Genomic DNA, 144,179 nt, shown 5'->3' with positions numbered 1-144,179 from the left:
TAAATATGTAGAATTCCAAGAGTCATACATGGAGAAAAGAGCCACATGGAGATGTCCAAGAGTCATTTAGAAGCTCAAAAGTCATATGGAAGGTCAAAAGCCATTTAGAAGTTAAATTTTTTTTACAAGTCCAAAAGTCATACTAGAAGTTCAAGGGTCATGTGGGAAGTCCAAGAGTCACGGGGATATGAAAGGTCATGCCTCTAGTTATAAAAGAAGTGTCATTACTCAAAGAAGATACTTTTCACCTTGGCTTCTCCCTGTTGTGTTGTACAACAACCCCCCATTTCATAAAATTTTTCTTTGAAATCATAATAGGAAATGGGTCCCTTTAAAACATAGATATGTGAATAAATTGGTATTTACTTATTATTAGGAAAACCCTCATAGGAAGTCCAATTGAAATATGATTTCCCTTTTGAAAACAATAAGAAAAGGGCCTTAAAAAAAAATTAAAAATGATAAAGCTTTTATTATTGCGATAAAGCGATCGCAAGATCGCATATCGCAATAACAAAAGGAACATAAGTAAAGGACATTGAATAATTTTGATCCAAAAAGGGAAATCGCTATCGAATATCGGGGAAAGACAAAGCACATCACCTATAAAGCATTCCCCATTCCTCCGATGCGATAAAGGCATCGCTATCGACAATCAGCATTGGTAAGTGTTACGTTAATTGAGCCACCCTTAAATTCCCCGACGCGATGAGGCCTATCTCCATCGGTGATCGACGATTCACGTTGGCATAAATAAAGGAAACCAAGCCCTACCCCGATTGCGATACATTAAAACAGGGCGCGTATTTCTAAAGTAATAAAGATTGGCATGCATTGTATCACCTTTGGTGATTGGACGATATTTTGGATTATTATGTAAATCCTCCTTTTCATGACGCCAATCATCAAATGCGATTAACCGCCAAAATATAAGCCACGCTTGAATTGATATACGTTATGATGGATTATTTAAAAGCTCCCTTATCATCACTGACATATGAAGTGGCCAATTAATGAAGGAGTTATGCCGATATTTTCCACTTAGATTCTATCTGCGGCAATTTTTATTGTGATTTTTATTCATACTCTTTCATATTGGCTCTTGCTATCTGTTTCTTTGTATCACACTGGTCTCCCTTCCTTGTGTAGAATTCCGCGGAAGTTTTAAGTTTTAAGCAAATGGGGAAGAAATCTAAGAGGTCCGCTGCGGCAACAGCCCCTGCAGTTACTATCCAGCCCACCAGTGACCCAGGACCAAGCAAGAAGGGATTGATTTCAGACACTACATGCCTTGGCCTGGGAAATACCAGTAGGCAAAGTATTTATAATCTGATTGAGGCTGAAGAACCAGAGGAAACATAAGAAGAAGCAACTGCAGACTCAACCAACAAATCAGGAGCTTCACTAAAGGATTTGGCTGACTCGTTTCTACATAGGATAGCAGATCGGGAGAAAATTCTCCCTTACACTGATGTGGTCAGATGGGTGGTTGAACAAATTCTTGTTTCTAACAAATCTTTTTGCACGGTGGATGGAAGAGTTTTCGGATCGTTCCAGCCTGACGACTTGAGAAAAATGTACCATTTGCCTGAGCCGGAGAAGAAATACAACAAATCTTTTCTAAAGAAATTCGTAGATGAAAATGAGGCGGAATCAGCCCCAATCAAATAATGGAGACAGAATCCAGCAAAGCACAAACACGAGTCATTGGGTAAATACTCCGTGGATTCCTTAGCATCTCCTTACTGTTATGTTGGGGCGATGATGTGTAGGATATGGGGGATGCATGATTCTGCAAGATTTGATATCGAAATGGTTCCTTTAATGGAAGCGGCAACTAGTAGTTATATCATGGATTGGGCCAATATATTGTCTGATAAATTAGCCTCTGCAATTCTTGATTTTAGATTCAATTCACGTAAAACTACTCGGACTATCCCTCCCTTCTATTACAATGCTTATGTCATGGATATGCTTTGTTTTAATTTTGAATACCCGATACTCGGGTGGAGGTGGACGCCACAGGACCCCAAACCAATTCACATCTACCATCAGATGCTATGGAAGGCACATTACAAAGACCACTTATAATAAATCTGTAATGGTTTTATGTTGCCCATTTATTATGCTATCTTTGATAGGCCAGTCCCAAGAATTTCCGAGGAGGCCGAAATTGATTTAACTGCAGTGGGGAATTGGTTCGGGGAAGAAAATTTCACGTATATATGGGTGTTTGGCAGTGCCAAAAAACCCCATGTTCTCCCATTATATGTGCTCGATAAACTGTTGGCACGTGAATTAGCCTACCAAATCACAACCACTAGAACGTCCAAAACTCTTAGGACTTCCAAAAAGCAGCTATGGCCCGTATTCCCTTTAATATGTGGTGTTTACACCATACTTGATTGGAAACATGTTGAGAAGGAGGCAGGCAAAATTAATGTGCTCAACCTTGCAACCATCCCTAGTAGGCAATTCGATCCCCGGAAGGTTGCCTACAATGTGCTTGAACAGGCCAAACTCACCAAGTTTGACCATGAAAAAGATCAATTTGATGATTTGTTTTCTTCAGCAGAATCCTTGTCTCAGGTTAAAACATTGGCTAGAATGAGATATAATGATGAAGCACTGGTGGAATTCAATAGGCTCAGAGAGCAGAGGTTGCAAACTCTGCCTCTGGACTTGTTGGCCACTACACCAACAATTAAGTCAAGCGAGCCTGGGCAGAAGAGTACTGACGAGCCTCCCGCTACAAAAGAAATTCCCGAAAAAGAAACAGAGCAGGAGAAAGGAAAGGAGCAGGAAAAAAGGAAGAAGCATGATAGTGAAGTCATTGATTTGGAGACTCAAATTGATTCAAAACTCCTCCAGGAGTGGTAGCAATTTGAATCTATTATTAATAATCCCGAGACTCCACCAGGATTTGGCAGGCCTCAAGTGACAGTCAGCCGAGAAACAACCACAACTACGGTTCCGATGGAAAGAACCAATAGCCTACCCAGCAGTAGGGATGCAGAGATAATCCCTAGAGATCCATCGGATCAAATTGTTTTACAGGTAGAAGACATCCCACCACCAGACGTCTTTTACAGCCCTAAACACAGGGCCATGGTGAAAAGACAGAGGAAAAGGAAAAGACTTGATCAATCTTCCCTTTTGCCAGATCAAACAGAGATGGCTAACGTGGTGTGGAAGGAGGAACTGAACCCTTCCGATGACCTTACAAAACTCTCCCAGTATGTCGGAGCATATTCGACAGCCACAATGGATAAGGCTTCAGAAGTGAGCAGTCTCCTCAAGGAAAAGGACCAAATGATTGATTCATTGCAGTTGCAGGTGTCTGAAGCACAACGGAAAATAGATCAATTGGAACAACAGCTAGTAGCACAACGGCAGACCAACAACCAATTAACTGAGCAATTACACAAAGAGAAACAGAGGATAGATTCCAGTGCAGTGCAGAAACAGAAGGAACTGTCTGAAGCGGTGGCCAAATTAAAAGCAATGAACGAACAAATGAGTAAGACTAAGGATGAGCAAATCGCTCAACTATCGCAAGAAGTGGAAAGGTTCAGGAGCCTTCCTCAAATAGCAGAATTCAGAACAGAAGCTCTACAAATCAATAAAGCATTGATTACACAACTGCGACTGCTATGTCATAAAATTTCTTTGGCTGAACCTCTTTGTGAAATTACCACAGCTATAGTTGATAAATCGGTTGAAGCCAGACAGGAATTGGAATAGGCCGATGAAACCTTAACCAATTTCCTCGCCTGGCAAGACTCCCTTGAAGGGCAAGCTTCAGATCTGCCCAAAATTATTGAAGCACACAAAGACATCTTGTTTCTAGAGTGGCAGACTCAATTAATGAAGGCAGAAAGAGAAACCTCGAGATGTCGGTTATCTACTAGCAATTTAATTGAATTTTTCAATGAAATTCTTTATCTATCTAATATGATTTCTCAGTGTAACCTAGGAAAGTTAACATCGGCCAAAGCTTTGGAACTAACAGGCAACCAGGAGCTGGAAACGAAAGGAAGATTAATCGCTGGCATCCAAAGTCTAACTTGGGATACCTTTTGGTTTTTCCTAATCAAGCCATACAGTCAGAGGGCCGCACTCAAGTGTTTAAATGATGCTATTAGTTGCATGATCCCCGAGATACAAGATGCCACATACTCAACTCAACTGAATTCTCGCCTAAGCCGCCCCCCAGAGTTGCAACCGATGTTAGAAATCTGCCAGCTCAAGCCGAAGGGAGATCATTCGAAGCAATGAATCATGCTGCCGACTAAAGACAAGCCGATTTTGAGGAGATCTTCATAGCATAATTGTACCAATTTATTAGCAGTTTTATTTTGTAATTAGTTTAATTAGTATTTATAGGCCCTTTCAATGTAGTGGAAAGGGTCCTCAGTTTTTGTATAAACTCAAATCAGGAAGTCACACTATTGTGCTTCTGATCTGTTTTTTTTATAAAGATTGGGCCAGTATTTTGAATTTTAACAAAGAAAGCTTTGATAATCTGTGCACTATTGCCTCTTTTGGAAGTGTTTTCTAAGTTGGAAAAAGGAATGTGAATGCGGTTGATATTGGGAGTGACTCGAATAAACATATGGTACTATTATCTATGCTTTTCTATCATTTTTATATGAATTTGCATTCGTTTAAATTTTGCTATCATTGAATATATATATGTGCTTTAACAGCAAGCCTTGTACTTTTCACTATTGGATGTCCGAGGACTGTTATCCTTTCACTCATGTATATGTCTATGATATAAATGAGAACTAGTGTAATAATGTTTGCTTGATTTCTTTGTTCAACTATTTGGGCTTAGTAATTATCATATGAATAAACATCTTTGCTTACCAACAAGAGTCATCTATATGCCTGTTTGTGAATGAAGACCATCCAAAGTTACACTAAAAGCAGCAATTTCCCGGGATAGAATAGTTGTTTATATTTTACTTTTAAATTAGATCATTCATCCATCATCGTTAGATATTAGAAAATCAATCATTTATTCATCCCATTTACCAATCATTGGGAAACTGGTCCCATTATATCCAGTCGGAGCCACCATACCAAACGGAAAAGGAGCTGCCTTTAAGGTCCGGACCGGGTGGTTATCCCCGATGTTGATGCAACGATTTTCGAGGCATCAACACTCCCACAAGGCATTAAAGAGTTAGATATAATTCTTTTGGGGAGCAAGTAGTGGCTTTAATGCTCCAATATTGGAGCAAGTGGTGTTCATTTTATCAATGTATCTTGGAACTTTTGCTTAATACTTGAAGCGTATTCGGCCAACACATTTTCATGTATATCATGGATGTTTTAATACTATTCTTGGATGTTTCTGGTATATGTTTACATTCATTTGTACTAAAGGAATTGAACTATTTTAGTGAATTTGGTGCTCATCTTATTGAATATGTGTTGTATTTGCTTTATCGATCGTTGCATCTATGTGAACTATTTTTCTTGATGATTGACAATTCTTCAATATGTGTGTGTTTCTTTGCTATATTTGTACTAATACTTTTCTTTTAAGGACTCAATTTCATTTCCTTTCAGTGAAATAACCTTGATACATCCTACAATTTAACACTTCACAAGGAACACTTACTTTCTTATTCAAAAGTACATGCACACTACTATCTTATGTTAATTTCTCAAGCCAAGGCAAATATTTAAGTAATTGGCGGTTGTGCCTTTGTAAAGGAAACTTTTGCTTTAAACTTTGTAGAAGTCATTGCTGTTGAAAATGACTTGTGTTCCATTGGAGCGATTGAAGACCATGACGATTCTAAAGATTCCAAAGATGCTAGTAAGAAAACCCAAGCCTCTTCAACCAAAACAAAAGAGAAAGATTCTTTTGACATGGAAAACTTGGCCAAATCTTTGAAGTTACTTACTAATGAAGTATTTGAGTTAAAGAGGAATTAAAGCAAGGAATGTACTAGCAGCTAGTCTTCAAAGTTGTTTTTCCTTAAGAGAAATAATAACTCTCAACCGACTAAATCTGCTCAAATTTCCAATACAATGTTCAATGTTGAAAGCTTGGGCATGGTTGATTTTTGTACTTTCCATCAAGAGAAGCATTCAGAAAAAAAAAATGCCATAGTGTAATCATAATATGAACACTATGATGACTAATCTTGTAGATACATTATTAACAAAGGAGTAGTCTGAGCAGATTGAAGCAAATGAACTTGTTGCAGCTGAAGAAAGTTCAGATGTTGGACACTCAGTTAATTCATTTGGTATCATGCTCAATGTTGATAAGAAACGTGCTAAGGAACCACCGGAAAGTGAGCCTCCTCCCCAACCAACAACTAGTCGATATAATTTGAGTAAAGGACTTGTATCTGAGACATAGCTTAAAAATTAGTTGTTGAGAAGGATTCTATCACCACCCATTTCTACTCAGAGTACACATAACAAGTCTGGAAGTTGCTCTTCTTCTAAGAACACTTCCACAAGCAACAAGAATAAGTCCATCACCCTAAAAGCTTCTAATAGAGCTACACCACCAGATACTTCGACACTTCCTGTTAGCAATGAAAGGATTGATTATAACATCACTGAAGATATAAAGAGAGTGTGTGCTAATATTTCAATTTTTTGATCTCACAAAGATAACAAGCCAATGAGATTTGATTATCCTAACACTTTCATTACAACCTCTGCCAGTTGACAAAGCCTCTGCTTCTCAAGTTGTGACAGGGAAATCTCTTGGTATTCTTGAATCTATAGTTAATGCTATCAATTTAAATACTAACACTCTCTGCCCCCCTTTTCTTCTAACAATTGAAATCTTTAATTATAATGTCCACAATTGTTTATTTGATTCTGGTGCATCTGCGAATGTAATTCCTTTATCCATTACCAAGAAAATTAATACCAAATGGAATAAAACCGATGCACAAATTATACAACTAGACAAATCTCTAGTCCAGGCCATTGGTGAACTCAACAATGTTATCATTAGCCTATCACCAGATGATAGAGTACACCAATGTATTAACATTGTTATTGTGGAAATCCCTGAAGCCTATGGTTTACTTTTGAGTAGAGACTAGTCCAGTAAGCTACAAGGATAATTTTCAACAGACTGGTCACATTTATGGCTTCCTTAGAAGGGCATAAATAATCAGTTTCGAGTAGAAAGTGAGCCTTATATGAAGTATATCGTCACACCACTTGAGGGAGATAACGAGTCAATAGGCTTTGCAGACATAATTTTTGGGAATTGTTTTTTAGAGATTGACCATGGGTGTTATCAAGTGCAACCGTCACCTATCTCATCAAATACACAGTTGGAGCTTCTTCCTTGTAATCCAACTGGTGCAAATGAATCCTGTAATATAAATGTGCATAGTAGTAGTGTAGGAACTAGCTTAGTAGCTACTGATTTTTGGACTTTGTATTTCGATGGTTCTAAGACTCAGGATGGCTCTAGAGCTGGTTGCGTACATGGATTAATATTAAAAGCCTAAGGGGTTAATATTATAAACTTTAGGGATTATTAACACAAGCGATTAATAAACCAAAGGGATTAATATTGTAAGCCCAAGGGATTAATAACCCCAACTAATTATTAATATTATAAACCCAAGGGGACAACGTTAGAGCTTAGGATTAACATTATAAACCCAAGAGATTAATACAATAAATCCAAGGAATTTATAAACATAAGTGATTAATATAAACCCAAGGGAATCATTTTAAACCCAAGGAAATAATATTAAACCCTGTAATGAATATTAAACCCTAGATATATAAACCCTAAAACTAATATACCCAACAGATTAATATTGTAAACCCTAGGCTTAATATTAAACCCTATGCTTAATATTAAAAACCCAAAGACTTTCTATTTTAAACCTAATGGATTATAAACCCAACAGATTTATATTAAACCTTAGGATTAATATATAAACCCTGCCATAATATTATACCATAAGAATATGATCCCTTAGATTAGTAACCCAAGGGATTGATTTTATAAACCCAAGGCACTAATAAAAACAAGGGATTAATACAAAAACCAAAAACTGAAAGGATTAATATTGTAAATGCACGGTATATAAACCTTAAGGTAAATATTATAAACCATAAAAAAACATGATTGACCATGATTGATTTTCATATAGAGATACTATTTGTCACAATGCAATGTTGCACCATGGTTGATTTTTATATTGAAATAATCATTGTCACAATGCGACTTTGGACCATGGTTGGTTTTAATATTAACAATCATTGTCACAATGTGATGTTGGACGATGGTTGACATAACATTAAACCTTAGGTTTAATATTAAATCCTAGGAACATAAACAATAAGATTAATAACTCGAAGGGAGTAATATTACAAACCCAATGGATTATAAACTAAAGGGGTTAATATTAAACCCTAAGATTAATATTATATACCACATGCTTAATATTAAACCCTTAGAATATAAACCCTATGAATAATTTAGAAACCCTAGTATCAATATTATAAACCTAAGATATTAATAAACCTATTGGATTAATATTAAAAACCCAAGGGAATAACATTAGAGCATATGATTAATATTAACCCCTATGAATACAAAACCTAAGATTAATATTATAAACCTTAGGATTAATATTATAAACCCAAGAGATTAATACTATAAATCCAACGAATTTATAAACCTAAGGGATTAATACTATAAACTCAATGGATTATAGCCGAGGGGAATAATTTTAAACCCAAGGGAATAATATTAAACCCTAAGAATATAAACCCTAAAACTAATAAACCCAAGGGCTTAATACTGTAAACCCTAGGCTTAATATTAAACCCTATGAATGTAAACCCTAGGAATTTATAAACCTAAGGGGTTAATATTATAAACTCAATGGATTATAAATCGAGGGTAATAATTTTAAACCCACATGATTCATATTATAAATCTAAGGGAATAATATTGAACGCTAGGAATATAAACCCTAAAAATCATAAGCCCAATAGGTTAATATTGTAAGCCCTATGATAAATATTAAAACCTAGGAGTACAAACCATATGATTAATATTATAAACCCTAAGAGTTTATATTATAAACCCAATGGATTATCAACCCAAGGGATTTATAATAAACCTTAGGATTAATATATAACCCTATCATAATATTCTACCCTAGGAATATGAACTCTTAGATTAATAAACCCAAGGGATTGATATTATAAACACTGCAGGACTTAGATATCAAGATAGGTTGGATGGATCTTCCAAATATGTCATTTGGAAAGCTAGGATGTCCTTCCTTCTAGATGAATATGGCCTGAAAGCCTACATAGATAATGTGGTGGCAGTTCCCCAGGATGCTGATCAACAGAAAGAATACAGGAAGGAGATGTTGAAGGTGAATCGGTTGATCCTAGATGGAGTCCGGGACCATATAGTCTCACATATAGCGGCCAAGGGAATGACCAAGTAGATGTGGGATGCTCTCTCCCTACTATATCAGGGTACTTCCGAGTAGCGGAAGATGTTCTTCGAACAAAATCTTAGATGCATCAGGATGCAAAAGGGGGCATAGATCCATTCCTCACCATGATTCAAGAGGTCTGAGACCAACTTGTAGTTGTTGGAGCATCCCTCAACCATTAGATCTAGTGAGGTTGGCATTGAACAATGTCTCTGAGGAGTGGCATGTTTTTGTCCAAAGCATATTGGGTAGACATGTGCAAGCTACTAGAATGGGATAGGATGTGGTCCGACTTGTAGCAGGAGGAGTTGAGACGAGCTTTGCTAAAGAGCTCCATTAGTGGCAACAACAGTAGCAGCAGATCAAAGGTGGGGAAGGAGGAGGAGAATGTGGCCCTCGCATCAAAGGGTCCTAATCAAGGGCAAGGGGAGTAGAGAAAGAAGAAGGACCTATCTAAGGTCAAGTGCTTCAGGTGTGGCGTGTTTCGCCACTACAATACTTAGTGTCCTCTCAAAAAGAAGGACAACCGGGAGAAGCAGGACCAAGCAACAACACATGCTTAGATAGATAGGTTGTCCTCCAAGTTGGAGGAAGACTTTGCAATGATGGCAGCCATATGATCTGAAAATCACTCGCATGTGACCTCAGTTAAATAATTATTATATGAAGGTATTACAGACTCATGTGTTGGTTTGTGTCTATGTTATCTTAGGAAATGGATCAATCAGATTGGAAAATACACAGACACTAGAAAATGGAAGACAGTAAGGAAAACACAATAAGCAAATGCAAGTACACAACAATTAATAAGGAGTTCACCCTATTCTCCAGGGCTACATCTCCTGTCTAGCTCTCAGTGGTGGCCTTCTTTTATTATGTCTTTAAAGCAGAGAATTACAATGAGGAGCTCAATTTGAGTCTCCTGAAACAAATAATGTTTGGTAGGGTGGTTCTTGGATCCCCCAAGCCACTAGAGTGCAAAAAATCTTTACCTTGCCAAATCTTGACCTCTCCGGTCTTTAATGGGAGGAGCCCAATGTGGTACTCAATTCTTGACAGATCCTCACTGGGATTACTTGTCTGATTGATGTTGCCTTACACTGCAGGTCAGCTCGGCTCTCTTTTTATCCGCTTCTTGCTTCAATGTTCTTTTTCCTCCTCTCTCCATCTGTCTTCTCTATCCTTTTTGTCCATGGCTTAAAGCCAGTGTGTCTCATGACTGCTCGCCTCCTCTTCTTCCCCTTCGGTTCGCCTGCTGCTGTTCGCTTGGAGTTCCCTGCCTCTGCGTCTTTGCCAACGTCTCATAGGGAGTGGCCACTTGTCCTCTCACGAACTGCGCCAACTCTTCCTCAACGGTTCGGTAGTTTCAGTTACACTGTGGAATGAGTCATCCACCATCTCAGTAGTCAAATCGGACTTCAAATTCTTATGTGTCGTGGCTTAATCCCTTGTCAAATTTGGTTCCTCCATCGGGCGCGATCTCCACCGTCAGATTTGGAGCCCCCAGATCCTACAACATTCGCTCATTTCGTGCGGTTGACTTGCTCGACCGTTAGCACACGATGAACGGCGGTTTTCTCTCTCCTTTAATGGACATACATCGGGCGCTGAATGGAATCGCTCGTTTTTCTCCAAATCCGCTTATCGCCCAAGGATGCCTCCGATATACTTCCGGTTTTGGAGCGCGGGTCCCGCCTTTCGCCTTAGCACTTTCCCCATGGTTTTCTTGACTTCCATGCGACCGAGCACTTCAGGGCTTTTTCCTTCTCGAGGGGTTTTTCCCAGCGATGTGCATTAGAAATGCCCTCCGTTTCCTAATTCGGGTTCCCAAGTGCCAGTTTTGCCTCCTGTGCAGTCTCCATGGGCCTTGGTCAGCACACTTTGACCAAGGTCCTCGTCGTTCCTTGCCGGCTGCAAACTGCCACCATTCAGAGGTTTTCCTAATCGCTCTTTGTCCATAAATTCGAAGTCTGTCTCGATTTGTTACAGTCATGGCACTTTGATTATTTTTCATGGATCCAATTCAGATCATGGCCTTCCCACTAAAAAAGCTTTTGGACCACTAAAAGTTGGTTTTCAAATATCGACTAAGTGGGGGTATGATTGCCTCACTTATCCAATCTCTATCCACTTTGCACTGCTCGGTTGTACTCAACATCTCCCCTGCGCGTCGTCCTCACTTTCCTGTCTAACGCTGTGTCTTCCTGCAATTCATTAAGATATTCAGGTAGCAGGTCATCAATAGAAGGCAATTGACTCTGCTCTTCGGGATCCTCAATTAGTGAAGGTTCAAATAGCCTCAAGCAATCTGCATTCACGACTGAGTAGATGTGCATGTAAGCTGGTAGATCAAGGCGAAAAGCATTCTCACCAATCTTCTCAAGTATCCTGAAAGGTCCATACCTGATAGGCTTCAACTTTTTACCTTCACCTTGCATCTTGTCCTTGCTGATGTACAGCCAGACTTGGTCACCAACTTGGAAACTATGCTCCATCCGATGCTTTTCATGCCTTGCCTTGTATTTGGCTTGGCTCTTTTCCAGCTGTTCCTATACTGCCTGGTGGATCTCTTGGATTTGTTCAATGAACCTAGCTGCCATGTCCATATCACTGTGTCTCTCAACCGTGGTGTCTTTACCAAAGACAAAATCCAAAGGAGACCTTGGTGTGAAACCCAAACAGGTCTCAAAAGGAGATCTCTGTGTAGAAGAATTTTTTGCTCTATTGTAAGCATGCTGCACATAACACAAATGTTCATCCCAAAGCTTAGGATGCTTGTTGCAATATCCTCTGAGTAACTGGATCACTGTCTTGTTGACTACTTCAGTCTGGCCATTAGTTTGTGGATGAAAAGCTGTGCTTTTCTTCAATTTGGTGTCCATCAGTTCCCACAGACTTGACCAAAACTTCCCCACAAATAAGGTGTCTTGATCAAATACAATGGAAGTGGGTAATCCAAAATGAACCCATACATGTTCAAAGAACAATTTTGCAATTTGTTCCGCTGTAATCAATTTATTACAAGGTATCAAAATACACCTTTTGCTGAACCTATCCACAACAACATACGGATAATCATGACCTTTCCTAGATTTAGGCAGTCCTCCAACAAAATCCATGGAAACACTCTCCCAAGGGTGAGAAGGAACTGGTAATGGAGTGTACAAGCCTAGTTTCCTGTTGTTGGGCTTGATTTTAGCACACATAGTACACCCTCTTACATATCTAGAAACTGTCTCATTCATTTTTGGCCAATAACAAAATCTTTGCAGCTGTGCAACTATTTTACTTACCCCAAAGTGACCTGATATTAGAGAAGTGTGTGCTTCTCGAATTATCTTTACTCTTTCAATTTGTGGAATGCATAACTTCCGAAAATGGTATAAGAGTCAGTCATTTACATGATAATCCAATTCTTCTACTTTTTTGCCTTGACTTAAAGTTGCATATACATCTTTGAAATATATATCTTGAGCATATTGTTCAATGTAGCTCTCGTGTAACACAGAATTATGCTTAAGTATAGTAGACACATTTATAATGGGTCTAGATAACATGTCTGCAACTTTATTATGTATGCCCTTTTTATATCTGATGACTAAATGAAACTGTTGTAGAAAACCCATCCATCTATAGTGTCTTGATTGCTGCAACTTAGTTTGGGAGTGTAGATATTGAAGTGGTTGATGATCAGTATGTATTACTGTCTCTTTGCCCATTAAGTAATGTTTCCACTTTTTCACACTCTGTACTAATGTATACAATTCTTTATCATATGTGGGATAGTTAACTACTGCAGAATTAAATGTCTCAGAATGATAACATATGGGTTTACCGTGCTGTGTCAACACTGCTCCCATGGCATAGTCACTGGCATCTGTTTGGATCTCAAATGGTCTCTGAAGATCAGGCAGTGCTAGTACAGGTGTTGTACTAATCTTTTCTTTCAAGGTGTCGAAGGCTTTCTGTTGTTTTCCTCCCCACTGAAACACCTTGTTCAATCCTGTCAAAGCATGTAAGGGAGCTGCAATTGAGGAAAAGTTAGAAATGAACTTCCTCCAATATTGTGCTGCTCCTAAGAAGCTTCTAACTTCTGTAGCAGATTTGGGTTTAGGCCAGTTTATAATGACTGCCACCTTAGAGGGATCTATCTTCAATTCACCAACCCCTACTATATGACCCAAATAATTTAGAGATGTTTTGCCAAATTCACATTTTGAGAGTTTAACATGAAGTTTTTCTCTTTTCAAAACATCTAATGTCTGCTTAACATGCTTTAAGTGTTCTTCCCATGTTTTTCTAAAAATCAGAATGTCATCCAGATACACAATAACAAAATCATCAAGAAAAGGTCTAAGTACATCATTCATTAATCTCATGAAAGTAGCAGGAGCATTAGTTAAGCCAAAAGGCATAGCCAGCCACTCATACAATCCCTGCTTTGTTTTGAAAGCAGTCTTCCATGCATCTTATTCTGCAACTCTGACCTGATGGTATCCACTGTGCAAGTCCAATTTGGAAAAATAAACAACTTCCTTCAATTGATCTAAAAGATCATCTATGCGAGGAAGGAGATAACAATTTTTTATTGTTATCTTATTCAGTGCTTGGTAATCGACGCACATTCTCCATGAGCCATCTTTCTTTCTCACCAAAATGATTGGTGACCCACATGGTGATGTGCTAGGTTTGATGAACCCTTTCTCGAGCAACTCCTGCACCTGCTTCTTGATTTCAACATTCTCTAAAGAAGAAAACCTTTTATACCTGTGGCTGCAATAGTTGTTTCATCTCTTGAGTCTGACCCCAAATCTTTCTGAATAGCTGCAACAGTCTTCTTCTTCTTGCCCTCGAACTTCTTAGGTCTCAGCTCTGGATGCAGAATCCAATAGTGCTCATCATCATGCCCATCCTTTTTACAGTGAGTGCATGAAGCTTTGCTCTTCTGTGTAGTATTAGCCTTCCTTGCTTTCCATTTCTGCTTCTTTTCTCCTTATTCTTGCTTGCAGTGGGTTGGGATGATCCCCCAACTTCTGGATTTCCATTCTTTCCTCTAGCTTCTAGATGAGTAGCTTGTACAGATACCTCATCTATACTAGTGAGATTAAACATGAGGATAGTGTGCCTCATGTAGTTGTGTAGACCACCAATGTACTTTAGTAGAGTCTCAGGTGAGTCTAATGAGATTCCTAGAATCAATGCTCTCTTTCTAAATTCTTGAGTATACCCTTGCACTTCCCTTTCAACTGTCGAAGAGTTTTCCAACTCATCATGGCTTGCTGCATGTAGGCGAATGGATAGAACTATTTTTTAATTGCAGAAATAAATTCACTCCAGACAGAGATAGTCTTACCATGTCTCTTTAGGTCAGCTTGGGTCCTGCCTTCCCACCAAACCAAGGCAGTGCCTCCAACGCGTAGGCTTGCCAGCTGAATCTTGCTCTTTTTTGATTCAATACTCTGCAATAAACATCAATTTGTCTAATCCAATTGTCCAGTTTTTCTGCATTCAACTCTCCATCATATATAGGCAAATCAAATTTAACATCTAATTTGACCAAAGATGATTTCTTTTTATGTTCAAGGCTATTAGGAGGTGTGAGAAAGTGTTCTTCTTTCCCTTTTCCTTTTGAGTGGTCATGGAAGTGAGACTCATCTTCTCCTTTGTCTTGTTTAGAGCCTGATGAATCTTCATCCTTGTGTTTTCTAAAGTCCCTATACATTTCTTCTACCATGGACTTTATGGCTAGGAAACTATCTATGAATTGAGGGTCTGGCCCCATAGAACCTTCCTCTAACATTGTCTTCTGAGGATAGACTCTCCCAATTTCAAGATTAGTTTCGACCAACTCTCCTTCTCCTAATTTGAGCTTTGATCTAGTTAGCATTCAATAGCTAAACCAACACAAGCTTGTCTAACCTTAACAGCCTAGAGCTCTGATACCACTTGATCTGAAAATCACTCGCATGTGACCTCAGTTAAATAATTATTATATGAAGGTATTACAGACTCATGTAATGGTGTGCATCTATGTTATCTTAGGCAACAGATTGATAAGATTGAAAAATACACAAGCACTGGAAAATGGAAGACAGTAAGGAAATGTAAGTATACAACAATTAATAAGGAGTTCACCTTATTCTCCAGGGCTACATCTCCGGTCCAGCTTTCAATGGTGGCCTTCTTTTATTGTGTCTTTAAAACAGAGAATTACAATGAGGAGCTCAATTTGAGTCTCCTGAAATAGAGAATGTTTGGTAGGGTGGTTCTTGGATCCCCCAAGCCACTAGAGTGCATAGACTCTTTACCTTGACCTCTCTGGTCTTTAATGGGAGGAGCCCACTGTGGTACTCAATTCCTGATAGATCCTCACTGGGATTACTTGTCTGCTCGATGCTGCCTTACACTGCAGGTCAGCTCGACTCTCTGTTTTTCCGCTTCTTGCTTCACTATTCTTTTTCCTCCTCTCTTCGTCTGTCTTCTCTGTCCTCTCTCTCCATGGCTTAAAGCCAGTTTGTCTCATGACTGCTCACCTCCTCTTCTGCCCCTTCGGCTCGCCTACTGCTGTTCTCTTGGAGTTCCCCGCCTCTGTGTTTTCACTAACGTCTCATAGGGAGTGGCCACTTGTCCTCTCATGAACTGCGCCAGCTCTTCCTCAACAGTTCGGTAGTTTCGGTTACACTGTGGAATGAGTCATCCACCTTCTCAGCGGTCAAATCAGACTTCAAATTCTTATGTGTCGCGGCTTAATCCCCTGTCAAATTTGGTTCCTCCATCGGGTGCGATCTCCACCATTAGATTTGGAGCCCCCAGATCCTATGACATTCGCTCATTTTGCGCGGTTGACTTGCTCGATCGTTAGCACGTGATGAGTGGCGGTTTTCTCTCTCCTCTGCCGGACACACGTCGGGCGCTGAATGGAATCGCTCGTTTTTCTCCAAATCCACTTACCGCCCAAGGATGCCTCTGATATACTACCGGTTTTGGAGCGCGGGTCCCGCCTTTCGCCTTAGCTCTTTCCCCGTGGTTTTCCCGACTTCCATGCGACCGAGTGCTTCAGGGATTTTTCCTCCTCGAGGGTTTTTTCCCAGTGATGCGCATTAGAAATTCCCTCCGTTTCCTGATCCAGGATTCCTAAGTGCCAGTTTTGCCTCCTGCGCAGTCTCCATGGGCCTTGGTCAGTGCACTTTGACCGAGGTCCTCGTCGTTCGTTACTGGCTACAAACTGCCACCATTCAGAGGTTTTCATGATCACTCTTTGTCCATAAATTCGAAGTCTATCCCTATTTTTTACAGTCATGGCACTTTGATTATTTTTCATGGATCCAATTTGGATCACCATACCTCCAGGGGTGAGGTGGGGTGACTTGGAGTTGTAGCCCCAGAGAGCTATAAATTTGGGCAGGGTCCACTGAGGTGTCCACCTCATGGATCATTACTTAGCTACGGGGACCCATAGTATTCAGTTGCAGGATGGATTAGTGGTAGTTGATGCAATCAATAACAAAGTGACCATTGCAAACTAGTAGTTTTCATATGCTGGGGAGCGTAGTGCGGAGTTGGCAACATTGCAAAGTCAGCAGCAATGTAGAGTCTTCTGAGGACAATGCAATAGCTAGTAGCTAGTCTAGAAAATCACACGGATTGACTTCAAGATGATCCTATCCCTTGATTAATATTTAATCTTGGCCGTTGGAGTCCCAACAAAGGATTATAAGAAGAAGTTGATGGGCACTTGGAGAACACACACCAGAAGTTCTATTTCCTTGGCAGATCAATTTCCAGAGAGCAATAATAGTTGCCAGAAATCCATAGATCGAAGCAGAGTCAGTGAGGGGAAGAGAGTGTTTCAGAGGAAGCTTTTCAGATTCGGAGAGTCTGCTACAAGGGGCCGAGTTATTCCCACAGAGGCGACACAGAGGTCTGCATAGTTTCTTTAGAAGAGCAACTCGAGTAGCTGGAGGAAAAATAGTTTTTAGTTCCAGAGGCAGGGAAGAGGTTCCAGAGTGCTGGAGAAGTGATTTCCTCAATAGAGACATGCATAACGACTTCATTAGAGGCATTTCAAAGGCTAGACGTCATAGGGTCTGCACAGAGCCAGCGCAGAGGTTGACACAGAGAGTCCAAGAGGATGAGTTTCTGAAGGAAAGTGACGTTGGGGTTGCTTGTGGAAGAAGGGTAATTCCCTTAAATAATTTTGCCCATACTTTTTTGTTGTTTGGATTGCCAATTGGGCATCCATAGATTGTACACAAAATTCACTGCTGCATAATAATAAAAACCCTCACACCGATTTTCCCAAGTTGGGTTTTTCCAGGGACATTTGTCCAAAAACAACAGTGTCATTTTTATGTGTGTGTGCTAGTATTTTCTCAGTTTCCAACACTATTATTTCCATAGTTTTATTTTTGAAGATTACAATGTGGTTTATTTGATATTTGCCATAGCAGATAAATTTTTAAAATAATTAACAATTAGAAAAATAAATTCCAGTTGCTGCAATAGGATTTTAGTTTTGAAATTTTCACACTACACAATGAAAATACATACTTTCAGGGTTGGGAGACCCACCTTCAAACATACGATCATAACCGATGGGCGAGGGAACACATGGCTGGCCAAGGTGGCAGATATAATGGCGAATCGAGCTATATAGTGGCAGATATAGTGGCACATCAGGCTATCTAGTGGCTGCAAGGGGCTGCCGGTTGAAGACCATCTAGGAGAAAGTTTTCTCCAATGGATATTACCCACGGGTGGTGGGTAACATATGGCTCCAACTGGGACATGAGCTCTCAGAAGAGTGCATGAACGTACTCAAACTAGAGGTCATGAAAACATCAACAATATCTTGGGACCACAATCCTATTACCTGAACATATCAACGACCAAGCACACAAGGCAACATGTTTTTGTGGTGTTTTATGATCACCCATGCTTAGTATTAGGCCATAAAATCAACTAGAAAATAAAATATATTCTAAATGCAATTTTAATCGGAATGCATCTAATCTATCATGATAATATCAGATGATGTTAGTTCTAATGAAAAAATCAGCATGCAATGCATCTTACCCTACATGCATATGATACAATGTCAAGAATAAGTGTAATCATAAACCCAGTGCAACCAACATATCATCAAATCAATATAAATATGGCTTCCTATATGATTGCTCATACATGAAATCCCAAATTGATTTTCGACACAATCACATGGAGGATGATGTGGGTGGGAGGTGGGAAAATATGATATCCATTCGACGTAAAAGGAAGTCCTAGAATAAATAAGAAAAATCAATCTAGAAGTGCAAAGCTTTCCTTCTAACCATAGGATGGAAGAATGAATGACTAGGCTCAAGAACTCCTTATCACGATCATTTTTCATGATATTATGCTTTGTGGATGCCACAAGTCATGATGGGATGGGAAAGGAGAATGGGGAAAGGAAGGATCACAACAAATGTGAAAATTCCAAAACTGGAATCCTATTGCAATAACTGGTATTATTTCTCCTAATTATTAATTAATTTAACAATTTATCTGCTATGACAAATATCGAAATAAACACACTACAACCTTCACAAATAAAATTTTGTGAAAAATAAAACGCTGGAAGCTGAGAAATGCCAACGCACACATGAAATTAACACAATTATTTTTGGACAAAAGTCCTTGGAAAAACCTAACTTGGGAAAACCGGTGTAGCAATTGAGGGTTTTATTATTATGCAACAATGACAAATTCTGAGTACAATTGGATGCCGAAATTTGGCAATCCTACAGAGAAAAATACTGGCAAAAAACTACTAAGGAATTTTCCTCACCCTATAGGCAAATCCGAGCTCTGACTGCTATTGATCTGGGGTAGCAACGGATGTGCTCTAGCCACAAAAATTATTGATTTGGGGTAGCATCAGATGTGCACTAGACATGAAAATTGGTGGAGAGGCTAAGGCACATGAGATCTCCAATACCTAGAAAGGGTTTGGGCAAATTCTAAACAGTTTGGGAGATATTAAAACAATTAACATTTTTAATGGAGTCCCTAAGTCTAAACTTAGGGAAAATAAAATATTAATGTGAATTAATATAAAACTGTGTTAGAATGGTCCAAAATTCATGGATCAAGCCAAATCTAATCTTTGTCGTTGATTAGGGACTTAATATCGGTTGTTGATTTTTCAATGAGAAAAGTATAAGAAGAGCCTTGAGGGTCACTTGGAGAACACACAAAGATCAAGATTTCGAATTTTTGGGGCTGGATTTGCTGAGAAAGTTGAGAGAGTGATCAGAGTTGCAACTGAGGGACAGTGAATACAGAAGCAGAGAGGCAAAGATAGCACTGGGAGGATCAGTGCAGTAGCTGGAGAGAGGGGTGTAGAAGTAGCCAAGGGTTCACGCAGAGCCATCCAGGGCTCACGTAGAGGCAGCCAGGAGCTGTGCAGTGCTTCATAGGGCAGTGGGTGACACAGAGGGCCATAGGGCTGATGTAGTGCCTCCAGAGGCTGACGTAGGCCAAGACGGAGTGACGTTGGGCTAGAGAGAGGCTGATGCAGTCGATATAAGTTGACATTGGGGTTTCATGGGGCAGATTGGAGCTGTGGAGCTTTCGGAGTGTTTATCTAGGGTTTCGGTTGGAATATCTGCTTCCGAGTAGAGAGGTACTACTGCCGAGATTTTTCTTTGTTGGGTGAGCTGGATTTGGCACCCAGATTGTATTCTAAAACTGCTTAATAAATCAAACCCTCAGATATCTGCACCAGTTTTCCCACATTGGGTTTTTCCGGGGACATTAGTCCAAAAACAACAATGTCATTTCTAGTATTTAAATGGCAAATAACTTGTTAATTAATAGATCAAGTAGGTAGGAATAAATTAGTAAAGTGCATGAAGGGTTTCTAACGTGTCAGACTTAGAAATTCCAACATGGTATCAGAGGGTGGTTGCAGATGACAGGAGAACTGAGGACATCAGCCGAACAGAGCAGCAAGAACAGAAAATAGTTGTCCCAAGTGATAGAAGTTGTTCCTAGCAGAGTAGAAGCAAGGAAGGGTGACACAGTGCCTGCGTCATCAAGATTGAGCTAAGAAGAGGCAATGAAGAGGTTGAGGGAGGTAAAGTCAGCCTCACGCAGAGCCATACAGAGTCCAGGAGGGCTGACACAGTTGGCTGAGGAGGCTGATTTTCCATTGTTAGGATTGCGCAGAGCCTAGGAGCTCTAACCTTCAGTTTGCTAGGGTTTAGGAGGTTGTGGGTAAGTTGCGGAGTGGAGCTGGTGGGGTACTGTAGTAAGAACAATACCTAACAGGGCAAGACCAAGGTAGAGGGAGTTGATACCGAGGTGGATTTATAGCCAAGGAATCCAGATCAGTGTTGCAGTTGCGCAGACAATTGAAGAGGGGCAGCTCAACATTGGCAGAAGGGTTTCTAGGAGGGAAATCGAGGCTCAGAGGAGTCATACTGAGAACTTCCAGGAGGGAAGTAGAGGAGCAGTGAAATGGAACTACACAGAGTAAAAGACCAGGATAGACTGGACGGAGCCTCAAACTTCGTAGTCTAGAAGGCCATAATCTTATTTGTACTAGACAGGAATCGTGTCAAGCACTTCACCTTGAGGACGATATCTATCCCAATTGACCCGGCTGATAACGACAGGTACGAGGATGCAATGGCGAGGGCTAATAGTATCACCTTTGATGGGGTCAAGGATCATATAGTACCACATACTGCCGAGAAGAACATGACACAGGAGATGTGGGAGGCCCTGACCAAGTTGTATCAACATAATTCCGTGCAGAGGGAGATGCTACTAGAAAATTAGTTGCGATAATACCAGATGAAGAAGGGATAACAGATCAACCCATTCCTTGGTCGATTGAAGGAGATCTAGGATCAACTGACTTCCATAAGGGCAAGGGCGGATCCAAAATTGATGGTGAGAACAGCCCTGAACACAATCTCAGAACACTGGGCGGTGTTTGTCTAGAGCATACTAGGCAGGGAAACCCTTCCAAATTGTGAGGAAATGTGGGCTGCTCTTCACCAAGAAGAGATCAAAAGGCTGAGCAAGGTGGGAAGTAGCGGCAAGGGGATCAGAATCAAGAAGGAGGAGGAGGAAGATGTTGCCCTAGCATTTGAGGGAAAGAAAAAGAAATGAAAGAAGAAGGACCTCTCCAAGGTCAAATGCTTCCATTGTGGGGAGTGGGTCATCATGCGACCCAATGTCCAAGGAAGAAGAGTAAGGGAGAGGCCTCCGAGACCAAGGCAGTGCCAACAAGGGTAGAGAAGGAAGTGGAGACAGATGATGATTGTGCCATGAGTGCTCACACACCACTTGAGAAAAAGTGGGGAGACATCGAGCTATAGTTAGACGGACTACAGGCGATGAGGGGAAGGATCCTCGAGGCACCCAGCCTCTTGGATTAGACCTTTCTATGGGAGCCCCGAAGAGGAGTAGCAGTACTGGTGGATGTCAGTTAGAGACGGATGCGGATGGAGCGACAGAGGGAGCTACAGTGCAGGATTCTGAGGACAATGTGAGGCTAGCAGGCTGCAACAGTGCGAGAGGCACGGGAGTGTTGCACCAGTGTAAGATGGCACAGAGAGGTGTGCAATGGTGTGAGATGCATGCAGTTGTTGCAGCAGCGCAAAGGTCAGAGAGGGATCACTTATCAGTGATAGAGGGAGCTTCAGCATCAAGAGTGTTCCTAGCCTGACAGAGATGTCAGACTTGGGAGATCAGTTACTTACTTCTCAGTAACTAAGTTGCAGTGCAGCAGTTAGCAGTGGTAGTGCTATGGGCAACACGATGCAGGATGATGAGAGGGGTTGTAGTGCAGATGCGGTAGTGGCAGTGGCAGGGCCATGGGTAGCAACATGGATGTAGAGGGAGTTGTAGTACGAATGCAGCAATGGAAGTGGCAGGGCCATGGGCAGCAGTACAGAGGATGATGGGAAGCAGGCCTAGCATCAGCACAGGGACCGATGCCAGATGATCAGGGTGATACTCAGTGATGAATATTGCTAGAGCATAGTCCTTGCTAAGAGGGAGTGTTGATTTGGGGTAGCATCGGATGTGCTCTAGCCACGAAAATTGGTGAAGAGGCTAAGGAACATGAGATATCCAATACCCAAAAAGGGTTTGGGCAGATTCTAAACAGATTGGGAGATATTAAAATAATTAATATTTTTAATGGAGTCCCTCAATCTAAACTTAGGGAAAATAAAATATTAATGTGAATTAATATAAACTGTGTTAGAATGGTCCAAAAGTCATGGATCCAGATATATCTAATATTAGCTATTAATTAGGGACTTAATCTTGGCCGTTGATTTGTCAACGAGAAAATTATAAGAGGAGGCTTGAGGGTCACTTGGAGAACACATAAAGAGATCAAGATTTCGACTTTCTGGGGCTAGGTTTGCTGAGAAAGTTGAAAGAGTGATCAGAGTTGCAACTAAGGTGCAGTGAATAAAAATGCAGAGAGGCAAAGATAACACTAGGAGGATCAACGCAGTAGCTGGAGAGGGGCGCAAAAGCAGCCATGGTTTCATGTAGAGGCATCTGGTTCACGCAGAGGCAGCGAGGAGCTTCACAGTGCTTCGAAGGGCCAGAGGGCTGACACAGTGCCTCTAGACTCTGGAGGCTGACGCAGGCCAAGCTGGAGTGACATTGGGCTAACACTGGGCCAGAGAGAGGCTGACGCAGTCCCTAGAGGCTGACGCTCGGGTTTCGTGGGGTAGATTGGAATTGTGGAGCTGTAGGAGTGTTTATCCAGGGTTTCAGCTAGAATATCTGCTTCTGAGTAGAGAGGTACTACTACTGAGATTTTTCTTTGTTGGGTGAGCCGGATTTGGCACCCAGATTGTATTCTAAAACTGCTTAATAAATCAAACCCTCAGATAGTTGCACCGGTTTCATGCATTGGGTTTTTCTGGGGACATTATTCCAAAAACAACTGTGTCACTTGTGTGCTTGTTTCTATTTCCTTCAGTTGGTGATCTGTAATGTGTTGAGCATGCATTTGTATTTATTTCTAGTATTTACATGGTAAATAACTTGTTAATTAATAGAAAAAGTAGGTAGGAATAAATCAGTACAGTGCATGAAGGGTTTCTAACGTGTCAGACTTAGAAATTCCAAACAACTGTAGCTCCAAGTGAGCCGTCCAAACTTCCTCTGTGTTGGCCTACGTCACCCTACTACAGTCCCTTCTGTACTCAGCCTAAATCAACTTCACCGCAAGCCGTCTAGTCTGGTGCTATCTAGGAAAATGTTTCTCCTGGCCTGCGAAACCTTTGTCTAGTCTCTGGCTACTGCGTAGTCCCTGCGTCAACCTCAATGTAGCTCTTCTGCCTCTCTGCAAATTCACACATTGGATCTAGAAATATTCCTCCAGCCTCACTGCCCTTGCCCTTCACTCACTACTTTGGTCTCTAGCTCTCTCTGACAATTGAATGTTGCTACTCAAAAATCGATCTGCCAAGAAATTGAACTCATCAAATGTGTTCTCCATCACCACATCGACCTCCTATTATAATCCACTATTGGGGCACCAACGACCAAGATTAAAACATAATCAATGGCTAGGATCATTTCTGGATCAATCCGTGTGAGTTTCTAGACTATTCTCGCCTTATCTCAATTAATATTGATTAATTAACCATATTCCCTAAGTTTCGACTTAGGAAAAATTTAAAAATCGGTTAATAATCTAGCTGAGACACTTCTAGGCAAAATTTCCATAAACAATTTTTGGGTTATGTAGATCTCATGTATTCTAGCCTCCCCACAAAATTTCGTGGCTAGAACACATCCAATGCTACAAAAAGTAACAACAAACAAGTCGCTCCATGTGATGGTCACGTTGGAGAGGGATGGTTATGAAGTGATCATAATCCAAGGGTCAGAGTAGGTAAAATATATTCAATGAGGGGCTCTTCCTTGACACTATACTTAGAAGGGGAAAGGACTCATGGCCACTTAAGATCATATGACAAGGGGTGAAGGAATCACTTATGGGTGACTTCAAATGATGAACAAGAAGGGAAGGCGATGAGGAAGGTGAATTATTGTATTCAACCAGATTCCTTTCCTGAAAATCATATTCTAAAGGTTCAAGTGTTTTGAATATACTCCCAGAATCACAAGGAAGGCAGGTAGGAGCAAGGGCCCTATCGATTCCTCCATCATTAGTATCAAAGATAGGGTCTTCCCGAAAAGGAGAATCAATTACTTCCAATTGCCCTCTTTCATGCAAGGGAAAATAATGATGCTCCTTCCCAAGGGTATCAATGGATATGCCATCATAAATAATGCTCGAGAGAAAGGGAAGACCAATCTCAACATCCTCCTCCTTGTCAGTGTCATAAATAGGATTACAGTCAAATTGAGGACCAATGATTTCCCATTTCTCCTTTTCAATGTGGAAGTAATCTCCAATGTCAACTTCCAAGGGGCTAATGGGATCTCCTTCCCCAAGGTTCTCAAAAAGAGAGTCACCAGGAGTAATATTCCTGAGAAAGGTAAGGTTAGCCTCAATTTCACTATTAGAAATACTGAGAATGGGAGCGAATCAATATTTTTTTATCAATTAACACTTTTTAATTTTTTTTTAGAGCATTAGTTAATCTTCAGTAATTATTATTGTTCTTCTTCAAATAATCATAAACAATTATCCACAGTAGACGACACCATACAACAATGTAGAAAGATAAAACAATGGCCACAAATATTTTTAGGTGGAAAACCCCCTCCAGTTCAAAAACCACCAAATGCCTCTTAGTAATTGTCTTCTCCTCCTCTTTAAAAAAAGTAATTACATCAAGATTTCTGCTACCACTGAGGGATGCATCAACCCCCTAATTTACAGCCTACAACCTATAGGACGCTACTAAACACTAATACCCTGTTGCAACCGGAAGGGCACCCCAACACCCTGTAAGTCAAGCCACAACCTGATAAGTGCCCCAACACTCTGTTTACTAGCTGTTGTCAGAAAATATACTTCTTCGCCTTGTAGTTTATCAACCCCAATTGAAAGGACGCCCCAATGCCATGTGCAGGCTACGACCTGCCCTAGCACCACCTTGCCACCTTGAAGAGCCAACGGACCACGTTTCGCAATTTTCAGACTAGATCCCCTTGTGCTCTGAATGAATATAGTAAAGTTGTAAAGAAGATGTTTTATATCTGTCAAATCCTGGTAGCCATTTACCACTACAAAATGTTGCACATCTAACTCACTGTTCAATGACACATCACTATCACTGTTCAACTGCACATCATTGTCACTGCACACATATATCTCTTGCACATCTAATCACTGCTCAACATCAAGAGCTCACAACATTGGCTACCATTGCATGTCACCATTCCACACCGCTCATAATGCTGCAACTATCTGGCACTACTATCAAATGATGACACAAACCAAGGTGCCCCAGGTCATCCCTATGACCTACGACCAATTCTCTCAAGCTTTGCCCTCAGAGAGCTACCAACATATGTGTAAACATTGTTGCTCAGCTGATCAAATCTTGCTATCCATCTTTACATCAATATGTTGTATAACTGAATGATAATGCCTTCAAGACCTGCTGCCCTTCAAGGTTACAATTGTGTCATTGTATACAAATCCCTAGGTCATTATTGTCATATATCTATGTACCTCAATATATAGGTCAAGTCAAAGTCAAGGCGTCAACTCACTATCAATGTCATATCTAATAGTAATGTATCACTATCATATAGTGTCATAGTCAAGTAAAGTCAAAGTCAAGACATTTGTCAACAGTCATGTTACAAGTCAAGTTTGTCATATGCTTGGTTGTTGCATTCAAGTCATTGTATACTCTAGTTGTTACATCAATGCTTACTAACATAAGGCCATGTTCATGTACCAATGTCCACTCAAGTCTAACTAACTGTAACACATACATAAGTCACTGTTATCTTAAGTTATATTGTTCAAAACTTGTCAAGTCGAGTTAGGTCAATGGATCATGTCAATACGCTGTCACACATAAATATTGTCATGATAATGTCATACATAAGAGCTACCGTCACATGTGCATATCTACACTCAAGGAGCTACTTTACTTCACTGTTGCACTGTCTTACAAAGTCACAATTTCAAGTCAATTTTCATTACAACTAACAATTGTCAACTCACTGTCAAGCATTTATCAGTCTATGAGTCAAATTTAACATACCATGTTAAGGTATCAGGTCAAATGTTAAGCATTTGTATGTTAGGTCCATTAGTTATGTCTAGGTATTAACTCAATTCACCCTGCTTATTTTTGTCAACAAGCATAGCTATTAAAAAAGTCATATAGTATATGAATGTTGTTGCTTCAACATTATCACAGTGAACGTTATGTCACTGCCACAATCAGTTTCATTCATCACTATCATGTCAAGTCAAATTAAGATGTTACATCAATATCAATGTGTTCATCACATATAGTCACTACATGTTAATGTCCTATCATATACACCTGATGTCTTTCACTGATGGTTATGCTTCTTCACTATTGTCAAACTATTGCATAAGCATATCCTAGATCATTAAGTCCAGCTCTGCTTTGTTATGCGATTGTAGGTGTCACTGTAAGGCATCAAGTTTATAAGTCAAGGTAAGCATTGCAATCACATCACAAGTGACTAACATAAAGGAGAATATAGTCACATAATTTGTTAACTATGCTGATCAGAACCCTTGCATCTTAGAGTTTGGCCTAGCCGCAGGAATCGGACAGTGCCTGAAATAATTAAATCGCTTTGGTTGAAGCCCTTGAAGGCAGCGTTATATAATGCAAAAAGGACAAGCCTTAACATAACTAGCCTTCGCTAGTTCAAAATAGAACCATTGTCACAATAAGCCTGCAACCTAGCCCTAGTTGAGGGTTGAGGGTTTCACACAAACAGACCTTTGGTTTTCTTCCCACAAGGTGCATTTCCAACCTATCATCTAGACCAAGCCACATTTTTTTTTAAGGCAATAAAAACAAAGACTGTCCAGCAAATCAACCGAATCTTACACTTTGCTAGTTCTTGAAAGTGTTCCCTAACCACAGGGTTGAAACTCTGCAGCAAAGATTTAATGGGAGGATGGAGGGTTGTAATGCCTTATCCAATACCAATTATAAACAAAAGTGAACTTACCTCGAAGGTCGAATAGATGAGATAAAGATGGAGTGAAGTTCCTGCCCTAGCCACAGAGAAATCGAACCTTAAACTGCCACATAAATCTTTTATTTTGGCTGAAATTTTCAGAGAAAGAAATGTTATATCGTTGAAAAATTAATGTGTTTTAGGAGGCTTTAATGTTGATTTTTATATGATTTTGGAGGGATAAGTAAGGGATTCTTATTAGGTGAACGTCGAAGATGTTTAGAAGTTTAAAAATATTTTCTTTAGTTTTATTAATGTTATTTAACTTAATACAAAACTTTCAGTTATTTCTAAGGAAATCCCTCTTGCCCTTTTTAATGAAGAAATATAGATTTTTAGAGATGGATGACCCCTCTCATAATTGTGAGGCCTATCCATAATATGATTAACCCTTACTAACCATTAAAATTTGCCTAGAAATATTTTCAATTCTACTAAAAATTTGAAATCAATGATTGGCTTAGTGCATATGGTTCTACCTAGGTTGCGAAGTAAATGATTGGTTTATTGCCTTTGGTTCTTGAAGTTATTCAACTTATACACAACAAGATTGCGGTAAGAATCACTTTCATATATTGGCAACCATAGGAGAATAAATGATATGGTGTCATGTCACTACCCCTTGGGGTTTTAACCCAAAAACTAGGTTCTCCCACTTCAAACTCAATTTTCTCTCAAACCAGGACTTATGTGGCATACCACATATCAATAGAAACATCTCTTTGAAAAGAATCTAATGACCTATATCTCCAACCCAAAATAAATAGTTTGGCCCTTCAAAAAGCCTTGACAAAGTCGGGGCACATCCTCAGTCTAGGGAACCCAAACCCTTGAACTTGGGTTTTTAACCATCCAACATTGGAGCTGCCAACTTTATGTAATCTAACAATTACTAGGAAGCGTTCATTAACCATTTGACATCAATTACTGGTGTTTTTAGTCAAATTCAAACCTAGTCAACTCCATGGGTTGACATCAATGACAAGGCCATCCAACACTTTACTTTCCATAGAATCATCCTCCCAACACATGTGTTCTCAAAATCATCTTTTTCATCATGTGGACCTAGGGAGGACTCATCCTCCTACTCACCACTTAGATTCTGAAGGTCCTCTCCAACCTCTTCATCTTGACTAATGATACCTTCCCTTTGGAGGGCTACCTCAAGGCTTTCACAAGTAGCTTCATTAGATTGGAATTTTGGCCCCTTATACTTTAGAAATTGTGTTGATCAACTCCGTAAAAGATGAAATGCTTTTAGGTTCACATGAATCAAGTCAACCTCAGTGCTTATATTCAATAGAGGCAATAAATAACTCAATGAAGTTGTCTAGATGAACCACATTTACCTCGGAAGCATGCTTGATGAGTTTTGTTGTGTGGTCAATTGTTGTAAATGGATCACCCTCAAATTGTGGTATATTTCGCATGAACCTCAAATCCAGGCCATTCGGGTATTCTGGGACCCTTGTGATATCCAAAACAACACTATTACTTCAATATTCCTTAATCAACCCAATAGAGATTTCCAATTTATATTTCCAGTAGCAATCACATTAACCATTAATCACATTGACAGTAAAAGTAGATAGAACATGAAACAAAATGCAAAATACAAGCCAAGACAAGAGGACACGAGATTTGGTAGATGCTAGGGAAAAAGCCCAATTTGGGGAAGACCCTTTGATCAATTCCTCTTATTATTATATCAAAATTTCAACACACAGAGAGAGAATACAAAAGTCAAATTGACTTGCCCAATTCAAACTCAAAACAACCTTGTCACTTTCTACAGTCAACTACAGTCAAACTTCAACCCTAACCAAAAGGTCAGCGTTGGTCAAATCAACAACAAATCGTCCTCAAAACAACTCGGTCTTCCCTAGTCAAACTTGACGTGATCAAGAGGTCAAAGTCATCCTAAAAAATGACAAAATCAACGTCAAACTCGGTCAAACTGTTGTCTTGAAATCTGTGGTCAACCTGCAATTTGGTTTGTGGTCAAAGTGCTCTGAAAACCTCGGTTTCTATACCAAAAGCTACGGCCTGCTAAGACAGAAATATCCCCATAATATTGAATTCAAATGATGCCCACAAGGTGTTTGTCAATGATGGTCAAACTGCAGTGAACTCTGTAATTTCGGTCGTGTAATTCAGCTTCTAAAATTCGTCCTTCTTGATCCACACGTGTGAGAGAGAAGAATGGCCAATGTAGTATGAACCAATGAGAGAAGGAAAGAGAATGTGTGAGTGATGATGATGCCAAATGAGGTGTGAGGTCACTTGTATTTATAAAATTCACTGTGGGTGAAGAGACACGTCCATTGGGTTTCTTGAGCCTACATGATGATGTGGCCAACCTAAACAATTTGCACGCGTGGGCATAAATTCAAAGTCTCACTTCCGCTTGTCCAAATGAGATGATCCTTATATCAATTTTGTCCTCTTGAAAAGAGGAATTTAATGCAATCAACATCTCCATCAAATGAACTGCCCTAAGGTGGAATTTGGCCCTAGTTGCCAATTTTAATGGAACCATTCGTAAATATTTTTGATAGCAATTGATCTATAATGATATCATGGGAGTTTCTGGGGTGAACTAAAATTTCCTTAGAAAATGCTTGCTTCACCCTACAAGCATTGATATTGAGGTTCAATGAACTAGGGCTACATTCTTCCAAAAGAATCACCAAAATGATATGTGAATAATGTTGTATGAGGAACATTACATATGTCTCGTATCTGTAGCAATGATTCCAAAAATGTTACTGCTCAAACTAGCAGGGGTCCTAAGAGGGGATCTTTTAGAGAAACTACTAGGCCAAGTGATAATAATGGAGTGATAGCCCACTATCACCTCAGCTAAAGCTCTCTGCTCTTTACGAACTTTCACAGATGGGAGGAGTCCAAGTATGAGAGGAATCACTAGGAACTATAGATCAATGATGGGATTAAAGGTGATTCCTAAAGCCTATTCACAAGAGAGGCTCAAATAATGGGCTTTCTTGCTATGAAAGCAAGATAGATGGCTCTCTTAGAAGGACCATGAGGATGCTTAGACCTAGGTTTGGAGAATATCCCTTAACAGGAGGTATCCTAGACCTAAGATTCTTAAAGGAGAAATGGCTTCTATATAATCCTTGTGGAATGAAAGTCACAAAATTGTGGGACCACAATGAACCCAAGTGGACCTAAATTAAGTCAAGGTGTGGGGTTGATCATCAATAGATGGGCTTGACCAGGTTTGGGAATAGAATAGGATCAAAGGAATAATTATCTCTTGGAGTTTAAATATAATGATCCAGATGAAGAAACTAACCCAAGATAACCTAGGGAGAAGAACAGTTTTGAAGCTAGGGGTTGCAATATCTCGGGATTCCATTGAGCTCAAAATTGGAGGATCCCTTGAGAATACCCCAGCGTAGTTCTAGACCAAATTTCAAGGGTTTTTGATGGATATAAATGATTTTGTGTGATGCCCTAGGAGGCCTTCTAGGGTTAGGCCTAGAATTGTGAGAAGGGAAGAAAAGAAGGGTTATTTTGATCACCAAAGGAAATCGAGGACCAATGGCTTATCTGTTTGGGCTAATGGATTCAAGTTACAATTAGATTGAGAATTTTCATATGTTAAGGAGCCCTAATTGACCTTTGCTAGCTAGTTAACCTATTAGGGCACCTCTAGGAACATTCACCCTCCCTCTCAATCACAAAACATGAAATATATCAATTTTCAAGGCTTTAAGAACAATTTCACATTACTTATGGCCCATACAAGAACATGATACAAAAATATCATGCATTAGACAAGTAAGAAAACAAAATAGCATTAAATCTTACTTACAAGAGAGAGAGAGAGAGAGAGAGAGAGAGAGAGAGAGAGAGTATATCCATTCATCAATTTCGCATAAATAGAAGCTTCAAAAACATTAGCAAAAATCCAAACATCATAGTGCATCAAGAAACTTCAAATTTCGTCCAAGAGAACAAGTGCAAAAATCTCAAGAGATACCAATCCAATCCAAGTGATGATGAGAGAAACAAATCATACTCTTATTTATTTATACAATCCAATAGGGGATTCGAATGGCCTAATTTGCCTAATTTAGCCCCAAATAATAAATAATGTACAATAATGATATGCCTTGGTGACAAGCCCACTAAGATATCTTCAAAATAGAAAGATAAGCCTCTCAAGAGGACAAAATAGTAAACATGATGAGTTCTTGGGAAATTGAGAAGGCCTAGTGGAGTCCAAAGTGTGTCGAGTTGAGAGTATAGGCTCCAAACACAGTGATCAAGGGGTTGGACCCTTGATATCCAAGCAAGTCACATGTGGTGTCCGTAAGTGGGTGTGGGGGCACAATGACATCCTCATGGGTCCCCAAGTGAATTGACAATGCTTGTAAACCATTTGTAAGGGCTAAAATGATGACATAAACCCTCCCTTTGTCTCCCATGGTGTGTAATGTCCCTTCCTAATTGTTTTCCCAAGGTGAGAAGAAACCATTTTTGGCAATTTTGTTATTTTTGGCTTAATTCAATTTTGATGGAAGAACTTAGGAGAAAGGGGGTCGATGTGCCTTTTAGTGGATTGTGGGGGCCACTCACCCACTCAAAATACGCACCCCTTGGAGGCATCTCGATTTTCCTAAGTGGGGGATCAAAATATTTGATGGGACCCACATGGGGCCCAAGGGAGAGAGAATAAATAGAAGGAAGAGAGCATAATTTGGGGTCTTTTGATGATTTGAAAATTTCATTGTTGCTTTGGCTGTTTAGCTAAGCTACAAGTGTTGTTTAGCATAGGAGCTTCCCAAGGAGTGAAGCTCATCCCTCTCTTCGATGGACTTCAAGTGTCATCCTAGGAGGGATTTCTTTCCCATTGGAGACAAAGAGAAGATCACCTAGCAGTGGAGTATGCTGCCTTGGCCAGCAAGGACACAATTTGGGAGCAACTGGGGATGCAGTGGGAGAGACTGTGTGTTTGGTGGAGCAGGGGAGTCAGGGAATTCAATTGGGAACGTTACTGGAGGTATTCACATCAATTTTCCATGTAGGAGAGGAGAGATTACAACAGGAAGGCCAGTCAAATACCTAGGTCGAGCTGCTGGTCAAAGGGCCTGTGTCATCCTCACTCAGGACTGCGCAGTCACCAGTGGGGGTCACTGGAAGGAGGCTTAATAGGAGGATTGGGGAGCTGGGTTGTGGGAAAATTGTCAAGAGTCCGATTTGGGGAGGTTTCCTGACTTTTTGGCAGCAAGTTATAAAATTTCCAGTTACAGGCAGCGAGTTACAGTATTGGAGGGCCAATCCCCAAGGGGTCGAATTTGGAGGGTCAAAATCAGAGCAAGCCCTTTCTGAGTTTTTGTGGGTTTTTGACAAGGATCACAACCCTAAATTCACATAATTTTCTTGGCCATTTTGGGGGGACAAATCACAGGGCCAAGTCATCTAGCAATGTAGAAAAACTAGGCCAATCCCCAAGGGGTCGACTTTGGCAGGTCAAAACCAAGGGGTTTTTTTGGAGTTTTCTTGGTTTTTTAAGAGGAACACATCCCCAAAGTTGCAGAAATTTTTGGGTTGTTTTGAGGGGGTAAATCAGATCTTGAAGTCAATCAGTAGTGCAGTTTTGAGGGGACAACACATTTTTCAGGGAGCAGCAAATTCACAGCAGTTGGGCACTTTGTATAGATCACTTGAGGCTTGTAGCTTACCTTGTGCAAGCCAAGGTGCACCTCATACAACTTTTATTGTACTCCAGTTTATTTATTAATGAAAAATGAGCCGATTTGGGTGTCGATGAGAAATTTTTGTTTATATGTTCCTTACTGAAATCAAATTTTGTTGTGAATGTTATTACTTGCCTTTGTTATCACTGCAAATATTCTAGTAGGAATATTACAGTGGTATCAAAGCAAGGTCGATGTGCGAGTTGAGAACCACATGTTGGGAGATGAGGTGATCTTTTGCATGGGTGGAATATCGCTCATTACTGAGCCTACACTTAGGGATCTAATCATGGGGGATACATGTGCCACATTTTCCACAAGGCATGTTAGGATCCTGCATGTGCAGAGGACACCATGTATGATTGAGGCAACTTTCTAGTGGTTGTTCGAGCTCCAAATTCTAGACATTATATTGGCACATTATTGAGAGGGTGGATGGTAGACTTAGTGGTGATGGTTGGCAGGAGAAGGATGGATCCACATACACTAAGTCGATTGTGAGTATCAGAAACCCATCTATTTGCTGCATTCAAGGAATAGCTATTTGGCACATGTGGTTTTCAACGGTCATCGGTACTATGCAGTGGCAGGCACAATGAAGTTTAGCATGCATCAGATTAGTTCATGATATATGGAGCATATATAATGATCGCATGCGGGGACTAGAAATGAGGCACAAATGGATTCCAATAGCTATTAGAGCTATGTCACAGCAGGTCTAGCTATGGGATTCGGGGATTCAGTTGGTTGATAGATCACTTTGTCCCATGACGAGTAGAGTCATGGCAGAGAGAGATCTAGTTCAGTCCTAGGATGCCATATGGGAGAGTGAACAAATATTGAAGCACCCAGTTTTGTAGTTGCTTGGGGACAAGAAACATCCGAGAGGGGAGGACTGTAATGTCCCTTTCTAATTGTTTTCCCAAGGTGAGGAGAAACCATTTTTGGCAATTTTTTTACTTTTGGCTTAATGCAATTTTGATGGAAGAACTTAGGAGAAAGGGGGTCGATGTGCCTTTTAGTGGATTGTGGGGGGCACTTACCCACCCAAAATACGCAACCCTTGGAAGCAACGTGATTTTCCTAACTGGGGGATCGAAATATTTGATGGGACACATGTGGGGCCAAGGGGAGCAAGAATAAATTGAAGGAAGTGAGCAGAATTTGGGGTCTTTTGATGATTTGAGAATTTCATTGTTGCTTTGGTTGTTTAGTTAAGCTACAAGTGTTGTTCAGCACAAAATCTTCCCAAGGAGTGAAGCTCATCCCTCTCTTCAGTGGACTTTGAGTGCCACCATAGGAGGGATTTCTTTCCCATTGGAGACAGAGAGAAGATCACCCAACAATGGAGTACACTACCTTGGCCAGCAAGGATGCAGTTTGGGAGCAGCTGGGGACGCAGTGGGAGAGACTGTGTGTTTGGTGGAGCAGGGGAGTCAAGGAATTCAGTTGGGAAGGTTGCTGGAGGTATTCACATCGATTTTCCACGTAGGAGAGGAGAGATTACAACATCAAGGCTAGTCAAATACCCATGTTGAGCTGCTGGTCAAAGGGCCTGTGTCATCCTCACCCAAGACTACACAATCACTAGTGGGGGTCCCTTGGAAGGAGGCTTAATAGGAGGATTGGGGAGCTGGGTTGTGGGGAAATTGTTGAGAGTTTGATTTGGGGAGGTTTCTTGACTTTGTGGTAGAAAGTTACAATAGTTCCAGTTACAAGCAGTGAGTTACAGTATTGGAGGAGGGCCAATCCCCAAGGGGTCGAATTTGGAGGGTCAAAACCAGAGCAAACCCTTTCTGGGTTTTTGACAAGGATCACAGCCCTAAATTTATAGAAGTTTCTGGGCAGTTTTGAGTGGCCAAATCAAGGGTCCAAGTCAACTAGTAGTGTAGAAAAACTAGGTCAATCCCTAAGGGGTCGAATTTGGCAGGTCAAAACCAATGAAAACCCTTTCAGGGTCTTTTTGGGTTTTTTGAGAGGAGCACATCCCCAAAGTTGTAGATTTTTTTGGGTTGTTTTGAGGGGATAAATTAGACCTTGAAGTCATCCAACAATATAGTTTTGAGGGGACAACACAGTTTTCTGGGAGCATCAAATTCACAGCAGTTGGGCACTTTGTATTGATCACTTAAGACTTGTAGCTTGCCTTGTGCAAGCCCAGGTGCACCGCATCCAAATTTTATTGTACTCAAGTTTATTTATTAATGAAAAATGAACTGATTTGGGTGTTGATGAGAAATTTGTGTTTATATGTTCCTTACTGAAATAACATTTTGTTGTGAATTTATTCCTTGCCTTTGTTATCACTGCAAATCTTCCATTAGGAATATTACATGGTGAGAGACATCCTCATTTGGGCCCTGGAACGTCTACCAAGTGTATCGTACAACTGTGAATCCCACTAGGTGTGGTGATCTAGGTGCATCATCCTCATCCAAAATGTGGAACACGAGCAATCAATGAATAGTGATAGGGATCCTTGAAGTGCTCTCTATTATGGTGGATGCCCATGGCTCTTAATGCTCACCCTACAAGTGCCAATGTGACCCTATGGAGGGCTTGGACCCCGTATAGGGAGACCAACTCCAAATGGAGACCCACCTACAATCTTGTATTGATCTAATGTGTCCCCTTGCCTTCCCTGTACAACAAATCATTAGAGTAATTGAGTAAAAGAGCTTACAAACCATGGAAAATAAGTGGGTACTTCATTGTGGCATGCCCGTCCATAGTGCGCTTTGGCATGTAAAGTTGTCTCCAAGCTCAATAAAAGGGTTAACCATGGACTCTATTAGGTGGTTCCTGTTGATTTAGGGTAGCATCGGTTGTGCTCTACCCATGAAAATTGGTGGAGAGGCTAAATCACATGAGATATCCATAACGCACAAATCGTTTTGGAAAAATCCATCCAAATGAAGAGCTATTAAAATAATTAATATTTTTAATAAGTTCCTAAGTCTAAACTTAGGAAGATAAAAATATTAATGGGTATTAATAAAGATAAGGATGACAAGCTTCCAAAAGATAAGGATCAAGTCTATTTTTATCTTAGCCATTGATTAGGGACTTAATCTCAGTAATCAACAAGAAAAGTATAAGAGGGGACTTGAGGGTCAGTTGAGATATACTGAGGGAGGCAAGTCAGTGCGATTCTAGAGCGAGGCTTGCTGAGAAATTCGAACTAGAAGACTAGATTGTAGCAAGAGGTAGCGAGTACGGAACAAAGAGGTAGGGACAATACCAGAAGATCAGTGCAGAGATCAGAGAGGTAGACGCAGAGGAAGTAGGACTACGCAGTCACTGGAGGACCTGTGTGGGTGACGCAAAGAGGCCCAGTGCTGATGTAGAGAGGTAGGAATTGGCGCAGAGGGTCTGGGAGCTGCGCAGAGGCCATCGAGTCTAATGCTAATTCAGGGGGAGGTGCTGGAGAATTTATCTTTGTTGGGTGAGCCAATTTGGCACCCAATTGTACTCAAGAAAAGCTGATTAATAAAATCCTCCTCTGCTGCACTGGTTTTCTTGGATTGGGTTTTTCAAGGGAAATTTGTCCTCAATTAACTGTGTTGATGTGCTTGATTTTTGTGCATGTATTTGTTTCTGTTATATGGTGTGATATTCGTAGTAGGGTTTATTTTAATATTTACTGAAGAGATTTCATAAATAACTTATTGAAGAATAAGTAGGAAAAATAAATTAGTTGCTGCAGTAATAGAATTTTTCACATGGTATCAGAGGAATGAATCAGAGACATGAAGGGAAAATCAATTAAGGGTTGAGATCATGATGGAGAGGCATCAACATCAGGAGACTCATGTAGATTTTCAAAAAGTTGCAGAAGGGATGGAAATCTCGATTTCTCTATGTTGGCTTCCAGATTGGAAGAAGTTGCTTGTGTAACAAGCTCGACATCATCTGAGGTATGGTATATAGACAGTGGAGCCTCTTGGCATATGACAGGAATCCAAGAATGTTTCTCTGAGTATTAGGAGGAAAGGAAGAATTTTTAGATCACCATGGGGAATAAGGCAAAGTGTACTCCAGTAGGAAAGGGGACCATAGTATTTCAAACAGAAATGGGAGAGCAGTTCTGGGCCACCAATGTGCTGTATGTGCCAGGATTGAGGATGAACTTACTTTCCTTATCACAAATTCAAAGCAAGGGCTATGATGTTTTCTTCATCAAGGAGAAAGTGTACATCAACACCCAAGCTGGAAAAAGAAAGTGCAAATCAGAATCAGGAGTAACAGGTTGTACAGGTTATAGCTAGAATCTCCAATGGCATTGATAGGAAGTCATGGGGACAAGGATCTAAATAAACTATGACATAGAAGAATGTGACATTTGCACCATGGGGCTCTTAGAATTCACAAGAAAACCGTAACTGGAGTTCCAAATCTTAGTACAAAAAGAGATGATGTATGCATAGGATGTGCTCTAGAAAAGTATGCCAAAGCAACATTTCCTAGAAGTAAAAACAGGGCCAAGAGTGTACTAGGATTCATACACTAAGATATCTGCGGACCAATGTCCACTAAAGCTCTTAGTGGTGCTGAATAATTCGTCACCTTCATCAATGACCACTCCAAGAAAACTTGGATTTATTTTCTGAAAACCAAGGACAAGGTTTTTTGTTGATTCAAAGAGTTCAAGGCTCTAGTGGAGAATCTGACTGGAAAGAAAATAAAAGTTTTGCGAACAGATAATGGTGGAGAATATGTCGACAAGAACTTCACAGACTTTTGTGCTAGGGAGGGCATCAGAAGAGAGTGGACAACTCCTATAATCTGGAGTAGAATGGAGTAGTAGAAAGGAAGATCAGACTATCGTGGAAGCAACCAGGGCCATGATGTATGATCAGGATATGCCAAAATCCCTGTCGGCAGAAGAATGCAACACGACAGTCTATGTTCAGAATAGAACTCCTCATCGGGCATTGGGCAAGATTACTCCAGAGAAAGTCTTCATAGGGAAGACACCTGAACTCAGTCATTTCAGGATATTTGGGAGCTTAGCATATTACCGCATACCTGAGGAAAAGAGGAAGAAGCTGGATCAAACTGCAGAGAAAGGATATCTAGTAGGATATAGAGAGAACGATAAGGCATACCGAATCTATCTTCTAGGGAGCAGGAAGGTAGTAGTTCGACGAGATGTGAAGTTCATGGAAGATAGGGCCTTTATAAAATCTCGAGAAATTCCTTCTGAAGAGAAGTCAAAAGATGAGCCATTGGTCAAACCACTTCAACTAGCAAAAACAAAGAATTCTCCTTTAAAACATGAAGAATCACAGGAAGAGGAGGAGCTGACAGATGCACCTGCTACCAGGGAATAACGAGTTGGGAACTTCGATAGATTCTGCGAGATGCAAAATATTTCATAGGAACACCAAGGAACAATAAGAGAGAGAGAAGACAGCCAGATAGATATCAGGCCTTAGTAACTCAGTATGGAAAGCCTTCCAGTTTTCAGGAAGTTGCTCAACATCAAGTTTGGATGGATGTGATGGTGGAGGAGTACAACTCTATAATGGTGAATGATGTCTGGGATGTAGTACCTAGGCCTCAGGACAAATTAGTGGTAGGTTAAAGATGGATCAACAAGATTAAATACACTGCAGACGACAGTGTGGAAAAGTATGAAGCTAGGTTTGTGGCTAAGGGGTATGCTCAAAAGGAAGGAATAGCCTATGAAGAGATCTTCACCCTAGTAGCCAGGTATACATCTACTAGAACTGTGATATCTCTTACAGCACAAATGGGATGGGAGATTCATCATATGGATGTCAAAACAGCATGCTTGAATAGGGTGATAGAAGAAGAAGTATACATTGAACAACCAGAAGGCTTTGAGACACATGAGAAGAAGTCTCATATATGCAGATTGAAGAAAGCCTTGTATGGGCTCAAACAGGCACCGATAGCATGTTATGGTCGAATTGATGGCTACTTGTAGGAGATGGGGTTGGTCAAGAGTTATGTATATCCCAATCTCTACTATCTAGTTATAGATAATGAGCCTCTAGTACTAGTATTATATGTGGATGATCTCTTCCTGACAGGATCATCCAGGCTCATCGAGGACTGTAAGAAGAATTTAGCCACAGAATTTGACATGAATGATTTGGGATAGATGCATTATTTCCTAGGGTTAGAAGTTTGGTAGCACAAGGATAAAATCTTCCTAGGACAAGGGAGATATACTATAGAGATACTGAAGAGATTTAGGATGTAGGATTTTCATAGTTTTTAAAACTGGCCTAGCTGACTGGTCAGCAGGGCCACTGGTTGGAACTGGCTGAAAAACCCGGTTAAGGAGGTGTTGTGGCGAGAATCTGGCCCTAACTAGTCCTAACCAACCAATTTAGGACGGAACTGGCTCGTTTGCTACAAACTGGCCGGTTCTGTCCTAAACCGACCAGTTACCTGCCATGCCCACTAAGGACCCACAGTGCAACTTTTCCAAGGTAGTTTAGGGGTTTTGGAGGGAAATTAAGGGTGATTTCCCTCCAAAAACACCCTCTCCAAGCCTTTAAGAGGCAATTGGTCTGTTTTTGAGCACATACACACAAAGAAGAGAAACTATTTGGAACAAAAATGGTTAAATGATCTTGTTTTTGTGCAATGCAACCTTCGACTAAGGAGGAACCAAATGATGAACAAAGCACCTGATCTAGATCCCATTATGTTGGACGATATTGATCCAACATCAGAATGGGTGGAGGAGACTGAAGATCCTATGTTTGAGGTTGATTTTGATATCGACATGGCTTTAGCGGGGGATGAAGTAGATTTCGTTGCGGCATCAGAACCATGATCAGTAGCGGAATCAAGAAAAGGCAAAGAAACAACGGAAGGCACTAATTGTGCAGGTCGACAAACTCGTGCTTCCATTAGGTCCACTTCTATTGTTATTGGTGGCATTGCTACTAAGGTTGCAGATCAGGCTGAGGCATCCTCAGACTCTGAACCAGATGATGTCTAGACTCTATGTAGCTCCTGATGATGATCCTGTGGCTAGTAGTGGTGATGAACTTGATGATTGATCATGTGTACACTGTAGACTTGTAGTAGGCCAATGGCCTCATAGCTTGCAACATTGTTTTTAGACTTTATAGGCCATTTAGAGCCACATTGCTTATGCATTTTGCTATTTTGTCGATGATATGTATTGCACTCGGTGCCATTTTGATATATTCACCTTTACATGGTATATAAATGAGCAAACTTTGCATATTTTGTCTCTATTGTCTTGGAATCATGGTTTTAAATCTTAAAAATAGTTTTGCTTCATTAAAAATTAATTATTTAATGTATTTTTCTAAAACCAATTCGTTTAGACGAAACCAGTCCTGGTTAGACCAGTTCCGGTCAGTAAACCAGTTCATTAGGTGGACCGGTCTGGTCACCGGTTCCATTTTTAAAAACATTGAGGACTGTAGGCCAATGGCTACTCCAATGATCACTAACTGGAAGAAAATTAATGCATTAGAAGACAAGGATGTTGATCCCACCTTATACAGGCAGCTCATAGGATCCCTAATGTATCTGGTCAATACCAGGCCAGACATTTGTTATGCTGTCAACACACTCAGTCAATTCATGGTGGAACCAAAGAGTGTGCATTGGGCAGCAGCCAAACATGTTCTCAGATATTTACAAGGAACAATCGATTATGGACTCTTGTACACCAGGAGTAAGGATATCATTGAGTGGATTTACTGATGCGGATTGGGCAGGAAGTTCAGTAGACCAGAAAAGTACCTCTGGGTACTGTTTTAACATTGGATTGGGAATGACCTCCTGGTGTGGTAGGAAACAGAAATACATAGCTCTGAGCTTAGCTGAAGTAGAATATATGGCAGCCAACACAACTTCATGTGAAGCCATATGGCCTAGGAAACTACTTGTGAACCTATTCAGAAGAAATATGGAAGCGACCAGGATCATGTATGATAATAAGAGTTGCATCAAGCTATCTAACAATCCAATATTTCATGATTGGTCAAAGCACATTGATATTCGGTGTCACTTTGTCAGAGACTATGTCCAACGAGGAGTTGTATAGTTGAGATACACACCTATAGGAGAATAGGTGGCAGACATCCTTACCAAGGTCCTTGGAAGAACAAAGTTTTCCTATTTCAGGGAGAAGATGGGGATGATAAAGAATCCATTTCAGTAGTAGAAATGGGTATGATGTTGCAGTGTTGGGAATAAAGGACCAGCAGTAGCACGGATGCAGAGGGAGTTGCAGTGCGAATGCAGTGTTGGGAAGAAGGACCAGCAACAACACGGATGCAGAGGGAGCTGAGGTACAGATGTAGTAGTGGTAGTGGCAGAGCCATGGGTAGCAGTACAGGATGCAGTAGTGCAGAGGATGTTTGGCGGGGAGGCCTAGCATCAACATAGGTACCAGTGTCGTATAATCAGAGTGATGCTCAGTGTGGAGTATTACTATAGTAGAGTCCTCACTAAGAGGGACTGCTGATTTGGGGTAGCATCGGATGTGCTTTAGTGATGAAAATTGGTGAAGAGGCTAAATCACATGAGATCTCCAAAACCCAAAAATCATTTTGGAAAAATCTATTCGGATGAAGAGTTATTAAAACAATTAATATCTTTAATACGTTCCTAAGTCTAAACTTAGGAAAATAAAAATATTAATGGGTATTAATAAAGATAAGGATGAAAAGCTTCCAAAATATAAGGATCAAGTCTATTTTAATCTTAGCAATCTTAGCCATTGATTAGGGAGTTAATCTCAGCCGTTGCTTCATCAACCGGAAAAGTATAAGAGGTGACTTGAGGGTCAGTTGGAGATACACTGAGGGAGACCAGTCAGTGCGACTTCTGGAGCTGAGCTTGCTGAGAAATTCGAACTAGAAGACTGGATTGCAGTAAGACGTAGCGAGTACAGAATAGAGAGGTAGTGACAATACTAGAAGATCAACGCAGAGATTAGAGAGGCAAACGCAGAGGCAGCAGAACTGCATAGTCACTAGAGGGCCTACGTGGGTGACACAGAGAGGCCCAGTGCTGACGCAGAGAGGCAGGAGCTAACGTAGAGGGTATGGGAGCTACGCAGAGGCCAACGAGTCTGACGCCAAGTCTAGGGGAGGTGTTGGAGAATTTATCTCTATTGGATGAGCCAATTTGGCACCCAGTTGTACTCAAGAAAAGTTGATTAATAAAATCCTCCTCTGCTGCACCAGTTTTCCAGCATTGGGTTTTTTCGGGGACATTTGTCCCAAAATAACTGTGTTGATGTGTTTGATTTTTGTGCATGTATTTTTTATGTTCTTTGGTGTGATATCTACAGTAGATTTTATTTTAATATTTATTGAAGCGATTTCGTAAATAACTAATTGAAGAATAAGTAGGAAAAATAAATCAATTACCGTAGTAATAGAATTTTTCACAGTTTCAACCTCTAAAGGAGATGACATGCCCATGGTACATCCATTAAGTGGTAGGTGGCATGTGATATGATGATGGAGTGGGGCAAGAAGGGGTATCTCTAGGCCACATGCCATGGTACAAAGGTAGCTAAAATAAGGGAAGCTCACACTTGAGTATATGAATATAGGAGGGAGCAAGCATGGTACATGAGTTACCGCAACCATTGTTTTTCAACCCTTATTCATATCCCTTTTGCCTCTAATTGGTTTTTCTTCATAACTGCTTGGGGTTCTAGGGGATGAGAGCATGAGGTGTTGGATATAGCAGACATACCCCCTTAAGGTGGTGCAGTTCATTTCTCACCAGGGGTTGGGACAATCATGGGTTCCTCAATTATAGAGGAGGCTCATCCAGGGCCCATAGGAACTAGGGTGATGGCCATAGATAAGGGGTAGAGCTAATGCTTGTCTTTTGCCCACGTGCTAAATTTGTATGCCCAGCCATATTTTGCATTTTGTGGTACATTTCTTGTTGAGAGTGGCCAAATTATGCTTTTTCTTTTCCTTTTAGCTGCATTAACCTTTGTGGCATTGTTCCAGGCCCGACGCAAGGTGTGGACAAGGGGAGGGGAAAGCCAACCCCTTGTGGACCTAGTGGACAATTGTGGAACCAGATGGGAAATGTGATGAATGCGGTTAAAATGAGTGGAGGGGAGTGATGTATATGGTGACGGGAAGCGGGCCCACGTAGCCAAAATCGGTATTTCCCTTTTAGTGCTAGCCCTAAAGCTAGTAGCCAGTAAAGGAGATCCCACGGGACTAGGATACAACACTAACCACCAAATCGGGAAAAGGAGACAAGAGTACAAACCTAGCCTAGTGTTTTTGTCAAACCCCCAACCAATCCATGCCCAAAAGTATCCATAATAAGTAAACAAAATTACGTAACTACACAATGAAAGCCATACGTTTGGGGTTAGGAGGCCCACCTTCAAAGATACGATCATAAAAGATGGGTGGGGGACCACTTGGTTGGCTTAGGTGGCAGAGATAGTGGCACATCAAGCTATCTAGTGGCTACAAGGGGTTGTTGGCTACCGGTTGAGGACCATCTAAGGGAAAACATTTATCTATGGATACTACCCACTGGTGGTGGGTAACAGGTTTAAAATTGTACAAGTGCCCCCAAGTTCAAGAAGGAGGTTAATCAAGGACCCTATTAGGTGGTTTCAACCTTTAAGGGAGTGACAGATCCATGGCATCCTTCAAGTGGCAAGTGTCATGTGATATAATGGTGAAACGAAGTGGGGTATCAGGGGAAGGCTCCAAGCCACATGCCATAGTACAAGGGTAGCTGCTATGAGGGAAGCCCACACTTGGGTGTATATATGTAAGAGGGAGAAATCATGGTAAATGAGTTACCCAGACCTTTGTTTTTCCACCCTTCTTTGGATGACTTTTCTTTTATAACTGCTAAGGGCTCCAGGGGATGAGAGCATGATGTGAATGATATAACATTGAATACCCCCTTAAGGTTGGGTAGTTCATCACCCACTAGTGGTTAGGACAATCATGGGTTCCTTAATGATTCAAGGGGCCAATATAGGGGCCATAGGAACTAGGGTGATGACCATAATGATAGGGGTAGAGGTCATGTTTAGATTTTACCCACATGCCAAAATTGTATGTCCCGACCATATTTTGCATTTTATGGTACATTTTCTATTGAGAGTGGCCAAATTATGCTTTAATTTTTCTTTTAGCTGCATCAACATCTAGGGCATCGTTCCAATCCTGACCCAAATTTTGGACAAGGGGGGGGGGAGGCTAAATCCTTATGGACCCAGATGGGAATTTTGTGAAAAGGGGTTATAATGAGCGGAGGGGAGTGATGTATGTCATGTCGAGAAGCAGGACCACACAACCAAAATCGAGATTTCCCATGTAGTGCCACTCCTAAAGCTAGTAGCCAATAAATGAGATCCCATGGGTTAGGATACAAGGTTAACAACAAAATTGGACAAGGGGACAAGAGTACAAACCAAGCCCATTATTTTTTCCAAACCCCCCCATTAATGATTGCCCAGAAGTGTCCATGATAAGTAAGCAAAAATGCCCAACTACATAATGAAATCCATTCCTTTGGGGTTGGAAGGCCCACCTTCAAACATATAATCATAACAGATGGGCAAGGGAGCATAAAGTCTGGCTCAGATGGTGGAAATGATGGCACATTGAGCTATCCATTGGCTGCAAGGCACTGTTGAATGTTGACTAAGGACCATCTAGGAGAAATAATTCTCCTATGGGTTCACCCACATGTGGTGGGTAACAAGGACCATACTTCCTGGCTCAAAATCTCTAGGTTTAGTCCCTCGATCAAATGCCTAAATCCTTTCTTGATTCTTGTTCATTAGTCCAAAACGAGGCATCTAGATTCTTCCAGTTCAATGAGTTGATTTATTCTAGATTGCACAACATATTTTTCTTTGGTGTCTGCCTTCGAATGCAAGATGGGCAACTGCAATTTATGGGGAGATTTGCTTCTAACCCATATACTAGCTTGAAGGGGCTCTGCCTTGCATATTCCTTAACCATCGTGTGATCAGACCAAAGATGATAACCTGATCTTGCTGTCCCAACTCTTCTTATTATCCACAACCTCTCATTGAAGCTAGCTACCGCAAAAAATCACTTTTGCAACAATGCAACACTCTAGTTTGATATCCTTAACCTAGACAACTAGGTCTAAAAGGATCTTCAATAAAGTTCTCAAACGAGGCCCCAACGAAGCGAGATTTCATAAATTTAGTTTCCTTAACTTCACAACAACAATGTTACCTTGAAGCCAACAATTACTTTAATACCAATTGTTAAACTTGGGAAGCAATTTGCAACAAATGGAGAAGACTCTATAGCACAATAATATTCAACATATAGAACAACCATAGCAAATAAGCCCTAGCGACAACACAATAGTTTTTCTCACTAGATACAATGACATATGATTGTCTACCTTCTTGTTTTCTTTGACTTTATAAAGAATGCACAAACATTAAAAAAACACTATCCCATTTTAGTAAAATACGAATCATATCATGAATTTTTTTTTTTGTAATTTTTAAAAATTTGGATATATCATTTGATTCAAGTTTTTCTACTTTTATTTACAGGTCATTTTTCAAGGGCCCTATTAAAAATCAAGGCATCATTTCAAGACAATGACAATAAATTGCATGATTGGATCAATGGTTCATCCAACAACCGCAATGACTATTGCACATGGCGGGGTGTTACATGTAATAATGAATCTATTGTACAATTGTAAGTTTGGATTTTCTTTTTCCTATATGATAGCTTGTAAACTTAATATATGTTAAATATGCTATATTGGAAATTAACAAAGTTGTCATTGGGAGCTTAAGTCTTTTTCTTCTACCCAAAGTTGTTTTAGTTATGATTTTGTGGTTGATATTTTTGTATTTTGTTCCTATTCTTTTTGTGTAGGAACCTTCCTCATTTGAATTTGGGTGGAGAAATTTCACCAATTATTGGCCATCTAAAGAGACTAGAAATACTGTAAGTAACTCCATATGTTCAATATACTAATTTTAAGTTTTGGTATTATGTGCATTTAAGATGATTATTATGGTTTACCATGCAGTGTTACTTAGCAACACTTTATAACCCATGTTGACCTTGGTTTATTAACTATATTATGTATGCAGTGACTTGGAAGGAAATTTTCTCTCTGGACAAATTCCTAATGAGATTGGTGATTTATTTGTTTTAAACTACTTGTGAGTTTTTCTTTCTCATCTTGCATCTGTGATCCTAAAATTCCGACTCAGTTTCTATTATTAATAATCTTATGAAGTACATGATTACATGTAAGGATTTGTAAAAATATTTAACAGATTATGTTTGTTTACTTAAATTAAAATTACTTTCAATACAACTTGTCTATTTACAAGAAATTCTATGAATGGATATTATTGAAGCCATTTTAACATATACTTTTAAATCAGAAATGGTAATTGATTCAGTTCACCTATCAATTCAAGTTTTCAACCATAACCAAAAAACCTGGATTGGTGAAATATCAACGAACTAGTCTTTTAAAAAATACGTGAAATAATTAATTTTTAATAAAAAAGAATTATTCTTAAAATTTCAAACCATAATTCATCAAAATAATTTTTAAAATTTCAAACCATAATTCCTCAACAAGATTAGAACTTAGATGTTTGAGTGTTTGAAGTGCCAAGTTAACGAATTCTCAAATCTAACTCAAGATAATCAATTATTAGAGCTTAACAACAACAAACTACTATGAAAAAGACACTTGTGATGAGATTAAGACAACAATTGTAAATCAATATAGACCCAAGAAACAACAAGCCTATGATAACCAGAGATGCTCAATGAGATGCCCAACAGTTTGCCTAATGTAAATTATGAGTTTAGCCCACTTGGAAATGCAGTATTAAAAAAAAATTCAGATCTGATTCACTTATTACAATAGTAAGAAAATTTGTAAACAATGATACGTCAATGTTACAACAAGTACCAAAACATGCCTAAAACTTAAAATTAACTTGCCAAACTAAAAATTTTGATTTTTTAAGATCTTTAAGGTATGATATTAAGAAAATATCAGATCTGATTTAGTAATTATGCAGAGAATTTTCAGCAAGTTAAAATTTAGATCCAAGCTAGATCCTCAATGCCCAAGTGGCCAAATTTCTAGAAAAATCAAATTATGCAAATTTAGAGTATTTTGATCTATTGAATGTGTTTCTTAGGGCTTTAAGTCACTGTTAAAAATCAGAATTTATAGCTGTAATAAAACAATGATAAATTAGGGTTTAGAGAGTAAACCCTAGGCCAAAGGCCTTGAAAATCACTTTGCCCAAACTTGCCACAATTTTGCAATGAAGTTGCCACTTGCAAATCAAACTTTTTGAGCCCAAAATTATGCAAAACCCACCAAGTATTCAGTCACAAAAAATTTCAAAAATGGCTAACGACCAAATTAGGGCTAGAAGAGGGTTAAAGGCTCAGGAGAGGACTCAAGAAAGACAATGGCTAAGGAAGAGAGGCCAAAGAACGCTGAAAAGGGGTCAAAAAGGACCAAGAAAGGGAAAATGAAGGGTAAAGGAGAAAGAGAAAGACCAAAGGGCTTGATGTTGGTGAACTAGGGAAAATTAGGGTATAAAAAGGCCATGGCTAGCCTTTAAGGTAGTTGCCTAGAGCTTAGTAGGGCAGCCGAGTGGCCTACGGCCCATGGCTAGGCATTTCAAGGCCTAAAACCACAAATGCTAGGGCTAAAAGGGTAGTCCGAGGCCCCTAGAGGGTATGACCAATGCTAAAAATCCCTAAAAGGATGATGCATAGGGAAAAAGGGCTGACACAGGGGGGATAGAGGCGAACATTGGCCTTGGAGAGGCTGGATCTAGGTTTGGGATGGGTAAAACACGAAATCACAACTTCAGAAAAATTTAATTCCTTCAGATCTACAATTCTGCTCAATTTCTTCAATAACTGGCCCTGCAAAAAATTTTAGATACTAGATCCTACCTTCAAGAGCCTAGATCTAACTCTATTCTAGCTTTCTCCACTAGATCTCACCTGCACAAATAGATTTACAAATACTCAAAACCCCAATATATACAAAAAATCTAAAAACCCCAATTAGCAAAAATAATATACAAAAGTTATTTTACAAATATACAATGCTTGAAAATTTTGGAGAAATAATTTTTTTATGGAATTTTTCTTTGATAAATAGCTAATAATACTTTGAAAAATTAATGCACACTATAGGCTTAGCAAGTTAAATCAGCCACATAAATATTTGGATTCAAAACAAGATCGGTTCATGCCGAGAGTTTGTGAACTTGGAGACCAAGGACTGGGAACTTGCAAACACTATATGTATTTCTCAAGAAAAATTGTTAGACATATGGTGAATCAAATCATCTAAAATAAACCCGAAATCTATAAATAGAATGACTTTATCCCCGTCTAATGAAAAACAAATTTTAACATTAATCAACACAATATAGGAGAGATCATACCCAACGCATACCACAAATCTACGAACATTGAATACCTTGAATTGCACCCCAAAGTCTTTATTATGATTCAAATACACATTCCCAGTGGGACAATATTGTTACATCAATGTTTTTGCAACAGTTTCTTAGCTAGACATCAGATGAATTTGACACACAAATGACTCTCTATATAGAGATAAATCCTCCAAGTGGAAAAATACAACTAGTTGGTTTGATCCTTGTCAAAATAACCTTGGTCATCGAAAAACACTTGATCATCTTTTAATCTTAGTCATTGAATTTTTATTTTTAAGGAATTTTCGAAATTTTATTTTGATCCATTTTTTATTAGTTCAAAATTAATTATTTTGAGTTAATTTCCTAAAAAATTGACTTTGACTTAACCACCAAGGACCAAGGGCTCAATTTTTCTTGAAATTTCCAATATTCCCTTGGTGGGGGCCTCCGAAAATTAATTTCTTTGATACACACGAATTTTTCCACTTGGAGAATGTAAATTCTCTAAGAATTTTAATTTTAAGTCTAATTGATTAATTTTTTGTCTTATGATTAATTTTGTTTTTTCCAAAAAAATTAATTAATTGACACATGAGGGGATTTAATATTTTTTCCACCTCTAATATTTTAGCTATGGTGTCTAAGTATGAGGAACCATGAATTAAAATATTTTTTACGTAAGATTTTTACAAATTCAACCCTCAAAGGGGGAATACCCATTCGATTTACACCCTCAAATTACATACCCAATTCTGCGACACAATATGATCTAGTAAACCAAGTGATTTTTAATCAAATAATTTAGCCAACTAGGTTAAATTATTTCCAAATCACTTTTACATAAGGCTCGACTAAAACACTAGGACTCACCTAAGATTTTGACAAAAATTCAACCCTAACTTTGGGGTGAGGTTGGAGGGAAAAACTTTGTCGAACTATCTGCGTTTAGAAACACAAATGAGTCAGTGAGACGAAAAACGCCCTAAGATGAAACTTTCCACTAAAATAATAGGATTACCTAAGTTGTTAGATACATTCATGGTCTTACTAGCATCATTTACATTACAAAATTGTAGAATGGGTTAACAATGACACAAATAAACTATTGAAAGATGATTTGATCAATTGAATAATTTTTGGCTGTCATGTCCCTTCTCAAATGTATTAGTCACGGTCCACAGGGTGCAGCTACACAACTTTGGCATCATTTTTGGCTTAGGAGGAGGACTCCACACGTAGAACTTAGGAACTATAGGCAATTCAACATTATTTCTGGCAGCTAGTGGAATGTGGGGGCCACCCACATGAATAATTCGAACTTGGCCGAGGAATGCGTTGGAGGGAATCAAATTAGTGGAAGGAGGGGCCCACAAGGGGCTAAGGGGACCCAAAGTAATAAAAGAGGAAGGAGCTCTCATTTTGGAGCATTCTGATCATTTGACAAACAAACTTGCCTTTGTACGCTCTATTGCTTAACGAGTCTACCAGCTATTTAGCCACAAGTCTTCCGTAGAGTACATTCAACCTCTACTTCGGGGGACTATCCGTGCCGGCCCTAGGGAGGTTGTTTCATAGAGATTGCAAGAGTTCCAACATCGACATACATTCCATCTAGCCATGCAGAGGGGAGACTGTGTACTTTCTGGGTAGCCAGAAACACGAAGAAGAGGTTTGAGACAACCGGGAAGTCCCTAGCTTGTTGGGAGTTCTGGGAGCAGGAAAGGTAGTGGGTTGAGGACATTTTCTTTGATTTTTGCAGCCAACCAGTCAGTGATTACAACAGTACGCATTTATGGGTAGAGGGACTGCACAGAGGCCTCTAGTAGCAAATTCATGGGGCTTAGGAGAGAAGCCATCTAGGCCAAGGATCATCCGAGGAGCAAGGAATCAATTATCACAAGTGAACTCAACATTTGAGGGGTGTTTCCAGGTGGATTTGTAGGTTGTTTCCTGCGAATCGAATTTGGCAGTAACAGCTAGAGAGGGGCTCCAAGGAGGCCGAAAATCCAAAATCAAAACCAAAAAAGTTCCCTTCTGGGTTATTCTGGGTTTTGTCCAAGGAGTCTAAGATTGAAAGGATATAATTTTCTAGGTGGTTTCTAGGCACATTCCAGCAGGTTGAAGTCAGCATAACCATAGTTTTACTGGGACAACACAGTACAGAGAGGTGTAGCAACTGAGCAACCATTGCCTCAGCTATTCTATCACCTGGGATTGGTCCAACTTGTCCTTGAGACAAGCCTAGGTGCACCACTTCATTTATATTGTACCTATGCTCTCAGATTTTATAATATATGGCTCAGAAGTTCCAGATTTACAGTGTCTTATGGGTGTTTAATGCATGTTTTTAATTTTATGTTGTTGCACTATTTATTTGTTTAGAATATCACTTATATTCCTGTTTAGGAACATTACATTGGCATATCTGTTTCCTTGAACTTTGACAAAAAGTGTGCAGTAGAGCCTATATCTTGTGTTCACATGATTTTATTATTTTTGATATTTATTTGATGATGATAACATAAACATAATTAAGTAAAGAAAACCATAACATCACAGGTAAATGTCATTGTTGGAAATACTGAGAGGGGGGTGAATTATTATTTCTTATCAATTAACACATTATTAATCCTTCTTAGAGCATTAGTTAATCTTCAGCAATATCATTATTATTCAGCATTAGAGAGAAAAACCAATAAACAACATCATACAACAATGCAAAAAGATGGAGACAGTAGACACAAAGATCTTTTAGGTGGAAAACCCCCTCCAGGTCAAAAACCATCGAACGATTCTTAATAATTGTCTTCTCCCTTTTTAAAGGAAAATAATTACATCAAATTTTCAACTACAACTGAAGGAGGATCCAACCCCCTGATTTACAGTTAACAACCTGTAGGATACTTCTACACCCTAATAACCTAGTACAATCAGAAGGACGTCGTTTTGAAAAATGTGTAACTAGGTCCGGTTTTATAAATATGAAATGTACTTTTGATTCTTGAATATTCTAAAATGAGACAAAAATAATTATTGCTATTTTGAAGCATGGGTTTCATTCTCAAGGTCTTTTATTTTAGAGGTCAAACACCCATTGAGTGCTTCTAGGGTTTGTCCTAGGTAAATAAGTCAAAAGAGTCATTGTCATAAGTTGAAGACCCCATCGGGCACATTGTAACTTGTAAAGATAATTAATTTTGTATTTAAAAGTGTCAAAAGACCCTCTAAGACCAATTCAGCCTGACAGCTAAGAAGTCGACCTATTTTGAGGAGCATCGTTCATGTTAGAAGCCTATATAAATGAAGGAACTCAACCTCCTTTGGACACACATTCATTTTCTCATCATCTAAACAGAGGAGAAGAAGAATAAGGCTAGCAAAGGATAAGAAGGATGAAAGAAGAAGTGTTATGGGATATTTATATCTCTCTCTATCTCACACGTGCGGAGAAGGAAGGCTAGAGTTTTACTCCTTAAAGGTCAAAATTCTCAAGTTGCTGGAAAAGGAGCCTAATAGGTCACCTACTAGCCCTAGACAAGGAAGCAAGCCAAGTGAAGTTGCTAGGAGGCCTTGGAAGGCTGAAGTTTTCTCTCACGTGTGGATGCAGTAGCAGTTCCAGGGGCTGAAATTTTGGGACCTGCAATAGAAGCTGAAATTCTGAAGTTGGGGGTCGACGTTGTGCTGTTGGAAGAGATTTGACTCGGTTTGACTTGGAAAAAGGAAGCACATCATCAAGAAGGTTGGAATTGGTCTTGGAAGGGTATTGGTCTTGGTCTAGAGGTCTTAGAATTCTTTAATTGAAGAATCTTCTCAGGCCACAACCTGAAGGTGTCTCTAATCACCTTGAAGAGCTGGTGGATCGCGTTTCACAACTTTCAGACTGGATCCCCCTGTGCTCTAAATCAATATAAGAATGCTTTATAGAATATAATGTTGTATTTCTCATCTAACACCCGATCACTACACATCACTGATCACTGCTCATCACTTATCACTACATATCACTGACAACTGCACATCACTGTCACTGCTTATCACTGCATATCATTGACAATTGCACCTCATGGTCACTATAATACATTACTCATGAATGAATAGTCATCAAGAGCTCATAATTAGATTGCTACATCATTGAACCACTGCCTGTACGGGGCACGAAAGAGTAACAATAATAGCTCAAACCAAGGTGCCTCAGGTCATCCCTATTACCTGCTCTCAAATCTCTCAAAATTGGTCCAAAGAGGGCTACTCGCATATGTCTTATCACTTCTGTTGCTGATCGCAAGTCATACAGTACTATCCATTTTTCTTGTCAAAAAGATGTACAAAAGGTCATTATGTGTGTCTCAAATCACTAGGTATGTCATGTCACTAAAAGGTATATAAGTCTATGCAAATTCATGTCAAGTCAGAGTCAAAGTGTCAACTCACTATCATGCATCTATAAGTCAAATCTATGTTTCATGTCTTTATTTCAAGTCAACATGTCACATTTGGGAGTCAAGTCATGTCTGTGAAAATTCTATCACTGTAACAACTGATTTACTTTTCCTGCTTATTCCACAATAAGTTATTTATTAATCACTTCAATAAACATTAAAATAAATATAGTTGCAGATATCACACCGTAATACAAAAACAAACATATGCACAAGAATCAACACATTGACATAGTTATTGTGGACTAATGTTCCCGGAAAAACCCAATGTGGGAAAATAGGTGCAGCAAGGGAGGATTTTATTATTCAGCAATTCTTTAGTACAACAGGGTGCCAAAGTGGCTTACCCAGAGAGAAAAATTTCTCCAGTGCTTCTCCCAATCCCAGCGTCAGCCCAACTGACCTCTGTGTGGCTCTCAGACCCTCTGTGTCAGCTTCTACTTGACTGTGTCAGCCCTGGGCCTCTCTGCATCACTCATGCAGGCCTAGTTAGTGAATGCACAGTCTCCTGTTGCCTCTGCATCTGCCTGAGGTGCCCTACGTCTACCTCTCCTGCCTCAGCGCTGATCTCTAGTGGTTGATCCCATCTCTCTGTTCTGTATTTGCTGCCTCTTGACTGCTCACCAGACCGTTGGTTCAATTTCTCAACTAACCTCGCTCCAGAAATTGAACTAACTGGTCTCCCTTAGTGTCTTCTCCAAGCGACGCTCAAGCTCCTCTTACACTTTTCTTGTTTCAAATTAATGGCTGAGATTAAGTCCCTAATCAATGGCTAAGATTAGATTTGGCTTGATCCATGACTTTTGGACCTTTCTAACACAGTTTTATATTAATTCATATTAATATTTTATTTTCCCTAAGTTTAGACTTAGGGACTTCATTAAAAATATTAATTATTTTAATATCTCCCAAACTGTTTAGAATCTGCCCAAACCCTTTCCTGGTATTGGAGATCTCATGTGCCTTAGCCTCTCCACCAAGTTTCATGGCTAGAGCTCGTCCGATGCTACCTCAAATCAACACTACCTCTTAGCGAGGACTGTGCTCTAGTAATACTTCTCACTGATTATCACCCTGATCATCTGGCATCGGTCCCTGTGCTGATGCTAAACCTCCCTGCCCAACATCCTTTGCACTATTGTATCCTCTACTGCTTCCCATGGCTTTTCCATTTCTGTATCTGTACGACAACACCCTCTGCATCTGTGCTACTGATGGTCCTTTCTCCCAACACTGCATCCGCATTGCAACTCCCTCTTTATCCATGTTGCTATCACTCCCATCTCTACTTCTGAAATGGGTTCTTTACCATCCCCATATTTCTCCTGAAGTGGTCAAACTTTGTCTTTCCAAGGGCCTTGGTGAGGATATCTGCCACCTTGTAGCTCAAATGTACAGCTCCTCGTTGGACATAGTCTCTGACAAAGTGACACCAGATATCAATATGCTTCGACCTATAATGAAACACTATATTCTTAGAGAGCTTGATGCAACTTTGATTATCGCACATGATCCTGGTCGCCTCCATATTCCTTTTGAATAGGTTCACGAGAAGTTTTCTAAGCCATATGGCCTCACATGAAGCTGTGCTTGTTGCCATATATTCTGCCTCAGATGAGCTTAGAGCCACAGACTTTTGTTTCCTACTGCACCAGGAGGTCATTCCTGACCCAATGTTGAAAGTGTACCCAGAGGTTCTTTTCCGATCCATTGATCTTCTTGCCCAATCTACATCAGAAATCCACTCAACCTGATATCCTTACCCTTGGTGTACAAGAGCCCATAATCGACTGTTCCCTATAAATACCTGAGAACGTCTTTGGTTGCTGCCCAGTGTGCCCTCTTTGGTTCCACCATGAACTGACTAGGGTGTTGACAGTGTAGCAAATGTCTGGCTTGGTATTGACCAAATACATCAGGGACCCTATGAGCTGCTTGTATAGGGTGGGATCAACATCCTTGCCTTCTAATGCATTAATCTTCTTCCATTTGGTGATCATTGGCATAGCCATAGGTCTACAGTCCCCCATCCCAAATATTTTTAGGATTTCTGTAGCATACCTCCCTTACCCAAGGAAGATTTCTCCTTTCTGTTTCCAAACTTCCAACCCTAGGAAGTAGTGCATTTATCCCAAATCCTTCATATCGAATTCAGTGGCTCGATTCTTCTTGCAGTCCCCAATGAGTTCGGATGATCCTGTCAGAAAGAGATCATCCACATATAATACTAAGATTAGCGGCTCGTTCTCTACAACTAAATAGTAGAGATTGAGATCTGCTTCACTCTTGACAAATCCCATCTTCTACAAGTAGCCATCTATTCGACCATACCATGCTCTCAGTGCCTGCTTCAGCCCATACAAGGCTTTCTTCAATCTGCATACATGAGACTTCTTCTCATGAGTTTCACAGCCCTCTGGTTGTTCAATATATACCTCTTCTTCTATTACCTTGTTTAGAAATGTCGTTTTAACATCCATCTGATGGATCTCCCATCCCATCTGGGCAATAAGAGATATCACGGTCCTAATAGATGTATACCTGGCTACCGGCGAGAAGGTCTCCTCATAGTCAATCCCTTCCTTTTGAGCATACTCCTTAGCCACAAACCTCGCCTTGTATTTCTCAACACTTCCATTTGCAGCGTATTTGATCTTGTAGATCCATCTTGAGCCTACCACTGATCTGTCTTGAGGCCTTGACACGACCTCCGAAACATCGTTCACCATTATGGAGTTATACTCCTCTACCGTCGCATCTAACCAAACCTGATTTGAGCTGCCTCCTTGAAATTGGCAGGCTTTCCATCTTGAGCTACTAACGCTTGATAACTATCTGGTTGTTTTCGCTCCCTCTTATTGTTTCTTGGCGCACTGATGAAGTCCTCTGCGTCTCGTAGAATCTGACGAAGTTCCCTGCTGGTTCTTCCTCTGCCAGCAAGTGCTTCTATCTGCTCCTCCTCCTCATCCTGAGAATCTTCCTGACCTGAGGAAGAATTCTTCCCTTCTGTTAGTTGAAGAGGCATAACCAACGGATCCTCTTTCGACCGCTCCTCGGAATGCATCTCGTGAGATCTTCTAAATGCCTTGTCCTCCATGAACTTTACATCTCGTCGTACTACTACCTTTCTTCTCCCTCGAAGATAGTTTCTATATGCCTTAGCATTCTCGTTATATCCCACTAGATATCCCTTTTTCGCGGTCTGATCTAGCTTTTTCCTCTTTTCTTCGGGTATGCGGCAATATGCTAGACTCCCAAATATCCTGAAATGATTGACTTCAGGGGTCTTCCCTATGAATAATTTCTCTGGAGTAATCTTGCCTAATGCCCGATTAGGAGTCCTGATCTGAACATAGACTGTTGTGTTGCATGCTTCTGCCCACAAGAATTTTGGCATATCCTGATCATACATCATGGCCCTAGCTACTTCTACAATAGTCTTCTTCTTTCTTTCTGCTAACCCGTTCTGCTTAGGATTGTAGGGAGTTGTCCACTCTCTTCTGATGACCTCATTAGCGCAAAAATCAGTGAAGTCCTTATTGAAATATTCTCCACCATTATCTGAGAGCAAAAATTTTATTTTCTTCCCAGTCAGATTCTCCACCAAAGCCTTGAACTACTTGAATCGACAGAAAACCTCATTCTTGGTTTTCGGAAAATAAATCCAAGTTTTCCTTGAGTGGTCATCAATGAAGGTAAGTAAATACTCGGCACCACTGAGAGCTTTGACGAACATAGGTCTGCAGATATTTGAGTGTATCAATCCTAGTACACTCTTGGCCTTCTGTTTGCTCCTAGGAAATGTTGCCTTGGCATACTTTCCTAGAGCACATCCCCTGCATACATCATCTCGTTTCATACTCAAATCTGGAACTCCTATTACAGTGCTTCTGAGAATTCTCAGAGCTCCATGGTGCAAGTGACCCATTATTTTGTGCCATAGTTCATTTAAGTCCTTGTCTCCATGACTTCCTATTAGTGCCCTTGGTGATTCTAGTTGTAATCTATACAACCTATTACTTTTGATCCTGATCTGCAATTTCTTTTTCTAGCTCGGGTGTTTGACGTATACCTTTTCCTTGATAAAGTAGACATCATAGCCCTTGCCTTATAGTTGCGACATAGAAAGTAAGTTCATCACCAATCTTGGTACATGCAACACATTTGTAGCACGAAACCGTTCTCCTAATTCTGTCTAAAAAGCTATGGTACCCTTCCCTACTGGAGTACGGTTTTATTTGTTCCCATGGTGATATGAAAGTTCATATTCTCTTCCCGATATTCTAAAAAACACTCCTTGATTCTCATCATATGCCACAAGGCACCACTGTCTATATAACATACTTTTGATGATGCAGCACTAGTCATACACGCCACTTCTTCTTCCAGCCTGGAAGCTAACATAGAGAAATCAAAATCTCTCTCTTGTGCAATCTTTTGAAAATCTGTGTGAGTCCCCTGATGTGGATGCCTCTATATCGTGGTCTTGACCCATAACTGATTTTCCTTTCCTGTCTCTGATTACTTGCTCTGATACCATGTGAAAATTCTATCACTGCAACAACTGATTTACTTTTCCTACTTATTCCACAATAAGTTATTTATGAAATCACTTCAATAAACATTAAAATAAATACTGCTGCAGATATCAGACGGTAATACAGAAACAAAAATATGCACAAGAATCAACACATTGACACAGTTATTGGACTAATGTCCCCGAAAAAACCCAATGTGGGAAAATTGGTGCAACAAGGGAGGATTTTATTATTCAACAATTCTTCAATACAACAGGGTGCCAAATTGGCTTACCCAGAGAGAAAAATTCTCCAGTGCTTCTCCCAATCCCAGTGTCAGCTCGGATGACCTATGTGTGGCTCTCAGACCCTCTACATTAGCTTCTGCTTCACTGTGTTAGCCCTGGGCCTCTCTACGTCACTCACGTAGGCCCAGTTAATGATTGCACAGTCTCCTGCTGCCTCTGTGTCTGCCTGAAGTGCCCTGCGTCTGCCTCTCCTGCCTCAGCGCTGATCTCTAGTGGCTGATCCCGTCTCTTTGTTCCATACGTGCTACTTCCTGACTACTCACCAGACCACTGGTTCAATTTCTCAGCTAACCCCGCTCTAGAAATTGAGCTGACTGGTCTCCCTCGGTGTCTTCTCCAAGTGACCCTCAAGCCTCCTCTTATACTTTTCTCGTTGACAAATCAACAGTTGAGATTAAGTCCCTAATCAATGGCTAAGATTAGATCTAGCTTGATCCATGACTTTTGGACCATTCTACCATAGTTTTATATTAATTCACATTAATATTTTATTTTCCCTAAGTTTAGACTTAGGGACTTCATTAAAAATATTATTTATTTTAATATCTCCCAATCTATTTAGAATATGCCCAAACCCTTTCTAGGTATTGGTTATTTCATGTGCCTTAGCCTTTCCACCAAGTTTCATGGCTAGAGCACATCCGATGCTACCTCAAATCAACAATGTCTAGGTGTCAAGTTTATACTATTGATTTGTGGTAGCATTGGATGTGCTTTAGCCATGAAAATTGGTGGAGAGGCTAAGGCACATAAGATCTCCAAGACCCAGAAATAGATAGGGGAAATTCCACCAAGTTGGAGAGATATTAAAATAAAAATTGGTGGAGAGGCTAAGGCACATAAGATCTCCAAGACCCAAAAATCGTTAGGGGAAATTCCACCAAGTTGGAGAGATATTAAAATAATTAATATTTTTAATGGGGTTTCTAAGTATAAACTTAGGAAAATTAAAATATTAATGTGTATTAATATAAAACTAGGTGAGAATATTCTAAATGACATGGATCAATCCAAATCTTATCTTAGTCATTGATTAGGGACTTAATCTCAGCCGTTAAAGACTCAACAGGAAAAGTATAAGAGGAGGCTTGAGGGTCAGTTGGAGATACACCAAAATTGGTCAGTCGATTCGATTTTCTGGAGCAGGGTTTGCTAAGAGAATCGAACCAGTGATTTGTTGCAGCAAAGGGTAGTTCGGCATGAGGCCGAAAATACATAGCAAATAGGAAAAGATAGTACCCGAGAGAGAGCAAAGCCTGGAGAGGTTGACACAGAGGTAGCTGGGAGCTAAGCAAAGGCTAAAGAGGCCAACGTGGGTGACGTAGAGGGTCTGAGAGCTAACACAGAGAGCCAAGGGGCTGACACAGAGGCTTCAGTAGCTATGCAAAGCCTAGCAGAGCTGACACAGGGCCAAGAGGTAGCGCAGGGAGATTTTCGTGGGGCAGACTAAGTGCTGGTGAGCTGGGAAGGGTGACGCAGTCCCACAAAGTGATGCAGAGCAATAGAGAAGCTTGGAGCATCTTTCGCTGTCCAGCTAAGGAGCTTCCATTGTTGCTATGGGATCATTCATTCGGTGATTGATCAACTGGAACATCTGTCTCTAAGGAGAGGTACTACTACCAAGGGCATCCTCTGTTGGGTGAGCCATTTCAGGGACCTTAGTTGTATTCAAAAATTGCATAATAATGAAACCCTCATATCTGCTACACTGGTTTTCCTGCATTGAGTTTTTTCGAGGACGATTGTCCAAAAATAATGATGTCCCTTGTGCATTTGTCTCATTTATTTCAGTTGTTGATCTATATATTTGTTAAGGCTGCATTTGTGTTTATTTTCAGTATTTATATTTATAAATAACTTTTTAATGAAAAGAACAAGTAGGAGAAAATAAACCAGATAATGCAGTAAGGATTTCTAACGTGTCAGACCTAGAAATTTCAACATGGTATCAGAGCATTGTAGATCACAGGAGAACTGAAGGAACCAGTAGTAATCTGGAGAATTTGCAATAGTAACAGTTGTCCCGAGAGACAACGTTGTTCCAGAGTGGAAGTAGTAGAGAAGAAGTGACGCAAAGGGTCTGCGTCATCATTTCAAGCCAGGAGGAGGATCAACGCGGAGGCAGAGAGGTAGATTAGACCTACATAGTGCCCAATCATCTTTCTCAACCAGGAAGGATCAACGTTATGGCTAGGAGGAGCATATTCTGTCGTTGCTAGGATTGCGCAGAGCCTGAAAGGCTCAACTTCTTTAGTTCTCGGGGCTTGGGGGAGCTATGGGCAAATTGTGATTGAGAAGATGGTGAGGTGTTGTTTTTGTCAGTGCAGAACAATACCTAAGGGGACAGAACCAAGGTAGAGAGAGTTGCTACCTTGATGGATTTTTAGCCAAGAAATCCAAATCTGAGTTGCAATTGCAAGGAGGACTGGAGAGGAGTGGTTTGACATTTGGTAGGAGGATTTCCAGTAAGGAAATCAGGACTTAGAGGGAGATTTCTAGGAGGGGATTTGAAACTCAGAGGGAGTCTAGAAGAGGAGCTGAAATGGCAGTGAATAGATTGAGGGATCAAGACAGGTTGGACGGGGCTTCCAACTTTGTCATCTGGAAGGCCAGGATCCTGGCAGTCCTGGATCGACATCGCATCAAGGACTTTGCCTTGAGAACCGTGGCTATCCCAGTCGACCCAGCTGAGAATGAGAAGTATGAGGATGCAATGGCGAGGGCAAAGTGCATGATCCTAGACGAGGTCAAAGATCATGTCATACCACATATTGCTGAAAAGAACACAACAAAGGAGATGTGGGACACTTTGATGACCTTGTATCAGGGAACTTTTGTGCAGCGGAAGATGCTATTGGAGAATCAACTGCAGTCATATCAGATGCAGAAGGGAGAACAGATAGATCCATTCATTGTCAAGTTGCAGGAATTCACGACCAACTTACTTCCGTGGGGTCTACACCGGATCCAAAATTTATGGTTAGACTACCCTGAATGCAGTCCCTGAGGAGTGGGAGACATTTGTCCAAAGTATTCTAGGCAGGGCTACTCTTTCAGGATGGAAGGAGATGTGGGCAGCTCTCCACCAAGAAGAGATCAAGAGGATGACCAAGGCGGGGAGTAGTGGCAAGGGAGGTCGAATCAAGAAAGAGGAAGAGGAGGATGCGGCTCTAACATCTGCGAGACGACAAGGGAAGAGTAAGAAGAAGGACATGTGCAAGGTGAAGTGCTTCCACTGTGGGGAGCTACGACATTATGCATCCCAGTGTCCTAGGAAGAAAAACAAGGGAGAGGCTTCTGATTCTAAGGTAGCTCCACCTAAGGCAGAGAAAGAGGTCGAGACTAATGACGACTGTGCGATGAGTTCTCATGCACCTCTAGAGAAGAGGTGGGGAGACATCGAGTTGTAGTCAGGAGGACTACATACTATGGGCAAGATCCTTGAGGTGCCCAAACTCTTAGATCACATCTGGATACGGGAGCCCTTAAAGACAGTAGCATGATGACAGGTGTTGGGTGGAGCAAGGTGTGATCGAGTGGCAAGGTAGTGCTAGAGAGTAGAAGTTTGTAGTAGCGTAGTGGAGTTTGTAGCAACACGAGAGGCACAGAAGAGGTTACAACAGTGCAGTGGCAGCAGAGGGAGCACAGGATAGTATCAGAGGTGGCTTCAGCATCACGAGGCTTCCAGACTGACCAAGATGTCAGTGTCTAGGTGAAGTCAATTACATTACTTCTCGATCACTGATTTGCAGTGCAGTAGTTAGCAATGGCAGTGCTATGGGCAACAAGTTGAGAGGGAGCTCCAGTACAGATGTAGTAGTGGCAGTGGCAGTGTCATGGGAAGCAATATAGAAAGCAACAGTGCAGATGATGTGAGGTAGCAGTCCAAGCATCAGCACAGGTATTGGTGTGAAGGATCAATGTGATGTTTCTATGGTGAAGCATTGCTAGAGCACATTCCTTGCTAAGAGGGAGTGTTGATTTGTGGTAGCACTGGATGTGCTCTAGCCATGAAAATTGGTGGAGATGCTAAGGCACATAAGATCTCCAAGACCCATAAGACATTTGGAGAAATTCCACCGGTTGGAGAGATATTAATATAATTATTATTTTTAATGGGGTTCCTAAGTCTAAACTTAGGAAAATTAAAATATTAATGGGTATTAATATAAAACTAGGTGAGAATGTTCTAAATGACATGGATCAAGCCAACTCTAATCTTATCCATTGATTAGGGACTTAATCTCGGTCGTTGAAGACTCAACATGAAAAGTATAAGAGGAAGCTTGAGGGTCAGTTGGAGATACACCAAAATTGATCAGTTAGTTCGATTTTTTGGAGTGGGGTTTGCTGAGAGAATTGAACCAGTGATCTGTTGCAGTGAGGGGCAGCTCGGAATGAGGCCAAGAATACATAGTAGAGAGACAGAATAGTACTAGAGAGACAATGTAGAGCCTAGAGAGGCTGACATAGAGGAAGTTGGGAGCTACGCAGAGGCTGAAGAGGCCAGCGTGGGTGATGCAGAGGGTCTAAGAGCTTATGCAGAGAGCCAAGGGGCTGATGCAGAGGCTAGAAGAGCTAATGCAAGGCAAAGAGGCAGGGCCGAGAGATTTTTGTGTGGCAAACTGAGTGCTGGTAAACTGGGAAGGGTGACGCAGAGCAGTAGAGAAGCTTGGAGTAGCTTTCGTTGTCTAGCTAAGGAGCTGCCATTGTTGTTGTGGGATCGTTCATCCGGTGATTGATTAGCCGAAATATCTGTCTCCAAGGAGAGGTACTACTGCCGAGGGCATTCTCTGTTGGGTGAGCCATTTCTGGCACCCTAGTTGTATTCAGAAACTGCATAATAATAAAACCCTCATATCTACTGCACCGGTTTTCCCGCATTAGGTTTTTCCGGAGATGATTGTCTAAAAATAACAGTGTCCCTTGTGTGTTTGTCTCAATTATTTTAGTTTCTGATTTGTATATGTTTTAAGGCTGCATTTGTGTTTATTTTCAGTATTTATATTTATAAATAACTTGTTACTGAAAAGAACAAGTAGGAGAAAATAAACCAGATAATGCAGTAGGGATTTCTAACATGTCAGACTTAGAAATTTCAACATATACATACATAAGAACTACTATCACATCAGATGTGACTAACACCAAGATATATAGTCACATCACTCGTTAACACTATATCTCAAGTTACTGTTGTAATAACCTTGGTTATCTTACAACATATGTAGAGATTTAGTAATGACCTTGGTCATCTTGCAAGCATGTGGATATTGTCTTAGTGAGGGTGAAGTCATGTATATAATGTAAATATCACCTTACATCGTATGGTTAATGTCAATATTTAGCTCAATAATTTTTATTACGTTTGATATATGTACTTAAGTGCTGCAAGTCAATTATTTTATCAATTATTAGGATTTGTTATAAAAGAGTATACATTACTTGAAATACTAGGGTATACTAAATCCCTATATTCGTAAGCATTGGAATTCTTATAGCTTGGGATATCATGTTGTTAACGGTACAAGGGCAAAAAGTGATGTGTTCTAAGTGTTTCATTTATAATTGTTGTGGTTATAAAGGCTTAATGGGTAGACCTAAGAAATGGGGTGCCTGTAATATTCCTAAGGGAAAATTAACATTGATAATCAAAACAATAATAACACATGCAACGCAAAATTTACACATGCAATTAAACACCAACAAATTCTCCAAACATTGTGCCAAGCTGAGCCATTTTATTATAAATCAAGAAGAGTACAATATGTTGAATTTCCATGATCTTGGGTCTAGGATAAAATCTTAGAATCTCTAATGCTACCATACCAAGAATCTTGACAAAGCTACTTTGCACAACGAAATATAAATAACAGTAAATCACACATGCACAAGTATAGACAACTTTTTACAAAATATTGTACAAATATGTACAACAACCCAATGTTTGTTATATTAAACCTACTAAATAATTCAACAGTCTAGGGATTCCCATACAAGGGATAATGACCCTCAATTATCCACAAGTACAAGAATACAAGATACAATGACAATCTCGCTGCTTTAGTGCACAATCACAACCTCTATGTTGTATCTCATCCCGTCGGTCCTTTGCTTTTGTTCTACTCTCTAGCTACTCCTTAGTCCATCAAGAGACAACACATAGAGTCTCGAGGAGGGTTGACACCCATCACTGTCGCAAGTCACTTCTTCTTCAATGAATACGGGGTGATCCAATCTGCTCTTCTAGGCTGGTCAATACCTGAGCTATTCAATATGCCTTCTAGTAGTCCACTAGTCCATCAATGTACTACACATTAGGCTCAACAACTTCACCCAACCTTTAGCTGTCAAACTCCCTTTAGGAAAGCTTTTCAAGGGCTACTTTGGGTTACCAACATGCTACCCTCCACCAGTCCAATGGCAACCAATCCACTCATTGTAGGATCTGCTCCTAGATAGGCTTCTGACCACCAATTCAAGCCTTCAAATTGGCTCCCATAGACTGCAAATTTGTCCACACTTGGACACCACCCAACCAACAATAATTCAACATAGAAAACAACAACATACCTGTACATGTGAGTTGGTGCAACTGTTGTAGGATAACATTCTGGTTAGGGCATCAACGCAGACCTTGTTAACCCTCTCCAACCACTGCAACAATCCTCTTTATCATTGTGGTTTCCCTCCTTTCCTTAGCTCCCTACCCACGCTGCATGTTCCACTTCTTTTGCAATGAGAAATAGGCCTTACGACCCTCCCAACAAGCCTAGAACAGGCCTGCGGTGCCTCTATGACAACTATAGGGCTTGTGACCTAGTCAAACAGTGAGAAACCAACCTTAACCTTGCACCAAATGAGCCCAAATCTACTCGGATTGCTTCTGATACTCCTCGGCCCTATCAAAACCATACAAAATGACCCAAATCTGTCCCTTATGTGTTGAAATTTCTAAGTCTATCCGTTAGAAATTTAATCTATATCCTTCTGGTTTATTTCTTCTACTTGTTAATTTTGAACAAGTTATTTAAAACATATAAATAACGAAATAAACACAATACAGTCTCAACATCTACAGATCATCAACTGGAATAAAACAAACACACAAGTGACACCATTATTTTTGGACAAACTTCCCCAGAAAAACCCAATGCAGGAAAACTGGTGCAACTATTCTGAGGGTTGATTATTATGCAGTATTTCCTTGAGTACAATTGGGTGTCAAACTGGCTCACCCGATAGAGAAAAACAATTCGCAATAATACCTCTCTAATCGGAAATAGGTATTCAAAAAACCTGTGCCACGAAACCCTCTCCAGCAACGCTGAAGCACTGCGTCAACCTCCTGAGTTAGCCCTTTGAGGCACTGTGCAGCTTTTGGGACCCTCTGCATCACTCCTACTATCCTTTGCGTGGATGACACAGGCCCTCTAGCCTCTGCGTTTTCTTTGTTGGGCTCTGTGTGGCCTACTATTGCTACTGCTTCTCACTTTCTGCAATTTTGTTGGTCTCTCGACACTATCTCTACCTCTCTACCTAGTGATCACTACCCGTCGCTACTGATCACTGATTCGAATTTTCTTAGCAACCCCGCTCTAGCAAATTGAATGACTAATCACTCTGGTGTGTTCTCTAACTGACCCTCAAGCCTCCTCTTATACTTTTCCTATTGAGTTTTCAATGGCCAAGATTAAATCTCTAATCAACGGCTAAGATTAGATTTGGCTTGATCCTTATCCTTTGGAACCTTCTAACCCAATTTTATATTAATACCCATTAATATTTTATTTTTCCTAAGTTTAGACTTAGGAACTCCAAAATATTAATTATTTTAATATCTCCCAAACCGGTTAGAATCTACCCAAACCATTTTTGGGTCTTGGAGATCTCATGTGTTTTAGCCTCTCCACCAATTTTTATGGCTAGACCGCATCCGATGCTATCCCAAATCAACACTCCCTCTTAGTGAGGACTGTGCTCGGTAATACTCCTCACTGAGCATTACTCTGATTATCCGACACCAGTACCTATGCTGATGCTAGGCCTCCCTGCCCAACATCCTCTGCACTGCTACATATTGTACTACTGCCCATGGCTCTTCCACTACCACTGTTGCATCCGTACGAGAACTCCCTTTGCATCCGTGCTTCTGCTAGTCCTTTCTCCCAACACTGCATCTGCACTGCAACCCCCTCTCATCATGCTGCATCGTGCTACTGCTAATTGCTACTGCACTGCAACTCAGTTACTGAGAAATAAGTAATTGATCCACCCAACTTCTGACATCCCTTTCAGGCTAGAAACACTCCCGATGTTGAAGCTCTCTATGTTGCTAACAAGTGCTCCCTACACTGACCTTTGCATTGCTGCAACAACTCTCTGCATCTCACACCATTGCAAACCTCTTTATGCCATACTACACTATTACAACACTCTCCGTACCTCTCGCACTATTGTAGCCTGCTAGCCTCGTACTGCCCGCGGACTCCTACACTGTAGCACCCTCTGCCGCTTCATATGCATCCGTCTATACCCACATCTGCCAGTCCTGCTACTCTCTCTTCAAGGCTCCTGTAGCAAGGTATAATCCATGACATTGGGTACCTCAAGGATCTTGCCCCTCATCGCCTGTAATCCTCCTGACTACAGCTCAATGTCTCCCCAACTCTTCTCTAGAGGTACATGAACACTCATCACACAATTGTCGTCATCCTCGACCTCCTTCTTCGCCTTTGCTGGTGCTGCCTTAGAGTCAGATGCCTCTCCCTTGTTCTTCTTCCTCGGACACTGGTTCACATAATGACCTAGTTCCCCACAGTTGAAGCATTTGACCTTGGAGAGGTCCTTTTTATTCCTCTTCTCCTACTTTCCCGCAGATGCCAGAGTTGCATCCTCTTCCTCTTCCTTTTTGATCTAGACTCATTTGCTACTACTTCCCGTCTTGCTCAATCGTCTGATCTCTTCTTGGGGAAGATCCGCCCACAATTCTTCCCAATCTAGAAGATTCGCCCTACCCAATATGCTCTGGACAAATGTCTCCCACTCCTTTGGAGACTGCGTTTAGTGCGGTGCTCACCATCAACTCCTAATTCGGCGTGGCCCCTATGGAAGTCAGTTGGTCCCGGATCTTCTTCAACCGAACGAGGAAGTGATCTATCTGCTCCCCCTTCTACATCTGGTATGGCCGCAACTGATTCTCAAGTAACATATTCCTTTTCATGGAAGTATGCTAGTACAACGTCTTCAAGGCATATCACATTTCCTTTGTCGTCTCCTTCTTGGAAATATGTTGGACCACATGATCCTTGATCCCATCAAGGATGATAATTTCGCCTTGGCCATTGCCTCCTCGTACTTTTAATTCTTAGCTGGGTCAATTGGGATCGCCACTGTTCTCAAGGTGAAGGCCTTGATGCGATGTCTATCTAGAATGGACAGGACCCTGGCCTTCGAGACCACAAAGTTGGATGCCACGTCCAGCTTGTCTTGATCCTGTTGAACTAGGTTGTCATTGATGTCAATATGGCAATATTCTGGATACTAGAGGATGACATGAAGCCAAGGGGATGCAGAGAATATTCATGAAGAGACAGGAGCAAAGGCCATCAGGATAGCCGAGCCATATATATATATATATATATATATATATATATATATATATATATATATATATATATATCTTATATATATGCGGAAACAGACATATATGCAAGGAGGTGGTCTTTGAAAGACACTGCCAAGCCAAGAGGAGTAGATGGAGACGAGAGGAGCAGACCTAGCCACCAAGCCATCAGAGAGCCATGTCAAAGCAAGAAGAACGCTGCCTGTAAAACAGGCATATCGGAGCAAATGGAGCAAATGGACCGAGAGGAGCAATGGAGTAGACAGAGTTAGCGGAGCTATAGGAGCAAACAGAATGGATCGAGAGGAGCAGATGGAGCAAGAGGAGCCAAGAGGAGCCATATATATATTACAAACAAATAGGGCTATCGGAGTCATGTGATTGAAGCCTTGGGAGTCATTTCCTTTTTATACAGACTCCTTAAATCATTTTACAAGTGCTATATCGAATATCTCTGTTTACACAGAGAATTCAAAATATTTCCCCTTAGGTGGGACAGTGGCGGAGTTGAAAGAATATTAATTTTGGTCCAGACCCATATCGGGTCCGGAAACCAAATATCGCATCGGAGGAGAGGCCTCGGAACCGCCGAAGTGTATGCTCCGAAATCCCGGAGCCGAAGTATTATGAAGTGCAGCGGATAAGGATTTCGGGTCTGAAATCAATATCACATCGGAGGAGTGGAGCCTTTCGCAATCACCTAAGTGTAAGCTCCGACTGTTCGGAGCCGAAATATTATAAAACAGAGCCTAAAGGAGCATCGGGTCCATAGACCCATTACATTGCAAATCTGCCGATAGGGAACTGCTGATAGGCCGGACCCGAAATCTCTTTAGAAGGGAGCTTAAAGGAGTATCGGGTCCGCAGACCCATTACATTGCAAATCTGCCGATAGGGAACTGCCGATAGGCCGGACCCGAAATCTCTTTAGAAGGGAGCTTAAAGGAGTGTCGGGTCCGCAGACCCTTTGTATTACAAAGTCGCCGAGGTGAACTCGCCGAATTGACGGAGCCGAAATTAGAATAGGTTGGATCATAAAAGGGTGTCGGGTCCGTCGCATCGGAAGAGGTTGTTCTATTGTTTACAGCGAACGTCGATGTTCATCAGACCCGAAACAATATTAAAGGGAGTCTAAAGCCATATCAGGTCCGCACCTCATCGGAGGTCAGGCCTTAAGAGTTTTTGTTATGGTTGCGAAATCCGGACCCGCCGAATTTATGAAAGTAGCCATATAATCCTTGAGATCTGCGTACATTGAGTTAAGCGGTTTTTATGCTAGTTCTGTGTATTGATATTATATGGTTATATATGGCCATGAGGGGTTTTATGGTAATTCCATATAGTCTATAAGTGTGGCGGGTTGATTAAAGCGCTCAGTGATGGTTGATTAAAGGCTCGGTTGGTGGCTTCCAATGGTTGATTATAAAGCACCGATAAAAGGTGGCTATGATTCTAAGTAAGTCCAAGGTTTATAGAAGGCACATAGCCTAAGGAAAGCTTTCAATAGACATAAAATCGGTGATAAAAGGGTGGCTCCGATTCTTAAGTATGGAGGCAAAAAATAATGTGAGCAACAGTCCTGATAGTGCGGGAGACCAAATCATGGCGACTATGATTGTGATAAGGACGTGGCTGTCCGTTAAAAAATGCCATCCCTGTGTATGCCCACAAACATTGGAAAAGCAGCGCTGTTACAAGTTTTTGAACTTGTGTTCTCTACGGATGACTCGATCCTTGCTCATTGATTCAACGTGTCTTGTGAAAACGAATGGACAGAGGAAGCTACAGCGACAAACAAGCCAACACGTGAGGAAGCTGAAGCAGGCGAGAAGGAAGCCCAAGAGCCAGCAAGAAAGAGGAAACGAATGGACAAAGACAGGTATGCACAAAACAGTAAATAGAGGACTACATGGTGTGATGGTTGTTGAAAACAAACCAGAATATGAGGTAGCAGAAGCAGTAGAGGTGGTGGAGCATTGTTTGAATTTGCTAGTGAACACTGTTGCGGCTATTGAACACTGTTGGAGTTGTTGTGGGGGTGAAGAACCAGAGTGTGAGGTAGTAAAAGCAGCGGAGGCTGTAGAGGCTACAGAAGCAGCGGAGGTTATAGAGGCAGCAGCAGCAGAAAAGGCTATTGGAGACTATGCGTGGGCAGTGTGCAGAGCTGTGAAGACTCATCCATAAGAAGACATGGTTGTCATTGATACTGTAGTTTGGAGACTACAGTGAAGCTGTAAATAGACAGAACTCAGCAAAGAAGAGTTCTGAGAGCAGAAGGATTGGAGTCCTTAGGGTTGGAGCCTTAAAAGTGAGAAGGATGGGAGTCCTTGAGGCTGGTGCCTCAGAAGTGAGATTGGATTGGAGTCCTTGGGGTTAGTGCCTCAAAAGCAGGAAGGATTGAAGTCCTTGGGAGTTGGTGCTCTTAAGTCCAAGATTGGTGTCTTGGGAAAATAGAGCTGGTGCTCTGGAGGTTGGAGCCTCACCAAGGTCCAAGTTGGAGCTTGGCAACTGATTGTGACCATCTATATATTGTATTTATTTTACTGCACAGTTATATTAATAAAAGCATTTATTCTTGTTGTTCATATTGTGTTCTAAATATATATGTTTTAACTGGTAAAACAATAGTGGGAAAAAGAAATATTGATTCACCCCCCCTCTCAGTATTTCCAATAGATCCCTCAGCCCATTCATGGCCATCTCTCTACTCTTCTATCGACTCCTCCAAGTCTCTCTACTTCCCTCTGAAAGTTTTCTCTTTGACTCCTGTTGAATCTCTCTACTTCCCACCTAGAAGTTCTCTGTTGGACTCCCTTTGAGTCATGATTTCCCTTCTAGAAATCCTCCTTCCAATCGTCAAGTTGCACCTCTCTGATCTCATGTGCACCTGCAACACTAATCTGGATTCCTTGGCTAGAAATCTTCCTCGGTAGCAACTCCCTCTACCCTGGTTTTGCCCAGCTAGGTACTGTTCTTCCCTTAGTACCCCACCATCTTGGCTCCCACAAACTGCCCACAACTTCCTATGCCCCAGCAATTGAAGGACTGAGCCTCTAGGCTCTGCGCAATCCCGGCTTTGGAAAAACATCTCCCTCAGCCAACGACGTCAACCCTCTTGGTCTCTGCATGGCTTTGCGTGAGCCTATTTCTACCCTCCTCAGCCTCTGCGCTAGCCACTCTTTGGCCCAGACTAATGATGCAGTCCCTTTGCTTCAACCCTTCTACTATCGCTTTCTGCAAGGATCAACTTCCGTCACTCGAGATAGTTGATTCTGCTGCAAATGCTCTTCTTAGCTGATACCTTCAGCTCTCCTGTGATTTGCAACCACGCTCTAATACCATGTTGTAATTTCTAAGTCTATCCGTTAGAAATTTAATTTGTATTATTCTGGTTTATTTCTTCTACTTGTTAATTTCGAACAAGTTATTTAAAACATAAATAACGAAATAAACACAATATAGTCTTAAAAGCTATAGATCAACAGCCAAAAGAAAACAAACACACAAGTGACACCATTATTTTGGACAAACGTCCCCAGAAAAACCCAATGCACGAAAACCGGTGTAGCTATTATGAGAGTTTATTATTATGTAGTATTTCCTTGAGTACAATTGGTTGTCAAACTGGCTCACCCAACAGAGAAAAACAACTGGCAGTAATACCTCTCTATTTTGAAACATATATTCAAAAAACCTGTCCCACGAAACCCTCTCCAGCAACTCTGAAGCACTGCGTCAGCCTCCTGCTGATCTAAGTCAACCTCAAAACCCTCTGCGTTAGCCCTTTGAGGCACTGTGCAGCCTCCCGGACCCTCCGCGTCACTCCTGCTGCCCTCTGCATGGATGACACACGACCTTTGGCCTCTGCGCTGTCTCTGCTGGGTTCTACATGGCCCGCTCTGGTTGCTTCTTCTCGCTTTCTGCAATTGTGCTAGTTTCTCGACACTATCTCTACCTCTCTACCCAGTACTCACTACCCCTCGTTGCTAATCACTGATTCGATTTTGCTTAGCAACCCCACTCTAGCAAATCGAATGACTAATTACTCTAGTGTGTTCTCCCACTAACCATCAAACATCCTCTTATACTTTTCCTATTGGGCCTTCAATCGATGAGATTAAATCTCTAATCAATGGCTAAGATTAGATTTGTCTTGATCCTTATCCTTTGGAACCTTCTAACCCAGTTTTATATTAATACCCATTAATATTTTATTTTTCATAAGTTTAGACTTAGGAACTCCAAAATATTAATTATTTTAATATCTCCCAAATTGGTTAGAATCTGCCCAAACCATTTCTGGGTCTTGAATATCTCATGTGATTTATCCTCTACACCAATTTTCATGGCTAAAGCACATCTGATGCTACCCCAAATCAACATTATGCACCTTGACCTTCTCTTCTTTGAGTTGCGGATTCCACAACTAATGTTTTCTCAATGAAATGTTGCACATGGATGCTCTAAATGAGCCTCACTCACCTCATATTTATATCACATAATGAGGGCTTCACGAATTCTTTGCCAACCATCAATAATTCCTTAATCCAAGCTGACTTCAACAAAACACGATAGTTACAAAGAAAAAATATTATCCCATGTTCTAGAGCTTCAATTTGAGTGATTCTTGATGTGTTGGTTTTGTCTCGACCTCCTCTATCACCTCAAATTTTCTCATGCTCAAATGCCTCATGGTTTTGGCCCAACTCCTTTGGGTACAAAACCCCAACCTTGGGTTCCAAGCCCACAAGTAGACTCTTGTGGTGCTCCAACCTCCAAAGACTGAACCCTAGGGCTTACAGTACCTCCCAAGTTACTAAAAATCAACACAATATAAGAATGGAGTAGATGCACCTGGGCTTGCAAAAGAAATCTAGACAAGTCCCAGGTGTGAAAAGGTGATGCCTGGATTCTAGCAATGACTTCTCCATCTTCTGCGCTAGCCCTAAATTTCTGCTACTAAATGAAAAAAGAAAATAATACATGCAGTATTGGTTATTATTATGCCACATTTATACACTTATCATGCTTTACATTTTAACCATGTGCAAGGATGAATAGGTAAACAAGTTAACAACGTACTGTTAACCATTTCTGGGTTTTTACAGAATGAACTAATGAAGTTATAATTTTTTAGTTAACGTAATTTTCCATTTTTTCCCTCCATATAAACAGCCCTTGGCAATTTTTCTTTTCTAAATCGTGAAAATCTATCCCTTCTAATACATATATTGTGTTCCCACGTTTAAGTCCAGACCACAGGAAAATACCCAGCTATTAAACCGTTATAAGTCTACATCAAGTCAAGCATGGAACATCATCGACATACAGAACTTTTCTGAGTTCCATGTATCGATTTGAAGATAACTCCTTGTTTTACTAATGTTACACATATTTAGGTGAAGATGGATCCAAGTGATGTGAAATTGAGTATTTAAACTGACAACGTAAGTCCCTGGTTCTCTGTCACTTAACTGATTATTTAAGTTCACATTTCTTAGTTGAATTTTGGTGGAATTTTGAAGCAAAGATTTAAGTTGGTTTCGTACAGATGTTCGGGACAATGGTACTGTCAAAGTCACGTTATTAAAAACTGGTACTAACATTGAAAATGGCAGCAGAGGCAACATGATGGAGACTATAAATTTCGAATCTCATTGAGAGTATGTCAATCATTGTCAACAAATCCCCAAAATATCTTATTTCAACTGGATTTTCACTTAACTAAAGGAGTTGTGTTTCTCATTTAATGTCTTCCTCAAATCATTGTAAATGCAGGTATTGGGATCTGAATTGGAGCAAACCAGGAGGTTCACTACTATCTGATTCATGAGTTTACATTATTGAACCAAAATTGTGGTTGAATGGACTCCCTGATCATGGAAACGGCAACTGAACTTCAAAAATATGTGATTGCAGGATTGAAGGTTGAGAGGTTGAGAATTTAGTGTGGTCATGAAAACAAAGGACCAAGTTGAAGTATCATTATTTCGAAACTGGGACAGCATTCCAAGGCACCACACAAAATCCCTTGAATATAGACATAAGGTAAGTAAAATTATCTAACATTTAGCCTGGTGAGTTAGCTTTAATATAGACATAAGGTAAGTAAAATTATCTAACATTTCGCCCGGTGAGTTAGCTTTATTTTGGGGGTTGATTTTTTGAATTTACTGTCCTTGGTGGGTTAGGTCTATTTGGGGATTAAATTTTTGAATTGATTGCCTCAAGTTTCTAAAAATATATCTACAGAACATTCGTTTGAATTTATTTATTTTAAAACCCCTAGTGGTCTGAATAAGGTTGGTAGAGGAAATGAACAGGCACATTGGAAATGGTGATTAAAGCCCCAGCTGTTGATAAACAGTATCTGGGGGCCTCACTTAGGCACGTTCCAGTCACTCTGCTTCATGATAGAGTGTCAAAACTCCCTGCTATGACTCAGTTTGAGATTGTAACCATCAATTCAATCAAGGCAGTGTGTGTTACAACTGCTGCCAAGTCCAACTTGACCCTGGAAATGCATACTACGGCTGTTATCATGCTTAAGTCAGCTTGGATATGCTTACTAAAACAGCTGTGATGCACCAATCGGCACCAATCAGCATTATACATGCATGCCAAAATAAAAGCCTCTACTTCTCTTGCCATTTTATAAGCGCAAGGTTGGAAAGAAATATCCCGCCAGCATTATACATGCATGCCAAAATAAAACCCTTTACTTCTCTTGCCATTTTATAAGCGCAAGGTTGGAAAGAAATATCCCGCCGTCTTGTTTTCATGAGAAGTCTCGCATACTTTTTTGAGAAGATTTTTCAGTGAAAATCACATAGAGATATTTTTGTCGATGCGTTTCGAACCAACCAGTGTGGTTCATCGTCAGGACAAGTTGAATGAGCAGATTTTGCTATGCATATTAAATAGATAGGGCAGAATATCCAATGACCAAATTTCTAGACCAGGTAACGGGAAATGGCTAGTTTGACTATGATGAAGGGTATAAACTTAATTTATTTAAATATGTTAATTCAGTTATTAATTTACTTATTAAAATAAACATAAATGGACTATTTTATAATTATAAATATATGTTAGAATAAGTGAGTTAATATATTATAATAAGTAAATCATAAAATAAAATAATTTCCAATTGTTAAATATCAAAGTTATTATATATAAATATTAAAAATAGAGTATTCTATAAATAGTTAATTATATCTTAAATAAAATATAAGTTAATTATATTTTAAATAAAATATAAGTTAAAGGGACATATATTTATAAATATATATTAATTTAAATTAAGTAAAGAAATTAATTAATTAATTTAAAATTGTTAGATATCAAAGATATTATATAAATATTAATTAGTTATACAAGTTAAAAATAGAGTAATCTATAAATAGTTAATTATATATTAAAAGATAAGTTAAAGGGACATATATTTATAAATATATATTAAAATAAATAAATTAGTTTCATATTCATAGTCAAAGAGTTTTCCGATATATAAATATTAGAGAATTCAAGTGTTAGAAAAATATTACAATATTAATCAATAGTTTATTAAGGGTAAAAATTAGTATATTAGTTTTAAATTAATTTTAAATTAATTAAAAAAATAAAAAAATAAAAATAAAAATTAATTAATTTTAATTTAATATTCAAAGAGTTTAGGCCCCTATACTACTAGTGTAAAACCAGCAAGTTTTGGCAAGGTGCCCATCTGATCTTGATAAGCAACTTAGGCTTCTTAAGGATTTCTGCTCTACCATGGGTATGACTGTTAACACTGACAAAACAAAAGTTATGATTATCAAATCCAAGAAGGACACTTACGCTAATTTTATGTATGACAATAATAACTTGGAGGAAGTGCATTCTTACAAGTACCTAGGAATTGATATTCATCACAAGCTCAACTGGAACCATAACATTGAGAAATGGATTAATGGGGGGTGGAAAGCTTATTTTGGTCTTGAAAATAATTGTAAAATAGCAAACCTCGTAATGTGGGATAAAAAGAAGTTCCTCTTTGAAACTTTAGTCACTCCTGTTATCTTATATGGCTGTGAGGTTTGGGGTTGCAACATCTCCAGAGAATCATGGAGAAAGATTGGGCAAATCCAGAAGTGTTTTATAACTTATAACATGAAAATTAAAAGTAATACACCCTATCCTATTCTCCTTATAGAAGCAGGTCTTTCTCCTATTGAAAGCCTAGCTATGCTTAGGTTTCTGCTGTACAAGCACAAAATCAATAACATAGACGATTATAGACTTCCTAAGCTAGCTTTAAATTCTAGCCAAAACCACCTAAGGCTCAATCGAGGGTGGCATAAAGACACAAGGGCCTTGTTAAACTATTGGGAGATCAACGAAAATGATGCATTGCAAAACATAAATAACATTAAAGATATTGTTACTTCTAAGTTCAAAGAAAAAATGTGGTGTGAGAAAGATTTAGCAGCTAAAAGAAAATTAACTTATTATAAGAAGGTCATCAACCCAACCCTAGAAGATCAAAAATATCTATCTATTTTAACTAGCTCAAAGAAGAAAATTAATATAGCAAAGATTAGAATGAATTCTCATGAGCTCCATAGTGAAATAGGTCATTGGGCAGTTCCTAAAACACCATGGATGGAAAGGATTTGCCATATATGTGAGAATAGGAACATCGAGGATGAAAACCACTTCCTCTTAGAGTGCCTCGCGTACAACCACATTAGATCTCAGTTTCACAATCTTTGTAACAACACTGACCTTCCTAGCCTTTTACAATGTCAAAATTATAGTGAGCTCGGGAGGCTTCTCTCCAAGATTTTTGAGCATAGGAATAAAATCTTAAATCAAAATAAATAATTCGTTTCTTGAGGTCCGATAGACCATTGTTTGGTCTCAACGGACGTTAACCACCATCATCATCATCATCATTAAATATATAAATATTAGAGAATTCAAGTATTAGAAAAAAATTACAATATTTTAAAAAGTAATTAATAGCTTATTTAAGGGAGGGGAAGAAAGGAAGAAAATGACTAGGAGGAGAGGGCTGGACCCAGCAACTCCTGATCTTCTAGCCATCCTCTCTATTGAGATTGTTCAACCGAACAATCTCAATAGAGAGGATGGCTAGAAGATCAATAGTTGCTGGGTCCTAGCCCTCTCCTCCTAGTCATTTTCTTCCTTTCTTCCCCTCCCTTAAATAAACTATTAATTACTTTTTAAAATATTGTAATTTTTTTCTAATACTTGAATTCTCTCATATTTATATATTTAAACTCTTTGACTATTAAATTAAAATTAAATAATTTTATTTTTATTTTTATTTTTTAATTAATTAATTTAAAACTAATATACTAATTTTTACCCTTAATAAACTATTAATTAATATTGCAATATTTTTCTAGCACTTGAATTTTCTAATATTTATATATCGGAAAACTCTTTGACTATGAATATGAAACTAATTAATTTATTTTAATATATATTTAATATATCTCCCTTTAACTTATATTTTAATATATAATTAACTATTTATAGATTACTCTATTTTTAACTTGTATAACTAACTAATATTTATATAATATCTTTGATATCTAACAATTTTAAATTTATTTACTTATTTTTTTACTTAATTTAAATTAATATATATTTATAAATATATGTCCCTTAAACTTATATTTTATTTAAAATATAATTAACTTATATTTTATTTAAGATATAATTAATTATTTATAGAATGCTCTATTTTCAATATTTCTATATAATAACTTTGATATCTAACAATTGGAAATTATTTTATTTTATGATTTACTTATTATAATATATTAACTCACTTATTCTAATATATATTTATAATTATAAAATAGTCCATTTACATTTATTTTAATAAGAAAATTAATAACCGAATTAACTTATTTAAATAAATAAAGTTTATACCCTTCATCATAGTCAAACTAGCCGTTTCTCGGTCAAATCTAGTTGTTGTCATTTTAGTCGTTACCTGGTCTAGAAATTTGGTCATTGGATATTTTGCCCTATCTATTTAATATGCATAACAAGATCTACTCATTCAACTTGTCCTGACGATGAACCACACTGGTTGGTTCGAAATGCGTCGACAAAAATATCTCTATGTGATTTTCGTCGAAGAATCTTCTCAAAATTGATATGGATCATAGAAGCCTAAATTCAATGATATACATACCTCTCAACACCTTGCAAAATTTGCTCCATTGTTGAGGTGATATCTAACTGTGCTCAGTCTTCATTGGTTGATTAAGAGTACATTGGTTTGGCTTATGTATGTTTGTACTTTTCTTTAGAGGACTTCAACTCACCATTGACTTTACCTCCAGGGGAATGGAACTTATGATTTCCCTTGTTACAGTGTATGCAAGGATGAATGTCCCAACAATTGGACACAATGTCGTCCTTTTCCACTGTGAGAACAACCAAGGAAAGACTAAGAAAGGCTCTGCATACCTTATTGTTTGTCTTTCTCTCTTTTGTGTTTTCTTATTTGGTTTCCAGAGTGGCCAGACATTTTGAGGTGCATGGCACTTGCCTAATTCGTCCATCTTGGAGCTTGTACAAGGCTTTTGCAATGATGATGCACTAGCTAGACCTTTTCCACTGGTTGATTGCACTCCTTGGAGCTGCTTCTTTGAACTTTTCTTCAGTTCCTTGCTGGGATAATGAACCCTTTCTTCAGAGTGTTGCCCACTCTTTGAAGGTTCCTTACATTCTTCTTTAGTCCTCTGATTAATGGTCTTACATCCTCCTTACATCCTCCTTTGTGCAAGCTTTACGGAAATGGAAGTTTAAATTCCTCTTTAGAAGTCTCACCTTCATAAACTCCACGGCTAGATTATTGAGGCCTTAATTCAATTTCATTAGGGTCTTTTCTGCCTTGTCTATCCTTGCCTAACCCTTGGCCATTGTATCTTATATTTTGTATTATCTTGGAGCCAAAGCTTTTCATATGTAATTCAAAATTTTAAAGCTTCCAAATGAATAGGAAGTATGTGCATGGGAATTGACACTAGAAGTGGAAATGCTTACCTCGTTCTTTGATCATTGTCCCAACATCCCTTCTTTCTCATTTCTTTCATTGGGCAGTATTGTTTTAACTTTTCTTCCTGCAACTTTTCCAATTTGGCTTGGAGTTTACCCAACAACTCCTCCTTGGGAGTCAAGTTTGTCTGTGATTTCTCCATGGATTGTATGCACCTTGCTTCAACTCAGTTCATGCTTTCACAAGTGAGATGGGCAACTTGAACACACTGGGTCTATATCATTGCAAATTATTTCTCTCATGGTGGAAAGAAACTTTCTTATTGGATCCTGGGCTGCAAGCTTTTATTCTCTCTCTTCAATTTCATAATTTCTTGGAGTTGCTGTTTTTTCTCCAAGTAATTCTTGGATCGTGGACTTCTTTGACTTTAAGCTGGTTCTTTCTTTTTCCTTTCCCGTGATCTTTCTACAATGAACTGTGGAGCTGTAACTTTGTTGCCAGAGGATCAAAGAATAGAGAAGAAAGCACAACGCTTTTATTTGAAAACAGACTTCTCTTATAACAAAAGAAAGAACTGCTTTGGTAACAAAATGATCACTCTGGGCAACCTAAACGAACTGTCTTTTCAATTCGAGCAAGATTATCAGAATATCACCAAGTATCATAGACTTTAAAATAAAATACATCATCTATTTAACAGAGATACTGAACACTTAAGTTAAACAAACATAAACCTTAAAAATGCTGAAATCACTAGAACCTAAATCATACAATGAGAATTTTCCACCATTCCAAAGAGTGGCATTCAAGGTCTGCAGCAGTAATTAGTGCCAGAGCAAAAATTTATCATATATAGGGTCATTTATATACAGGGAATATCTACTGCACTCCATGCTTTCGAGGACCAACCATTCCTGCTAGCTGCAGTATTAGTATGAGTCTTGAGAACGGTCTGTCATGCATAAGAATTGTTGCCCTCTGACAGCAGAATCAATGTAAACAGGGTTTTTATGGTATCCAAAATAATGCAGGAGCCTCCTTGGTTCATGGGCAATCCTGCACAGCCAAAAACAATTTTTGCTTCCAGTTCAAATTTTGATAAATTCTCCACTAATCTTAGCTGAGCTCAGAATTTTTATGTTGTGATCGGGATTTAGTTATAGAGGTCATACCCTGTATTGAATTCCGGTTTTTTTCAACACTCCCAGGGGTTGCATCACATTTTGAATGGGTTACAATTTATGAGAAATATACTATTATAGTATCCAGGTAAGAATATGCATATGCATACTCCATTTTAAATTGGAGCCCTTTTTTCTAAAATCAAGCAAGTTTGGAAACGGGCGCTAATTTTTAGAAGGTTTCCTAAAAGTTGCTTCACAAAGTGAAGAAGTTATTAAGCAGATTAGATCATAATATCTATTCTTTATGGATTGGCAGTAGTCAATGTACCTCCAGATGTGCACAACTTGACAGCAAAAATTATGCTGTTCAAAGATTCAAAAGTGGAGAACAATATCAAGGGAAAGGAAAAGAAATCCAAATATCATGAAATTAAAGAAGCAGGATATGAAGGCAAAGATAGGGAAGCAGTTGCAATCATCCAAAGCTAGAAAAGCACTTGTAATCAGCATGCCAGTTGTAGGCAATATTATTCCACGTGTGCAAAGTGCCAGAAAAACATCTATTCAAAAAAAACTATGTTAAAGGTGATCATACAATCGTTAAGGAAGAAAGTAAGGAAATGACTACGTACATGCAACTGCCAAGAAAGATCCATTTATAGTAGAATGATATTTAATTAGGTTCATGACAGTGGAAATTACTAGGTCTTAAGCTTACCAATTATGTATATAGTGCAACCTTTGGAAGGCATAGACGAGCACAAGCATTTCACAAATTGTCAATATAAGTCTTTAATAGTAACAGATCCATAGCAATAACTGGATATGCTGAATAACATAAATGGTGATCAAATATATTGATGATGGAAAAATGAATACATGTATTCAACCCTTGACATCATGATTCCATTGAGTATAGCATAATTAGGTACATGAAGATGCCCTTAAGCCTTATACCAAAAACTTATAGGAAGAATGTTTCCAAACAAAAGCTTTCTTGGAAACAATTTCTAGCACCTGCCCTCAAGTATTCATCAATTGTAAGAGGCTCTCTCTCTATAAAGCAACATTACCAGACCTGCAGGGCTTGACCTGGACTTGCTAGCTCAACCTAGCTTGCCCACCAAAACAGACCAAGGCAATGCAGCGCGACTCAAACTTGGCGCCAGTGAGTTTGACTCACATTGACTTGCAACTACTCACAGATCAAACTCTAACCCACAAATATTTGGAAAGCTTTTAGTGGGTCAACAAGTTAGACTCATGAACCCATCAAAAATCTTGTTGTCCCTAATTATATAAACCACAATTCATCCTTTGTATCGGCTGAGTTTTTGTGGAGTCCAAGTCAAACTCTTAGTTTTTGCCTCACTAAATTTTTTCATCTAACCAAGTTTTGTAACACTGCTTTAGAGGTTCAAAAACTTGTTGTCCCTCATTATATAACCCACATAGCTGAGTTTTCCTGGAGGCTAGAGTCCAAGTCAAACTCTTAGTTTTTACCTCACTGTGTTTTTCACCAAGACAAGTTTTGTAACACTATTTTCACCAAGGCTCCTTAAATTCTCTTATTTCATTCTGAATCTAGTTTTGGTCTGTTTTTTCTGCCCTGGAAGAACCAACATGCAGTGTTAATTGGTTCCAAGTGTTTTCTTATTTCTATTACTAATAGTGGGTGCATTCGTCCAAAGAAATATATCGATAACACCTTCATAATTTTGAACTTTGATTCCTATGAGGCTGAAAAACACACTTAGTTATTGAAATTTTATAACTGCTTTGGATTTCACGTAACACTTTAGTTATTGAAATTGGATACCTGCTTTGGATTTCAGGTAACAATGTATTACTTGATAGTTATGATCACTGCATCTCTCCATTAGCAGGGTGATTTTCTTGCTAAAAAATGGTGATATTGCACACACAGGGACTGTGAAACAGGGATGGATCCCAAGCTTGAAGGAAGAAAGAAATATTGTTCACCTGGCCTAATCACATGCCATCTCGGTGAATGTAGGTTGCAAGAGCCCAAATCAACCTGATGATCATATTTATAACAACAAAAATATAGGAGTTTACAATGTTGAAGTAGTAAGAGATTGGAAAGTAAGCAACCCTACATAACCTGTAGACAATACATAATAAATGTGTGGTTTGAGAGAAAAGCTGCTATGACAGATTGCTTGGAACAAGTCACATTTGTTTTAGGGTGGAAAGTGTGGAGGGGACAATCTCCAGGTGAATGTAAGACCCAGGGTTTAGAATCTAGATGGCTCTGTGCTAGTTTATTTCTAATTGAAAAGCAAATGGGCATTCCCTAAAATTGAGAGCTTGTGTAGTGGGTTTGACAATAAGCTATTCAATTTTAGGTTGGTATCGGGATCCATTGCCAGTTATATAATAGGCTAAGATGGTTTCTTGATGTTTTATTGTTTTCCTTGTAATTCCGATCCATTATAGTAACTTAAATTCATCTAGTCAATTAGTGCTCTGTATCACAATCAAGGGTTTAAAGACTTTGATTTGAGAAGAGGTTGAGGCTAAATAGAATTTTATTGTCAAAGTACTTCACCATGACGCCCAACTTACAAACTGGAGCTGTAGTTGCAGTTATGATGAATTTGGTCAAATTATTTTTTCAATGGATACTTCATAACTATTTATTCGGCAGTAATGCCATCTGCATCACGACCTTGTTTAAAATTTTAATCTAGTTGAACACAAATATTAAAAGATCAAATAAAAGAAGACTAGCAACCCATCTTTACTCAATGCAGGTGTTAAAACAAAAGAACAAACTGTTCAATACTTTAGCTCCAATAATCCCTGGTCTGGTTATAAAACAACAACAAACTAACAGGAAAAAAATTGCAGGCAAGAAATGTGCAAAACCCCAAAGAACAACAATTTTTTTTACAAAAATGTGAAGAAACTCCCAAATTCTCAGGTATTATCATTTTTCTCTGATAATGGCGTCATTGACGATGATGAAACCAAGATCAAAATTTGATAAACTTGATCGTTATAACTTATGACAACTGCATATTAGGTAGCACTGATACTCCATAAAACTCTGAAGATGGTATTGAAGAAAAAAATTTATTTCATCAAGCATCGGTGACAGCCATTTTTAGTTTTTCCCTGGCCAAACAATTTTTTGAGAGATTATTTTGAGCTCTTCCACACATGAGGAAAATCCCCTTGTCAGTTCCTAAGTTCCATTAAGTTAATGTTCTTCTATAGTATGAACTTCTTGATAAAGACGTTTACAAGAATATTGATGGCTATAATTCCAACATTGTAAAGAACCATATTTGGAACCAAACGAAAGGTAGAACAAAAATTATTCAATCCTTAACACCAAACCTTGAAACGTTAACAAAACAACTTTCATCACAGTTACTATTATCATCAAGCGCTGCCTAGATTAGAGCATTGAACATTTAGTAACAAAACCAAATACCATCGATCATCTGGTAGGTACAATAGAAAACCATGAAGTAGAATGAAATGGATCAGATGACAACAACAATCTAGTAGTTGCTAGGTTATAAACTAAATAGCATGGAGTAGACTATGAAATGAAATAGGTCATTGTGACTCAAAAAGTTACGACATGAAAAGAATAATATTCACAAAATAGGGTATGTTAATATTCACAAAATAGGGTATGTGTCTAATTTACAAAATAGGAACTGAAACATTGTAGTGAACTTAAGTCTATTCAGATGTTGAACCACTATGGCAGTTACTTTTGACACATCCCAACAATCTTCACCTTGACAACAATTTTCCCAACTATGACATGTAGTTGTTGTTGGGTTGATAGTGACTGTAAGAATTTTGAAACTTCATTCATGGTCGGACAGTTAGAAGGCTGCCCCCTTGAGAAAAACAATGCAAGCTCCAGTACCTTTCTAACCACCGCAATATCCGTGCAGGTTGCTACTATTGCTGAGTCCACAATGTCCATGATCCTCTCGTCTACTTCAGATTGTATCTGCATTCAAATGCCCATGTCAGTTAAACATACATTAGTTTTTCCTTTTCTTGGTCAATGCAATACCGCTAGACAAACAAACTCTACAATTCACAATTAAAGCAGGTCCATATAATAGAAATCATATTGTCTTACCAGTTGAAGCAAATTAGAGTCATCATCCATAGCTTTCCTCCGTGTTATGAGCTCCAAAAGAACAATGCCATCACTGTACACATCAGATTTTTCAGTAAGCTTCAATGTCCTTGCATATTCTGGGTCAATGTAACCAATGGTACCCATTACATCGGTAAAGGTGTGGGTTTCAACAGAGGGGATACACTTGGCAATGCCAAAATCTTCCAAATGTGCTTCAAAATTCTCATCTAAGAGGGATGTTGGAATTCTTTACATCTCTATGAATAATACGTGGGTTGCAATCATGATGCAGATATGCTAGACCTTGTTTAGCTCCAAGAGCAATCCTTAAACGAGTATTCCAATCTATCCTATTTGAAGATCCGACATAGAAAAAACATTGTTTAGATTCTCCAATTAGACCATTCCAAACATTAACTATATAGGAAAGGTTGGTTAGAATCTCTTGCTATCTTACATAACCTTTTACATATAAATTTCTCGACAAATTTTTCCATACAATTTGCTTACCATGTAAGATGTCCTTCAAACTTCCATTAGCCATTTAGTCATAGAACAACAAGTTTCCATGTGGAGAAAGAGAGTATCCCAACGAACTAACAAGATTCCTATGATTGATGCTTCCAGCAGTATTTAACTCAGTTCAAATGCATGCAAGTTTTCTGGATACTGTGTATGCATTCTCTTAATGGTAATTGCCTCACGGTTCCTCAAAACACACTTATAAACTAGGCTTGTAGCACCAAATCCAATTATATATCTTTCATTCAAATTTTCTGTGGTTCTCATGATATCTTCATATGTGTATCCTGTCAAGTCCTTCTAGAATATTATTAACCTTGGACAATCTGCATAAGAGAAAAAAAAATCATTAGCCAGAAGCATAGATATTGATGTTGAAAGAACACTTTTATTCTCTGATATTATTTAAAGAAATAGGAAATGAAGCACATTACCTTCCATTTTTCTTTTTAATACTTTACTAAATGGCTTACACTGATTTTCACAATCGAGTGCAATCATGATCACAAAAAATAGTCGATTTTCATAACAGAAGACTATCATGATGGCACAAAATACTATCACTGACCCCAGTGAGATGCAAACAATCACTGGTGTTGGGAGAGAAGCTGTCAATGTACACAATCAAAACATTACAATTATAAATAAAGATAACTTGAAAGGATTGTCTCAAAACAAAACATTGTAAAATTTAATTCTCTTTTCAGTTTTCACCTTTTGATTGTTTGGAGTATATTTGACAATGTGATCCAGTCCAATTGCCACAGAGATCTAGATTTCCTAAAAAGCCGAGGGAATAATCATTCTCATTAGACAAATGAAAAATACCACTAATGTTAGGAAATAGTGATGAATTTTATTTAGCAAGAAATGGTTCCATTATATCTACACCTTGCTGAGGTAAACCTTGTAATGTTATTTATTGTAGGAATATCTACAGACAAATGATTATTGGAGAGATTTCTGTAAAACAAATGGGCCATCTTTAGTTCAGAGTCTTGAATTTCAAAAACTTGAAAGACTAACATATTTGTAAGTGTTCATATGCCATACTCGATGGAATTACCTATTGCACAAGGAATTATTGAATAGAATTACGAAAATTCATAGTGACTAGTACATTACGTTGCAACTTTATAGGGATCTTTCCTCAAACAATATCTATGGAATGATTCACGTAACACTCGAACTTATGAGTCTAGACACATTGTAAGTTATTCTACTATACTAGTTAAACTTTCAAGGATGCTCTTAAATTATATGTAGAAACAAAATTTCTCTAAAGGAATCACATGTATTTTGATTGATATGTGATTTAGGGACCTTTCTAGCAATAACATTTCTGGACCTATCAACTATCTTGGGAGTTGATAGAGCTTCAGAACATCTTCTTAAATTGTAAGTTTTAATTATTGAAAAAAATTCTATATTTGTAAGCCATGAGTAATGCTTTATGGATGAGAGTTATATTTATTTTGTGCTCTCTATTGGATTATGATTCCAAGGAACTTAAGTGGAAATAATTTGAGTGGTTTTATCCCAATTAAATTCAGAAACCTAATAAATATCGTGGATATGTAAGTCCTATACACTAGTTTGTAGCCTAAAATTAATGATATGCGTGTGTTCTCTCTACATGTCTATTTAGTATGCTCTAGTCATTTGAAGAAAATAGTAACATTGTGTTCTTTTGTTTTCAATGCAGAGACCTTTCTTTCAACCAATTATCAGGTCCTATTCCTCGAGAATTTGGAGATCTACCTAATTTAGTCTCACTATATGTTCCTCGGAGTGATTTCTAAATAAAAATAGAATGTCAAGTTCTTGAAGATTTTGCAGCTGATTTATTTTCCATCAAGTGTTCACACATACATGTACTTAAATATTAAATACACGGAACCTTTAACTAGATTTGCAGCAAAATATTTAATAGAACTACACACACAAAAATGAAACAATATGTACCTTGGAAACCCTGAAGGGAGAAACTAGCAAGAGTGTTTTTCTTATTCAGTTTGAGAGAGAAATTTGAAAATGAAATTTCAGAACAATAGGACCTAAATTTGTTTTGTCCGAGAATGAAAACAATCATAGATTGAAAAATTTGTCTAAAAATTTATATGTAAAAGTGTTATGAAACCAGCTCAAGAAAAGATAGAAAAGATAGATCAACGCCTTAGAATTCAGCCTCTTCGAGGGGGAAACCTCCTTTACATTACATAAATGAACAATTCTTGGATGATACAAATGAAAATACCTCCTTTCTGTATATAGGAGTCTAAGGGGTCATAACATAATCAAATCCGACATAACAATCATAATGTAAGGGCACAATAATAACAATAGTGGGCTTCTATGGGGCACAAGAGTAACAATATGGGCACTACATGGGTACATCAATATAATAAGTGGGTTGTACTAATAACAATAAGGGGTTACACTAGTAGTATAGGGGCCTAACATGCCCCTCTCCTTCAAAAAGCGTTGTCCTCAACGCTTGAGTAGTTCTTGATGCTTCTGTATAAAATTCTTGTCCTCCCATGTGGAATCTTCAGCAGGTAGGTTCTTCCACTTGATGAGATACTATGAAATTGATCGATTTCGTAGCTGTCGAGTTCTTGTTTCTGTGACTACTCCAGGTTCCAATATGATTTTTCCTTCCTCTTCAATTTCTGGCAATATTGTTTGAATTGGGATCTTTTGCAACTTTTGAATAAGTGGCCATACTTCTTTGTCCTTCTTCCATTCATCCCTTGCTTCATTTATCCAATCTGGTTGGATAACAGAAATAGCACAAAACAATGATTCCACATCCTCATCCTTGAAGAGTCTTCCCATTCGGTAAGGTCGCCATTTTTTAAGTGCATGTAGTATTGCCAACATTTCCTTCTCATGGATAGCTTGCTTTAGATGTAGCAGTAAAAATACCCAATCGCCTACATCAAAACATTTTTCACTATGATGTTGATCTACCTGTTGTTTCATTTGATTTTGCACCGAAGTGGCGTTATCCTTTAAAAGTTGGAGAACTTGTTGTTGATGCTTGATGTGATCTTTCACTGCTTGAACCTTTTTCTTCTTGATATGTCCTTCTATCTTTAGATTTTGAGGCATGGTAATTTCTTCCAATCCTTTACAAGATATGGTCGGATTCATTTCTTGACGCTTGATGTGATCTTTCACTTCTTGAACATTTTTCTTCTTGATATGTCCTTATATCTTGATAGTTGAGGAGTGGTAATTCTGACCAGTGAATTCCAAGATATGGTTGGATTCATTTCTTCTTTCTTGATGTGATCTTTCACTTCTTGCACCTTTTTCTTCTTGATATGTCCTTCTATCTTGAGAGTTCGAGGAGTAGTCATTCTTGCCAATAGTTTACAAGATATGTTCTGATTCATTTCTTCTTTCTCTGGGGTCGGGTCCTGGCATATATCCTCTTCTTTTGATGTTTCTTGATCCTTTTCTTCCTCCTCTTCATACTCCATGTTAATTTCTTCTCAGCACACTTGTGACCTTTAGTGCATTTGCTATCACAATTGTAGCAAAGCCCTTTTTCTCTTTTTTCTTCCAATTGTTGTGGTGTAACCCTTGTAGGTTGTGGAAGGCTAGGAGAAACAACACGTCCATCTTTATAGTTGTGAGGGGTAGACTTCCTTGTTGCCATAATTTTACTTTCAAATATGTCGCAAAGCCTTTTTACTCTTTCCAATTGTTGTGGTGTTGCTCTAAAGAAGGTGTTGCTCTTTGTATCCTCATAATGTGCTATCATTTCCTCCGTGAGAATTGACCACGTAACAAGTTTTTTACGAGAACAAAGCCCTTTATACCATAAAAATTGATCCGGTTCTAAATATGAAGATGCAATACATACCTTTTGTAACAGTGGTACACCATGTAGATCAAAATATTGCTCCATCTGAAGTATCCAATTTACCGGATCCTTGCCATCAAAATTCCTCATCTTGCTTTTTCTTTATTTTAGGACCTCGATCTTAAAACAACTGTAACTATGTACTTTTAGATATTTAAGTTTTGAAATTGCTACCTGTAGTAGCCCTCTATGTCCTCTTTCCAATGCCACCAGTCTGATCCAAATTGGATTTTCCAAGAAAGAGTTATGCACAATCTCCCAAGATGACATGATTATAGACCTTTCCAAAAGAGAGAACTTGTATGAAGTGCCACGTGTCAATTTTTTGACCTTTGGCTCTGAAAATATATACAAGAAACTACAGTCCGTCCTCTTTCTGTACCTTCTTACGAAATTTCAATCCAATGCTCAGCGAGAAAGTTATGACGATTTTACCCAGGTCACCTGTTTAGAATGTAATTCAGGAGTCTGCAAAAAGACCAACTTCCTCAGATCATATCTCCACAAATATAGCGTGAACGGCTCTGAAATTCGGACCCGAGGTTCAACGCGATTTATTCTCAAATGTTTTTTTTTCAACTTCTGAAATGTCGCAGAAAAAGAAGTTATAGCGAAAATGCCACGATGACCTGTTTAGAGCAGCGAAACCCCAGAATCCAAAGCTCTGATACCAAATGTTATGAAACCAGCTCAAGAAAAGGTAGAAAGATAGATCAACGCCTTAGAATTCAGCCTTTTCGAGGGTGCAACCTCCTTTACATTACATAAATGAACAATTCTTGGATGATACAAATGAAACTACCTCCTTTCTGTATATAGGAGTCTAAGGGGTCATAACATAATCAAAGCCGACATAACAATAATAATGTAAGGGCACAATAATAACAATAGTGGGCTTCTATGGGGCACAAGAGTAACAATATGGGCACTACATGGGTACATCAATATAATAAGTGGGTTGTACTAATAACAATAAGGGGTTACACTAGTAGTATAGGGGCTTAACAAAAAGGTTATGTAAGATAGCAAGAGATTCTAACCAGCCTTTCATATATAGTTAATGTTTGGAATGGTCTAATTGGAGAATCTAAACAATGCTTTTTCTATGTTGGATCTTCAAATAGGATAGACTGGAATACTAGTTTAAGGATTGATCTTGGAGCTGCACAAGGTCTAGCATATCTGCATCATGATTGTAACCCACGCTTTATTCATAGAGATGTAAAGACTTCCAACATCCCTCTTAGATGAGAATTTTGAAGCACATTTGGAAGATTTTGGCATTGCCAAGTGTATACCCTATGTTGAAACCCACACCTTTACTGATGTAATGGTTACCATTGGTTAAATTGACCCAGAATATGCAAAGACATTGAAGCTTACTGAGAAATCTGATGTGTACAGTTATGGCATTGTTCTTTTGGAGCTCATAACACGGAGGAACGCTGTGGATAATGACTCTAATTTGCTTCAATTGGTAAGACAATACGATTTTTATTATATGGACCTGCTTTAATTGTGAATTGTAGAGTTTGTTTGTCTAGCGGTATTGCATGGACCAAGAAAAGGAAAAACTAATGTATGTTTAACTGACATGGGCATTTGAATGCAGATACAATCTGAAGTAGACGAGAGGATCATGGACATTGTGGACTCAGAAATAGTAGCAACCTACACAGATATTGCGGTGGTTCGAAAGGTCCTGGAGCTTGCATTATTTTGCTCAAGGGGGCAGCCTTCTAACCGTCCGGACATGAATGAAGTTTCAAAATTCTTACAGTCACTATCAACCCAACAACAACTACATGAGATATCATAGTTGGGAAAATTGTTGTCAAGGTGGAGATTGTTGGGATGTGCCAAAAGTAACTGCCATAGTGGTTCAACATCTGAATAGACTTAAGTTCACTACAATGTTTCAGTTCCTATTTTGTAAATTAGACACATACCCTATTTTGTGAATATTAACATACCCTATTTTGTGAATATTATTCTTTGCATGTTGTAACTTTTTGAGTCACAATGGCCTATTTCATTTCATATTCTACTCCATGCTATTTAGTTTATAACCCAGCAACTACTAGATTGTTGTTGTTATCTGATCAATTTCATTCTACTTCATGGTTTTCTATTGTACCTACTAGATGATAAATGGTATTTGGTTTTGTTACTAAATGGTCAATGCTCTAATCTAGGCAGTGCTTGATGATAATAGTAACTGTGATAAAAGTTGTTCTGTTAACGTTTCAAGGTTTGGTGTTAAGGATTGAATAATTTTTGTTCTACCTTTTGTTTGGTTCCAAATATGGTTTCAGCTTCTCAACTTTAGGAGCTTGCTCTTTAAGAAGTACCACTACAACTTAAAAAGATGCAATATTAACTTGAGGGAAATCAATATTCCAGAAAGGGAAGGTTCATAGCCAATGTTGTTGTGGATGTCTCTATTGGGAAGGTCTTTACAATGTTGGAATTATAGCCATCAATATTCTTGTAAACGTCTTTATCAAGCAGTTCAGACTATAGAAGAACATTAACTTAATGGAACTTAGGAACTGACAAGGGACTTTTCCTCATGTGTGGAAGAGCTCAAAATAATCTCTCAGAAATTGTTTGGCCAGAAAAAAACTAAAAATGGTTGTCACCGGTGCTTGATGAAATAAATTGTTTTCTTCAATACCATCTTCAAAGCTTTATGGAGTATCAGTGCTACCTGATCTGCAGTTGTCATAAGTTATAATGATCAGGTTTCTCAAATTTTGATCTTGGTTTGATCATGGTCAATGATGCCAATATCAGAGAAAAATGATAATACCTGAGAATTTGGGAGTTTCTTCACATTTTTGTAAAAATCTTTGTTGTTCTTTGGGGTTTTCCACATTTTTTAGTTTGCAGTTGTTTTATAACCAGACTAGGGATTATTGGAGCTAAAGTACTGGACAGTTTGTTCTTTTGTTTTGACACCTGCATTGAGTAAAAAATGGGTTGCTAGTCTTCTTTTAATTGAACTTTTAATATTTGTGTTCAACTAGATTAAAATTTTAAACAAGGTCGTGATGCAGATGGAATTACTGTCGAATAAATAGTTATGAAGTATCCATTGAAAAAAGAATTTGACCAGATTCATCATAACTACAGCTACAGCTCCAGTTTGTAAGTTGGGCATCATGGTGAAGTACTCTGACGATAAAATTTTGTTTAGCCTTAGCCTCTTCTCAAATCAAAGTCTTTAAACCCTTGATTGTGATACAAAGCACTAATTGACCAGATGAAATTTAAGTTACTATAATGGATCAGAATTACAAGCAAAACAATAAAACATCAAGAAACCATCTTAACCTGTTATATAACTGGCAATGGATCCCGATACCAACCTAAAATTGAATAGCTTATTGTCAAACCCACTACACAAGCTCTCAATTTTAGGGAATGCCCATTTGCTTTTCAATTAGAAATAAACTAGCACAGAGTCATCTAAACCCTGGGTCTTACATTCACCTGGAGATTGTACCCTCCACATGTTCCACCCTAAAACAAATGTGACTTGTTCCGATCAATCTGTCATAGCATCTTTTCTCTCAAACCACACATTTATTATGTATTGTCTACAGGTTACATAGGGTTGCTTACTTTCCAATCTCTTACTGCTTCAACATTGTAAACTCCTATATTTTTGTTGTTATAAATATGATCATCAGGTTGATCTGGGCTCTTGCAGCCTACATTCACCAAGATGGCATGTGATTAGGCCAAGTGAACAATATTTCTTAGTTCCTTCAAGCTTGGGATCCATCCCTGTTTCACAGTCCCTGTGTGTGCAATATCACCATTTTTTAGCAAGAAAATCACCTTGCTAATGGAGAGATGCAGTAATCATAACTATCAAGTAATTAATTGTTACCTGAAATCCAAAGCAGGTATCCAATTTCAATAACTAAAGTGTTACCTGAAATCCAAAGCAGGTATCAAATTTCAATAACTAAGTGTGTTTTGCAGCCTCACAGGAATCAAAGTTCAAAATTATGAAGGTGTTATCGATATATTTCTTTGGAGGAATGCACCCACTATTAGTAATAGAAATAAGAAAACACTTGGAACCAATTAACACTGCATGTTGGTTCTTCCAGGGCAGAAAAAACAGACCAAAACTAGATTCAGAATGAAATAAGAGAATTTAAGGAGCCTTGGTGAAAACAGTGTTACAAAACTTGTCTTGGTGAAAAACACAGTGAGGAAAAAAAATAAGAGTTTGACTTGGACTCTAGCCTCTAGGAAAACTCAGCTATGTGGGTTATATAATGAGGGACAACGAGTTTTTGAACCTCTAAAGCAGTGTTACAAAACTTGGTTAGATGAAAAAATTTAGTGAGGCAAAAACTACGAGTTTGACTTGGACTCCACAAAAAATCAGTCGATACAAAGGATGAATTGTGGTTTATATAATTAGGGACAACAAGATTTTTGATGGGTTCATGAGTCTAACTCGTTGACCCACTAAAATCATTCCAAATATTTGTGGTAGAGTTTGATCTATGAGTAGTTGCAAGTCAATGTGAGTTAAACTCACTGGCACCAAGTTTGAGTTGTGCTTCATTGCCTTGGCCTGTTTTGGTGGGCGAGCCAGGTTGGGCCAGCAAGTTCAGGTCAAGCCCTGCAGGTCTGGTAATGTTGCTTTATAGAGAGAGAGCCTCTTACAATTGATGAATACTTGAGGGCAGGTGCTGGAAATTGTTTCCAAGAAAGCTTTTGTCTGCAAACATTCTTCCTATAAGTTTTTGGTATAAGGCTTAAGGGCATCTTTGTGTACCTAATTATGCTATACTCAATGGAATCATGATGTCAAGGGTTGAATACACGTATTCATTTTTCCATCATCAATATATTTGATCACCATTTATGTCATTCAGCATATCCAGTTATTGCCATGGATCTGTTAACTATTAAAGACTTCTATTGACAATTTGTGAAATGCTTCTGCTGGTCTATGCCTTCCAAAGACTGCACTATATACATAATTGGTAAGCTTAAGACCTAGTAATTTCCACTGTCACGAACCTAATTAAATATCATTCTACTGTAAATGGATCTTTCTTAGCAGTTGCATGTACGTAGTCATTTCTGCCATTTTCTTTCCTTACTTTCTTCCTTCAAGGATTGTATGCTCATCTTTAACATAGTTTTTTTTAATAGATGTTTTTCTTGCACCCTGCACACGTGGAATAATATTGCCTACAACTGACATGCTGATTGCAAGTGCTTTTCTAGCTTTGGATGATTGCAACTGCTTCCCTATCTTTGCCTTCATATCCTGCTTCTTTAATTTCATGATATTTGGATTTCTTTTCCTTTCCCTTGATATTGTTCTCCACTTTTGAATCTTTGAACAGCATAATTTTTGCTGTCAAGTTGTGCACATCTGGAGGTACATTGACTACTGCCAATCCATAAAGAATAGATATTATGATCTAATCTGCTTAATAACTTCTTCACTTTGTGAAACAACTTTTAGGAAACCTTCTAAAAATCAGTGCCTGTTTCCAAACTTGCTTGATTTTAGAAAAAAGAAGGGCTCCGATTTAAAATGGAGTATGCATATGCATATTCTTGCCTGGGCACTATAATAGTATATTTTTCATAAATTCTAACCCGTTCAAAACGTGATGCAACCCCTAGGAGTGTTGAGAAAAACCAGAATTCAATACAGGGTGTGACCTCTATAACTAAATCCCGATCACAACATAAAAATTTTGAGCTCAGCTAAGATTAGTGGAGAATTTATCAAAATTTGAACAGGAAACAAAAATTGTTTTTGGTTGTGCAGGATTGCCCATTAACCAAGGAGGGTCCTGTATTATTTTGGATACCATAAAAACCCTGTTTACATTGATTCTGCTGTTAGAGGGCAACGATTTTTATGCATGACAAACTGTTCTCAAGACTCATACTAATACTGCAGCTAGCAGGAATGGTTGGTCCTCGAAAGCATGGAGTGCAGTAGATATTCCTTGTATATAAATGACCCTATATATGACAAATTTTTGCTCTGGCACTAACTACTGTTGCAGACCTTGAATGCCACCCTTTGGAATGGTGGAAAATTCTCATGGTATGATTTAGGTTCTAGTGATTTCAGCGTTTTAAAGGTTTATGTTTGTTTAGCTTAAGTGTTCAATATCTCTGTTAAATAGATGTTGTATTTTATTTTAAAGTCTATGATACTTGCCGATATTCTGATAATCTTGCTCGAGTTGGAAAGACAATTCGTTTAGGTTGCCAAGAGTGATCATTTTGTTACCAAAGCAGTTGTTTCTTTTGTTATAAGGGAAGTCTGTATTCAAATAAAAGCGTTGTGCTTTTGTCTCTATTCTTTGATCCTCTGGCAACAAAGTTACAGCTCCACAGTTGATTGTAGAAAGATCACGGGAAAAGAAAAAGACACAACCAGCTTAAAGCAAAGAAGTCCAAGATCCAAGAATTACTTGGAGAAAAAACAGCAACTCCAAGAAATTATGAAATTGAAGAGAGACAATAAAAGCTTGCAGTCCAGGATCCAATAAGAAAGTTTCTTTCCACCATGAAATAAAAACTTGCAATGATATAGACCCAATGACCCAATAAGAAAGTTTCTTTCCACCATGAAAGAAAAAAATGCAATGATATAGACCCGGTGTGTTCAAGTTGCCCATCGCACTTGTGAAAGCATGAACTGAGTTGAAGCAAGGTGCATACAACCCATGGAGAAATCGCAGACAAACTTGACTTCAAAGGAGGAGTTGTTGGGTAAGCTCCAAGCCAAATTGGAAAAGTTGCAGGAAGAAAACAATAATGACCAATGAAAGAAATGAGCAAGAAGGGATGTTGGGACAATGATCAAAGGAACGAGGTAAGCATTTCCACTTCCAGTGTCAATTCCCATGCACATACTTCCTATTCATTTGGAAGCTTTGAAATTTTGAATTGCATATGAAAAGCTTTGGCTCCAAGATAATACAAAATATGGGATACAATGGCCAAGGGCTAGGCAAGGATAGACAAGGCAGAAAAGACCCTAATGAAATTGAATTAAGGCCTCAATAATCTGGCCGTGGAGTTTATGAAGGTGAGACTTCTAAAGAGGAATTTAAACTTCCATTTCCCTAAAGCATGCACAAAGGAGGATGTAAGGAGGATGTAAGACCATTAATCAGAGGACTAAAGAAGAGTGTAAGGAACCTTCGAAGAGTGGGCAGCACTCTGAAGAAAGGGTTCACTATCCCAGCAAGGAACTGAAGAAAAGTACAAAGAAGCAGCTCCAAGGAGTGCAATCAACCAGTGGAGAAGGTCCAGCTAGTGCATCATCATTGCAAAAGCCTTGTACAAGCTCCAAGATGGACGAATTAGGCAAGCGCCATGCACCTCAAAATGTATGGGAATCAAGAGGAATGGTTCCATTTAGAATGTTGCTCTTCACATTGCTACAAAAGACAAGTGAATAAATAAACTCAATATTATTAGATAGTTTCAGACAATGTTCCATAATTTCTTCAATGTTCTTAAAGGTTATAACACTTACAAGTGATTAAGAGCAATGCATGAACTAATGTTTTCTGGAATCAAACCTTCAAGTTGATTTCTGGATAGATCCCTACCCCAAAAAAATGGTTACTCAATATTGTTAAATACTTATAGCAAGAAACCATAATATATCAATGAATAATGTTAGTGTATAATTAGGTTTTGAGATTTTTGATCATTTTTGTGTCCTCTTTTTCACAAACGTATAGACACAAACTTACAAATGAATCAAGTTTTCCAACTTCCCCATGTCAGGTGGAATTGTCCTGTAAGTTGATTACCATGTAGATGCCTGCATAACCATAAGAGCATGGCTATTTCTTATCATGCAAATACAAATTATGTTACATATTAGAACACACAACAAAACATGTAATTTAAATCCTTACAGGGACTCGAGACTTTTCATGTTTCCCATTTCTGATGGAATAGATCCTGTGAGATTATTACCAGACAAATCCCTGAGAAATACAAAGGAAAGAACAAGAAAATCAGTGTCCTGGGAATTTGACTATGAAAGAAGTTTATCTTCCAAATGTAACAACTATAATGGACCCATAGTGTAAATTTCAATGAAATTATGTAAGCAACTCACAAATGTAGAGTTTCATCCAAGTTGCCTAGGATAGGAGGAATTTTTCCAGTAAGATAATTATCACACAAATTCCTGTAATACATAATAAATATAAATGTATAATAGCACTAAACATAAACCATCATTAGATAATCAATTTTTGGTAACGCAAACCATTCATCAATGAAAGAATATAGAATCTACATAAAACTTACAATGCCAATACCCAAAAGCATTCTACATTTTTATTGAGCTAGGCTTGGATACATTTTTAGCGTAGAGAGGTTATTTATGAATGGATTAGAAGAAATCCTTGGACAAGCTAAGATCCTACAAAAAATATACTCACAGAACAAGAAGAAGTCGCATGAGACCAATAGCTTCAGGAATCCTTCCCGTCAGCTTGTTTCCATGTAGTGCCCTATGAAAACCACCTCAAAATTAGGCTATGGGGACTAACACAAACAAAAAATAATACCATGGATCAAATAGTACAAACCTACAACTAATTACAATTCCTGGGTAACCTACATGATCTCATATCCTTATTTAACAAAAAAATATCGATACTTATTCATTTTGATTATAACATTATTCCACAAGAAACAAGATGGATCATCATCAATAACAACATGGGATACTAGAATTTAGTTACTCCTACAAATATATACACTTACAAAGTTTGCAACTGTGGAAATTGATTGTTAAAAGGAATCTCTCCTGGAAGTTGATTGTGTGACAAGTCCCTAATAAGAACACCAGCCGTAATCCAACAAGAAATGATTGAGTTACAAGTATGCACCATAAGAGTCTTCCATCAAAACATACATATCGACCCATTTGTTCATTCATAGACTTCTTAGGGAACCAAAAAACGTACAAAACTAAGAAACTTCTACAATCACCAATATTATCAGGGATCATCCCTGTCAAGTTGTTCCTCCCCACATCACTGCATAATAGAAATCAAAGTCTTTAAAGATCAGACACATTTGAGCTACAACCAAGAATCATTTATGCAAACTCTCTTAATGCACTAAAACTATTGCATCAAGATAGCATTTTAAAAAGAAATGTTCTAAAAAAAATCATATCTACTCTAGAAGAAAAATGCATTGTGACTTACAACAACTACAATCTTGTCAATTGACACATGTCAGGAGAGAGAGTTCCAACTAGTAGGTTTTGTTGCAACACACTAAAAATCATAAGAAAATGCTTAGTGAGAAAGAAGCTCCAAATTTAGTTTGCATAGGAAAGAATAATATTGATTAACTTGAAATCGTCCTCGAAAACTATTGAATCAATAATAAGGAAAGGATGAGATGATTTGATTAAAAGATAACAATAGTGATGCACTCATAAAGGATTCAGATTCTTACATAACTTCCAAAACTTCATTCCAGTAGATGTTCCTAAGGATCTTCCCACTTAACTGATTTTGTGCCAAGTTCCTTAACACAATACAAAAGCATTGTTAAATGAGAATGTCTCCATACTTTATACATCCTATACAGTTTTGAAGTAAAAAGTAGCAAGGAGAGTAGAATTGAAACTAGCACTCCCCCCAACTCACCAACTCCTTGAGTTTGGAAGCTTGGTTAGCATCTTGTATCTCATGAAAAAATATTTTTTCTTTTACATAATATTTACCATTTTTCTTGAGAGCAAATAATAAATTTATCTTAAACTAGAGACTTTGAGTGTTGGGATAAGATGAAATTTGTTAACCAACTTCTAGTGGATGTTTCAATTTTTGGTTCACATATACATGGTGCACACAAAAAATAAAAACACAAAATACATGGAGAGAATAATAAATGTAATTCATCAAATAGTATGTCATGACAATACATCAAGTGAGCCCAAAATGGGATAGCTAGTGTGTTACATCATATTTTGTATGGGGTGTCTAATGACCAATTTCATGACACTTAACAAGACGACACTTACGATGAACCACACTAGTTGGTTCGAAACGCGTCAACAAATGATATTCCATGTGATTTTCGCCGAAAAATCTCTCATAAAGATGACACTTACGAAATCTCTATGCACCAATTGTAGATCATGGGCATTATCATGTTTCACATATTGTTCATTTCCATTCACATCCCCTTATCCACTTACATTTTTCCACTTAGCACATTCCCTTAGGTGGGACACTCCACTGGGTGGTCCACGTGAATTTTTAATTGGTATTGTTCACACCTTGTTGAAGGCTAAGTGACTTGAGTTAATTTTCCCTACCTTTGGAATTTTTTGCACACTTCCTTAGAGTGCACTATCTATTATGGGGAATATTTTATGGTTATCTAACTTGGTCAATGTCAACTTAATGCACATTCTCATATGGATTACCATTTTAAGATGGTTGCTGAGCCTTGGAGACCACTTTTTGGACCAATATGTTATTTTTGGAGTTTTGGAGGACACAATACTAAGTGAGTGTATTATATTATTTGATTGGATGGTTTCAATCATTTAGAAGCTTCCTCCTAGGGTGCCCCTCTAGTGGAAACTATTTTATCATTTTTGTTGGATAAAGGACTCTTGGGGTGCACTTGATCTCTCTTGGAGCTCTCATGTGGAAAGATATAGTACTGTTTGAAGACTAATTCATGTCTATGTCACATTATTTATCGTTTGACATATAAAAATTGGTCACTATGATGTAATTATTTTATTGTAAGGTGGCAAATCCTAGAACTCTGTAAACTAGAGGCTCTCCTTGTAATGGTTGTTGAAAGAGTGATCACATTTTGGAGCAACAAAATTTTTCTTATGTGCATATCCTTAAATCTATTGCTTTTCATGTTGTGTAAGGCTTGTATATGAGTGAATTATTGGATATTGAAGATTGATTTGCAAGTATGGAGCTAAGCAAAGGCCATCCAATTAAGAATACTACTTCAAGTGGTGAAGATCATTTAGGTGTGAAATTTTTTATCTAGTTTCTTGTCACTTGTTTATTTTCTATTATGTTCTTATTCCTTTTAAACCAATAATAATTAGAACAAGGAGAATCTAAGCATGAATAACGAGGGTGAGCTTTGAAATTAACATCTTAGGAGTTATTTACTGACATTTCTATACTTTATTTTTCAACCAAGTAGGGTTAGTGTAGCATGCACTTCGGTAGCTTTGAAATGAACAAGGTTCATTTACTAAGAAATATATAACATAAGAAGGATAGACAACTGAAATTCATAAAGGACAAAATACATAACCATAATGAATAAGTTATGATCAATGATATACAAAAAACTTCGTGATGGTATATATACACATTGATGGCTCATAAGGAGAAAGGTTATGTTAGGTTGTGACCCCTAGTAAATATCATTAGTAGTAGTATATTTGCTATTTTATTTATATATTTTTTATGTTCTATTGTGTTTTCCATCCCTTCAAATATGCTTTGTCCTCAAAGGATTTTATGGAAAAGCTCGATGTCTTTGTTTAGGCTCATAATACCTTCTCATTATTATCTATTCTTGAAGTTGTGATGTTTGATGATATGAGATGATATGAGTTACAAGCATTGAGCATAATTATCTTATTGTAAAAGGGTCAAACCACCCTAATTCAACTTTTTGCAAAATTGTGGTAACTACTTCTCTGATTTGGGAAAGGATAAGATTCCATGCTTGAACTTCTCTTCAATATAGTAGGATCTTCCCTTCGCTTCTCATATTGATTTCGTCTACTAAGTAATACAATGATTTTTATAATTAGGATGACAATAAGGCATCTTTATATTTGGTTTCTTGTTTTTGGAACCTTCATCTTTGGAAGTTTCTCTAGCATTTATTCTTGTGACTTATTTTCACCTTTTAACTTAATATGTGTGATCAAGTTTTAACTATGATTCTTTAGGCAAGAAATTTCTTCATTTTTATTAGTGATAACCTTTACACCTTTGAGACATCATTAAAGTATTTTGATGAGGAGTTTTTAAATCTAATCTTATTGTAATCTTTTTTATTGTTATATTCTTTTTCTTGTAGCGAAATATTCAAAAAAAGTCCAATCATATGAAAATATCCAACACTTCCATCTAGGATGAAGTAAAAATTATGTCAACTTCATTTTTTATATAGATTTAACATTGAATTGGGCTATGAATTTGTAGTCAGCTAAGTCACCTGACACAAGGATTTGAGATTCGACAGATACAGGGATTCGTGTGTCGAATACGGACACGTTGACCCCCCGGAACAGGACACGTTGGGATAATATATATATATATATATATATATATATATATATATATATATATATATATATATATATATATATATATATATATATATATATATATATATATATATATATATTAAAAATTAGATATTTCTTACACAAATTCTCATTCATGATACAAATTCATTGATTCAAACATAGATCTTCATCTAGATCTAAGTTTTACAAAGTAACATTATGCATACAAGATTACAAATACAATTGTGACATAAATGATAAATGATAAATTATAAATTTATAATACATATTCAATTCATCAATGATCCAATAGCAGAAAGAAAAGATAGTAAGATAAAGGTATTATAGTTTTCTCATTAAGTCATCAAAATCAAAATGTGTTACTGTTTACATAGGTAGTGCAATGCCAATGGCAAATAGAAATAGAAAATTCAAAACAACTACAAGTCTATAAGCCTCAAGGTGGTAGGTAGCTCATGGCTCATGAGTCATCAATCCTCATAGCCATCATCAAAATCAGCATCAATGTCCTCATCATCATGGTCACCAATGCTCTCCTCTGCTGCATCCTCCTCCTCTGTATCCAAAGTCATCTCTGAATCTGCTGGTGTGGAGGATGACCCCTCTATAGTATCACCATCATCAAATTTGACAGGCTCTAACACTTACCTGTTTCGTGAATCTCCTTGAAAATTCTCCCACGCCCTTTGCTCCTTGCTCCCAAACACCCACAGTAAACCCACAACAAACTAAACAAGTGAATGTGCAAATAGAATGGGGAAATACGTCTTTATAACGCTGCGTAGGTTCTTGATTTCCAGATTCGAAGTGTCTGAAAGTCAGGACATGTTCCAGATTCGAAGTGTCCTAGTCAGGACAGGTTCTGGATTCGAAGTGTCTCGATCGGACACGATGTGTCCCAATTTTCGGACGCGAATCCATCTGAATCGTGTCTGATGCACCAGATTCAGGACAAGTAGGGCCTGGGGAACGAATCCGGTTTCATAGGTAGTCAACAATTATTAATATATAGTAACTCCTTAATTTCATATTGTTCATCTCTAAAATTTCTTTTCCTTTTGATCATTGATCTGGATTGGATCATTATATTTTTTGTCATCCATCTCGAGTAGTTTCAGTGGTGGGACCTAGTTTTGAGAATTGAGATTAGAAACCGTCTAGAGCCAATTTGAGGCTTTAAATGACCTTTTTGGGATAAACTTTGTTACTTAAGCATCACACCCCTTGGTGTTATTCCACACTCGAAGACCTTTGCAATAGTGCAAGAACTACCTCAATCAAAGTTCAAATGCAAAAATTATGCCTCTTAGAAGTTGACCTATCATGATTGACCACCATACTTTGAGAGAATGACATGTCATCCCCCATTTCTCATGAAAAAGGGGCTAGCCACATGGGCCTTATGAATAATGCTCTAGAAGGGTTGAGTTGTAACTCATATTAAGGGTTGAATGTGTCAAATTTAAAGCTTAGTTGGCTATCGAGATGTGCTATAATTGGGCCACTAGGAGGAAAATGGGTTTAATTCTATTCTAGTACATTTTGTTCCATAGTAGAGTAGAGAAACTGAGAGAGGACAGAGAGAGATAGAGAGAGCATAACAGAGATGGTTTTTGTTTTGTAGTAACCCAATGGCCACATGTCTCACTCCTTTGTATTTTCATCAATTCCATTTAGAAAAAAATAGAGTAAAGGAACCTCACTTTCTAGCTAGGTTTCCTCCCAAAAGGGTTTCCGAAGTCATATATGGTGGAGTGGTCATTGTGACTGGTGTGTGTTCATTTTTAATCCATTTTTCTTAAGATCCATTATGACGAACTATCAAGTGAAATATCCACTATTAGTTTACAGATCATATTAGTATCAGAGTAGGTAACTTTGGATATTTTATGGGAAGTTGCAAGTGATCCAGATTGGTTTAAGCAGACAAACATAACAAATCAATTTTTAATAACCCTCAAGATCTAACAGAGGAGAGATTCACAAGGTTGGAGACCAAATCACAGATATCAGACGAAATATGAACCTCCTTAAAGTGGCTCAAGCAAACAAGCTTGGAATCAAAGAAGACAAAAGTTCCAACTCGGAAGTTAGATTAGAGCGAAAATCAAGGGATCCGGAAGAAACAGATGACTCTAAAAAAGAATTCGAAAAAGAACATCCCAATTTGAGTGCTATGAACCATTCACAATCCTTGCTCAAGACGGAAATGAAGGTCGACATCAAGCCATATCAATGTTAGGTTGATGCTTTGGAATTAAATCATTGGTTGTAGCAATTAGAGGTTTATTTTAATGTTCACAACATACAAGAGGAACAAAAAATATTGTTTTCCCTTTTGAAACTTGACGGCCATGCCCTAGCCTGGTGGCAGAGACATGCAAAAACCTTGAGGCTAGAGAGGGATCCTTTAGTGACTACGTAGGAGGATTTTAAAAATCTCATAAAATACCAATTCTACCCTATTGGGTATATAGAGGACTAGTGGATCTGGTGGCATTACCTCAACCATAGACACGGGTCGAGTGTACAAGAGTACACCACAGAATTCAAGAAGATAGCAATAATGTTGGATTTCTCTCTGAAGAACCCCGACATACTCAAGTATATAGGGATTCAACATAGCCATTTGCAAAAGCAAATGATGTTGTACAAACCCAGAACAATGGATGAGCCTCGTGCACAGGCATGATCCCTAGAAAATATTGGCCATAAGAAAAGGCAGTCAAGTGGTTCAAAGCAAAAGGAACACCAAGAAGCTTCCAAAGAAGGGAAGAAGAAATGAAATGGAGGGGAGAACAAGAAGACAACAACCATAGGACATCAATGCAAAGATCCTAGGAACCACTGCAACCACTATAACATTGTTGATCACAAAGAGGTGAAATGTTGAAAACTACATCCAGATTTCAACCCTAAGAACTGAAAGAATGATGTGAGGAATAAAATGGCCACAAATTCAAGAAATCGGGTGGAAAGCAACTTAGAGATGGATGAAATGATTGTCTACGCATCAATGTAGAAGGGGATGAATTTGAGTAGTGATCCAGATTAGATAATTATATTGATTTTCATCCATCTCGATGCATTCGGAGTGGAAAAAGAGGAATCAACTCATGGGACCATTTTTACATGTGGAACCTAGTTTTACAAAATGGGGTCTGAAACCTTCTGGGAAAGTTTTGAGGCATCAAATAATGTGTTTTGGGGGTAAAACTTTGCCGCTTTAGTGCAACACCTTCATGCTATTCTATACACAAAGATCTTTCCAACGACGCAAAAAGCACGTCAATCAGAGTCAGTATGCAAAAGTTATGCCACTCAGAAGTCGACCTTCCTGTTTTAACACCTATAGTTCAGGAGGATGTCCCATCAGCCCCCATTATTCATGGAAAAGGGGCTAGCCACGTGTTTTTTATGTAAAAGACTCTAGAAGAGTCTATATTGTAACTCTAATTAAGAGTTGATGTAGTCAAAATTAACCACTAGTAGGTTATCGAATTGTGTTATAACCAAGCTTCTAGGAGGAAGAGGCTTTCCATTCTTTCAAGAGCATTTTGTTCCACAGTTGAGCAAAGATAGCCAGGAGAGTGGAAAAAGAGGAATCAACTCATGGGACCATTTTTACATGTGGAACCTAGTTTTGCAAAATGGGGTCTGAAACCTTTTGGGAAAGTTTTGAGGCATCAAACAACGTGTTTTGGGGGTAAAACTTTGCCGCTTTAGCGCAACACCTTCATGCTATTCTATACACAAAGATCTTTCCAACGACGCAAAAAGCACGTCAATCAGAGTCTATATGCAAAAGTTATGCCACTCAGAAGCCGGCCTTCCTGTTTTAACACCTATAGTTCAGGAGGATGTCCCATCAGCCCCCATTATTGATGGAAAAGGGGCTAGCCACATGTTTTTGACGTAAAAGACTCTAGAAGAGTCTATATTGTAACTCTAATTAAGAGTTGATGTAGTCAAAATTAACCACTAGTAGGTTATCGAATTGTGTTATAACGAAGCTGCTAGGAGGAAGAGGCTTTCCATTCTTTCAAGAGCATTTTGTTCCACAGTTGAGCAAAGATAGCCAGGAGAGATAGGAGGTAGAGCACACAGAGAGGATTTGTGCACTGTAGTAGCCCACGGGCCATAGGCATTACTCCTTTGTACCTGCAGCCTTATTTTCCAGACAGAGAAAGAGAGTGAAGCAGCCTCACCTTCCAGTTAGGTTTTCTCCCGAAAGGATTTCCCAGAGAGAATATCTTGTGTTTTATGTGTGTGTCAGCTTATTTTTTCATTCTCTACTTTTTTGCATAATTTCTATTTGCATGCATGCACTAATTACAGTTAAATATTCAAATCTAGAATTTTAATAAAACTGTAATAGTGTAAAAATTCAATGTTTTAATAAATTGTTATCAAATTTGTTGTGACGAACTGTCCAATGGAATATCTATGGCAGTTTATGGATCAAGTAGCTTTCAATAACAAGAATAGAAGGAGATGACCAAATTCTTCCATATAAAGAAACAATTCAAGAAGACAAAAATTGATCCTTTGTTCGGTTAAGGATGATAGGTGAATCTCATAGTGGTAGATCTAGTTAACAAACTTGGACTGGAGGTTCATGATTGTCCTAGCCCATATCCATTGGGATGGGTCAACAAGGAGGAAAATATAATGGTAACTAGATAATGCAAAATCAAATTTTCTATCAATGCTAATTGTTGGCAATGTTGGCATTGATGTCAAATGGTCATGAGTCATGATGATCTAGGCTTTCTATGGAAATGACTTTTAGACCTTGCATTATTTCTCCTTTTGGCGTGTGTGGAGAATGCAGTGGGGTTGCTTCTATTAGAAGGCATTTCTTGCTCCACCATTCTTGTTTCTTCTTGAATGCATCTTGACATCAATTCTTCAAACCCTGGAATTCGATCATTGTTGAGGACGGTGGTTTTAAATACATATCACTGAGGTGGGAGTCCTCCAAGGGTGGTGTCAGGAATGACTTCTCCAATCAAGAGTAGATCATTCTTGATCTCAGTAATCCTCAAGAAATAAGATTGAATATCCTCATCCTTTGCCCTTCTTAATATCCTTCAACTTATTCTTAAGAAATAGAATTTGATTAGCATTACTAACGTTGAACATGCTGACCAAACAATTTTAGATCTGCCTGGAGGTCTTCAACTCGGAGATGTAGGCCACCAAATGCTTGTCAATGGAATCCTTGATAATTTTCTTTGCTTTGACTTCAACCCTATTGCACTTGGTCTTCGCAGCAGTCGTTGAATTTAAAGTAGGTTCGGGGATTTTACCCAGCACATAGTCCATCACTTCTTTTTCTTCCAACGTCAAATCAAAAGACATCTTCCATCCATGATAGTTAGATTTATCATGGAGCTTGTCTTTAGCCAGGAAGTAGGATGAGGAACCCATTGAACCTTTTGTCCTTGTCCAATTGTCTTTGGTGATTGCACTTTCACTCTTTCTTGAGATTTCTCTTCACCTCAACCCTGATTCCATGTTAATTTTAGGCAACAATGGTATGTTCTATGCTTTAGAGCAATTTTACTTCAACTTCTTTATTAGCCTGATATCAATATTCAGATTAGCAATCACATAAACATGATAGTAAAATGCAGATAGAACATAAACATAAACAATAGAAGATAAGCCAAGACAAGAGGACACAAAATGTGGCACCAGCCAGGGAAAAACCCCAATGCAGGGAAACCCTTGATCAAATCTTCTTTTAGTCTTCAATAGTTCAGTAGAGAGAGAGAGTACAATTTACAAATATGATAATTTATAACAGAAGTAAAAGAGCCCTAACCAAAAAAATCAATGTTGGTCAAAAGGCAGATTTGACCCTCAACAAATTGGTTAACTTCAGTCAACTTCGGCCTCCAAACAACAAGATGAATCATCCTTCAAAACAGCCCAAAAACAACCCAGTCAAAGTTTGGTCAAACAGCCCAACTGCGGTCAGCCTTAGCTGTAATCAACGTTGGTCAACAGTCAACTTTTAGCCTCGATTTCTATGCCCAAAAATGTGGCCTGCCCAAACAGAGATAGCCCTCACAAAAAAGCAGTCAAAGGAGGTCAACACATGTTGGCCAACACTTAGTCAAACTGTCCAAAAATTCGGTCTCTTGAAATTTCGACCTCTTGAAATTTCGCTCTCTTGAAATTTGAGCCTCCTGAAATTTCGGCCTCCTAAAATTTTGCTCTCCTGAAATTTCGGCCTCCTGAAATTTTGCTCTCCTGAAATTTCAAACGTGTGGAGAGAGAGGCCCAAAAATCGGTACCCAATCAATGAGAGAGAGAGAGAAGTGTGAAAATGAGTGTGTCCAAATGAGGCTAAGTCACCTTCTATTTTTATGCAACGTTTAGGATGAATAAGCGTCACTGTTGGGCTTCTGAGCCTACATAAGTTTGTTTGTCGACCTTGACAATTTGACCATAATCAAAATAAATTCATAACTTCATTTGCACATCTTAGAATTGGATGATCTTTAGGTCAATCCTACACCTCTCGGAGAGAGGAATCCAAGAAAAGTATCAGTTGTCATAAATAAGATGACCCATGTGGAGTTTGGACCTAGTTGCCAATTTTAACAATGCTTTTTGCGAAGAAGACAAGGATCAAAAGGACGAAGATCAAAGAAAGATACTTGCTTGCTCTAGCAATCAAGGATACCAAACCCTAGAAGATTCTCTGAGGCATATCTCTCTGTGGAAGAATGTGAAATTCCCATGGAAGAATACAAAGGTCTAAGGCATAAGTTTTGAGGTTACATTTGAATTTTTGAGGCTGATGTAGAGGTCAAATCTCAACCCTCTTGAGACATTGTCTTTGTGGCATATCTCTGTGGTACATTGCGAGGTCTGAGGTAGATTTGTTAGACGTGTTTCGACCCTCTTAAAATCCTTATCTCTATGATACATCTTTGTGGCATAATTTGAAATTTGAGGCAGACTTAGAGGACATTTCTAGACCTTGTTGTAGATCTTCTGTAGATAGAATTGTGGAGGGTTGACTTGGTCCTTGATGGTTGGTCATTGTTACCCACCACTTTGTGGGTGACACCTATACGAGAAAATTTTCTCCTAAATGGTCCTTAGTTGGTAGCCAACAACACCTTGCAACCACCAAATAGCTCGATGTGCCATTTCTCCACCACCTTAGCCAGCCATGTGGTCCCTCGCCCATTTGTTATGATTGTATGTTTGAAGGTGGGCTTGCCAAACTCGAAGGTATGACTTTTCATTGTGTAGTCGAGTATGTTTGTTTACTTTTTATGGATACTTTTGGGCATGGATTAGTGGGGGGAATCAATGGAAAGAGTGGGTTAGGCCTGTACTCCTATCTCCTCTGCCCAATTTGATGGTAAACCTTGCATCCTAGTCCAATGGGATCTCCTTTACTAGCTACTAATTTTAGGTATGACACTACATGGGGAACCCGATTTTGGTTGCAAGGTCCTGCTTCTCGATACCATATACATTACACCCTTCCACTCATTATAACCCCATTCATCATTTTTCCCATCTAGGTCCACAAGGCATTAGCCTCCCCCTCCCTTGTCTATTGAATTTCCACGATCTTCGGTCTAGGATATAATCTTAGAATCTCTGATGCTACCAAACAAAGAATCTCAACAAAACTACTTTGCATAGCGGAAAATATAAAGCAATAAATCACAAATGCACAAGTATAGACAACTTTGTACAAAATATTGTACAAATATTGTTAATTTTAGGTATGTTCTATGCTAGAGCAATTTATTTCAATTTCTTTTCCAGATAAGCAATCACATCAGCATAAAGTAAACTGCAGATAGAACATAAACATAAATCGCAAAAGACAAGCCAAGACAAGAGGACACAATATGTGGCGCTAGCCAGGGACAAACCCCACAATGTGGGGAAACCCTTGATCAATTCTTCTTTTATGTTCTTCAAAGTTCAGCAGAGAAAGTGAGAGAGATAGTACATTTACAACAGAAGTCAACACTTTGACTTTTGATATCTACAGAGATCAGTTGAAGACATATTGCTTCAACTGATTCTCTAAGGTGACTTCTTCACCTATCATAGTGTTGCATCTCGTCCATTTGCTGCACCTTACCGTGTAGCACCATCATGTTGCATCATGCATCATCATGTTGCTCATGATCACTATGCTGCCCATACTTCACGTTGTCCATGATCTCATACATCATGTTGCCCATGCATCATGTTGCTCATGATCTCATCTATCATGCCACCCATGATCTCTTACATCATGCTGCCCATGATCTCATCTATCATGATGCCCATTCATCATGTTGCCCATGATCTCAGTGTTGTACCAAAATATCACTGAGCTGTTCTCATTGATCCAAGAGAGGTTCCAGCACTGTTGGTGCAACCCTCTTGCCTCTTGAATAGCTTGTCCTTGAGGCTGCACCACTGTCAAGTTCATGCTGTCTAAAGTTCTTCTATGACAACACTTAGTCACCATGAATAGCGTATATAACAGTCTCCATGACCTGCGTATATCTGTCTCCATGAACAGTGTATAACAGTCTCCATGACCTGCGTATCTATGTCTCCATGAGCAACGTATAACTGTGGATAGATGTGAGATTATATCTTCCTCTTGACAGCAGTTAGGGCTCTTTTTAGAGCTTCATTATATAGCGTATTAAGGCAGCAAATTAAGCCTCTCCTTGCAGCGATGTATAATCTTATTTAGGACAGCGTATGACTGTGAATAAGGTCAGCGTATAGTTCACATTACCTCAACCTATGTAATGCCTCCTATAGTTGTAGATGGACCCCTTTATGACTGCGGCTTAGAACAGCGAGTTAGGGATCTCATTTAGACGACTGGGACTTTTAAGTCTCCTCTTGACCTACGAATAAGGCCCTCCTTCGTGCTATAGATTAGGCTCCTCTCATCAGCAGTTAGGGCCTCCTTTAGTCCATGGATTAGGGCTTCTTTAGACTGCGTATTGCAGCTCCCCAAGACAATAGATAGATCTTCAATTTGCGGCTTGTGCTCTCCATTTGCCTGCGGCTAAGGCATCATCCTCTCTATGGTTAGATTTACCGCGGCTAGGGCATCATCCTCTCTGCAGTTAGATTTACTGCGGCTAGGGCATCGTACTGCAGCTAGGGCATCCTACTAGGCCAGCGTACTCTTTAGTATCTCTCATTCTCCAAAAACCCAAGACGTGGAGAAGAGATCACATAAAGAGTGTGTGCAAATGACTTCAAATCCTCTTCTATTTATACTAAAACCAAGATGATGAATAGACATGACTATTGGGATTTTGAGCCTACTCAATTTGTTGGCCAACTTGACAGTTTATTTTATAACATAAATAAATTCATAACTTCATAAATACTTATCGGAATCGGATGACCTTTAGATCAATCCTACACCTCTCGATGAGAGGGATCCAATAAAAATATAAGCTTAGTTTCCAATTTTAACACTCCCTCTCAATTAGGGAGAACTCCATTTGCTGATCCATATGTCCAACTGTACTATCTCCGCCATCAGTGCCCTCCACTTCTCTGCTAAGCTCCACTGAGCTTTGTTGGCTCTGCTTAGCTCTGCTAGCTCTACTTGCTCAGCTCTACTCTACTCAGCTCTGTTGGCTCTACTCTGCTCTGCTCAACTTAGCTCTGCTAAACCATGAAGAAGAAGAATTGATCAAGAATGTCTCATACCATTCTCCACTAACCCAAAGTCAGTCTCAGAGTGCGTACGACTGGTCCCAGACCAATCTCAACTGACCCAAAGTCAGCGTCATAGGGGGTACCACTCCTGCTACTGGTCCCAGACCAGTATCATCAGTCTCAGAGAGTGTACCACTGGTCCAGACCAGTCTCAACCGACGCGAAGTCAGCGTCATAGTATGTACCACTCTCACTGGTCCCAGACTAGTCCTCCATTGACCCGAAGTCAATCTCAGAGTATGTACCACTGGTCCCAGACCAGTCTCAACCGACCCGAAGTCAGCGTCATAGTGGGTACACCTCCTACAACTCATCCCAGACTAGTATCATTGATCCCAGATCAATGAAGGTCATCTTAGCATAGGGAGTATGGTAGATACAACAATGTGTCCATCGGTACTACTATGGTCCCTATCCTCATTTCCCTGCTCATTGATCAGATTAGAGGTACTTCCCATGAGTCCCAGACTGCATGGGTAAGATGCTCGATAGGAGAACTAATCAATCCTATCCTCACAGGAGAACTAATCATCCTGCTACACAATCGTCATGGATAACACATCATCCAGACCTCACAGGAGAACTAATCATTCTGCTACACAAGACAATGAATCATCTTGCTCCACAAGAGAGCGAATCATCTTGTCCACAGGAGAGCGAATCATCTTGTCCCACAAGAGAGCGAATCATATTGTTCACAAGAGAGCGAATCATCCTGTCCACAGGAGAGCGAATCATCCTATCCCACAAGAGAGCAAATCATCTTGTCCATAGTGCACACCACCAGGGGAGGGTGAGTCACCCTGTGGTCGTATGTTGTTCCAGTAAGAACCACAAGCCCCCAGAGCTCCCAAAGCTCAATGTATGAAACATGCAGGACCCTTTTACAAGGGTCTCTCGACGACTCCAAGTCATTCGGGAAAATCACAAATTTGATTTTTCCCCAGGGGCTTAGACAAAGTGTAGCGACCTGTACATCATCTCATAGCGATGGAGCTTCCTTGCTCATAGACTTACCATATCCCAAATAAGGTAGTATCTGATGTCTATCTGCTAGAGCAATCATCGAATATAGGATTCCTCAATAATCGAATCCCACCTCTGGTTGTCAGAGAGAAACACAGTGGTATTCATCATGTGTACAGATAGCTCACTGAAGAACTTCCTCAACCAGGCAGCTTCATATGAGATCATACTCGTAGACACCAACTGGCTTCTGCTTCCTGCTCATCCATGATATCGAAGGAGAATCAAAAGAGAAACATCACTAAGAAGTGCTCTTCTCCACACTGCCTGCCTAGTCAGCATTCGAATAATCATGCAATTTCATATTTCGGGCAATGTATCTCAATCCATGAGAGATTGTGCCCTGAAGATATCTTAGAAGATTCTAGGCACTAATCCAGTGAAGCTCAACCAAATATGAGCTTGCCATGCTAACTGCAAAAAATATGTCCAGACGGAGGTTCACCAAGAACATCAATGCGAATGAGTTTATGAAACTCAGAGGCATTTCCCAAATCTGGTCCGACATCACTACCATATAACTTCTGAAAGTTAAGATCCTCGAGGTCGTCACAGACTTGCAGTTTATCTTTCCACATTCGGAATCCAGCTCCCTCTGTCTTCTGCAAATGAGAGGGTCTGCACCTATCAGACATAGGTGTCGGTATGAGAGGTCTATCATCCACAACCTTCGGGAAATGGTTTGGATCGGTTTCACTCCTAGTGAATCTCATCTTCATCCGACAACTATCAATCCTCTCATACTATGCCCGTGGTGTTTCATTTCAAGCCATAGAGGGCTTTCTTCCACCTGCATATGTGAGATTCCTGATCATCAATCTCAAACCCCTCGGGTTGTTCCAAACCTGTGGACCTACTACATGAGGGGAATGATCCCCTTGTAAGATTTTCCTTCAGTACATCTCAGACATGTACCTTCATGCTATTTTTGAATTCAAGCATCCTGGTCACCATCTGACTCACAGACCTCCAGTGTTGAGTCACTAGAAATGGTCCCCAGTGAACTTGATACAACCCTGAACTCTAAAACATCTTTGAAAAATCTATTTTCAAACACGTACCTTTCCATTGATGAGTTCCACCCGGAAACCTTTGACTTCCATTTCCAAGATGGAGACCAAGTTCTTCTTGCGATCAGGTACATAAAAGTGATCCTAGGGTTCCTTGCTTTCTTTGAAGAGTCGACCATTTCCTTGATGACCTGCATTACTTATCATTCCTCTGATCATTGAAGATGTCCCTGGAATGATTATTATCTTCATCAAGAGATGTGTCCCTATCCTTCGGACACTCCTTCGCATGATGGCCAAACTTATTGCAACCAAGGCATCTGCCTTTCCTTCCACCCTTAGATCCAAACTTCCCAATGAAGTGATCTTAAGTAGGCCATCAGAAACTTCCGCTGCGCCATTCTGATAATATTCTCTGCTTCAGTGATTGCTCTTTCACTCTTGCTCGGGCATTGTCTTCACCTCAGCTCTGATACCATGTTAATTTTAAGTATGTTCTATGCTAGAGCAATTTATTTCAATCTCTTTTTCATATTAGCAATCACATCAGCATAAAGTAAACTGCAGATAGAACATAAACATAAATCACAGAAGACAAGCCAAGACAAGAGGACACAAGATGTGGTGCTAGCCAGGGACAAACCCCACAATGTGGGGAAACCGTTAATCAATTATTCTTTTATGTTCTTCAAAGTTCAGTAGAGAAAGTGAGAGAGATAGTACATTTACAATATAAGTCAACACTTTGACTTTTGATATCTACAGCGATCAGTTGAAGACATATTGCTTTAATTGATTCTCTAAGGTGACTTCTTCACCTATCATGGTGCTACATCTCGTCCATTTGTTGCACCTTACCATGCAGCACCATCATGTTGCATCATGCATCATCATGCCGCTCATGATCACTATGCTATCCCTGATCTCATACATCATGTTGCTCATGATCTCATCTATCATGCTGCCCATGATCTCTTACATCATGTTGCCCATGATCTCATCTATCATGTTGCCCATTCATCATGCTACCCATGATCTCAGTGTTGTACCAAAATATCACTGAGTTGTTCTCATTGATCCAAGAAAGGTTCCAGCACTGTAGGTGCAACCCTCTTGCCTCTTGCTTGAGGTTGCACCACTGTCAAGTTCATGTTGTATAAAGTTATTATATTGCAACACTTAGTCACCATGAATAGTGTATATAACAGTCTCCATGACCTGCGTATATCTATCTCTAGGAACAACGTATAACAGTCTCCATGACTTGCGTATCTATGTCTCCATAAGCAGCGTATAACTGTGGATAGATGTGAGATTATATCTTCCTCTTGACAGTAGTTAGGGCTCTTTTTTTAGAGCTTCATTATATAGCATATTAAGGTAGCAAATTAAGCCTCTCCTTGAAACGATGTATAATCTTATTTAGGACAGCGTATGACTGTTAATAAGGTCAGCGTATAGTTCACATTACCTCAACCTGTGTAATGCCTCCTATAGTTGTAGATGGACCCCTTTATGACTGCGGCTTAGAACAGTGAGTTAGGGATCTCATTTAGATGGCTCGGACTTTTAAGTCTCCTCTTGACCTGCGTATAAGGCCCTCCTTCGTACTGTAGATTAGGCTCCTCACATTAGTAGTTAGGGCCTCCTTTAGTCCACAGATTAAGGATTCTTTAGACTGCGTATTGCAGCTCCCCAAGATAGCAAACAAATATCCTTCAATTTGTGGCTTGTGCTCTCCATTTGGCTGCAGCTAGGGCATCATCCTCTCTGCAGTTAGATTTACTGCGGCTAGGGCATTGTACTGCAGCTAGGGCATCCTACTAGGCTAGCGTACTCTTTAGTATCTCTCCTTCTCCAAAAACCCAAGACGTGGAGAAGAGATCACATAAAAAGTGTGTGCAAATGACTTCAAATCCTCTTTTATTTATACTAAAACCAAGAGGATGAATAGACATGACTATTGGGCTTCTGAGCCTACTCAAGTTGTTGGTCGGCTTGACAATTTATTTTATAACATAAATAAATTCATAACTTCATAAATACTTATCAGAATCGGATGATCTTTAGATCAATCCTACACCTCTCGATGAGAGGGATCCAATAAAAATATAAGCTGCCATAAATAAGCTGACCCACATGGATTTTAACCCTAGTTTCCAATTTTAACAAATATGTACACATCAATCTTCATTATATTAAACCAATTTAAATAATACAATAGTCTAGGGAATACAAGATACAATGACAATCTTGTTGCAACCTCTATGTTGTATCTTGTCCTATCGGTCCTTCACTTCTATTTTGCTCTCTAGTTGCTCCTTAGTCCATCAAAGGACAACACATAGAGTCTCCATGAGGGTTGCCACCTATCACTACTACAATTTGCTTCTGCTACAATGAACACAAGCTGATCCAATATACTCTCTAGGCTAGCCAATACCTAAGCTCGAATATGCCAATCTAGTAGCCTCTTTCCTCCATCAAAGGGCTACACATTAGTCTCCAATCTTCACCCAACCTTCAGCTGTCACACTTCCTTTAGGATTGCTTGTCAAGGGCTACTTTGGGTATCAAACACGTTTCCCTCCACCAGTCCAATGGCAGCCAATACTTCACTGCAAGATATGCTCCTAGTTGAGGTCTCCAACTTCCTAAGTCAACCTCAACACATGGCTCCCACAATCTGCAAACAATTCTTATAAAAAACTGGTAAATCCTTTGACCCAACACAAGACAAACTTAACTCCAAGTCTGTTGTACCACTGTTGTCCTTGACTATTCTTGGTTAGGTCACCTAGCACGCTGCAACAACCCTATTAAATACCCACACAGTCCCTTAAAAATTTGTGGCCTACCTCCAAATGTATCCTCTGCCTCCATGCTGAAGTTTTGGGCACATATTAGCCCTCAAACAACCCTACACATGCCTTTTATGAGGTGTTAAGGTCTGTGGCATACCAAACCAGCCTTCATGTACCTACAACCTACTCAAAACATATATACTTATCCACTAAACAAGCCCCAACAGACCTGCGGTGTTACCTCTCCTAGCTCACCCTTCCTACAGGTGTAAACAACACTCAAAACAGACATGGGAAGCGTCCAAAACAACCTCTATCCTTCGTTGAAGTGCCCTCTTTCCTGCAGCCCAAACGAAGGTGTAAATTCTTCCTTAGCCGAGTTTCTAATCTCCCTCTTCTGCCTTATGTTGCATGAATGGATGAGCCTAAATGAAGCTCACTCACCTTGTATTTATACAACATAAAAGGGCTCCCTCGAAAACATCATCATAGGGCTTGACAAGTTGTCATCGGGCTTAACTTTCCCACACATGCCCACACATAACTTTAAAAAATTCATAACTCCAATTCTACAACTTAGAATCGGATGATTTTCGATGCATCAGATTTGTCTCGATGAGTACTATCATCCTCATCCATCACATGTCGAATTATGCCCATGGTTTTGGCCCAAACAACGATGGGTGAAAAACCCCCACCTTGGGTTCCAAGCTCACCACTAACTCTTGTGGTGCTCCACCCTCCAAATCCAAAACCACAGGGCTTGGAGTACCTCCCAAGCTACTCAAAAATCAACACTCCCTCTTAGCGAGGAAGGTACTTGCAAGACTAGGAAGTAACTCATCATCATCATCACTATTCGCAACACTCGCCCAACTCGTGGCGCTCACAACTGCAGGAATCCCTGTAGCATGAACTACACCTCTCTCGGAAGTGTCATTGTCATTGGAAGCATCTTGCTTCTTCTTCTTTTCCTGTATCGCTTTCCAATCCCTCCATGATTCCTTCTTAATAGATGTGGAAGCACCCTTGCTCCCCACTGACAACGAGCTCTTCTTGGGTTGCAAAGTCTCCCTCTAAATCTGCGAACTCCCACTAGAACTCCACTCCTTCTAAACCTCTAGAACCTGGACCTTCTTCTCTAGAACCTGTACCTGCCCCTTTGAAGCCGGCACCTACAACTGCTTCTCTGGAACTTACACCTGCTCTTTCTGCTTCTTCTTCCCATGATCCATAGGCTTGCCTGTCACCCTATATAGACCATGCTCTCTAACTCCAAGCATTATACCCATGGAGCTAGAGCCTCTGGGCTTGAGTCTTGCCTTCCCATCCTCGAATAAGACCTCAAACCCCTTCTTCTCGATCATAAAAACAGATATCACGCTATATATGAGTCCTGGTACAAACAATACATCTTGGACCTACATCCCTCGTCCTGTCTCCATCCTAAATGGCACAACTTTCAATCCTCGGATGTCCTTCTAACTCTTGTCACCCAACACCATATCAACTTCGAGTCCCATTCAGCTAGAGTCTCAAAAACCATCTATGACCCTGTCATATGTTTCGACGCACACCTGTCCATGTACCATCCATCCTCATCGATAGTACCTTGGGAGAAATGAGAGATGATGGCAAAATCCTCCTCCTCCAATATTCTAGTGAGAGCATCCATCTCAGCAAAAGTGGTAACACTGGCGACCTACTTCCCTTTCTTCTTCTTCATCGGACATCTCGATGAAAAATGACCCATCTCGCCAAAGTTGAAACACTTGACTTTACTCAACTCCTTCTGCTTACCCTTCATTTGTGCTACAAGAGCCACGTCATCATCGAAAGTCTTATTCTTTGGATGAAGATCCTTGTATCGCAACTCTTCCTAAATGAATTCGTCCCAAAGCCTATTCCAATTTGGCAACTTCTCTCTGGCAACTATCCCCTTGATCAAGGCTTCCACTCCTCGGTGAACCCTTTCAAAGCAATCCTCACCATATCAGAATCTGAAATAATCACACTGACGACAGCAATCTCATCTTTGACCTGAGACAATCTCATCAGATAGAAAGTCACTCCTTCACCCTGTATCATCTTGGTGGACTTCAACTTATCCATGAATACCAGTACCCAATTCTCGTTCTTATTCAGGAACAAATATTGAAGAGCCATCCACTTCTCATGTACAATGTTCTTCCTGAACAAATGAGGTATTAGGGGATCCTTCACACCATAAAGGATGATCAATCTCGCCGTCGTATCCAAATCCTCGTACACTTCCAGCTCGTTTGGGGCAGTTGGCTTCTTGATGGCTTTCTCGGCGAACTACCAGATCCTGTTGACCTGCAAGACCAACTTGATCCTTTCCCTCCATGGAATATAGTTGGACAACCCCTCCAACCTATCCTCATACCGTAGACCAGCCCGCAATTTCAACATTGTAGTGATCCCTTCACCTATGTGACCAACTCCCTCTTAAGTTGTACTTCAATGTGCACTCTGATGATTCACTATCTTCCAAAGTAGATCAGACATGCTTTGATACCATGTTTAATTTCCATGATCTTGGGTCTAGGATAGAATCTCTGAATCTTTGATGCTACCAAACCAAGAATCTCAACATAACTACTTTCCCCAGCGGAAAATATAAAGCAGTAAATCACACATGCACAAGTATAAACAACTTTTTACAAAATATTGTACAAATATGTACAACCCAATCTTCATTATATTAAACCAATCTGAATAATACAACAATCTAAGGAATACAAGATACAATGACAATCTCGTTGCGGCCTCTATGTTGTATCTTGTCTTGCCATTCATTTTGTTCTCTAGCTGCCCCTTAGTCCATCAAAGGACAACACATAGAGTCTCCAGAACTGTTGCCACCTATCACTACTGCAATTCGCTTCTGCTACTATGAACACGGGTTGATCCAATCTGCTCTCTAGGCTGGCCAATACTTGAGCTCTAATCTTCCAATCTAGTAGCCCCTTTCGTCCATCAAAGGGCTACACATTAGGCTCCAAATATCACCCAACCTTTAGCTATCACACTTCCTTTAGGACTGCTTTTCAAGGGCTACTTTGGGTAGCCAACATGCTACCCTCCACCAGTCCAATGACACCCAATACTTCATTGCAAGATCTGCTCCAAGTTGAGGTCTCCAACTATGCAAATCAACCTCAACACATGACTCCCACAGGTTGCAAAATATTTTGGTCCAAAACTGGTCAATCCTTTGACCCAACACAAGACAAACTTAACTCCAATTTTGTTGTACCATTTTTTTCCTTGACTGTTCCTAGTTAGGGCACCTGGCATGCTTCAACAACCCTATTAAATACCCACACAGTCCCTTAAATAGTTTTGGCCTCCCTCTGAATGTATCCTCTGGCTCCACGCCAAAGTTTTGGGCACTTATTGGCCCGCAAACATTCCTACGCATGCCTTTTCGGAGGTGTTATGGCCTGCGACCTACCACACCAGCCTTCTTGTACCCACGACCTACTCAAAACAGAGATACTTATCCACTAAACAAGCCCCAACAGACCTGCGGTCTTACCTCTCCTAGCTCGGCCTTCCTGCAGGTGTAAACAACCCTCCAAACAGTCACGAGAAGCCTCCAAAACAACCTCTCTCCTTCACTGAAGTGCCCTATTTCCTTCGACCAAAATAGAGGTGTAAATTCTTCATAAGCCAAGTTTCTAAGCTCCCTCTTCTCTCTTGTGTTGCATGAATGGATGAGCCTAAATGAAGCTCACTCACCTTGTATTAATACCACATACAAGGGCTCCCTCAAAACATTATCATAGGGCTTGACAAGCTATCATAAGGCTTATTAGCATCAAGCCAACCTTGACCTTATGCCACCATGCCCACACATAACTTTCAAAAATTCATAGCTCCATTTCTACAACTTGGAATCAAATGATTTTCGATGCCTAGGATTCGTCTTGATGAGTACTGTCATCCTCATCCATCACATGTTGAAATATATCCATCGTTTTGGCCCAAACAATGATGGGTGCAAAACCCCAACCTTGGGTTCCAAGCACACAAGTGACTCTTGTGGTGCTCTACCCTCCAAACCTTGAACCCTAGGGATTGGTGTACCTCCCAAGCTACTCCAAAATCAACACTCCCTCTTAGCGAGGGAGGTACTCCCAAGACTAGGAAGTAACTCATCATCATCATCTCTACTCGCAACACTCACCCAACTCTTGGCACTCATCGCTGCAGCAATCCCTGTAGCATGGACTACGCCTCTTTCGGAAGTGTCCTTGTCATTGAAAGCATCCTGCTTCTTCTTCTTCTCCTGTATTGCTTTCCAATCCCTCTATGATTCCTTCTTAGAGATGTGGAAACACCCTTGCTCCCCACTGACCATGCGCTCTTCTTGGGTTGCAAAGTCTCCCTCTGAATCTGCAAACTCCCACTAGAACTCGACTCCCTCTAAGCTCTAGAACCTGGACCTTCTCTAGAACCTGTACCTGCCCCTTTGAAGCTTGCATTTGCCCCTCTGAGGCCTGCACCTACAACTGCTTCTCTGGAACCTGCACCTCCTCCTTCTTCTTCCCGTGATCCATAGGCTTGCCCATCACCTTGTATAAACCATGCTCTCTAACTCCAAGCACTATACCTGCAGCGCTAGAGCCTCTGGGCCTTAGTATTGACTTCCCATCCTAGAACAAGACCTCAAACCCCTTCTTCTCAATCATTGAAATGGATATCAAGCGATATCTGAGTCCTGGTACAAACAGTACATCCTAGACCTACATCACTCGTCCTGTCTCCATCCTGAATGGCACAACTCTCGATCCTTGAATCTCCTTCTAACTCTTATCGCCCAACACCATGTGCAACTTCGAGTTCCATTCAGCGAGTCTCAAAAACCTCCTGTGATCCTGTCATATGTTTCGACACACCACTGCCCATTTACCATGCATGCTCATCAATAGTACCCTGTGAGAAATGAGAGATCATGGCAAAGTCCTCCTCCTCCAATCTTCTAGTGAGAGCATCTTTCTCAGCAGGAGTGGAAACACTGACGACCTGCTTCCCTTTCTTCTTCTCGTCATTTCCCATCTTCTTCTTCATCCGACATCTCGAAGAAAAATGACCCATCTCACCACAGTTGAAACACTTGACTTTACTCGAGTCCTTCGTCTTACCCTTCATTCGTGCTGCAAGTACCACATCATGATTGAAAGTCTTCTTCTTTGGATGAAGAAGACTCGTCTCGCAACTCTTCCTGAATGAAGTCGTCCCACAACCTATTCCAATCTAGCAACTTCTCTCTAACAACGATCCCCGTGATGAAGGGCTTCCATTCCTTTGTGAATCCTTTCAAAGCAATCCTCACCATATCAGAATCTGAAAAATTCACACCGATGACAGCAAGATCATCTTTGACATGAGCCAATCTCGTCAGATATGAAGTCACTCCTTCACCATGTATCATCTTGGTGGACTTCAAGTTATTCTCCAATACCAGTACCTGTTTCTCGTTCTTATTTTGGAACAAAATTTGAAGAGCTATCCACATCTCATGTGCAGTGTTCTTCCCGAACGAATGAGGTATAGGGGATCCTTCACACCATCAAGGATGATCAATCTCGTCATCGTATCCAAATCCTTGTACACTTCTAGGTCCTTTGGGTCAATTGGCTTCTTGATGGCTTTCTCAGCGAACTCCAAGATCATGTTGACTTGCAAGACCAACTTGATCCTTTTCCTCCATGGAATATAGTTGGACAACCCCTCCAACCTATCCTCATAACGTAGACCAAACCACAACTTCAACATTGTAGTGAGCCCTTCACCTACAATGTGACCAACTCCCTCTTAAGTTGTACTTCCTTGTGCACTTTGATGATTCACTATCTTCTAAAGTAGCTCAAGCATGCTTTGATACCATGTTTAATTTCCACGATCTCGGGTATAAGATAGAATCTTAGAATATCTGACGCTACCAAACCAAGAATCTCAACAAAACTACTTTGCATAGTGGAAAATATAGAGCACAAGTATAGACAACCTTTTACAAAATATGTACAATCCAATCTTCATTATATTAAACCAATTTGAATAATACAACGGTCTAGGGAATACAAGATACAATGACAATCTCGTTGCAGCCTCTATTTTGTATCTTGTCCTGTCAGTCCTTCGCTTTCTTTCTGCTCTCTAGCTGCCCCTTGGTCCATCAAAGGACAACTGTTAAATTATGGTATGTTCTATGCTTAATGCAATTTACTTATTTTCTTTTTATTAGCCACAGATTAGAAATCACATATACATTAAGTAAAGTGCAGATAGAACATTAAATGATCAACCGAAAACAAGCCAAGACAAGAGACACAAGATGTGGCAGCTAGCCAAGGACATCCCAATTTGGGCAAACCCTTTGATCATATCTTCTTTTATCTTCAATAGTTCAACAAGGAGAAATAGTACAAAATCTGAATTCTATAATTTTATAACAGCAATAGCAAACCCTAGATCAACAAAGTCAAACTTGGTCAAACTAGCTGAAATTGACCTCTAAAATACTTGGTCAATTTCTGGTCAACTTTTTCTCAAACAGCCTGAAGAAACAACCCTAGAACAGCCCCAAAAGTTCAGTCAAAGTGCATATTTCTGAAGTCAACTGTAGCCCTAAACTAGGGCAGTCAATACCGGTCAAACTAGAGGTCAGATCACCTCAATTTTTGTGCCAAAAATTGTGGCCTGCCTAGGAGAGGCAACCACACCCAATCTGCACTCCTTGGAGGGTCAACGCTGGTCAAAGATGCTTGCTGTCATGTTTCTCTGTCCTCTTTGCCCTAGGACGTCTTCCTTTTCAGCCACACGTGTGAGAAAGAGAGAGAGACTCTTTCTGCACATGAGAGAGAGAGAGATGTGTGTGAGAGTGAAGTGTCCAAATGAGGAGAATGCTCCTTGTATTTATATGCAAAATGTTGAGGTTGAATAGACATGACTGTTGGGGTTTTAAGCCTACATAAGTTGTTGGCCGACTTGACAATTTGTCCATAATCAAAATAAATTCATATCTTAATAAATACTTATCGGAATCGGATGATCTTTAGATCAATCCTACACCTCTCGACGAGAGGAATCTAAGAAAAATATCAGCAACCATAAATAAGGTGACCCACATGGAGTTTGGCCCTAGTTGCCAATTTTAACACTCCCTCTCTACTAGGGAGAACTTCATCTGCAATTTGTCGGACGGTCACTGTGTCCATCCGTCAAATGCACTGTCCTGTACGGCTTAACCCTGTTCTGCTCTGCTCTGCTTTGCTTTGCTTGAACTATGAAGAAGAAGAAATGATCGAAGATGTATCATACAATCCTCCACTAACCCGAAGTCAGTCTCCGAGTGTGTACCACTCTCACTGATCCCTGATCAGTATCACTGATCCCAGATCAATGGATGTCATCCTAGCATAGGGAGTACAGTAGATAAAACGATGTGTCCATCGATAGAACTACTATGGTCCCTATCCTCATGTTATAGACATTTTTGTGCCTTACAGCTATAAGCATGAAATGTCCATAATTCAAGGGATCCAAAGTCCCTAAAGATGTTGTTACAGCTCCTAAAGGAACAAGGTCAATCAATGACAGCTTCTCCCAGAAGTTCTCCACCAAAAACCACTCAGAAACAGTCAATTCAGGATCAATTCAGAGGCTCCACTAGCTGCCTGCTTTGAAATGCAGAGACTACACTGGCTAGGTGTAATGCAACACAGGTGGAAGCACTACCAGGGTGCGCTGAGCGGGAAATGACAAATGGCAAGCTCATTCAACGAGGTGGAAAGACCCTGGAAGCTTCCAGAATCTTCTCCAATGACACTTGCCTCAATGAATTCGACTAGTGATGAGTAATAGGTTCTCAACCTCCAAGTGGAAGCAAGAACTGACAGAGAGAAGCCACAAGTCAAAACATAAGCTGACTCATCCTCTCTGCTTACATCTATATATGGATCTCTCATCCAGAGGTTCAGGAGGCTGGAATTTTGTACTTTGCAGAGAATTGCTGTTGGTTTGAGATTAAGATTAGTACATTGGGTGATTTATGCTTTGTTGGAGGAGAGGAAGGGATTCCTTTGCTGGGAGGTAGATGCTGGATCGGAACTCACTTGGTTGTATCTCCTCTTGGACTTTATTATCATATCAATAAACTATTTGAGTTTCTCCTACATGCTGTGTACCAATGATGTTTTGTTATGCTTACATGTTTAGCTTAATCTGATCTTGAGCTTTTTATGAATGTATATCTGTATCTTTGTGTAGTTTCTCTCTCTTGGGATCTTGCAGGAATTCGGTGAAGCTGGGCCAGTGAAGGAGCAGGAAGCTGAGAGCTACTGAAGAGAGGAGTGATTTGGATCGACAAACTAGCGAAAGACACAGGTTAGTTAGATCCTTCTTCCTCATTTACATTTCATAAAGAAGAATACTCAATTAGTTTACTTCGTTCGTTGCTAAGGCACTATCACACCTTAGAGTGGGATAGGGGCATTCCGAATTGGATACTTTTCCCAACAACAAATTGGCGACTCCACTGGGGAGAGTATCTTGTTAGTTTATTTGTGTTTCTATTGTTGTTCTTCTCATAAACTCAGGAGTGCCGAATCGAAATGCATTTGCCATTTTCAAATGCAAAGTAGAGATCTGCCACTCTAGTCCACTCACTGGGCCTGTTTTTATGATCTGAACAAACTGATCCACAAGTGCTCTAACAACCCTTTGTGATAGATCTTAGTCCTCCTTTAAATCATCCTCCTAATTGTACCTAATTGATAGCTTTGATCCAGCCAAAAACTGTAGATTTAACTGCAAACCGTGACCCAGAACCCAGAAACAACTCTCGTTTCTGCTTCAGTGTAGACTCTGTGAAGAGGTTCTGCATTTCAACGCAGGTCCCGTGAAGGATACCTGCGCTGAAGTTCAGTTTCTCTGTGCTGAGGGTGCGCTGATCAGCCTTTGCCTTGTGCAGCTATGGTTCCCTGCTTCCTTTTACTCAGTTTTATCTCTGTCTTTTACAGCCTGTTATCAGTCAGTGTACCTATCTGAAACCCCTTTTCTTTGCCTCAATTCCACCTCAGTTGTATAAAGAAATTGTATTTGTTCTTTGTGTATTTGTTACATCATTTGCAGTTTCCCATTACAAAAGTAAACTAGTCATACTGTCGCCCTTAGATCTAGACCTGTCGTAAGTGTTGTTTTGATCTTAGGAGTGAGTTTGTTTGCTGTTAACAGTTGATTGAGCTTTTACTTTTGTCGTTTGGTTTGAATTTATGCATTTCTAGTGTCGAAACAAGTAAATCATAAAGTGTCGTAATCGTCTTTTTGATTTTGAAAAAGGAACTTGTTTATGTTTTCACTTGAAATCGAATTCAAATTTGTACAACAGCTTTCTTTTTAGGCATCAATATTAAGAAAGCGAAAACAAATACATGCATATGTGCATGTGAATTTTGATAGTTTGCATGCTTTGATTTAGGGAAAAGTGCAATTACAGTGTTCTCTATGCTCTTTGAGAAAAGTTTGTGTCTTTCTTTTCCCCTTGTAGCTAGGATTTTCATTGTTGAAAAGATATAAAAGCTTGCTTATCATCTTTAGACTGCATTTAGGAATTGTATCATACATCTCGTGGTGATCCAAAAAGGCAAACTTCTAAGAAAGATCAACCTAAAATAAATTGAATGAACTTAACAACGCTTTGTAACTTAACGCACAACATAGAGGTCTAGGCTAGAGACGTGTTCCGGCGTCGTAAAACCTGGTGACTGTCGATCTCGCTGATGGTTGGGTGATTCGTCCTGAGAGACGATAGCGCCAGTACGGATTGTGCTCCCACGTACCGTCGAGTATATATTGGGAGACCCCTATAGGAACAAAGCCTTTATCCTTAGGAAGCCGTGTCGGCCGCCCTACTGATCGCAATGCACTGAACACAGCATTCGGGAAGATTGACCGCCCGTACCTTAAAAAGTATTCTGCGGTTTTGCAAAAAGTTTGGCACACCCTCTACCTAGAACTCCAGAGCAGTTCCTTTTGGCCTTTTTCAGACTCTATAATGGAAAAAGTCTATCCGAGCATTTGTCACTTCGGGCTCGTTAAAACATCGAAGGAGACTAGAGTCATCTTTAGCTTTTTCTCGACTCTTTAAAACTGAAAAAGCAAGTTGTGTCTAAAGCGTCGTTAAAATTTATTTTAAACGGAACAATCACCCCTTTTTTCCTACGTTGATCTTTAGGTTGAGAAAATGGAACCCACCAACCAAGGAATTCCCCTTGGTGGAAATCCTAGTCCCTTATCCTCTTGGGGAGATGTTGGTGCGCCCCATATGGCCACATTGTCACTTCCAGGACTGACAATTGGCTTGCCGGTCTGGCTCTTCTCAACCAATGTCGTTCAGAACACCACTATTCCTGAACAGTCGAATCAACAGTTAGACCAGTCCAGAGTTGCCCACCAGCCTTCTACTTCCTCTAATTCTTCCTCTCCTCCTTCCTCTTCGCTTGACGGAACTGGTAAAACAAAAAACCAATTTCCTAAGGAGAAGAAGGAAAAGAAGAAGAAAGAGAAGAAAAAGAAGGAGCCAAAAGCGACTGGGGGCAAACAAGTGTCGTCTGACAGAAATCCACACACAGCACTGACTAGGCCTAAATCGCCATGTGTCATATGCAAGGGAGACCAATTCCACAGAGATTGTCCCTGCATCCCTCGGTTACTAAGGGATTGGTCTCCCCGTTTGCACAATACGGTGGCATCAACCTCTGATAGCCATGTTGAATGCATACCGTCAACTAGCGAAAGTGAAGTCCTTGGACAAAAAGGGAGAACTAGATCTCCCTGTAGATTGTGCGAAGGAAACCACGCCATCCACCGTTGTCCCTTCTTAGACGAAGCGAAAAGAGTTTTGGATGATCGTCCGGTTTCACCGTTACGACTTCCTCCTGGATATAAAAACTCTTGCCGAGTCCTTCGTTAGTTGAAAATCCAGCTGGCCTGCTCAAGTGGTCAGCTGAAGCACCGGTCATTGAAGATGAACCAGCTGAATCCATACCCAACGAAAGTCAAAAGGTCGAGGCAGCAGTTGACCCAGTCTTGCCTTCAGAGGATTTATCTTCGAATGATACAGTCACTGAAGAGGATAAAGATGACACCATCCAAATTCTCTTCATCAACACAGATTCCGACGAGCACGGGGGCAATCCCCCCATTCCTTTATCACAGGAAGGAAGTTCGTCAGAGCGATACCCGGCCGTTTACTCGGTCCCACCACCAAGCAACCTAGTTGTCTCCTTCGACTGGAACCAACTAGGTAGACCCCGTTTGCCAGCAAGCATACCATTCAGAATTATCGTCCAAATATATAGAATGGTCATGGCTGGCACCATCATTGATGAGGGGGCATCTGTGAGTATCCTTTCCTCTATTGCTTGGAAAGCGCTTGGTTCGCCAGCGCTTTTGCTTGAAATGAGAAATCTGACAGGCTTTGATAAAGGAACCAGTCGACCTTCAGGGATCCTCCCCAATGTGGCTATCACATTGAAAGGGAAGACCGTTCAAATGAATGTGATGGTCGTTCAAGGACCCTTGGATTATAACCTACTCCTTGGACGAGACTATATATATTGCATGGGGGCCATCGTCTCCTCACTCTTTAGAGTAATGTGTTTTCCACACGAAGGAAGAGTGGTCAAGCTCGTGGACCAGCTTTCATTTCCCGGATCATGCATCGCAAATAGTCATATACCATCCCTAAATGGTCTCTTCACGCAAGAAATGTCTCAACCCACGGTCCGTCCTCCCGATGAGCGCGAGTAATTTGGAAGGATATGACTAGAACCCAGGGGGCATGCGTCCTGGTCTGCTTCGGCAGGAAAACTTTGGGTATAGGGTAGGTTTCCGCAGGAGAATATGACTAGTCTGTACCCCGTCTGTCTTGGAAGTGGGGTTATTCTAGAATAAGATTCTCTTGTCAAAGTTATGTGAGTTGACAGAACTGAGTCAATCACCTTTGTCTATCTCGGTAGACATTGCCGAAGAAGTGTTTTGTTTGAAAGATTAATAGAACAATCTTTGGGTGACCTGTAAGAGGTAGGCCTCTCTCGCTGAAACAAATTTTTTATCGGACTAAAGTAGGGGTAACCTTGAAACTCTGTTTTATACCTGGGGGCATGCAAACCTTTTTGAATGCAAGCAAGGGGCGGCTATTTATTTTTTAAATTTTTAGGTCCTCCCTTTAAACCTGTAGGTCTAACCCTTTAAACTCGTAGGATTAGTCGTTTCCGAACTTGCATAAAGAAAGGATTCCAGGAGCAAAGCTTTGTAAGGCGCAAGCTCCATAAAAATGGGATCTTACATGAGATATTCTTATCATATGACTGGACTAATCGAGCAGTTTTAGCACATAGTTCATGCTCGTTAAAAAATAAACATAAGATCGAGCAGTTTTAGCACATAGTTCATGCTCGTTAAAAAATAAACATAAGATTGAGCAGTTTTAGCACATAGTTCATGCTCGTTAAAAAATAAACATAAGACCGAGCAGTGTTTTTCCGCGTTTAAGCTCGTTAAAAAATGAACTACCCTCCGGTAAATAACCAACGTGAATGTAACATTATCAGCCATTAAAGCCTTGGTCGTGTTTGCACCGTCACCTCCACTTTTCCATTGGCCAATCATTCACCTCCATTTGATTGTTTACCCATTTTGAGGAACAGCTGCAAAGAGTGATTTCACTAGCCATCCTTGTGACACTGCCGTGATTGGAAAATTCCAACCCTTACCTGGAATCAGCTGCTAACCCGTTTTATCACTCGTTCCTCAAAAGACGAGTCTTCTTTAAGCTCTTTTCATCTGACTCGTAAAATATGAAAAGATTACCGAGTTTTGGCCTTCCAGCTCGTTAAAGCGACCGGAAGTGCTATCCCTCCTCTAGATTTTAATCTTTTTGGACCTGAGGGATTATTGCACAAAAAGATCAAGCGCTTGTTTTGTTCGGCTCGTAAAAACTATCAAAAATTCATCCCTTCTGTATTGTTTTATACTTTTTCGGACTTAATGGATTAGATGACGAAAAAGGACTTTCGGAGTTGACTTTACGTACCTTTTTAGACTCTCTAAAAATGAAAAGGACCGAGTTATCTTTGTCGTTAGACTCGTTAAAAACATTAAATAGCGACAAACTTGTCTTTAGACGAGAACGAGTTTAACTATCGCTAGGCTCGTTAAAACATAGCGATGGGTTTGCCCGAAGGGCAAATTATAGAACAAGCATATGTTATCCTCCTCAAGCTTGACAAAAATAAAGAGGTACTGGTCAGCAATGACTGGGGAAAAATTGGGAAGAAACTCAAAGAACTTTATTGGTAGCAAGTCGCTCTTGAACATGACACTTCCACTTCGTCCCTGAGTCGGGTTGGGTTGTTTCATTCACCGGTCACATCGCCATGGTCTCACCATACCATCCACCTTTGGGGTAAATGCTACCAATCCATCACACAAGTGTCGCCGATATGTTCAAGAGAAGTCATCCATTGAAGTCAACCGTGTCCCATCCCCTACCATACATTATCCTTCATTCTTTCATGACCGCCACCCTGAACCATATATCATCAGATCGTTTTCACCTCCATCAAAATCATTTGCTCCGTTCCGTGTCACTGATGTGGGATACATTAAGGCCCTCCTTTGACGGATCGCTTCTTGTCGACATCAGCTCATTATCCAAGAAGTTGATCTAGGGACACCCCCTTCAGTACTTTGAAGCTTGCATGCCTCAATGGCAAGTTTCTCACTTCCAGCGACAGGTATACATCAATGACCTTCGACCGAAAGATTTTGCGTGGTGTTCGACGCCAAGTCCTTTATTCACACCACGTGAATTGTACTGTAGTACCTTGAGGGTCATTATCATTATTGGTGATTCCTCTCACGCTTGTTAACGGTTTACCTCATTGATCGGTAATCAAGCGATGTCTTTCCATGTTCGACTTCAGAACATCTCTCACATGGATCGACTTGTACTTAGAGTGAAGATCGAACGAGTTTGAAGACCCCGGATCTAGTTTCATCCATCCGGGCTGTGATATATATTCAGGAAAAATAAAGACATTGACATGTACAGCATTGCAGCACAGACAATCATCCTACCAAAGGATGATGATTTCAACAGGATCATCAGTCTATCATCAAAAAATTGTCTGTCCTATGTACACAAAAATGAATTTATAAAGCTAAGCATGGGAATGCCCGCCTCAGCTAGATCATGAAAACAGTATGAAAAATAATGTATTGTATTGTATCTTATTACAGGTCTCCTCCCAGCATTGAATGAAGTTCGGATCCTCCTAATAAAGCATTTCACCCGATAAACGGCCTCATACTTTAGGGGGCAACTGTTATAGACATTTTTGTGCCTTACAGCTATAAGCATGAAATGTCCATAATTCAAGGGATCCAAAGTCCCTAAAGATGTTGTTACAGCTCCTAAAGGAACAAGGTCAACCAATGACAGCTTCTCCCAGAAGTTCTCCACCAAAAACCACTCAGAAACAGTCAATTCAGGATCAATTCAGAGGCTCCACTAGTTGCCTGCGTTGAAATGCAGAGACTACAATGGCTAGGTGCACTGCAACGCAGGTGGAAGCACTACCAGGGTGCGTTGAGCGGGAAATGACAAATGGCAAGCTCATTCAACGAGGTGGAAAGACCCTGGAAGCTTCCAGAATCTTCTCCAATGACGCTTGCCTCAATGAATTCGACTAGTGATGAGTAAGAGGTTCTCAACCTCCAAGTGGAAGCAAGAACTGACAAAGAGAAGCCACAAGTCAAAACATAAGCTGACTCATCCTCTCTGCTTACAACTATATATGGATCTCTCACCCAGAGGTTCAGGAGGCTGGAATTTTGTACTTTGCAGAGAATTGCTGTTGGTTTGAGATTGAGATTAGTACATTGGGTGATTTATGCTTTGTTGGAGGAGAGGAAGGGATTCCTTTGCTGGGAGGTAGATGCTGGATCGGAACTCACTTGGTTGTATCTCCTCTTGGACTTTATTATCATATCAATAAACTATTTGAGTTTCTCCTACATGCTGTGTACCAATGATGTTTTGTTATGCTTACATGTTTAGCTTAATCTGATCTTGAGCTTTTTATGAATGTATATCTGTATCTTTGTGTAGTTTCTCTCTCTTGTGATCTTGCAGGAATTCGGTGAAGCTGGGCCGGTGAAGGAGCAGGAAGCTGAGAGCTACTGAAGAGAGGAGTGATTTGGATCGACAAACTAGCGAAAGACACAGGTTAGTTAGATCCTTCTTCCTCATTTACATTTCATAAAGAAGAATACTCAATTAGTTTACTTCGTTTGTTGCTAAGGCACTATGACACCTTAGAGTGGGATAGGGGCATTTCGAATTGGATACTTTTCCCAACAACACCTCATTTACCTTCTCATTGATTAGATGAGAGGTACTTCCCATGAGTCCCAGACTGCATGGGTAGGATGCCTCGACAGGAGAAATAATCATCCTGTCCACAGGAGAATGAATCATCCCGTCCAGTGGATGCCATGGAGAATTAATCATCCAGGCCTATAGGAGAACTAATCATCCTGTTCCACAGTTGCCACAGAGAAAAAATCATCCTGGCCCACAAGAGAACTAATCATCCTGTGCCATAGTCATCGCGGGGGGTCACAGGGGAAGGTTGAACCTTTACCCTGTACATAGTGTACCACCAGGGGATGGTGAGTCGCCCTGTGGTCACATGTTGCTCCAAGAAGTACCTCGCACCCCCTTGGAGCTCCCAGAGCTCAATACATCATACTCGACCCTCATCAGAGCGTCTCTGAACGACACCAAGTTATTCTCAGAAAGTCAGGAATTTGACCTTTCCTAGGGGCTTTGCCAGAATGTCGGCGACCTATTCATCTGTATTGATATGTTGGAGCCTTATTGCTCCTTACTGCCCCATATCTCGAATATAGTGGTACCTGATATCGATATGCTTGGAGGGATCATGAAATACGATATTTTCTGATAAACGGATCTTACTCTGGTTGTCACATAGAATCACGGTGGTATCCAATGTAAATCCAAACATCTCACTAAAGAGCTTTCACAACCAGACTGCCTCATAGGAGGCCATGCTAGCAGCAATGTATTCTTCCTCGGCGGTGCTCAAAGCCACTAACTTCTGCTACCTACTCATCCAGGATATCGAGGCAGAACCCAAAGAGAAACAACACCCGGAAGTGGTCTTTCGGTCCACCACATTGTCTGCCGAATCAACATCAGTATACCCAAGTAGTCTCACATCTTCGGCAGTGTATCTCAACCCATGAGTGATTGTGCCACGAAGATATGTCAGCAGGTTCTTAGCACCAATCCAATGTAAGTGGTGAGGCTCAACCATATGTTGACTCAATGTGTTGACTGCAAAGCATATATCTGGACGCGAATTCACCAAGAACATTAATGCTCCGATGAGTTGTCGATACTCAATAGCATTTCGTAAAATGGGTCCGCAGCACTACCGCTTAGTTACGGGCTTGCAATCTACCATGCCGAATCTTTCCAATATCTTCACCACATATTTTCCTTGAGATAGGAAAATCTCCCCTGGTTTCTGCCAGACTTCGAGTCCTAAGAAATAGTGCATGAGTCCTAGGTCTTTCATCTCAAACTCAGAAGCCAACTCCCTCTTACATTTTTGAATGAGAGGGTCTACACCTGTTAGAAAGAGGTCGTCAACATAAAGCACCAGTATGAGACGATTGTCATCTATAACCTTAAAGTAAAGGTTGGGGTCGGCTTCACTTCTAGTGAATCCCAACTTCATTGAGTAGCTATCGATTCTCTCATACCATACTCGGGGTGCTTGCTTTAGCCCATAGAGGGCCTTCTTCAACATGCACACATGATATTCTCAATCACAAATCTCAAATCCTTCGGGTTGCTCCACATAGACCTCTTCTTTGATCGAACCATGTAAGAATGCAGTCTTGACATCCATCTGATGTAGGTTCTATCCTTGTGAAGCAGCATGGGCTATGATGGAGCGGATGGTGGTATATCGGGCAACAGGTGCAAATATTTCGTCATATTCTATACCCTCCTTCTGGGAGAGGCCACGAGCGACAAAACGTGCCTTATACTTTTCCGCACTTCCATCAACTGCATGCTTTATCTTGTAAAGCCATTTTGAAGTGACAACGGCTTTGTCCTAGGGTCTGGGGACCACATCCCAGACATCGTTTTTCATAATGGACTCATATTCTTCGGTCATAGCATCCTTCCATACTTGATGCTTGACGGCATCTGTGAATGATGAAGGCTCATTTTGGATGATCGTGCTCATGATGGTCAGGTATCCCTGATACCTGTTCGGCTTCTTACTTTCACGGAAGGTTCCTCGGGGTGCAATGTGTCCTTCAGCATCATCAGGTGTCCCCCTAAGCCATGAAGGCCTCTTCCTGGAGGAGGAAGGTTCTTGCGGAGGAGGATCAATAGTATCCATAGGTTCTTCCACATCAAGCATCGTCTCATATTCTTTTTCCTTCGGTTCCTTGGTGTCAGCTTCTTTAGATCCTCTTAGAGTAGGAAGATTGTCTACTTTGCTAAGAGCCATATCTTTGTTAAAAGTGACATCATGGCTAATCTCGACTTCTCTTTGACCAGCCACATAGATTCTATAGCCCTTAGTATTTTCGCTATAGCCCACAAAGATTCCTTTCTTTCCAAATGCACCCAATTTATTCCTTGTCTCCTTTGGCACATGAAAATATACAGGGCTTCCAAAAATTCTAAAATGAGATACATCATGTTTCTTACCAGTGAACATCTCTTCGGGAGTCTTGGAACCCAATGCTTGATGAGGGCATCAGTTTTCTACATATACGGCGACGTTTGCAGCTTCGGCCAGTAAAAACTTCGGAAGTCTTTGATCATGCAGCATAGCACGGACAACTTCCACAATTGTACGGTTCTTCCTTTCTGCCACATCATTCTGCTCAGGAGTATATGGTGTAGTAGTCTCCCTCTTAATGCCAGCCTCATTGCAAAAGTCATGAAACTCATTAGATTCATATTCAGTCCTGTTATCAGTCCTTAAGGTCTTAATATTCTTTCCGGTTTGATTCTCGATCAAGGCTTTGAAGTGTCGAAACCAGGAGAACACTTCATCCTTCCTTTTCAAGAAGTATATCCAAGTCTTGCGAGAATAATCATCTGTAAAAGTGAGGTAATATAAATTTCCTCCCAAGGAGTTCACAGGCATCATACCGGATATGTCTGAGTGAACCAACTGCAATATATCAGAGGTCTTGCTTTGGCTTGAGGGGAATGGTCCCCTTTTGAGCTTTCCTTCGGCACATCCTAGACATATACCTTCTTGCTCTAATCTGAACTCGGGCATCCCAGTGACCATTTTTCTTACATTGAGTAGAGCTTTATAATGAAGGTAAGCAAACCTCCGATGCCATAGTTCAGACTGAAGAGATGTGTCACAAGACATGACACCTAGTGGACTTCCTCCGACCCGATATAATGAATCAACTCGAAACCCAAGAGTGAAGGCATCTTTAATATTATTTTTCCATACACGTACCTTGCCATCACTGAAGGCCACCTTGTAGCCTTTGTCTTCCATAGCCGAAATGGACACCAGGTTCTTTTTGAGATCAGGTACATATAATACATCTTGTAGGTGGATTGTATTACCCTGATTCAATTTAAGAGTAACATTTCCTACGCCTTTCACAGGATATTTTGAATTATCTCCAAGAACAATTTCCAGGTTGGTTTCTTTCTCTATCAGATTATAGAGAGCTTCTTTGTAACTAGTGAAGTGCCTTGAGGCACCACTATCAATGAGCCAATTTCCCAGCGAGTCCGGGGGAGCAGAAGTAGATAGAGCTGCTGGTAGATAATATTCATCTTGCTTATTGTTAACAGTGTTAGATTCATACCTGGAATTTCTTGCCTTCTTGAATGGTTGTCCTCTTCCTTGATTTCCAACACTTCTTTTACCTCTGCTATTTGACCTGCCATTCATTTGACTGCCGTGAGAGAGATTTTGATCATCATCCCGGTGTGTCCCTTTTATCAGGGCACTCCCTTGCATAGTGACATGTTTTATTGCAATTGTAACATCGTCCTTTTCTTCCACCCTTTGGTCCGGCCTTTCCTTTGAATTTAGCCCTGGAATTGTTTCTTCTTTTAGCATGAGAAGAAAAAGCAGCGGGATGACCTTTAAGTGTGGGCATTTCTTGTTCTTCCATCCTTGCTTCTTCTTGAATGCATCTTGCCATTAATTCCTCAAATCCAGGAATTACATTATTGTTGAGGAGAGTAGTCCTGAATATATACCATTCAGATGGTAGTCCTCCAAGAGTTGTGAGTGCCATTTCCTTGTCCGGAATTACTTCCCCAATAGATAGGAGATCGTTCTTGATCTCGGTGATCCTTAAGAAATATGCTTGCACACTTTCATCTTTTCCCTTTTTAATTTCCTTCAGCTTATTTCTAAGAAACAAGACTTGATTTGCATAATCAACTTTAAATAAACTCACCAGTCTATCATAGATTTCCTTGGAGGTGTTTAGCTCAGAAACATAGGCCACCATGCGTTTGTCGATAGAGTCCTAGATGATCTTATTTTCTTTGACTTCTCCCTTTGTCCATTTGTTTCTAATAGCAACGGATGCATTTGATGGAGGTTCAACAATTTCGCCTCTCACATGGTCCAACGCTTCCCATTCTTCTAATGTTAGATCGAGAGACATCTTCCATCCGTGATAGTCAGACTTCTCATGGAGTTTGTCTTCAGCAAGGAAGTGTTTTGAGGACCCTATGATTTCTTTCAGATAGCCTTGCCAACCTTCTCTTCGGTGATTTCTCTTGCTCTTACTTGGGCTTTGTCTTCACCTCAGCTCCGATTCCATGTTAAATTATGGTATGTTCTATGCTTAGTGCAATTTACTTATTTTATTTTTAGTAGCCATAGATTAGCAATCACATATACATTAAGTAAAGTGCAGATGAAACATTAAATGATCAACCGAAAGCAAGCCAAGACAAGAGACACAAGATGTGGCGGCTAGCCAAGGACAAATCCAAATTTGGGAAAACCCTTTGATCAAATCTTCTTTTATCTTCAATAGTTCAGCAGAGAGAAATAGTACAAAATCTGAATTCTGTAATTTTATATCAGCAACAACAAACCCTAGATTAGCAAAGTCAAACTTGGTCAAACTATTTGAAATTGACCTCTAAAACACTTGGTCAATTTCTGGTCAACTTGTCCTCGAATAGCGTAAAGAAACAGCCCTGGAACAGCCCCAAAAATTCAGTCAAAGTGCATATTTATGAAGTCAACTGCAGCCCTAAACTAGGGCAGTCAAAACCGGTCAAACCAGAGGTCAGATCACCTCGATTTTTGTGCCAAAAATTGTGGCCTGCCTAGGAGAGGCAACCACACCCAATCTGCACTCCTTGGAGGGTCAACGCTGGTCAACACTGGTCAAAGATGCTTGCTGTCATGTTTCTCTATCCTCTTTGCCCTAGGACGTCTTCCTTTTCAGCCACACGTGTGATAAAGAGAGAGAGACTCTTTCTGCACAGGAGAGAGAGAGAAATGTGTGTGAGAGTGAATTGTCCAAATGAGGAGAATGCTCCTTGTATTTATATGCAAAACGTTGAGGTTGAATAGACATGACTGTTGGGGTTTTAAGCCTACATAAGTTGCTGGTCGACTTGACAATTTGTCGATAATCAAAATAAATTCATATCTTAATAAATACTTATCGAAATCGGATGATCTTTAGATCAATCCTACACCTCTCAATGAGAGGACTCTAAGAAAAATATTAGCAACCACAAATAAGGTGACCCACATGGGGTTTGGTCCTAGTTTCCAATTTTAACAACAACACATAGAGTCTCTAGGAGGGTTGCCACCTATCACTGCTGCAAGTCACTTCTACTACAATGAACACGGGTTGATCCAATCTGCTCTATAGGCTGGCCAATACTTGAGCTCCAATTTTCCAATCTAGTAGCATCTTTCCTCCATCAAAGGGCTACACATTAGGCTCCAATCTTCACCCAACCTTCAGTTGTCACACTTCGTTTAGGACTCTGCTTGTCAAGGGCTACTTTGGGTAGCCAACACGCTACCCTCCACCAGTCCAATGGCACCCAATACTTCACTGAAAGATCTGCTCCTAGTTGAGGTCTCCAATTGCCCAAGTTAACCTCAACACATGGCTCCTACATGCTGTAAACAATTATGATCCTAAATTGATCAATCCTTTGACCAACACAAGACAAACTTAACTCCAAGTCTATTGTACCACTGTTGTCCTCGACTGTTCCTGGTTAGGGCACCTGGCACGCTACAATAGCCTATTAAATACCCACACAGTCCCTTAAATATTTGCATCTTAAATCCAAATGTATCCTCTGCCTCCACGCTAAAGTTATGGACACTTATTAGCCCTCAAACAGCCCTACGCATGCCTTTTCTGAGGTGTTAAGGCTTGCGGCCTACCACACCAGCGTTCCTGTACCCACGACCTGCTAAAAACAAAGATGCTTATCCACTAAATAAGACCGAACAGACCTGTGGTCTTACATCTCCTAGCTTGTCCTTCCTGCAGGTGTAAATGGCCCTCCAAATAGTCAGAAGAAGCCTCCAAAACAACCTCTCTCCTTCGCTGAAGTGCCCTCTTTCCTACGACCCAAACAGAGGAGTAAATTCTTCCTTAGCCGAGTTTCTAAGCTCCCTCTTCTGTCTTGTGTCGCATGAATGGATGAGCTAAAATGAAGCCCACTCAACTTGTATTTATACCACATACAAGGGCTCCCTCAAAATGTCATCATAGGGCTTGACAAGCTGTCATAAGGCTTATTCACATCAAACCGACCCTGGCCTTGTGCCACCATGCCTATACATAACATTCAAAAATTCATAGCTTCATTTCTACAACTCGGAATCAAATAAATTTTTATGCGTCGGATTTGTCTCAACGAGTACTATCATCCTCATCCATCACATGTCGAAATATGTCCATGGTTTTGGCCCAAACAACAATGAGTGCAAAACCCCAACCTTGGATTCCAAGCCCACAACTGACTCTTGTGGTGCTCTACCCTCCAAACCTTGAACCCTAGGGCTTGCAGTACCTCCCAAGCTACTCAAAAATCAGCATTGTCAACACCTTGGGTCGAGCCTGGAATTATGCCCCGAAGGTTGATGCAGCTAAAAGAAAAAGGAAAAAGCATAATTTGGCCACTCTCAACAGGAAATGTACCACAAAATGCCAAGATCGCCAAAACATACAAATTTAATGTGTGGGAAAAAGCCAGGCATGAGCTCTACCCCTTATCTATGGCCATCACCCTGGTTCCTATAGGCCCTGTTGTCGTTCAAATTGTATAGGCACGGTGCGACAACTACTCAGTATAGGGGTTGTCACTTTGATCTCTGCCCTCTCCATTCTAGTTGTCTCCCAACAACAAGCTATGGGGGGTAGTCCTTATGGAATGTGAAAATGCAAGACTTGTTGGAAACCAATAAATCTGGGAGACATGATTAAATGGCCTAGCCACTTCGTTGATTTAGCAAGTTTTAATGATTAGATTATTATATGAGACCAATGCCTTATGGAGTCAATTACTTTCTTTGTATCGATTAAGTACCAAATGACCCGTTGAACAATCATTTCTTATGTAATGCTTATCTATCCTATATGAAATGCAAATCCTATGATCTAGGTGTGATGCAAAGTCTTGGCTTATTTTATTTATATGCCTAACTAAATGTATTCCTTAATCCTTAGCTATTTTCAGGCCAGAGGAAAACAGTCCAGATCCAACGAGTACATTGCAAAGAGGCCAAAGTTTCTCTACGAGGGTACGTAAAGGCAGCGCAGAAGCTTCAGAGGGCAGTTCGATTTTGTTGGGGTAAAGTCGGTTATCAGTTCCAGAGGCCAGAAGACACTTCCAGAGTATCAGAGAGACAATTTACCAGTCAGCAGTAGGCAGGACGACTTGCTTTGCAGAAGTTCTGAGTTGAAGAGTTTGAGGGACTACGTAGAGGTGATGTAGGGCCTGCGTAGAGCTAGGTGGACAGATTGCTTTACAGAAGCAGTTAGGTGTCAGGATTGCTTGGAGTGAGGATAATTTCCCACAGATAATATTCACCAATATTTTCTCTATAAGATAGCTAGTATTTGGCATCCAGATTGTACTTAGATTATTTCACTGTTGCTTAATAATATAAAACCCTCAATTGTTGCATCGGTTTTTCCAAGTTGTGTTTCTCTGGGGACTTAAGTCCAAAAATAAGCATGTCAAATTTATGAGTGTGTTAGCATATTTCTCAGTTTCCAACACTATTATCTTCCGCAGTTTTATTTGTGAAGGTTGCAGTGTGATTTATTTGACATTTGTTGTAGCAAATAAATTGTTAATTAATTAACAATTAGAAGAATTAATTCCAGTTGTTGCAATAGGATTTTAGACTTGAAATTTTCACACCTAGAGGTTGTGGCCAAGGGAGAAAGAGGTGTCGAGGAGGGGAAATAGGCCTTTAGGCCTGCGGCAAGGGTGAGGAAAGCCACCTAGAGGGAGAGGAGCTTGTGGCAAGGGAGAAGGAGGTTCACGGAGGGGGAAAAGGCCTTTGGAAGGCATTCAACTAGGGCTTAGAAGCTCTTGAAGGCTAATGACAGGGGAAACAAGGGCCATGACAAGGGTTTCAAGGCCAAAATAAGCTAGCGGTTTACCAAGGGAAGAAAAGGAGGTTGCTACTAGTCCAAATGAGGGCTACGCTAGGCCTAGAAGGCCAAAAAAAAATTCAAACCTCTGCAAAAATTCAAAATTTGCTTCAGATCATCAAAATCGCCATAAAAACGCCACAAAATCTTCCTTGAGGGCTAGTGGTTTCCTCTTTGGCTTGAGCGTTGAGCTTGGAGGGGAGCGAGAGGGTGGATCTTTCTTTCCTAGGCTTAGATCCACCTCAAAACCCCAACGATTTTCTTCAAGGAGGCTAGAAACCCTCACAAAGTTGATATGGCTTGAGATTTCACCTGCACAAATGAAAATAACATTTCCCAAAACCCCAATAGCTGCAAAACAAGGGTTAGAAATAATTTACAAAAAAAAAAAAATTGTACAAAACATTTACACAATATTTACAAATATATAATGTTTGTGAATAAAATATTTTTGAGAAATAAATTTTGAATAATGGCAATGGATCAATGTGTTTTCCGAAAGTTAGAATATTGTCCACACACAGAGTATTGGCCACACCCCTTAGCGAAGTTAAAACACCATAAAAAAATTTCTAGAGCCCAAACAAGGTTGGCTCTCCCCCATAGCCTGTGAAATTGGAGCCCAAGGGCTAGCGTACCTGCAAATCTCTATATATTTTCTCAAGTAGAACTATTAGATCATATGGTGAATCAGATCACTTAAGAAAAAACCAAATTTTACCAATAGAATGTTCCTATCACCGACAAATGAAATAACAATTCATTAAAAAATATTAGCACAATATAGGAAAGCACATAACTAGCACATACCACAGATCAATGGAAGATGAACACCATGAACTGAACCCTGAAGTCTTTTTATTATGAGATTAAAACGTTCCCAGCAAAGCTATGGCTCAATACTAGCATTACAAATTTACAACATCCAAAAAATAGCCCAGATCAAAATTTTCATCATGACTTGAGAAGCAAAATGGCTTCTATATATAGACAAATCTCTCCAAGTGGAAAATAACGGCTAGTTGGCTTGATCTCCATAAAAATAAACTCGACCATCGATAAATATTTAATTATCTTTTAATCTCCACCATTGAATATTTTTATTTTTAAGAAAATTTCGAATTTCATTTAAAGCCCATTTTTTATTAATCTAAAAAATAAAACTTTGGACTACTTTCCTCAAAAATTTGACTTTGACTTAACTACCAAAGTCCAAGGGCTTAAAATATCCATTTTTTTCTTGGTGGGGGACCTCCAAAATTTGACTTCTTTTTGACCCACGGATTTTTTTATTATTTTCCACTTTGAGAAATTTTAATTTCTCTATAATTATTTTTTACTCTAAATAAATTAATTTTTTGGCTTAGGATTTAATTTTATTTTTGCTAGAAAAATTAATTAATCGACACAAGAGGGGATTAATATTTTTTCCACCCTCAAATATTTTAGCCATGGTGTCTAATTGTGAGGGACCATGCACTAAACTATTTTTACACTAGATATTACAAATAATTCAACCCTCAATGGGGGAATACACATTCGTTATAGAACCTCTAAATAATTACTCAATTCTACGATACAATATGATCTATTATAGACCAAGTTATTTGTAATAATATAATTTAGCCAAATAGCTTAAATTATTCCAAACAATTTCTACAAAGACTCGATATAACAATAGGACTCACCTATGGCCTTGTCAATGAATTCCACCCTAGCGTTGGAGTTTAAGCTGGAGGAAAAACTCTGTCGATTATATTTGTTTAGAAACACAGATAATTAGATGAGGTTAAAAATCCTCCTAGGATGAAATTTGTCGCCAAAATCATAGGCTTACCTAGTTGTTGTAACAAAAGTAAATGGTTATACTAGTCATTTACAATAAAATTTTGCAGAAATTGGGTTAACAATGATATAACAATTGGTTGGTTGATGATTCTAATCCTTGAAAACAATGTGTACATTATTTCCTTGGACTTGTGACCAAATGGGTACAACATGCTCTATATGAGCCTCCTTCATCATTAATGAACCCATGATTGTCCCAACCCCTGGTGGGCGATGAACTACCCCACCTTAAGGGGGTATCCACTGCTATACCTTACACATCATGCCCTCATCTCCTGGAGCCCCGAGCAGTTATGAAGAAAAATTAATCAAAGGCAAAAGGCATATGAAGAAGGGTGGAAAACAAAATTCGGGGTAACCCATGTACCACGATTTCTCCCTCCTACATTAATGTACCCAAGTGTGGGCTTCCCCTATTAGAGCTACCATTGTACCATGGCATGTGACTTGGAGCATTCCCTTGGTCCCCTGCTTCGTTCCATCATTATATCACATGCTACCTACCACCTGATGGATGTACCATGGACATGTCACCCAATTTAAAGGTTGAAACCACCTAATAGTCCTTGGTTAATCTTTCTATTGAGCTTGGAGACACCTGTACATGCCAAAGTCCACTATGGAAGGGCAGGCCATTATGAAATGTCCACTTGTTTTCCATGATTTGTAAGCTCTCTTACTCAATTACTCTGATGATTTATTAAACTAAAAGGTGAGGAGAAGCGTTGCATATTATCCAGGATTGCAACTGGGACTCCATTTGGGGTTTGGTCTCCCTATACAGGGTCCAGGCCATCTAGAGGGTCACATTGACACTTGTAGGGTGAGCGTTGAGAGCCATGGCCCTCCACCACAGCAGAGAGCAGTAGTCCACTTCATGGATCCCTCAACACCACTCATTGATTGCTCGTGTTGCATGTTTTGGATAAGGATGATGCACTTGGACCACCTTGCCCAGTCATCTTCACACTTGCACCATACACTTGGCATATATTCTAGGGTCCATATGAGGATGTCTCCCCAAAGGAGACAATGGGAGGGATTATGTTATCATTCCAGCCTTTACAGATGGTATACAGGCATTATCAATCCACTTGGAGACCCATTAGGTTGTTGTTGTGCCCCTGCACCCATTTGGGGCACCACATTGGATTTGCTTGGATATCAAGGGGCCATCCCCTTGATCATTATGTTTGGAGCCTTCTCTCTCGCATCGACACACTTTGGACCCCACTAAGCCTTCTCAATAGTCCAACAACTCATTATGAATAATATTTTTCCTTCTTGAGAAGCTTTGTCTTTGTATTATTGAGCTATCTTGGTGGGCTTGTCACCAAGTCATGTCATCATTGTACATTATTTTATTATTTGGAGCATTATTAGGCTAATTAGGCTATTCAAACCCCCTTATGAATTGTATAAATAGATGAGACGCTCATTCATTCCTATCATCATCACTTGGATTGGACTAGTATCTCTTGAGAGATTTTTGTACTTCCTTTCCTGGATGAAATTTTGGAGTCTCTTGATTGACTATGATGTTCGGATTTTCACTATTGTCTTTGGAGCTTCTTTCCTAACGCGAAGTTGATGAATGGGTATACTCTCTCTCTCTCTCATGTAAGTAAATTTTAATGTTATTCTTGTTATCTTACTTGTCTAATGCATGGTATTTCTATCATTATTCTTGTATGGGCTAAATAATGCGATATTCTTCTTCGAAACCTTGATTAATTGATTTAATGCATGCGTTGCTCTTTGACGGAGTGGTAAATGATCCTAGAGGCATCTGATAGGTTTAAAGCCTTGAAACTTCATCTCCTTTGCAATTTGAAGTATAAAACCCAAATGACCTAGTTGTTGTACCTTGAAAGGCTAGCGAAGATCATTTAGGGCTCCTTAGCATAAGAAAATCTTCAATCTAAGTGTATCTTGACTCCATTAAAAGCAAGAAGTAAGGAATTGATCCTCACATCCCTTTGGTGGTCAAAATAACCTTTCATTTCTTCACTTCTCCCAATCCTAGGCCTAACCCTAGAAGATCTCCTAGGGCATCAAGAGAAATCTTTTGTAGCCATCCAAAACCCTTGAAAATTGGTCCACAACTATGTTGGGGCCTTCTCAAGGGGTTATCCAATTTTGAGCTCAATCCGATGATGGAATCCTAAGATATTGCAACCACTAGCCCAAGGATCATTCCTCTCCCTAAGTTGATTTGGGTTAGTGTCCTCACTTGGATCATTATATTTGAAATTCAAAAGAAAAATAATCCTTTGATCCTATTCTCCTCCCTAGCCAGGTGAAGCCCCTCTATTGTTGATCAACTCCATACCATTCACCTAGTTTGGGTCCACTTGGGTTCTTTGTGGTCCTGCAACTTTGTAACTCAAATTCTACAAGGATTGCATAGAAGCCATTTCTCCATAGGGATTCTTAGGTTTGGAATACCTCTTGTGAAGGGAAATTCTCCAAACCTAGGCCCTTCTTAGAGAGCCTACCACCTTGCTTCTAAAAAAGTAAGCCATTTGATTGAGTCTATTTTGTGAATAGGCTTTAAGAATCACTTTGCATCCCATCATTGATCTATTCATCCTTGTGATTCCTCTTGTATCGAGTCTCCTCCCATTGGTGAAAGTTCGTAAAGAGGAGGGAGTTTTAGCTGAGGTGACAATGGGCTATCGCTCCATTGTTGCCATTTGACCTAGTAGTGGCCCTATAGGATTCCCTCCTACGAGCCCTGCTAGTTTGAGCGGTAACAGTCATCTTACTAGTCAATTGACTTTGATGTATCGCTTGTTGCATTGACTCTCTAAGGAAAGGTTGGCTGGGTTTTTCTCCATGAAGGTTTTCCCAGGGTAAATCTCTTTGTTCTTTGTGTGGTTGTCTCTTTTTCTTAAATGCTATATGGTTGATGTCTTCTGCGTAATTTGCTAAATGGTGAAATTATGGATAATAATGTGTAAGAGAATTAAATCATCAAAAGAAATTATCAGTTTAGAAGACTCTTTTGAAAATCAACATGGTATCATAGATTATGGTTGAAGATCAGTGTTAATGTTGAAGCCAAATTAGGCCTTGGAATGAATCTTTTTAATCTCAGACCGAAGATCCTCAGATGGACAAGGCTTCTATAAGATCAAAGCCCTAATTCCTAGGCCTCAACCCTAGTTTC

At 39.6% G+C, this 144,179-nt stretch overlaps 1 pseudogene; it reads right to left on the bottom strand.

Moving 5' to 3' along the window:
- Window positions 1-25,365: 25,365 nt before the first annotated feature.
- Window positions 25,366-120,538, bottom strand: LOC149202453 (LRR receptor-like serine/threonine-protein kinase SIK1; annotated as a pseudogene).
- Between the last annotated feature and the right edge of the window lie 23,641 nt (window positions 120,539-144,179).

The sequence above is a fragment of the Pinus tabuliformis genome, chromosome 2_1 (assembly GCF_031772625.1).
Source record: "Pinus tabuliformis cultivar Carrire ecotype Pingquan chromosome 2_1, CPIR1, whole genome shotgun sequence".
Classification (NCBI taxonomy): Eukaryota; Viridiplantae; Streptophyta; class Pinopsida; order Pinales; family Pinaceae; genus Pinus; species Pinus tabuliformis.
This window is presented reverse-complemented; position numbering and strand designations above follow the sequence as displayed.